The sequence below is a fragment of the Phoenix dactylifera genome, chromosome 2 (genome assembly GCF_009389715.1).
Source record: "Phoenix dactylifera cultivar Barhee BC4 chromosome 2, palm_55x_up_171113_PBpolish2nd_filt_p, whole genome shotgun sequence".
Classification (NCBI taxonomy): Eukaryota; Viridiplantae; Streptophyta; class Magnoliopsida; order Arecales; family Arecaceae; genus Phoenix; species Phoenix dactylifera.
In genome coordinates this window covers 24,610,526-24,721,539 of record NC_052393.1, presented here as the reverse complement: position 1 = coordinate 24,721,539, position 111,014 = coordinate 24,610,526, and the positions used below count along the sequence as shown (strand labels likewise).

Here is a 111,014-nt window from a genome sequence, read left to right as displayed (position 1 = left end):
TAGCTCATTGATATGCAATGCATGGCCAGATTACACTTTTCATTGATAAGGTATAATATAGCATTTGTTTTTTACAGTGCCAACTTGTTGATAATTTTGTTTTTCTTTTTTGAGATTGTACTAATGCATGGCCTGCAATGCACTATACCAATCATCTCATCTTATTTTTATGGATTTTATTCATCATGCGCTAGTCTTGAATTACCACCCATCTTAGCTGGTCTCGGATCATGCCTATGGTGCACCACTGATGTGATCCACGTGGTGTAAGGTATAATTTCTTCTTAAAATAATGCAAAAGATTGCCACTCTTTTTTTTGCAGCAACAAAATCGAAGATCTTAAATCATATCATATCAGAAATTCCACTTCGAAGTGTACGGGTGCTAGCCCATAAGATTGGCATGCCACTACTAGTACATGGAATGAACATCGCCCCCATCAAGCCAATAAAATCTCATGATCTTTTGCTTTATAAGAAAGAAAAGGAAACATGGTATCTTAGGAGAAGAGACGAAGAGGGTGACAAAAAAGAACAACCTAACTTTTATTGGGATGGTGCCACCGAGAGAGAGAGAGAGGGGGGGGGGGGAGGGGAGAGAGAGAGAGAGAGAGAGAGAGAGAGAGAGAGGAGGGTCACAATAACTATCAAGAATTTTTTTTTAATTCAATCAAACTCTTTAATTAATATTTAAGGCAATTATCTTTTTCTCCAAAAAAACTAGCCATATATAAATGGGCTAAAGCTTTGACCTGATTTAGATTAATGGTAGACATTTTTCTAGGTCAAGTTCAATAGTTCTTTGGTTCATATATGTGTGATAAGAGTTTCCAAAGATAGTTGGTCTTTCCTAATGAGCTACAACGAAGATTGGACTTTGCTCTTTAATCCCCCTTTCTAATCTATATGATCAAGTAGGTTGAATGATCATGCTAAATACGGTTGTACAAAACATAATAGGTTATGGTTTACTCGATAAATAGTTCAAGTCATGGGAGCCAACCAGCAGGCGAGTACGAGGATTTTCAAACCAACAAGTTCCCTTGGGGTGTTGGTGAAGACTGCATGTGTCGTTTCTCTAAATCGGTATCCTAATGACTTGGCAGGCTGTACCTATATAAGAGCTATATGAATGCCGTCTTTACTATATAAATAATTAAATAATCAGCGTCCTAAACCAAACTTGATTGCCATTCCTATAAGTAGGAGTAGCTGAGACATTCCTAGTATGTGTCCTGATTCCTCTCTCCCCTTCCTTGCACAATTTGAGCTCCCCTTGGTGTAAGGTTTGGTGGGCACCAAAATATTTGCTGAACTCCCTAAGAGTCATCATTACATGTCCAATTATTTTTGACTTGAGAATAATTGCTTCTAAGGACTCTCACCTATCGAAACTTGAACTTTGTAAGGTCTCAAGTCAGCTTACAGAGAGTCTAGACTAATACGAATTCGAGCTGCTTGAGGATTTGCACTTGCAAGAACTAACAAGGAAAAGGCAAGGATTAGATTTGTCTAATTACATGGAATGAAAATTTGTATCAAGAGAACAGGAAAAAATTTTGCAGCATGCATAGAAATCCCTGTGCAAAGCCTTTTACATGTTCCTTCATTGAAGGGGAAAATGATTCTATATAATCATCTAGAATACATTATGGCATCTTTAATTGAGTTGCAATCCTACTCATGAAGACACTCAAAGAAAGTTGGTGATGTGGTTATGAACTTCGAAATACCTAAAGGTGCAAATGAGTCAAAAGGAGTCGAACCAAGTATTAAAGCTTGTATTAGAGCTTGAGCCTTTCTTGACAACAAATGGTCAAGTTTGGCTCATTTAATGACCAAAAGGTCACATAATCAAATTTTCAAGCTTGAGCTCAACTTAAAAGCAAATGTTCAACCCCGGTTGTCATTAAATAAATGTATATTCCAGCTCAGCTCATTTATAAATAAAGTTTTACGAGCTCGATCAACAAGCTCAATAGAGCTTATTATTAATAAGAGCAAGAGCTATAGCTCGGAAGATCAGCTTGCATACAAGAAATTCAGCTATTCAATTTTTTTAAAAATCATACAGTTGGAGGCATAATAAACAACATAATAAAATGTAGCATGATCCATCACTGATTATCTTATTCTATGTTGGAGCTGGAAACTGACATTAACTACAGCAAATGTCTCAGCCCAAGATAATCTTCAAATTAAACAAGTGCATTACAATATGCTAAAATAGTTGTAGGCTTAATGGATGCTATCATAAGTGGATACATCAAACATTTTTGAACGCATAATCCTTCCATCTCTAAAAACAAAACTACAAGCACACACGCAGCATACACAATTTTATGACAAGACCCAAAATAAGGTCTTCGCAATAATTAGCAAGCATTTTTTTTTTTGATAGAAAGGATAATTCTTTAAATCTAGAATGAATATATCCTAAAATCAAAAATAAAATATTCGAAAAAATGGCAAGGCTTGTGAGGGGTCTCATAGCTTTTTTTTTTTTTTTTTTTTTTTGCTAAGACGGATGGATCATACTTGACGAGTACGGATGCATCCAAATAAAATAAAAAACAGAATACCTCGGAGTGCTGGGGGCAACTTCTCATCACCAGCCTAAAGGATACTACCGAAGTAATTGACTACATAAGCAGCCACCCAATCCGCAGCCCCATTAGCTTCACGGAAAACATCTGGGCCTGAACGACTCCTCCGTCTCTCACTATTGTCTAGATATCTCGGAGCAAAGAGTAGACACAACGATTATCGGCTCATAGCTTTTCGTGTCACTTATATGTATCGAAAGGCAAACAGTGCAGTCGATTGTTGCTTTTTTTTAGCACATTATTCAAAAAAATTTTGTGAAAGGATTTAGATTTTATTTTTTTTTCTCTATCGTTTTATCTTTATAATTTTTTATAAGTGTATTCAGGCACATATAGCATGAGGTATTGCTTCTAAAAAAAAAAAAAAAAAGAAGAAGAAAAGAAAGAAAAGAAGAAAATAAAGAAGAGGAAGAAGACTGCACTCCATGTGGTTGGTTAAAAAAAAAGAAAAGGAGAATCAGCTCAATCTGCAGCCCTACTTGTCCATGACTTTTTCGTACACTGCCAAAAATTATTGCCGACAGATCCAGGCAGAAGGCGTCCAAAATAGAGAACGGTGTTTCACGTGGGCCACTTGATGCCTTCTTACTTCTGCGGTACAGCTGTCTCTAACCGTACTTTTCTAAAGAGCAACCGGCTTTACTGTCGCAACGAGACAAGCTTGATGAGATGAGCACCAACTGTGCTTATCATGTGCCCATGTATCCGTCCGTTACCTCATGAGATAAGAACATGTTCTTTTCGCCTTGCACTCTTTGCCCTGCCTTATCTCAATCCACTGTAAATTTGGCTGAATTCTAGCCATATCTGGTTTTATGCACAAGATATTGGTCCACAAATCTATTAGTGGGTATATGGGAGTCATCTGTATAGACTTCAACTGTCTTTCTAGCAACTAATTTGATGTAGGACAACTGAAAAGAGAGAGAAGGAGAGAAGAAGAGCGGAAAAGGAAAGAAGAGAATAAGAGGTTATTTTCATTCAATCACATGAACTCATATATATAAAGTCATAAAATAACAAAAATATCCCTAGAAAAAAAACAATTCCATAAAAATCCTAAAATGGCAATATACAAACAAGCCTCCATCAACATAAATAGAACAAAATAAAATAAATCAATCCAGTCATAATAAAAATGGTTGGACCGTCCTCTTACGACGTATGTGGTTTCGTATAACAGGCGGTCCGGTACTGGTAAGGCTACAAATGGGTCGGGTCGACCCGAGATCCGACCCGCATAGATCTGATCTGATCCGAATTTTAGGACCCGCAGGTTCGGGTCGGATTCTAAAATTGGATCCGAATAATTTTCTAAGTCGGATCTGGGTTTACGGAACGGACCCGACCTGACCCGAATGGACCCGAAGAGAGAGAGGGGGAAAAACAAAAGAGAGTTTTTTTTTTTATGGGTCGTGGCACTATTGGTCCGCTAGGATCCTCTGTCAATCTATTACACTGATGATAGCTCTGTCTCGGTAGCTGGCTTTTTTTTTCCTTCTATTTTTTGGTTTTTGTTTTTTTTAACCTTTGCAGGGAGGAAGTGAGGGAACACTGAACTGGATATGGGTCATGTGCCAGTTTTCTGCAATGGAATTGGATTTTGGAGACACTAAGTTCCGTCCAATCAGTCATATAGACAAAAAATAGTGTGATATGAAATTTGGGTTGCAGACCGACTTAGTTAGTAAGTCATGGGTCATCTGTTCTGACTGGAGGTCAATTGCAAATGCAAGTCTTTCAAGTCATGGGTCACCCAGCACCTCATAATTATGATATGACAAAATTAGATTTGTCCAAATTTTTTGCCAAAAGCATAAAAAAATAGATCCGATTCGGATCCGAACCCGACCCAACTCAGGTCCGATCCGATCCAGACCCGACCCGACCCGACCCAATCTTCAACCGGATCGGATCTGAGTCCAAAATTAGAACCCGAACAAAAAATCGAGTCGGATCGGATCACCCAAGATCCGACCAGACCCATTTGCACCGCTAGGTACTGGTGTCCGCACCATAATTAGAAGGCTTTTTTGGTAAACTAATTAGAAGGCTTTAACAGGTTCTGATGCATAGCTCAAAGCAACCATCAAGAGGATAAAGTGGATTATCCAAAAATTGCCAAAGATGCTATCTAAACCATTTTTCAATAAAATTAATATATTTAATCTCGATGTGTTGTAGTGTGTATTTGCAATCCTAGATCGATAAGCAGCAATACGACCAATATACACCACTCAAACATTTTTTTTTTGTCAATCCACATGATTATTGTTGTGGAAATAAAGGGTCCGAGCTTAGTTCCACATCGACTAGATAGCGGAGAGGTCTGTTCCTTAAATGGAGGGAAGCTACCCCTTTCTCTTCAAAGGCCCCTTTGTGGGAAAGATTAATGGCACGCGGCGTGCCCGTTTGAATTGGAAACGCCCAACAGGCATTTTTGGTTTAAATGGGAACACACCAGCGGGCGCCAACTGGCGTCCGCTGGCGCACGTTGCCCACGTTCGTGCGAAGAGCGCGGACGCGGACGTGTCCACCGAAAAGACCATATTGCCCATGTTATAAATTCCTATATAAACCCTCCTATTTCATCCTATTCAAAGAGAAAAATTTGAGAAAAATAGTGAAAAAATTCTGAAAAAATTCTTCTTCCTCATAGCCACTTTCAATTTTTGTTTTTACATTTTTATTAAGTTTATTTTGTTCTTTTCATTCCGCTCTTTGCTGGATCTGCAAGTTCGATCGGATTCACTTTGACTTCTTCCGAGACGTGCCGAAGAAGAAGTTGTAGGGTCGTCGTATCTCCGAGAAGGATTGCCGGAAGACCCGTAAGTGGGGGCAAATACTTCTTTGGGACAGCGTCTATGCGCTTCGACCTGCCTTCAATCAGGCTACTTTCTTCTACTTTTATTTTTAATTCAATATTAGTAGATTTGTAGGATTTAAAATTTTATGATATAAATTTATTAAATGCATAGATTTATTTTGTGCTAGATTAGATTTATTTTGCATTGAAATAAAATTATTTGGATGACGAATAATATGCATGTATATTATTCCCTTTAAGATTTTTCATTAATTGAATTAATAGATTTATTTGTTTATTTATATGATATATTGCTAACAATCCAAAGAAGTATTTGTTTTTATTTTTTGTTAGTAATATATAATTCATTAAATTCTTTATTACAATTGTGGCATATTAGATTTTAATTGCAATAATTGTCTTGGCTAGCACATCATTAATAATAAATTATTCTCAAAGGTAATAATTTAGTTAACCTCCAAGAGGTTTATTACACCTCCATTTGGACTCCTCAAGGAGTAATTTCCAGATCCTATTCAAACGAAAAATTCGAAAATTGGTTGATACATAATAATAAATCTATTGAATTGACTTATTAGATCTCAATCAATTAGTCTAATAAAAAAATAAATCTTTTAATTCATTGAATTGACATCTTAATTACAATAATTGATTTGCTACAAAATTAGTAATTAATTATTCTAATAAGTAAATAAATCAATTCTAATATATATATAATTCATTGAATTGATAAATTAGATTTTAATTACAATAATTGTTTGCTAGAATTAAATTTAGTAATCAATTGTTACTAATTTGGAAAGGTCAAACAAAAAAAATTCAAAAATTAGTTAATCCGTTTAAATTTGCATTTAGGTTATTTTAAATATTGAATTTGTGTGATTTCTAGTGATTATATCCACTAACTAATAGTGTCTAAGAAAAGCTTGTCAAAAAGGCATACGTGCCTAAGAAAGGCTGGTACTTAAGTGAGCCTAGTGCTCCACCACCGATCTGGAGCTGATCTGGCTATTAATTTTTTTGGATATATCAATTAGACATCCAAAGTTCAATATAAACATTAGTGCAATCTTTTGACATAATTTTTTTTTTTAACCTTCAATCAGGTTTCTGTCTCCATTCTATAACTCTGATCCTATGGCCACAAACACTAGTGACCATCTTAGTGCCAAACCTGAAAAATTTGATGGCCATAACTTTAGGAGGTGGCAGAACCAAATGCGGTTCTGGCTCACCACATTAGGGTTAATCTCAGCCATAGGTGAAAGTACTACTGAAGTTGATAACGGATCCAACCAAACCACCTCTTCCAACACTGAACATTCTGCCTCCACTAGCACACCTTCTAGGTCACCTGATGAGATAGATTATCATTGTATCCATAGAATCCTGGGTGCTCTTTCTGAGAGGCTTTATGACATCTATTACACAGCCAAGAGTGCCAAAGAACTCCGGGACATCCTAGATAGCAAATATGGTCTTGATGATGCTGGGGTAAAGATGTTTAAGGCCTCCGACTTCAATAATTTTAGGATGGTGGATTCAAAGCCTATGAATGACTAGATTCATGATTTTGAAACCCTGATCCACCAGCTTAGGGCTAATGGAAGCAATTTGGATGAAACATTCCAGGTAGCCTGTCTGATAGATAAACTACCTACTTCTTGGTCTGATTTTGCTAAGACCCTTAGCCATACCCAAGAAGTTCTCACCCTAACCCAAGTCTTGAACTCTATTAGGATTGAAGAGCAGCACAGGCTCAGGAGTAATACCTCTACTGGACCCAAGAATAATGCATTATAATGTAGAGGCCCCTCCTAAGAAAAATCAGAACCGACCCTTTCGTAAGAATTTTAAAAAGAAATCCTACAACCCTAGAAACCCTAACCACCACTACAATAGGAAACCTATTCAATCCCAGGAGCAGAAGAAAAAGAAAGAGGAAGGTGGTGCTCGTTTCTGTTATGTGTGTGGTCGGACCAACCATTTGTCTCCCCAATGCTTCTATAAGAAGACTGCACCTCTTCAATCTAAGAAGAAGGGTCCACGCACAACCAGTGCTCAAGTCAACATGGTGAGTTCCGGCGCTGGCTCCTCTGAGACAGCTTTCAGGTCTGTTTTCTTCACTCCTGAAGTTAACATGACTTTACAAGCACTTAATTGGTGGATTGATACCGGAGCTGGTATACATATTTGTTCGGATCGCTCCTGGTTTTCTTTTTACCAGATCTCAAGTGGAGGAGCTGTGATCATGGCAAACAGCTCGGAGGCACGTGTGCTAGGAGTAGGACGTGTGGACTTAAAGCTTACCTCTGGAAAAGTCCTGTCACTGCACGGCGTCCAACATGTTCCAGTTGTTAGAAGAAACCTCATAGTAGTTCCTTGCTTGTCCAGTAAGGCTTTCGTCTTGTCTTTGAGTCCAATAAGGTTGTAATTTCTCATGGTGTAATGTTTATTGGAAAAGGATTCCTTAGTGAAGGATTGTTCAAGTTGAATGTAATAGCTCCTTCAATAAATGAAAATCCTTTGATTATGAATATAGAACCCCCTTCTATTTGGCATGGTAGATTAGGTCATGTAAATTATAATTCAATTAAGCAACTTATGAACCTCAATCTAATACCAAAAAGTGATCTTAAGAACCATGAGAAATGTCAAATTTGTGTAGAAGCTAAACTCCTTAGGAAGCCTTTTAAATCCGTTAATAGGGATTCAGATCTATTAGAGTTGATCCATAGTGATGTTTGTGACTCTGGTAGAACTTCTAGAGGAGGTAACAAATATTTTGATCTATCTAAATTCTGTTATATCTATCTAATTAAAACCAAGGATGAGGTGCTCAGCAAATTTAAAATATTTAAGATCGAAGCTGAGAACTAACAAGAAAAGAAAATTAAAATTCTTAGATCAGATCGGGGAAGTGAATATACATCCAATGATATAACTCAATTTTGTAAAGATCATGGAATCATTCATGAAGTGACTGCACCCTATTCTCCCCAATCAAATAGAGTAGCAGAAAGGAAGAATAGGACTTTAATGGATATGGTGAACTCTATGCTTATAAGCTCAGGAGTGCCAGAAAATTTGTGGGGGGAAGCTCTTGTTTCAGCCTGTTATATCCTTAATAGGATTCCCTCTAAAAATAATGATCTAACCCTATATGAAGTTTGGAAACATAGAAAACCTAATCTTAGCTATTTAAAAGTGTGGGGGTGCTTGGCAAAAGTAAAAATACCTGATTTTAAGAGAAAGAAAATAGGGCCTAAAACAGTGGATGCCATATTCATAGGTTATGCAGCTAATAGTAATGCCAATAGATTTCTGATGATAAGTTCAGAAGTAAATGATATTAGTAACAACACTATCATAGAAGCCAGAAATGCAACATATTTTGAAGACACCTTTCCACTTAAGACTAGAGTAGATAGCGGTATAGCTAATAGCTCTAGTAGAATAAGGACAAGAGAAATAGAAGTAGAAGCAGAACCTAGGAGGAGTAAAAGATCCAGGGTAGAGAAAACATTTGGAGATGATTTTTATACCTTCCTAATAGAAGACTCTCCAATTACCTTTGAGGACGCAATGAAATCTTTGGATTCACTTTTTTGGAGAGAAGCTGTGGACAATGAGATGCAATCAATTATCCAAAACCATACTTGGGAATTGACTAATCTTCCTCCTGGTTGTAAAACAATAGGATGCAAATGGATCTTTAAGAAGAAACTTAGGTCTGATGGCTCTGTAGATAAATTTAAGGCTAGATTAGTTGCTAAGGGTTTTACTCAGAGACCTGGTGTAGATTTCTTTGATGTTTATGCACCTGTAGCTAGGATTACTACTATTAGGATCCTTATAGCATTAGCCTCCATTCATAAATTAGTGATTCATCAGATGGATGTTAAGACAGCTTTTCTAAATGGAGACTTAAATGAAGAAATTTATATGGACCAGCCAGAGGGATTTAAATTTCCAGGCCAAGAAAATAAAGTTTGCAGACTAGTCAGATCTCTTTATGGTCTTAAACAAGCACCCAAGCAATGGCACTTGAAATTTGATGAAACCATACTGACATTTGGATTTGAAATCAATAGTACAGACGAATGTGTATACCACAAGAGAGTTGGACACAAATTTGTGATCTTGTGCCTCTATGTAGATGATATACTGATCTTTGGGACAGATCTTCAGATAATTGATGAAGTAAAACAATTTTTAAGTCATAAGTTTGATATGAAAGACTTGGGACAAGCTGACTTAATTTTAAATACCAAAATAATTAGAAGTGGAAATAGTATTGAGCTATCCCAAAGTCATTATGTTGATAAAATACTCAATAAATTTAATTATACCGATTGTCAGCCTGTCTCTACTCCATTTGATCCCTCTACTCATCTTAAAAAGAACTTAGGAACTCCTGTCCTTCAAAGTCTATATGCTCAAATCATAGGCTCACTAGTATTCCTAACAAATTACACCCAGCTAGACATGGCATATGCTGTAAATAGACTTAGCAGATATACTATTAATCCAAATAGAGATCACTGGACAACATTAGAAAGGATCCTCAGGTATCTTAAGGGTATTAAGTCCTATAGTTTGCACTTTAGTGGATTTCCAGCTGTTCTAGAAAGCTATAGTGATGCCAACTGGATCAGCGACACCTTAGATGTTAAATCCACCACAGGATATGTCTTTCTTCTAGGAGGAGCTGCTGTGTCTTGGAAATCTACCAAACAAACTTTGATATCTAGGAGTACCATGGAGTCTAAACTGATAGCTTTAGATACTACTAGCACTGAGGCTGAGTGGCTTAGAGATCTACTAATAGATCTTCCAGTAGATGAGTCACCTTTACCACCTGTCTCCTTACATTGTGACTGTAAATCTGCAATAGATAAATGCAACCAAGAAAATGCTAATGTAAAAATGAACAGGCACTTAAAAGTACGTCATAAATTATTAAGATATAAATTGAAAAATAATGTTATTGCCTTAAATTTTGTAAAATCAGAAAACAATTTGGCTGATCAGCTTACAAAAGGTTTATCTAGAACAGTGGTTCTAGAGTCGTTAAGAGGGATGGGGCTTAGCCCATAAAGATAGATCACCACGGTGGGAACCCAACCTTAAAAGGTTCAATGGGTAGAAACAAACCGGAGTGTGACTAAGAGGAGCACTATTTCATGTTTTCCTCATCCCTATGGCACTAGTGCTCATAAAAGCAAGCGGCAGGATGAGTTCGTTTGTATAACTCTTAATGAGTCCGAGACCCAAGAGGCAGGAGCTTCCTTGCTAGCTTTCTTATTAGGACTCACCTATATGTGCAGTCGTGAGGCCGCGATTATGGGAAATGGGCGATTCTCTAAAAAGCACATTATAGATACCTGCGCATGGCCATAATAGTGCAACCCGCTTAGAACCCAGATCGGGCTATATTATGTGTGCTGTTGATTTAATCTGAGCCATGGACCGAGGTTCAAGGTTAAGACCACCTTGGCTCCACAGATATAATCAATTGTCACTAAGTGAAGGTTCAAACTGAAAGGTACCTACACCTATTACATAATATAAGATATCCAGCATGTTATTTTGATTTTAAAATTATTTAAAAATTAATTTTTGTGGGGGATTGTGGGAAAAATTAATGGCACGCGGTTTATTGAACCGCGTGCCCATTTGAATTGGAAACGCCCAACGGGCGTTTTTGGTTTAAATGGGAACACACCAGCGGGCGCCAACTGGCGCCCGCTGGCGCACGTTGCCCACCTTTGCGCGAAGAGCGCGGACGCGGACGCGGACGTGTCCGCCGAAAAGACCATATTGCCCCTGTTATAAATCTCTATATAAAGCCCCCTATTTCATCCTATTCAAAGAGGAAAAATTTGAGAAAAATAGTGAAAAAATTCTGAAAAAATTCTTCTTCCTCTTAGCCATTTCAAATTTTTGTTTTTACATTTTTATTAAGTTTATTTTGTTCTTTTCATTCTGCTCTTTGCTGGATCTGCAAGTCCGATCGGGTTCACTTTGACTTCTTCCGAGACGTGCCGAAGAAGAAATTGTAGGATCGTCGTATCTCCGAGAAGGATTGCCGGAAGATCCGTACGTGGGGGCAAATACTTCTTTGGGACAGCGTCTACGCGTTTCGACCTGCCTTCAATCAGGCTACTTTCTTCTACTTTTATTTTTAATTCAATATTAGTAGATTTGTAGGATTTGAAATTTTATGATATAAATTTATTAAATGCATAGATTTATTTTGTGCTAGATTAGATTTATTTTGTATTGAAATAAAATTATTTGGATGACGAATAATATGCATGTATATTATTCTCTTTAAGATTTTCCATGAATTGAATTAATAGATTTATTTGTTTATTTATATGATATATTGCTAACAGCCTTTTGTAGGGCAAAACCGTGCGTTGGGAAGAGATTATGAAACCCCCTTCAAAACGGACAATACCTCTGAGGAGAAACAGTCGCTTCCGTTATCTGAGCCCGATGGGGACTGAGCTCTAGGGTTCGAGGGATACCATCGACCTCATCAATCATCAAACAACTTCAAAGGTCTCATTTTCTCTAGCGAGGTCATGTAAGTGGAGGCCATTGTATGGTACAGCCGTAGAGTGTGTGCGCCACTCGTCTCCATGTGGATCTAGATTTTGAAAAGCTTGGGATGAGTCCAAGTATAAAAGCCCATAATTAAATGCTATATTGTTTAATTCTCCATGATAACATGATGGATGCACACATATAGATCCAACAAGAAGATGATTCATTTGCTAATTACCCTGTGATCCTAGTATGAATATACTACGACCATGTGCTCTTAGCCCCTCATAACAAAGCTAAACGTATTTATATTGGACATCATCAGCTCTCTTGGCCATCTTCCAATATAATGGACATCATTTACTCCCTCTAATCACATCTTGGGGGAAAGCCAAATTAAAATGCAACATTTGGGATAGTGCTAGTCATTTCAGACACGAATAATGTTTAGTGTACCCCGGCATTAGGGGCTCGTTTGGTTCGCGGGGAAAGAAGGGTGGAAAGTGTGGTCAACGAAAAAGTAATGAGATGCTTCTTGTTTGGTTGGAGTTTTCAAAGGAGAGAGACGGAAAAGTTGTATTCCCATGGGAATATGATTCCCACATTTCATGGAAAATTTACTTTTCCATGAGGCGGAATCACTCCATTTTTTACTTTTTCCCAAAAAGGCCCTTCAGCATTAAAGAAGCATTAAAGAGGCATTAAACACCTAATTTTTATTAAGAGCATAATAGGAATTATACATAACTTTTCCAGAAAAGTGGATGGCCAACCAAACATAAGCACTTTGGAAATTCGTCACTTTCCCATGGTCAACCAAACATGCCAAAATACTTTCCTAGGCATCCTCTTTCTAGGAATTTATTTTTCAGGAATCATATTCCTAGGAGGAAAAATGCTTCCCGCGAACCAAAGGAGCCTTAGATTTTAGTCGACTTGCCATGGCTAAGTGGACTTAAATCCTTGCTTGGACTCTTTGGCAGGTAGTTTTTGTGTGTGTGTGTGTTCTTTGCAAGAACGGATGCTAATCATGTATTTATGTATTCCGATATTTTATACATATCAACCTTGGATGATTTGGGTGATAAAATTTTGGAGAATAGGAGCAATACATAGAAAACTTTGTTACTTAATGTCAATGATCAAACTCATACAGCTAAGTAGTGTTTGGGGATCACGCGTGAGTCAAAGTTTGGGTGGAAGAAATAATCGTGTTCACACCTGCACCACATGGCCTTGACATTTGCGTTTCCTCTGAATTATTTGTCCCCAGCATATTCAACAAGTCACATAGTCTATTTATTAAACAAGCCAAGTCAGGTTAAATAGATTAAACGAGTTAATAGATTTTAAACAGATTAAATAAATTTAAACAGGTCAGAAATATATTATGCAGATTTTAAATAGATTAAACAGATTTTAAATAGATTAAATAGATCGGACTATGACATGACTCAATTATTAAATAGGTTAAAATAGGTTAAACGGGTCAAAGGTTTAAAGCTGAACCTAACCTACTTAATAAATAGGTCAAAATGGAACCTAAATCTGTTTATGTGAAATCCAAACTTATTTAAAGTGAACCGTTCGTGAGTTGGATTGGTAGATCGAGTTATAAATTATCATTCCTACTACAACATGCACTGCACATCTCGATTGCTAACAATTGAACGCATGCAAGCTAGTAAAAAAAGATTAAGAGAAGTTTAAACTATTAGATCTAGATGTAAATTTTAGAGAGAAAAAGCTTCATCTAGTAAGAAAAGGAAATGTAGGTTTACTCAAATTCAACGTAGATTTCACTTTGAAACATTTGGACGATCAGATCACCTCTGGTATCGCCATTAAATAATCAAATAGGAAATGAAAGAGGGGAACAAAATTAAGAGAGTTCTTATCTATCATTTGAGATGACGACATGATGTCAGTTTTCTGGTAGAAATATGACTACTCTATTATTTAATGATATTTAGTAGGCATCAAGTGGGAAATAGAGCCAAAAAACGCCATAGATAGCGCCCAAGGTGGACCCCAATCAGAGTACACGTAACTCACGGATTACAGCCATGCGTAGCCGTACATTGGGTCCGCAATGTCAAACCAGCGAACTGCACGGCTACAGTTATTGTTAGAAGGTACAAATGGGTTGAGTTGGGTCGCACCGGATCATGAATAATCTTGTTCTCACTTTTCTTTTCTTTTTTTTTTTCAGATCCTAATTTTAGATCCAGATTCAACATAATAGAAGATCGAATCGGATCGGATGAGATCCGCCGCTACAATTTTTGACCCAATAGGTCATTCGGATCAAGTCGGGTCTGTATATAACTCGGACCCAACCTAAAAAATTTGGATCCAGGTCGGATCCGATTCGGATTAACCCATCCATGGCTTCAAAACTTATTTGCACCCCTGCGAGTTATGGCTTGTGGACCCACATAATTTTATAGATTCGAGTCGAATTGGATCGGAATGGGTCGTAGGATTGAAAATCTAAAATTATCTAAATTCCAAATGGGTCGAATCTGAAATCTAGACCCAACATAAAATGAAACGGTTCCAATTTTAGGATCCTACCCGGCGCTACGGGTCCTCCAAAATGGATCGGGTCGAGTCTAAGCGAGTCAGGCTGGATCGGGTCATGGGTCAACCAGACCCATTTGCAGCTTTAGATATTGTTAACTTTGGTCATTGATGTGCACTGCTTAACTGGCTTAAACGGGTCTGACTGATTAAATGTGTTCGGATAGAATCTAATTGGCCCTTTGGGCTCGACTTAGATTCAGGCCCGAATAGGCTCAGGGTTGATAATTGTGGGCAAAAAAGAAGTTTGGGCCTGAGCCTTGACTCAAGTCCATAATTTTTTGTACCGCTCTTGGGTTTGACGAAAACCAGGCCTGCCCGAACCAGTTTCAACCCTACTTCCATTCTATCCTGAGTTACGATTCTGGTCCGATTCTTTGGAAATAAAAAACTTACCTATAAATCTGTATATTTCTGGATAAATATTTTCTAGGCAACATTTAGACAAAAAAATAATTTATTCATGTATGTTTATACATTGGAAAATGGCTCCGGAATTTTACATTACTACTTTTTAGAGTAAGTTGCTAATATATATCCATATTTTTCATAATAGTTTTTATTATATAAATACTATATATTATATTATATTATATTATATTATATTATTATTTTAGGGTAGGGGTATTATAGAAATAAATTAAAAATATTATTTTTTCACTTGGATAAGATTTTTATTAAATTAAAAAAAATGACTTATCCATCTTCTAGGTGGATAAGATTTTTCTTTCATTTTATGTGTAAATGCTACCTATGAGAAAATAACTCACCTATATAGAAAAGCATAAAAATATGGGTAAGTTGGTCAATGAAAAAGTTGACCAACTTTCCCATGATATTTAAGTACCAAAAAACGACCCTTATATCCATCGGGTGGTAGGGATCCTAGGGAAATGTACATGACTGAAATCAGTTGCTAGTGGGCTTGGATTGGGCCAAATTTCTCTATCCTTAGGATCGACTTAGCTCATTTTCGGCCGGGGCCAAGGGCTTGTTTGGTTTGGTATAACCGTACAAGTGAGCTGAGTAGGAGCTTACCTTTAAGTCTGTGAGGACCCATGCAGACGTGTGTTTAGTCCCACATTAGTTATTCGTTGAGTAGATCATAGGTACTTATGTAGGATCAAAGAGCCCAAATAATACCCTTTGGCTAGCCATTTTGGATGAGATTCTGGGTTATTACAAATAGTGTCAGAGCGAACCCAGCCCATAACCTATGTAGACTAGGGGACACTGCAGCACATATCCATTGGGATTGACTACGAGCTGATCGTGGTGTTTGTGATTAGATTTGAAAGGATTTGAATTTTTAGCCTGACGAGGACGTCAAGGCTTAAACGGAGGAGGATGAGAGGACCCGTGCAGGCGTGTGTCTAGTCCTACGTCGGTTAAATGCTGGGTAGGTCTTGGGTACTTATATAGGATTAAACAATCCAAATAATATCTTCCGGCTAGTTATTTTGGGTGAGGTCCTAAGTTGTTACATGGTCAAAGCTACTTTGGGTCATTCTCTCTAAAATGGGCTACCCTGGGAAATTACTTCAGCTCCACGTACACTAGATACTTGGTATGGTCCAAACTAAGTACGAACAGCTTTGTGCAACTTGAGCTCGGACTTTCAGTTGTAATCCAAGGCACATTGAAAGGGGAAAGCACGCGAGAAATATTGGAAAGGAAGGGGAGGGAGGGTTAGAGAGAGATGGGAAGAATTATAACGTAATAACACCCTTCTATATAAGAAATTCTTTCCTTCTTTTCTATGGATTGAACTTTTCTGTGATTTCTAGTGAGGACTACTACAATAGCAATAACATCTTCTATAATCCATTAGACAACTAATTGGTAGAACTAAGACAGAATATCCTCCTGAAGAATCAACCCTTCGTCATGATTGGATCTCATTATAATGTTGAGGTGGAGGGCTCGTAGGATTTCTTCTTTGTAGAAGACTGCAATATAAACTCCCCTCTGAGGCGTTAGGCCCCAACTTCACTCATGGTGGAAATCATAGAGAAACAAAGAAACAAAGATGGAAGACAAAAAAAAAAAAGGACGAAGATGAGGAGGAAGACAGAGAAGGGACCAAGCAGCAAGGGAACAAACACCCACTAGAAATGGACAAGTGAAGGAGACGCCGAAGTTCGAGATGACGAACTTCGCTGGAGCGCCACCCGGGAGCCTGAATGTTTGAGCATTTGGGCGAAGAAGCAAATGAAGCAGGAAATATGAACTAAAGGAAGGGGCCATCCTTATATAGAGGTGCGGACGACTCTGATCGAAGTACCGATTTAGCCACTCGTGCAAATCGAGCCATGTGTCAACTCGGGATACAGCACGAGCGATCCACTGGATCGCTGCATTAATAGTACCTTGGAGTCACCCTGCAATAATGAAGTTGTGGGATAGCCCTACAAAGATAACATCTCAAGATGCGTGGATTTGATGATGCTTTAAGAAGACCAATCAACACATTTATTGCCCCCAGACAATAGCTCTGTCCTCAATTGAGGTGATGACTCGACTTTTGTTTCCCAAACTGGAATACAGTTCGGCCTCGGAAGTGAGGGCCAAGTGATGAAAAAAATATTAGACACCTTAACCTCAGGCATGACTAAGGAGCCTTTCGACATGTGCCGACAAGGACTGACAGTCCTGGTAATCGACCATCATGATAGCGATTGGCCAGTATGGTAGCTCTATATTTGGCGCACGGTCAGTGCTGTATGCCGCCTATGCGGACTGACGCCCATGTTGTAGCTGTACGATTAGCTGCTGTCTGGCGACTAATTCACATCACGCTGACCTAGGTAACGACAAATTCAACCTTGCTATATAAAAAGAAAGTCCAAAGAACCTCAGGTTTGTACTATGACATACATTATGCAACACCACCTACAAAGAACCACACTATATTGAAATTTTCTTCCTTTCATACTACTGCCATTTTATTCTGACTTAGGCATCAAAGAGTCTCCGCCGAAAATCTTCCGGCAAACGGACTTCTTGCAGATCGTCCTCGGAGGAGGCCAGCAACTCTACCTTGGCCAGTCAATTCAACTCGGTTCCAGCTGACCTCAAGATTATCCGAGCCATGCTCCGACCTCGGTTCGGATTCTGCGGTAACAATAATAGTAATAACATCTTTTATAATCCATTAGAGAACTAAATGGTAGAACTAAGATAGAAAATTTTCCTGAAGAACCAACCTTCCGTCATGATTGGATCTCATTATAATGTTGACGAGGCGGAGGGCTCGTAGTATTCCTTCTTTGCAAAGACTGCAATATAAACTCACAATATTATTATGACGGCCAGCATTTTGACCATGTGGAATTCCAAAGGTTTTAAATTAAAACTATAGTTCTCACGACCAAGATTCAATGCATGAAACCTGGAATTTAATATAGTTGTCGGTGGGAAAAAAGCACCAAAGCTGGACGGGCTATCTTATTTTTAGTTTGGCTTCCTTCTATGTGCATGTGATGAGAGAAACATGTATGGTTGAAGTCGCCCGAATTTTGCATTCTCTAGACCCAATTGTTGTGCCAACAACTACCATCTTGGATTCAAGTTGTATCTTTTGTGCAAAAGAATGATTGATCTTCTTTTAGAATATTAACCACTAAATCGTGCCTCGCACAAATCTCAAAAAACTCCAAACTTTTTTTATCCAGCTGCATTGATTTCGAATTGGCCATCAGTTGATTCAACAATTGATGTCATGAAAGAAGATAGATCACTCGTCCCGCGAAAGATCCAACCCGAACCCTACTATCTTAGCTGGTTGGTACCCAAGGGTGGTGGCAAAAAATGATCAAATTGAACTAACCCTACTATCCAACACAGATAGGCTCTTCATCATTCTGAATTTAATTGAACCATGCCTTGTCTCAAATTGGAGTGTTGAACAGTCATAACAATTGCTTGCCCGACAAAAATTACAAATTGCATGCCAAAATTGTTCCTTTTTTTTCTATCTCTAGATCGTAAAGTGCCATCATTGTTTTACTTTTTAAAAGTTTCTTCAGTGCCGGCCATTAAGAAAAGATTTACCACACAGAAGACTCATGTCTTGCTTTACTGGCAAATTAATAATTAAGAGTTGGTGGACCGATTACACTGTTCTCATTGAAGTGTAGAAGAAGACCATACACTAAGAGAAGAACATGTGGAGAAGAAAAAAAAAAAAAAAAGACCATGGGGTCTTTAGACGGTGTCAAGAAGTGGAGCAATAAAGTACCAACTCGTTTGTTAGAATTACAGGAAACATCTCAGAATCTGGACATTGGTTTGGTGAAGACTGTTGAAAAAAATAAGTCATCATTTGACCACATGGGAATGGTATATGGAGAGAGAGAGAGAGAGAGAGAGAGACAGCGTTATAGACTCCACCAGAAGTCTAAAGCAAAGCGACAGCCATTTATATTCCAATCCCCTCCCAATGTTTCTTTGCCCGTGCTCTCTCTGCAAATCCCTGAACTTCTTCATATGGGGTGGCTTCAATCCATTCTCTCACCACTGAAGAAGATTTTGCCTCGCATGCATTCAGACCAGAAGAAGAGTACGTTCCTCTCCACAGCCACCACCTGTTCATACTTTGGCTTGTTCTATTTTTTCCAGTGTTATGCTCATATTTCACCACCTTTTCCACTACTACCGGTTGCACTCTCACTCTTCTCCTAGATTTCTAATGCATCACTTGGAATTTTTGCCAACATAACTATTACTGAAACAAGTTCCTTATCTATTAATTCCTGTCCCTTTTTGAAAGGTTATTTGGCTCGCATGTACTATATTTCTAAAGTGTTTTTTTTCTTTTTTATGTTTGCTTCCACTTGTGATACACTTGGAATGACCAGTAACAAATATTGCTGCTTGGGTTCTTTTGATAGAGAGAGGAATATACATCCTATACGAGGATGTGAAGTCCTGCCCATGCGAAGACGTGCATGTTTTGTGGTCGATGCTTGGGGGAGTCATCTCGCCCCCACCATTGCAGTGCTGAAAACAACGACGGGCTCAGGAAGAAGACAACGAGGCCTCCTGGTGCTGGTCTATTTGGTCAGGTCTGCCCATTCCCAAGCGCTTCTCTTCTCCTCAGCATTTGGCCTTCCAGTATTGGCTAGCCCAAGCAATTCTTTTGTTGTTTTTTTTTGGTAAAAATAGATTTATTATGGCAATTATTGTAAATATACCCGTGGGAATCGGACAACAAAATGTCTAACAATTCAGAAGAGATATTTGATATAGCAGTCCACAAGGTAGTCTCCATATGATTAGCCATATATATCGCCATCCAGTCTGCAATACTATTAGCTTTTCTATAGACATGAGAATGTGTTGTGGCTTAATTAGTTGGTGTTGTGGTCTCTATTTACAATACTATTAGCTTCTCTATAGACACGTTTATTATATGTGGGGATGTTGGATGGCTGCATGAAGTGTAAACTCAGGTTGCCAGGAAGTATGTATTCATATGCATTTCGATTCTACTAATGTGTGCTCTCTTCTTGGTACATTCAAGATAGGAGAACATGTGATGATGGGATCTCAGGACCTCAGGTTTTGGGATATATTGTTAGGGGGAGGTATGTGCGAGCCTTCGCCTTGTTAATTAAACCGGTGCTGCTCAATTGCGAGTCTTCTAATGATCGATGTTTCTACTTTTATTTTTATTGTTGGATGCTCTCTTTCCCTACCTGATGCCCTTCAAATCTAAAATTGAGGGTATGTGCGATCTTGTAAATTATGATTTTTTCTTTAAGAAAATAATATAGTGGGGAATTCACTTTATTATAATATGTGTACAAGGTTTAAATATTAGACCCCTTCCTAGTAGAATTCACTTTTGTAAGCTGCGAAATTTTGCATGTAAAATTTACTTATTTTCGTGTATTTGATTATTTAAAAAGGGAAGAATTAGTGAGCATAGATTCCCTTATTGAATTGCAGCAGAAATAATGGCCACTATTTACTTGGCAAAGTATTTGATAAGATTTCTAAAATACATAAATGACGGCATCAACAATGATCAGGGAGACGACGACGACGATCGATGATGAGGAAAAGAAGAAAGGAAATAAAAGCTGTCACGACCCGAATCCGGATCCGTGACACGGCCATGCTATTGCCGACTACCGCCCACAATAGCACGAAGCCATATATCAGGATAATAAGGTAGTTAAAATAGTCAACTTTCATATATAACATTTTCAGTATAACTTACTAGAATATTGCAAAAGTACAAAGCTTCTAAAACAGTTTATATAGAGAGAGAGAGTATGTTTTTCACCCAAAAAAAAACTCTGAACCCAAAAAGTGTCTCTTGCCAATATCACTAACGGTGATCTAAAAGAAAATATAAAGAACTGATATGAGCTACATGGCTCGGTAAGTGATCATGCATAATCTTACTGGATCAAACATAATGCTTAACATGCTTATGTAGGGTTTGAGAAACTAACATGTACATCAAATAACAGTTTTTTATATACGATACACTTAAATCGAGTTGTAAATCAATGCATGTACAATCATGACATTTTTGTAAATATAAAAATGCAACATAAAACTTTTGTGCCGATAATTCATCATTTAAAATTCATACTCTCAGATAGTAGTGTAGCTATGGCCGCTCTTAATTTCCACGGCAAGGATCAGCATGCCAAGTTATTATACCCACTGGCGGAGGCCATATGCGCATGCTAAGTTATTATACCCACTGGCAGGGGCTCATGCATAACATCTGAGAGTTCATAAATCACAATTTTTCACAAACCAAAATTATTAATAGTATCTTAAATAACTAATCTTATGCTTATGCCTCAAATACTATTTTTAATGTAATTATAATATCATAACTCATGTAGTACATAATTTAAATTGCATAAATAACACTTTATAATTTCTATAAATAAGGCATACTCATGATCAATAATTGGGAAACTGATTGATGGCACTTCAAACCATTAATTTCATGATCATGCTACAAATATCATTTTAATGCATTTATGACACCATGTTTCTTGGAATACATAATATAAATGAACCATGCTATTTTTGGTGCATCTTGCACACTCACTAGCATATGCTTGATCTTATATTTGAAAGTATAAATCACACTTTATAAAACAATAAGATTAGTGCAAGATCACTTACCTGTTAATTGGCTTACAGCTTTCTCTTTTCCTTTGTTAATCAATTCTTGATTACCTAATCATGGTACAAAGGACAGTTTAAATTAATATATATATATATATATATAATCTCTTTATTTTCCTAATGGTGTAATTAATTCCATTGCTAGGAACCTCCCGAGGCCCTGTTTGAGTCCCGGCTCAATTTAACTCACTATTAGAATGTTTGAGCTTGGATTAATAATCAAATCGAGTCCACATAGACCAATTTGGTCTTTAATTATAGGATTAGGCATGGTTCAGGATTAGGTCTAGTCCTTTTCGGATCAAATTGGCCTTTTGAGTTTCGATTGGGTTATTGGGCTCAGTCCAAGGTCTAATTGAGTCTGACCCTGGTCCATGATCAATTTAAATTATTTGGGCTTGAATTAGGGTCGGCCTGCAGCTAATTTGGTCCCTAAATAGTTGACTTGGGCTTGAATTAGGGTTGGCCCGAGCCCACTGAATCCTATTTGGTCCATTATTTAAAAAACAATACTTTTGGGCTTGGCCCAAAGCTAGCCAAAGTCCAATTTAATGGGTTCAGACTCAATCAAGTTTGGACCCATCCCCATTTAAACTTTATTTGGCTTAATCAATTTAAATTCCAATCTCACCTAGTTGGATTTAGATCAGACCCAACCCAAGCTAACCCAAATCGATTTAATTTTTTTAAATTAAATTAGATTGGTTCGGATTCAGATCCAACCCGTTAACCTACTCCCTTCCTCTTTTCTTTTTCTCTCTCTTTTCTTCCCTTTTCTTCTCTTCTCCTTCCCGAAGCTTCCCTTCCCCCTCTATCTTTTCCTCTCCTCCTTTATTCTCCGGCGAAAGTAGGAGGGCGAGTGGGAGGGACCGGGCCACGGCTGGCGGCGGGCGCGGTTGGGCCCGTGATGCCCTCGGCCACGCCTGCGGTCGACGCTCGTGCCGGCGATGCTCGCGGCTGAAGCCAGCGGCTCCCGCACCGTCCGCAGCCAGTCCCTGCGACGCTGGCGACGGCCGCATACAGGTGAGTCCCGGCCCCCTTCTTCCCCCCTTTTTTTTTCTTTTCTTTTGTTTCTTCCATCTCCCTTCTTCATTTTAGTCTTAGTATAGGAGGAATATAAGAGGGAGGAACAGGGCTTACCTTGTTCCGGGGTGATTGTAATGACCCGTTCCGTTCCTCTTGTTCGTGGATTCTAAAATCCTGAGAGAGAGGGATGAACTGTAAGTGGTTTAAGTAAAAGAGTTTGGCCATAAGAGGGTTTATACAAACCTCCTGAGTGGGCTTAGTAGCTGTTCAGCAGCTAGACTCCCCCTGTTCCATCAATTGGCATGAGGTGGCTTCCCTCAGACAGGCTGCCGACATAGAGTCAGGCTGGCCCATCTGGGGTCCGAGCCCACTCATCAAATGTTGGGCCATGTGTTGGGCCCAGTTATTACAAAAACCATGATCGTTATAATAATGTTTATTATGATTGCCATGATAACCATCATAAAATAAAAAGTAGTATACAATAAACGAACCTATAACATTACTTCATCATTTCACCATTTGCACAATCAATGAAGGAATCCTATACATTCATCATAGATTGTCTATTTATGCCATCTCCTTGATATCCATAGGATGAATCATAATCTTCAAGCTTTCCAACTCTAGCTCAATTAGCCAAGTACTCCCTAAAATCTAGGATTAAAATTTCCTAAGAAGGCGATCTTAATATCTTATATGCTTTCTGATTTCCTACCATCTCTTTCTCTGAGTGTGTCTGTATGTGCGCCACACTTTAAGTTTAAACATAATTGGTGCCTCCAATAGTGCTGCAATGATAAAAAAAGTTCGCCACCATGGTAAAAAATAGAAAGAAATAAAAAAAACGACTGTGTGCCTATGAAACCATTATAAAAGCAAATAACACCATCTTTATAAAAAGCTTTGCTAAAGAGCAATGAGAAAGAATATATCCATAGCTTCTAAATGAAGTTTAAACTTTGTTCTTGTATTACTCTGCTTTTCTTTTCCAACTCCCACTTCTAAACACTTTATTCTTTGTACCATTTTAACAAATTACGGAAAGTTCTTTCCTTCCTCCTGTTACATCAAAAAGATTTTCTTCTCCTTTTAGGCTAATTCCTTTTGCCTGCCTTTTGTATATCCTTTTCTTGTAACCTCTCCTGATGTAAATACTTCTCCATCAATAATTTTAGGTGGGTTTATTGTCTTCCTTTCAATCAAGAGAGAGAGAGAGAGAGAGAGCAGTCCTTGGTGCACACAAAGCTGCAAAAACTATAGCCGAACCTCTTCAATAGAGAGAGAGAGAGATCGCATTCCTTGGAGCACACAACGCTGCTGAAACTATGGCCGAGGAGAGCTAGCATGACTAGCCAAAAAACACAAACAGATTCCGATCTTGAAGTTCCTCCGGGCGAAGTCCAGCCTGGTCTCACACCCATGAATTCTAAATTGCTCAAATTAGCAACATCAAGAGACAAAAGAATTCTGGATGAGTTACTACGACCAGGAGATTTTTCTTCTAGAGCTTCAGTGGGGGAGATCACAATAACGGTACCAAAGGATGCTCCAACACAAGAAGATACCGGCAGCCTCCTTGGAGTTACACTGGAGGGGAATACGGTACTCTATATAGTTGCTAGTCGAGGACATCTCGATATTGCCGAGGAGATTTGTTGTAGAGAGGTCTCTCTTTTGGTAAGCACCAAACACGAGGCTCAACACTCCATTGCATTGCGCTCCAAGGGCTGGGGATGACAAGATGGTCTCCCTCATCATCCAGTTTGCAAGCGAGGGCGAGATCGAAGAAAGGAGAGTGCTGAGGGCAAGGAACAAGAATGAGGTGAATGCTTTGCATGAGGCCGCTAAATATAACCATGCGAGTGTGGCCAAAGTACTGATAAAGGAGGATACTGGACTAGCGTCAGTGCCGAATAGTGTCGGCTTGTCTCCGCAGGATCCCTCGATGTAGCCAAAGCCTTGCTACGGTCTTCCTCCTAGGAGAATGCTTCTCCAACATCTTACGCAAGCCCTAACAAGAAGGATTCTAAAATCCTGAGAGAGAGGGATGAACTATAAGTGGTTTAAGTAAAAGAGTTTGGCCATAAGAGGGTTTATACAAACCTCCTGAGAGGGCTTAGCCATCAAAGCGGTTGGGACACCTCATGCTGGTCGGGGACACCCGTAACAGCCGCTGTTCAGCAGTTGGACTCCCCCTGTTCCATCAATTGGCATGAGGTGGCTTTCCTCAGACGGGACATAGAGTCAGGCTGGCCCATCTGGGGTCCGGGCCCACTAATCAAATGTTGGGCTATGTGTTGGGCCCAGTTATTACAAAAATCATGATGGTTATAATAATGTTTATCATGATTGCCATGATAACCATCATAAAATGAAAAGTAGTATACAATAAAGGAACCTATAACATTACTTCATCATTTCACCATTTGCACAATCAATGAAGGAATCCTATACCTTCATCATAGATTGTCTATTTATGCCATCTCCTTGATATCCATAGGATGAATCATAATCTTCAAACATTCCAACTCTAGCTCAATTAGCCAAGTACTCCCTAAAATCTAGGATTAAAATTTTCTAAGAAGGCGATCCTATATCTTATATGCTTTCCGATTTCCTACCATCTCTCTCTCTGAGTGTGTCTGTGTGTGTGCCATACTTTAAGTTTAAACATAATTAGTGCCTCCAATAGTGCTACAATGATAAAAAAAGGTTCGCCATCATGGTAAAAAAAGAAAGAAAGAAAAAAAAGACTATGTGCCTATGAAACCATTATAAAAGCAAATAGCACCATCTTTATAAAAAGCTTTGCTAAAGAGCAATGAGAAAGAATATATCCATAGCTTCTAAATGAAGTTTAAACTTTGTTCTTGTATCACTTTGCTTTTCTTTTCCAACTCCCACTTCTAAACACTTTATTCTTTGTTCCCTCTTAACAAATTACAGAAAATTATTTCCTTCCTCCCGTTACATCAAAAATATTTCCTTCTCCTTTCAGGCTAATTTCTTTTGCTTGCCTTTTGTATATCCTTTTCTTGTAACCTCTCCTAATGTAAATACTTCTCCATCAATAAATTGGGGTGAGTTTATTGCCTCCCCTTTTTTTTTTTTTTTTTTTTTTTTTTTTTTTTGCTGAAAACGGATATTTCATACAATACGTGTACGAATACATCCAAGAAAATCAAAATAAAGCAACTCGCGGAGCGCATGTGGCAGCTCCTCCTCCCCCGACCAAAGGGTATACCCTGAGTGATGAGCCGCATGGGCCGCCACCCAATCGGCTGCCCCATTAGCTTCTCTAAATACACACTAAGCTGGGCCGCATGGGCCGCATGGGCCGCATGGGCCGCCACCCAATCGGCCTCCCCTTCAATCAAGAGAGAGAGAAGTCCTTGGTGCACACTAAGCTGCAAAAACTATAGCCGAACCCCTTCAATTAAGAGAGACAGAGATAGCATTCCTTGGAGCACACAACGCTGCTGAAACTATGGTCGAGGAGAGCATGACTAGCCAAACAACACAAACATATTCCAATCTTGAAGTTCCTCCAGGCGAAGTCCAGCCTGGTCGCGTACCCATGAATCCTAAATTGCTCAAATTAGCATCATCAGGAGACAAAAGAATTCTGGATGAGTTACTACGACCAGGAGATTTTTCTTCTAGAGCTTCAGTGGGGGGGATCACAATAACAGTACCAAAGAATGCTCCAACACAAGAAGATACCGGCAGCCTCCTTGGAGTTCCACTGGAGGGGAACACGGTCCTCCATATAGTTGCTAGTCGAGGACATCTCGATATTACCGAGGAGATTTGTCGTAGAGTGGTCTCTCTTTTGGCAAGCACCAAACACAAGGCTCGACACTCCATTGCGTTGCGCTGCAAGGGCTGGGGATGACAAGATGGTCTCCCTCATCATCCAGCTTGCAAGCGAGGGCGAGATCGAAGAAAGAAGAGTCGTGAGGGCGAGGAATAGGAACCAGGCGAATGCTTTGCACGAGGCCGCTAAATATAGCCATGCGAGCGTGGCCAAAGTACTGATGGAGGAGGATGCTGGACTGGCGTCAATGCCGAATAGTGTCGGCATGTCTCTGCTCTATCTGGCCATTGTGACAGGATCCCTCGATGTAGCCAAAGCCTTGCTATGGTCTTCCTCCTGGGAGAATGCTTCTCCAGCATCTTACGCATGCCCTAACAAGAAGGATTCTAAAATCCTAAGAGAGAGGAATGAACTGTAAGTGGTTTAAGTAAAAGAGATTGGCCATAAGAGGGTTTATACAAACCTCCTAAGTGGGCTTAGCCATCAAAGCGATTGGGATACCTCATGTTGGTGGGGGACACCCGTAACAGCCGCTGTTCAGCAGTTGGACTCCCCCTGTTCCATCAATTGGCATGAGGTGGCTTCCCACAAATAGGCTGCCGACATAGAGTCAGGCTGGCCCATCTGGGGTCCGGGCCCACTAATCAAATGTTGGGCTATGTGTTGGGCCCAGTCATTACAAAAATCATGATGGTTATAATAATGTTTATTATGATTGCCATGATAACCATCATAAAATGAAAAGTAGTATACAATAAAGGAACCTATAACATTACTTCATCATTTCACCATTTGCACAATCAATGAAGGAATCCTATACCTTCATCATAGATTGTCTATTTATGCCATCTCCTTGATATCCATAGGATGAATCATAATCTTCAAGCTTTCCAACTCTAGCTCAATTAGCCAAGTACTCCCTAAAATCTAGGATTAAAATTTCCTAAGAAGGCGATCCTAATATCTTATATGCTTTCCGATTTCCTACCATCTCTCTCTCTGAGTGTGTCTGTGTGTGCCACACTTTAAGTTTAAATATAATTAGTGCCTCCAATAGTGCTACAATGATAAAAAAAGGTTCGCCATCATGGTAAAAAAAGAAAGAAAGAAAAAAAAGACTATGTGCCTATGAAACCATTATAAAAGCAAATAGCACCATCTTTATAAAAAGCTTTGCTAAAGAGCAATGAGAAAGAATATATCCATAGCTTCTAAATGAAGTTTAAACTTTGTTCTTGTATCACTTTGCTTTTCTTTTCCAACTCCTACTTCTAAACACTTTATTCTTTGTTCCCTCTTAACAAATTACGGAAAATTATTTCCTTCCTCCCGTTACATCAAAAATATTTCCTTCTCCTTTCAGGCTAATTTCTTTTGCTTGCCTTTTGTATATCCTTTTTTTGTAACCTCTCCTAATGTAAATACTTCTCCATCAATAAATTGGGGTGAGTTTATTGCCTCCCCTTCAATCAAGAGAGAGAGAGAGAGAGAGAGAGAGAGAGAGAAGTCCTTGGTGCACACTAAGCTGCAAAAACTATAGCCGAACCCCTTCAATTAAGAGAGACAGAGATAGCATTCCTTGGAGCACACAACACTGCTGAAACTATGGTCGAGGAGAGCATGACTAGCCAAACAACACAAACATATTCCAATCTTGAAGTTCCTCCAGGCGAAGTCCAGCCTGGTCGCGTACCCATGAATCCTAAATTGCTCAAATTAGCATCATCAGGAGACAAAAGAATTCTGGATGAGTTACTACGACCAGGAGATTTTTCTTCTGGAGCTTCAGTGGGGGGGATCACAATAACAGTACCAAAGAATGCTCCAACACAAGAAGATACCGGCAGCCTCCTTGGAGTTCCACTGGAGGGGAACACGGTCCTCCATATAGTTGCTAGTCGAGGACATCTCGATATTATCGAGGAGATTTGTCGTAGAGTGGTCTCTCTTTTGGCAAGCACCAAACACAAGGCTCGACACTCCATTGCATTGCGCTGCAAGGGCTGGGGATGACAAGATGGTCTCCCTCATCATCCAGCTTGCAAGCGAGGGCGAGATCGAAGAAAGAAGAGTCGTGAGGGCGAGGAATAGGAACCAGGCGAATGCTTTGCACGAGGCCGCTAAATATAACCATGCGAGCGTGGCCAAAGTACTGATGGAGGAGGATGCTGGACTGGCGTCAATGCCGAATAGTGTCGGCATGTCTCTGCTCTATCTGGCCATCGTGACAGGATCCCTCGATGTAGCCAAAGCCTTGCTATGGTCTTCCTCCTGGGAGAATGCTTCTCCAGCATCTTACGCATGCCGTAACAAGAAGGATTCTAAAATCCTAAGAGAGAGGGATGAACTGTAAGTGGTTTAAGTAAAAGAGTTTGGCCATAAGAGGGTTTATACAAACCTCCTAAGTGGGCTTAGCCATCAAAGCGATTGGGATACCTCATGCTGGTGGGGGACACCCGTAACAGCTGTTGTTCAGCAGTTGGACTCCCCCTGTTCCATCAATTGGCATGAGGTGGCTTCCCACAGATAGGCTGCCGACATAGAGTCAGGCTGGCCCATCTGGGGTCTGGGCCCACTCATCAAATGTTTGGCCATGTGTTGGGCCCAATTATTACGAAAATCATGATGGTTATAATAATGTTTATTATGATTGCCATGATAACCATCATAAAATGAAAAGTAGTATACAATAAAGGAACCTATAACATTACTTCATCATTTCACCATTTGCACAATCAATGAAGGAATCCTATACCTTCATCATAGATTGTCTATTTATGCCATCTCCTTGATATCCATAGGATGAATCATAATCTTCAAGCTTTCCAACTCTAGCTCAATTAGCCAAGTACTCCCTAAAATCTAGGATTAAAATTTCCTAAGAAGGCGATCCTAATATCTTATATGCTTTCCGATTTCCTACCATCTCTCTCTCTGAGTGTGTCTGTGTGTGCCACACTTTAAGTTTAAACATAATTAGTGCCTCCAATAGTGCTACAATGATAAAAAAAGGTTCGCCATCATGGTAAAAAAAGAAAGAAAGAAAAAAAAGACTATGTGCCTATGAAACCATTATAAAAGCAAATAGCACCATCTTTATAAAAAGCTTTGCTAAAGAGCAATGAGAAAGAATATATCCATAGCTTCTAAATGAAGTTTAAACTTTGTTCTTGTATCACTTTGCTTTTCTTTTCCAACTCCTACTTCTAAACACTTTATTCTTTGTTCCCTCTTAACAAATTACGGAAAATTATTTCCTTCCTCCCGTTACATCAAAAATATTTCCTTCTCCTTTCAGGCTAATTCCTTTTGCCTGCCTTTTGTATATCCTTTTTTTGTAGCCTCTCCTGATGTAAATACTTCTCCATCAATAAATTTGGGTGGGTTTATTGCCTCCCCTTCAATCAAGAGAGAGAGAGAGAGAGAGAAGTCCTTGGTGTACACTAAGATGCAAAAACTATAGCCGAACCCCTTCAATTAAGAGAGAGAGAGATAGCATTCCTTGGAGCACACAACGCTGCTGAAACTATGGCCGAGGAGAGCATGACTAGCCAAAAACAACACAAACATATTCCAATCTTGAAGTTCCTCCGGGCGAAGTCCAGCCTGGTCGCGTACCCATGAATCCTAAATTGCTCGAATTAGTAGCATCAGGAGACAAAAGAATTCTGGATGAGTTACTATGACCAGGAGATTTTTCTTCTGGAGCTTCAGTGGGGGGGATCACAATAACAGTACCAAAGAATGCTCCAACACAAGAAGATACCGGCAGCCTCCTTGGAGTTCCACTGGAGGGGAACACGGTCCTCCATATAGTTGCTAGTCGAGGACATCTCGATATTGCCGAGGAGATTTGTCGTAGAGAGGTCTCTCTTTTAGCAACACCAAACATGAGGCTCGATACTCTATTGCATTGCGCTGCAAAGGCTGGGGATGACAAGATGGTCTCCCTCATCATCCAATTTGCAAGCGAGGGCGAGATCGAAAAAAGGAGAGTGCTGAGGGCGAGGAACAGGAAGGAGGCGAATGCTTTGCACGAGGCCGCTATATATAACCATGCGAGCGTGGCCAAAGTACTGATGGAGGAGGATGCTGGACTGGCTTCAATGCCGAATAGTGTCGGCATGTCTCCGCTCTATCTGGCCATCGTGACAGGATCCCTCGATGTAGCCAAAGCCTTGCTACGGTCTTCCTCCTGGGGGAATGCTTCTCCAGCATCTTACGCAGGCCCTAACAAAAAAACGGCGCTGCATGCAGCAATCCTATGAAGTCGAGGTAATCGAGCACTTGACCTATATACTGATCTCACTCTTCTTCTTTTTTTTAAGGAACTTGCGTAGATCACCACCTTTTCATATGGAGTATGAAACCACCATGGAATGATCAAATACTAAAGAAACAAGAAAGCTATATCAAATAATACAAAAAAAAAAAAAAAGCACAGCCACCTAGGAATCTTTTCCTCAACCTCAGAAGATCCAGAAAGTGGGAATTAAGCAACTGCTAACTGCAATTATTCACTAGGAAGAACTCAGGCCTTAAGAGATTGACCCTTTTTTTTTTTGATGACAAGGGAGGCAAGATTGCCAACTGGCTTTTATTGAAATTAAGGGATCGGCCCAAAAATGAAGTAGACGGGATGTTGTCGAGACCAGATGTGATCGAGTGGATCGGCTTGGCCCGCTTCTTAGCTGGTGTTGTTCCTGCCCATTTAGGATAACTAATAACAAACTTTGATTTTTTTTCTTCTTTTAGTGTTCTTGTGATGATTAAATATCTTAATAGATGCATATAAGCAGAGTATAAAGCAAGTATATGCATGGAAGACAATGCTCCGTCTTTTAATTTGTGAAAGCACCATGAACAATGTATAACACAAGTACTCACCATACCTTTCATAATGCTTACGTGATAGGAATTACACGAGACTTATTGGATTGGAAGCCAATGCTCGCCAAAGGTGTGGATTCCTCTGGGGGAATTCCACTTCATTATGCAGCTTTAGAAGGTCATCGTCTTACGGTGAAGCTATTATTAGAGCGATATCCCTCTACAACCTACCAACCAGATGCCAATGGCTCATTTCCCATACACATGGCAGCTACTATAGGAAACGTTCCTATACTTCGACAGATCTTAAAACAGTGCCCAGATACAGACGAATTATTAGACAAGGAGGAAAGAATTTTCTTCATGTCGCTTTCAAAAGGGGAAAGTTAAATGCGGTCAAGAGAATTATCTCCACGAGACCGGATCTCAAGAAGCTGTTAAATGACCAGGATAATGAGGGAAATACGTCGAAGCGAGCGTGCATTTTCTTCTCCGGGATGAAGCCGTATGCGTCAACGTTATCAACCACGACGGCTTCTCCCCTCTCGACTTGGCTTACGGAATCTGGGATGAAGACCTGCAATTCCAGAGGGTAAAACTCTTAACGACCTCATGCATGTTTTGCTTGCCATACAAGCATAAGCACTTTTTCTTCAACTCACATATGTATGAACGCCCTAGATATTTTTCTAAACAGAAATCTTGATCATGAGCATTCATTTCTTACGATAATAAATGCTAATCTTGTTAACGAGACTTCGGCTCACTGGACGGCACCTTTTAGCTCTTATCTTGTGAAGAGATCCGGAATTACCTTACCTTTTGTACCCAAAAAAAATCCGTATTTTTAATAAATAAATAAATATTATCATCGAGTCTGGGATGCTCGCTTATAAGGAGTGGATATGTTAATGTTAACTATAAACATTTAGTGTTCTCAATCTTTCAACTAATCTCTCTTTTTATGTTCTAAACTTTTTCTTGTACCGTAGAATGCAGCAGGAGTTTCCAGTATTGCTCGCTGCTTGGCTTTAACAAAGGCTCTTTCCAGTCCTCCATAATTGCATGATTTAGAAAGCGGTAAATTATCCAGTGATGTGGTCAAAGAGAAACTGACCGGCGATGATAAGTACAAAGATTTCCGGAGACAGGCGAATTTTGCCAAAAATCGCGGGATTGCTTCTGTGTTGATTGCTACGGTCACATTTGCTGCTGGTTTCACCGTCCCCGGGGGGTACGTAGCTGATGATCATCCAGGCCGTGGCACAGCAGTTCTAGCAAAAGAGTATGCCTTCAAGGTATTCCTAGTCTCAGATGCCTCCGCGTTTGTCTTCTCCATCATTGCCACATTCTGGCTCATGTATGCAGGAATGTCGATACTTAGTATACATCATCGCACACGATACCTCGTGTGGGCTGCATGGTGTCCATGGGTGGCATTTGTGGGCATATATGTCCACTGCATTCGCGATGGGTATATATGTAGTGTTGCCTCCCAGCTGCAAGCGTATCAGGATTCTTTTATGCATCATTGCTCTTGGAACCCCTTTTTTAGAACGTATGTTTAACACTTATAGCTACCATATTTTGGCGAAAACAATGAGGATCAGGCAAAGGTATAGACAATGTATTTGCCCAACGATACACCCGCATGATAAGAAACGTCTTAGTTTGCCGCGCCCCGGTGGAGCTCTCATTGCGTCTCCGTTTGTGATATTGGGCACGTATGCTATCTTTTTCCTGTTAGCGAGGCTCTAGGTGTGTAAAAATCGAAGCAGCAGTTGTCAGCTTGCATGGCTGACAGAAGTCCAAAGATAGCTTGTGGATTGCATTAGTAATATTTTAATTATTTTTTACTTTTCACACGTAAAATTTTCTGTCTCTATGCTAAAAATATTAGCTTTTATGGACGTGGCAGTAAAATGTTTGCTCTTTTGCTCTCTTGTAAATAGAAAGGAAAAGAAAATTCTCTCTTTTTTTAGCCTCCTTTGACTGAGCAGAGATTACAGCTTCACTTGGTTTTGAGATAGAATTAAACGAGTTTGCAATTTTAGTACCAGATATATTCCTCAGTATGGCATGTATTGTGATACCAGCACTCGATGTGGAGAAGATATCAAATCTCAACAACTAATCCATATGCTTTGATAGGGCTTGTATGAGATAGTATAGTGTTATATAGCAACTCATAACTCTGGATGCCATAACAACCAGTTTAGAGGAACGCAACCCTCGTAGCAGCCGGTGGTGGAGGATGTACAGGCACACAGAAGTCTCTCCTAGCGACCTCTTTTGATGCATCAATGTGGATAAGGTAATCACTAACCAATTATATTTATAAGTCCAAAAAATCATTGAAAGATCTATACGTATGGAGCATGACATGGGCAGCCATGTAGGTTTTCTGTTCAGCTTTTTGCTAGGTCATGGAGGCTGTAAATGGCAGCTAGAAGGAAAATGCATTTGAGTATAGACATGATCCGAAGGCGAGGAATCTTACGAGATGCTCCATTCGATCACAGGGAGCAAACTTTATGGATTTGGCTGGAGAGGCAGAGTTGATGGCAGAGGTAAGGAGTGTTATCTGGGGCTGAAAGCCACCAATGGAGCCTGGTGAGAAATTGTGAACAATATAAATGACTAGTTGAGTGCAGTTGCTAATTAATAGTGTGATGACTGAAAAGCTGGCCCATGGACAGTATAGTAAGTTTTATTTTCTTGGCCAACCATGTTTTTCCTGGCATGTTTAGATATAAACAATGCTGGTCTTTTCTGGGTCCCTTGCAGTTGAAGGATGGTTCTTTCATGTATGAGTTTGCCACCACATGGTGTCTTCTTGTACGTTTTCCTTGTCAACATCTTCAAATTCTCATTACCATTGTCTATATGGGTCATGGGTCGGGTCCACTCTGACAACATTTTATAACAATCTATAATCTCACCTAAAAAGGCTAGTCGAAAGGTATTTTTTGGATTTGTTAGTTCTGCATAAGATATTTCCAGCGAATAACCGATTTAGGACTAAACACACATCCCTATGGTCCTCATAAAGCCTCTTGAGGTCTTTTGTTAGGCATGGTTGATTGCAAATGACAACAAACCTGGTTCATGGTAAAAAAGTTTATAAAAAGCCCCGTAAGGAGAAAGGGCAAGAGTTAGCTATTTGTACCTGGTTTGAGGGGAGACAGAGAATGGAGGGAGCACAGAAGGAAGCAGTGGGGGTATTTAGGCTGATCAAGGCATTGGCGCTGTACTTGAAAGATGGGAAGCATAAGTGCCATCCAAGTTATTCTGCTCATTATCCGACAAATTATTTATTCAATGGAAAAAAAATAAAAACAACTTTGAGAACCATTTGCTAATAGGGCTTGATTGTGCAAAGACATCGCTTTATTCGCTAACAAATAAATGATGTGGGTCAATTAAAAGATCCAATGTTAAGCTTCCAATAAAACTTTAAATAACATGCAACATCACTTTTTACCCCCATTTTCATAAATAAAAATTATTTTTTAAATTTTTTAAAAATGTATTTTTGTAATCAACTACTATTTTTGTGAACACACGCAAAAAAAAAAACAATCTTTCTTCCAATCCTTGATGATGGCTGATGGTAGAGGCAATGGCAGGATTTAGTTTCCAATTTCACTAAGTGAAGTCACTACCATGAAGTTATGCGGATACGATAGCTTTTTTTTGTCTTTCTTGTTCCTTATCTTGGATTTTTATGATGTTTTTTTCCATGAATACCCTTCTATATATTAGAATTTATATGAATACCTTCCTAAAATTGATATCTGCATACTTACCCTCATCAAACACTATTTTTGCATGAATATCTCCACTATAAAGGTTCTATAGTCAAAATCACATTTATTTAAATTAAAAATTAACTAGAATTGTGAAATTACTATTTTACCTACGAAGCAAGTAATGAGTTAATGGGTCTCGCTAGGAACTTACCTGACTCGTTGATATTCTCCTCTTCCACCTGCGAGCGCTCTCTTCCACTCATGATTGCCCCAGTCACTCTACTTTTTTTTAAGGTATTTTTCAATCTCTCTCCATCTCTCACTTTTCCTCACCTGTCTGAAATTTCCATTCGCATGGCTCTTTTCTCCACCACCGGCAGCCTCTCTCTCTCCCTCTTTCCTTCATGGGAGCTCTCCTTGCCGTTGATATCAGGGTCCCTCTCATCATCGTTCCATTCCCTTCTTATCAATTCGACAAATATTCTTCTTGGTGCAAATTCCAGACCTCAAAATCACGAAGCATGGCGTTAGAAAGTGATTTTAAATGGAGGAAAAGTATGTCATCAACTTTAGCCAATGAAAGCCCACAATGCACTCAAACTATCATAAGTGTGTGCAACTTAAAGGTACCAAAGATCCTATGTATGTACTATTTGAGAGAAGCCTTCTCAAGTAGTTCCCTACTTTTTTTTTTTTTTTTTTTTGCTAGATAGTTCACTACTTCTTCACTGTTTTTTTTTACTACATAAATATGAGCGAGCAATATCTTTTTCCTGTAGTTTGTTATATATGCCATGACAATGGCTAATGGTAACCTTCATAATGCAGTATTTAGATAATCTAAAATTTAATTTTTAAAATATCTTTAGGGATTATATATTTTTATAAATATACAAAATTATATGAATATTTTTATAAAATTGCTATTTATATTTATAGTTTTATAATTTTTTCTTTTTGCGTAGCTACTCAAGGTTTTATGGTCATTTCAATTTTAGACCGTTCAAATATATATATATAATTATATACAAAACTAGTATTTAAGGTGATACAAGTGAAAATAGTAATTTTATGAGAATATTTACGTAAATTCGATTATGAAGAGGGTAATATACGCAAAAACGAAAATTATCTTCATCACCGACTACGTTCGATTCCGCGCTGTCTGCACGTCATGGTGCTCCGCGTCGCCGGCGAGGCCCCGCCATCTCCCCCGGCAGCTCCCATGGCTTCTCCTCCCACACGATTCATCACCAGACAACGCCGACGCCGGACGCCTCTTCTTCGACCTCAGGGACGCTCGAGCTCCCCGAAACCCGTGGTAAACGGTTCTGTGGATCCTCCCATGGCTGGTTGGTGCTCGAACGACGCCTCGCCATCTCCCTGTTGAATCCCGTCACCAGAGCCCACATCCACCTCCCTCCATTGAATTTCTGCACTTTCCTCCCTCAGAGGAGGACGCCACTGGCGAGGACGACGCGGATCTTATTCCAGGTCCAAATGCGCGCCAGTTGCTCGACAAATGTTCTATAAAGAATGCTGTCTTTTGTCATCGAATCCCGCTTTGGACTCTGACTGCATTGTCATGGCTGTCCTCCAAAACATGGGGATTTTGGCCTTCTGTAGAATTCGGGATGAATCGTGGATCCATATTTCCGTCCCAATCCCGAAATCGATGTCGCTTATCATAAGGGAAGGTTTTATTCAGTCACTGCTTATGGAGAGGTTACAGTTGATGATGTCAACGCTCCTCAAGAGGACTAGATTGCATTCGAGGCTACGATAAGGCTGGGACCAGAAATATTTTCTCCACCAATAATCTCGGGAGCTGCTTATGATGGTACGGAATTTCGAAAGCCAAAGGGCCAATGGTGGAATGAAGTATGATGTGTTCCAGTTGGACGTAGATGGCCAGCGAAAGTGGCTCAAGGTGGAGGACATCTGCGACATGCTGTTCTTGGGTGATAGTAATTGCTGCTTCTATCTCTCCGTTGTTAATTTTAATAGATGGTGTGAGGACCATACGAGCGTGTGTTTAGTCCTACATCGGTTATTCGTTAGGTAGATTTTGGATACGTATACATGATCAAAAAACTCAAATAATACCTTCCGGCTAGCCATTTTGGATAAGGTCTTGGGTTGTTACAAATGGTATCAGAGCAGACCTAGTCCATAACCTATGTGAACTAGGGGACACTGACCACGGGCTAATCGTGGTGTTTGTGATTAGATTTAAATAGATTTGAATCCAAGCCTGACGAGGACGTTAGGGCTTGAACGGGGGAGTATGTGAGGACCCATGCGAGCGTGTGTTTAGTTCTACATCGATTATTCACTGGATAAATCTTGGGTACTTATACAGGATCAAGGAATCCAAATAATATCTTCCAACTAGCCATTTTGGATGAAGTCTTAGATTGTTACAGATGGAGTGGGAATTTCATCTACTATATTGTTTCTTATTTTCTGCAGCACTATGAAGATGGTGATCGTAGAAGTCATACTATGAATTCATTCAGCTTCAAGGATGACTACGTCGTGCAAATAGCATGCAATTTACGTGTATCTTTGTTGCATTGGTCGCCACCTATGTGGGTTACACCTAGTTTGTTTTAGGAATGAAGGGGAAGCATCAATCCGATGGTATTTTCAGAACCTATGTTTCCTTTGTCTTGCATATATAGTATAAGTATATCCATAGGCAATGCTAGTTATCATTCAGTATCTTGGCCTTCTCCCATGGGGTGTTCTAAAAGTCTGAAGAACTTCATTTAAGTAAAATCATTTAACTGATCATCGAGAGTGATTGCTGTGGGTTTGATTCTTCTGTATCTACTTTCTTATGAGTTTACATGGTTCTCTTGTTTTTTTGGATGGCAGAACAGAATTCAAAAGCAAGTGCCGCAGGTTGAGCAGAAGGAGAAAAGTAGAAGGTACTTTTGGATGCCCATTTACAAGTGCACACAGAAAGTTTCTAAAGCCTATGAATGCTAGCTTGACAACTTGGTACTCAACCACACCCGTAGTCATACAGGTTACACCAATCCTTTCATACTGAATGGCACCAAGATTTTTTGATGTACACAAAATAATACCTCTAAGCATTACTCAAAAGCAAATCAACTACATGTGGATGATGAATGATGATTTTTTGTTTTCTTGTGAAACTAGGATAGGTTAATTCCCACCTTTTCTACCCCGGTTTCACTCATTTCTTGAGGGCGAGTTCAATTAGAATCGAACCTTCAACTTACTTGCCTAGTTGGCGAGAGGTGCAACCGTGTGAATTGAAGTTCAATGATCTATAAATTAGGTGTGGCGATTGGGTTAGGTCAGAGCCAGAATGGATCGGGTCAAAGATAAGTAAAAAATCTATCAACCTAAATATAACTATTTATTAAATAGGTCCAAAATCTGTTAAATCAGTATTAGAACTGATTGAATTTAAATGTATTAAACCGGTAAGCACTTTCAATGTTTCATATGATATGCTTCCCTTGGGCCCCAACGGTCCGAAAATAGAATTTAAAATTACCAAAAGGCCCCGCACATTGGAATTCAAAAAGAGAATACTAAAATTACCAAACAGCCCCTGACCGTTCTCCCATCCCCTTTGCTCCCAACCGTCCGATCGATGATCCCTTCGATCAGCCCACTGCCCTTTTACGAAGCCTCCCCCAGGCGGCAAATAAAATTTGAAATCCAAAGAGACCCTACTCTAAACGACGGGATCCCACTCCTTTTTATTGCCGCATCGAACCGACAACTCTCCAAAGCCCGCCCTCCTCCTCCCAAATCGAAGAAGAAATCTTCAAAACCCTACCCCAAAGGAATCCCCAAATCCTTTTCTTGCGATCTCTGCGGTGATTCTTCTCGTCTTCTTTCCCTGCGATCTTTGTTTTGAGATGGCGGCGAAGATCGGAATGATGGATTCGGCCTACTTCGTGGGGCGGGGGGAGATCCTGGCCTGGATCAACTCCACCCTCCAGCTCAATCTCTCCAAAGTCGAAGAGGTTTCCTCGATTCTTTCTCCCTTTGACGATTCTTTTATTTTACTGGGCTGTTTGTTTTTAAAGATTTAGATCTATCTTTGTTTTTGATCCGATGAGGAATTGGATCCTTTTGATCTCATTTTATGCTGATCATATGAGATGGAATGGGATTATAGGCGGCGTCGGGGGCGGTGCAGTGCCAGCTGATGGACGCGGTGCACCCGGGTGTAGTGCCGATGCACAAGGTGAACTTCGACGCCAAGAACGAGTACGAGATGATCCAGAACTACAAGGTCCTCCAGGAAGTCTTCAACAAGCTCAAGATCAACAAGGTCTCCATTATATCCTCTTCTTTAAGTCCCTCTTTCTTTTTTGATACTCTGATCTCTGGTTCTTTTTGTAGTAATATTTGCTTTTTGTTCGTTCCGAAATATATTTCGAGAATTCTTCTAATGTCTTCTTAGTTATTGTCTTCCAAGGATAACTTCTGAAATTTTTAAGATTTCTTTGTTGCTTTCTTGGTTTGTTGATATCTAGGGTAAGTGTATCTTGTAATGAGGGAATCTTATGGGTTTTCCAGAATGATGTCAAAGATTTACATTTTCGCAATAAACTTGCAAAATATTTATGGGTATGAAATGCCGAATATCTTGTAGACATCAAGTTGGTCTTTTGTTTGGGGCAATTATTATGACTGCTCATATTCCTGTTGCTAATTGGGATTTTTTGGGCAATTTACTGCTCTAGTGTCTTTTGAGCGCTTAGCGGTTTGGCATGAGAATTGGGAAATTTATTATTGTAGAGTCATTTTAGTTTGACAGTTGAATGGTTTAGTGTATCAAATGGTAGAACCTTGGGTTTTTTTATTTCAAAATGACAAAATGATGTTGATAATAACTTATTGAAAAAGAGCAAAGAAAGACCACTGAGTTTGATCAATATTATAGTTTCATTTGTTCGGATGGTTTTTTGATTTTTTTCCCCCACTCCTTGATCTTTGGATGGCTTTCAACAATGGAAAATATAAGTGCCAAAACATTCCAGATATTAATGTTACTCCCTTTACAAAATACAAGTGCATAGATAGTGACACCACCTAATGAAAGTAAATCCCTCACTCCTATCTCTTTAAGAAACATTCAAATACATGGATGATGGCACTAAATCACGTACAGCCCCGGTGCAACCATCTTCCTAATATATAAACAAAATATGGCAAACATATGTCAACTTGTCAGAAAATCGATTTAAACAAATAAGAAATTTCTGAGATCTGTTTCTTGCTGTCCTCCAGAATTATATGTTCAGGCTGTCTTGGTTTTGCAATTAACTAAGAAAGTGTAGTGAGAAGAGAACACGATCAAACTTTTCTGAGTGCATCTTACCTAATGGGTAATGTCATATCATAAGCATTCATTGGAAAACGATCATGGCTGAGTTGTTTCTTAAGGGGTCGCTCCACACCACAACCACACGTCTTTTTGTTGCTTGTCCATGTCAAACCAGGTTTCTTTAAAATTAACAGCAGCCTGTGATTCCTCCATGTAAATTTAACTGCAGGTATTAGAAAAGACTTTTCTAAGCTAAGCATTTTGATACATATTTTCTCTGGCTCCTTTCTTTTCACTGCATCTTACATTAGATATAAGTAAGTAATCTGGGTGTGGGCTTGTATCCCTTTACCCTGTTTATTGGATTTATGTTCCTTTATCTTCTAAGCTTTTTATGATTTCTCTGAGTTTAAGATCTTCTTGGTTTCGTACTGCAGGAGTAGAACTGAAATGCAACTTTGTTATGGACCTGGATGTTGTATTCCTGGAGGCTTGTGATAATGCATTTAGATGAAATATTATCATTATTCTGGAGAGTTTACATATCTTGAGTTTTTGAATGCTCGTCGCTGTAGATTTGGTCTTGATTTCATGCATGCAAAATTCTTGTTTTACCTTTTCCTTCTACGGACAAATTTAAAACTTGGTGTTTCACTGCGACATGTTGTGTGTTGTATAAGGCTATGGGTATTTTTTTGTAGAGGTGGATTAATTTTTGTGTTTTCTTGGGCTTCTGTTTTTCAAGATGTTACCACTTGGGGTGGATTAATTTTTGTGTTTTATCGGGCTTCTGTTTTTCAAGATGTTATCAATTGAGGGCTTCCACTGTAAACATGAAGAGTCCATTTTAGTTAGGCAGCTCTCTCTGTTACTTTGAAGTTTTTTCGTTGAAGCAGAATGTATGCATAACTAGCGGTTAACAAAACCTGTTGACAGAGTGAGCACTGAGCAAATTTAGAGAAAGAGTAGAAAGCTGATCTTACAGTTTGATTGCCTAGGGCTTAGAAACAAACCGAACTGAGTTGATTTATTGTCCTTATGCTCATGTGACTTAATTTCCTTCAAATAATATGTTCTAATTTTGTGGTTATCAGCATGTTGAGGTAAACAAGCTCGTGAAAGGAAGACCCCTTGATAACCTTGAATTCATGCAGTGGATGAAGAGATACTGTGATTCTATCAACGGTGGCATCATAAACAAGTAAGTTATATTCGTTTGTTTGCTTTGAGTACATTTGCAATATTTTACAACTGAATCTGTTGGGTCAGTAAAAATCCATTCATTCAATGCCAACATTGTCTTATTAAGATGCTTCCTGGATTATTGTTTGAGACAAAAATTTTGTGTAAATCTGGAAAATAAGATCAACACTGTCGATCTCATTGTGTAAATCTTATTGTAAGAAGCATATTGAACATTACACTTTTCTTTTTCCTCATGAAATCAAATTTTCTTTTGTTGTTCTCTAACAGAATCTATTCAACATTTCACCCCTCTAATTTATGTTTTCTTTTCATCTATTGGAAATAATCTCAGAAAGTTTCAACTATGCTAGTTGTGAGGGTACTAAATTGTATGCAAGTATGCTTGTTTTTTGCTTAAGCTGATCGTTTCAAAATATTTTTATGTTTCAATCTTATTGTCTTCTAGCTACAATCCTGTGGAGAGAAGAGATACTTGTAAAGGTGGGAAGGAAGCAAACAAAAGGACAGCACCTACACATGCTTCCAAATCTTCATCTGCTGCCCCCAAAGCTCAAGCCTCACAGTCCACCCGGAAGAATGATGCACATTCAGCAAATGCATCACATAAGACTGCAAAACCTGCTACTAATGCTGGAGGACAAGTTTATGATGAGCAGGTAAACTAGATTAATATTAAGAATGTGGTTTGATTTATGGTCTTATTGAAAGTCTAAAAGAATGAACCTGACTCCAGATCACCGAGTTGAAGCTTTTGGTTGATAGTCTGGAGAAAGAAAGGGACTTCTACTTTGGAAAATTGAGGGATGTGGAGATCTTATGCCAAAGCCCTGAGATAGAGCATTTGCCTGTAAGCAGAACTTCACCTCATTCTCTATTACTTTTTTTTTTCCAGCAGTATTAGTTCGCTATGGGTTTTAGGGGAATATGTAGCATAAGCGTGAATGTTATTTCAGTGGAATTGAATTTGCTAATACTGCCATGTTCATGTAGATTGTTGGTGTCATCCAGAAGATATTGTATGCTACAGATGACAGCCCCTCCATCATGGCAGAAGCACAAGCTATGTTAATGCAGCAGCAAAATCAGCAGCTGGCACTGAGTCCCATCCTCGAGACATCGGAAGAGAAACCAAAGCAGGAAACACAAAAAAGAAAGAACATCTCAACCATAGAGGTTGACATGGCAGCCAGCTCGACATTGTCCCCAAGACAAAGGCTTTCTGACATCTCAGACGTTCATTACTGTGGATCACCACTAACAAACTGCTGAAAATTTTGAGTTGAAATCAGGTGGGGTTTGTGGTTTTTAATGATGCATCCCAGCTATTTATATTTCCATCACATGTCATTCGCTTTGGGTGCTTTGTCAATTGCTCTTGTTTGCTGAACTCCCTCTTTTTTTTTTGTTCTGGAGGCAGGTCTGCTTGCACGACTGGCTATTGCTTTCCAAGATGGAACCTGGTTCTGAGATCTTACTCTATGAAGTTGCGCCGAGTTTAATGGATCTACTTGCACCAACTGTAGCTTCTCGACTACAGAAGGGAGATTGCCCATTGATTCTGAGATCAGACCTCCTGATATTTGTTTTCATCATTAGGTGTTATTTTGCCTCCTGGATTCTGGTTTTATGCTGTTAGTATGGGTGTTCTTGTCAAAGAGATGTTATTGCTAGAGCTTATAAATTATTCATGTTTCTTTTATGCTTCCTCTTGACGTTTTGTTTTGTTAGGTCCACTTAATAGCCGCACAGGGTGGACAGTGGTATCTTGTAGTATCTTGTTTACTGGTTCTGGGGCAAACCATGGTGTCTTTCATCAAAGCATATTGTGGGTCGTCACCTTTTAAAGCAATCATAGATGGATTGAGAACACGCCGAAATGTGTCAAGATAATTCAACAGAACATTGTTCATGATGGATCATAGGGATTATAGTAGCTAGTAAGTGCGAGCTGATATGTTTTTTTCAGAGTCACACATGTTACCGACAAAATTATCCTGGTCTAATCTTAAAGTCATGGCAGCTGTGGGATTAAACTTACATATGCTAGATGTCAAAACTGTTTCCAAAAGAATGGATAACGATGTCATTATTTTTAATGTCAGCAATATTTGAGAAATGAGTTGTCTTCTCTTTTTTATATATATATAATTCCTTAAATTCTCTATTCTCACCTGCTATAGAGGGGAAATTTGAAGCAATGCTGGTGACTGATGATTGATATTTGGAAGACTGAATGACCATGGACAAGGTTTTATTTTGGCTGATTGTTCAATTCAGAGAATGTGATATCCTTTTTTTTTTCTGTGAATGTAAGGGAGGTGTGAAACCACCTGGGTTTATTAAGATAATGAAAAAAGTTTAAAGTTGAGAGAGGAGGGGAGGTGATAAAAGAGGAGGAAGTAACGAAGACATCAGGAGATGAAGTTCAGTACGAGGGAGAGGGACTGCTCGTTTGCCTGCATTGATTGAGCTCCATTCCTTGCATGAGTGGATGAAGATACGAGATATTAATTGGCCGTGTCTTCTGTTCCGACCAAATGAAGCCAGCAGAGAATAGTTACAAGTGAATCCCATTTATAACTCATCTTGGCTTTTAACTTGCTTGCTTCGCCAGACCATCCAAAGGGAAGAGAGGGAGCCCGGGTGCACTCGAACTTGTCAAGATTGTTTAAAATGAGCCTGGGGTTTTCGTAGCAGTCGAACAGAAAGACTTGACCGATTCATAAACGTGAAGCGATGATGTTTGACAGAGGTTAGTTTAGATGCGGCCGAGTGGCTCGATTTAAGATGTCGGATTCTTCTGATTGGCTTAACAGGTGCAAAATGCTTCGAATGAGATTGAACAGTTACCTGAATTAATCAATACAGTCCCAGCTTCAGCTCACTGCAGTGCACTGGTTATATAATAAAGTCAAATGGCTTCAGTTCTAACAAGTTGATGTCCTTTTTTTTTTTTTTGCTGGAAAGTTGATGTCTTTTCACTTTGCACGATACAGCAAACCAATGACAACACTTGCAGTCAAGAAATGAGTGAATAACGCCAAATTGGCGGACTCGCTCACCCTATCCAATGGAAGAAACCAACATATGCTCCAAAATCAAGATGGTTTGAATGAAACCACATCAACCATTCCTATAAAGTACATAACCATCTAGGTTATAAGTTATGGTCTTAATTTACTTGCAACCTAACCTGAAGAACATATAAATAATCGGATTTCCAATTAAGATATGGAGTACAGAACACCACGATAAATCCTGGCAATCAGTTCCTGGGTAGAAAACCAGACTCATAAGGTTTACATCAACTCATGAATAAATAATTAGTGTAGCTGTATGTACACTTAAAGAAGTTTCAACATAACAATGTGGTTGAAAATAACAGGCCAATTACATGGCGCAAAAGAACTACAGGCCTGAAGCTGGCATGGTGAATTCTATTATAGTGCCCCCAGCAGCAGGTCACACAACTCAGTCTGTATCAACAAAAATCTGCATATATGAACAGTGACATTGTAAGAAAATTTGGAGCAAACTCAATGTTGCAATTTATAACATTATAAATTTGATTATAGTTTATACATCCAAAATGCAGGTGACTCTAGTTTAATGTGGAAGCAAAGCCAACTTCTGAAGAACTGAAAAGCACTGACCTCCATCTCTGGTAATGGGTCATACAATTTCTTTTGACGAACATCAAATACTGTAATTCCTGAGATTTTCTGAACCCCCAGCCTAGTAGCAATCAGATTCTGCATAAGCATTTAAAAAACTCACCATTTACAGATGTATGTGTGCTTCTTTATTTGCATATGGAACAACATAATGGATTAAAAGAACCAAAAGTTTAACTAATTGTTGATAAAAAATGAAATGACAAAAAACACACTAGGTGTAAAAAGCAGGAATAGTCCGTATACTAAAGAAGAAGAAATTTGGCCAACAGCTGAGGAAGAGAGAGGTTTGGTTGCATCATGCGTGATGAAATGCCCAAAATTAAAAATTACCTGAGCAAGTGGAAGGTATCATTGTGATCTATCAGTATAGGCATCAAAAAGTATCAAGTAAATTTCCTCATAACGTGTCTGGTATATGACACCCCCCTGCATCCTCGTGCGATGCCAAGCTATCACCAGATTGATTTCTAAAATATTAACCCTCTGTGTGAGGCAACAAGTAGTTATGTGCATTCTAATGGAGTCCTCAGATAGAATAATTGTCAAACACATTGACTAATGGAATTTGATAAAGGTGAACACCCCATTGTTCCCTTTTTAATTTTTTGGTACAATCCATTAATTCCTATTTAAAATGTGATAGAATACAAGAAGACATCAACATAAGCATTTGGTCTCATGGCATCTGAATTATAAGCAAAAACACAAATAATTGTAGAAAAACAAGTGATGCCTTCTATTCCTATACTTCCGTGATTGTGCATAGTTGGGCTATTTATATGCACCAATTCTATCGTTTAATGGGGGTTTATCCGATGCCAAATATTTATTCTTTTATTTATTGCAAGCCTTTATCATCTTTCATCACAACTCCCAGGAAATCACCTTTTAAGCCCCCTGCTATTAGGTCATGCACATGGAAGCTAAAGATTCCTAAAATTATTATCTTACAGATAAACACTTTGTATAATAGATGATAGTTCTCTCACCAGGCTGAAGTTGGCAGAACCGAAAGCCTCCACTGGTGGGAGAACCTGTAAGTGGAGTAAACATGGTGATTATTAGAATGTGAAAACAAGATAAGAGCGGAGTACTGTTTGGAAACACGATATAAATGGAAAGAATGATCAGATCAAAGGCATTATCTTCCAAGATCTACATACAACTCTATTGTGGACCTCATCAATCAAGATCATATGTATTATCTAACATACATAAACATATAACAGACTGAGGAAGTATAAAAGTTTATATTAAATGATAGCTTGCATCATTAATGAAGCAAGTAGAGTCACATCCCCCCCTAGCGCATGCTCTCAACTAGTGTTGAATGACTACAAATTGAGGATGATGCAAGTATGTAACAAATACAATGTAACGGACGCAATGCCACAAACTGAGGAACTTCTCACATTTGAAAATGGTAATTTCACGTTAAGAAAAAAAAAAAAGAAACTTGATAAATCTATCTACAAGCTATGATAAGTAATCAAATAGTTTGTTTTACAAAATTGCATAACTATAAAAAGAGGAGTCTTTTCATGTATAAAGTTGAAGTCTTGATCCGGCACTGGTCACAAATCATAAAACCTTCTTAGATTTAGAAGTGAGCATACATTAGATTGGACATCATGGAGATGTTGGTATAGGGGCAACAAATAAAAATAACCATGTCAATATAAAGTTATAGAAGGGATGAGCATGTAAATAATTACAACTAAAATCAGCCAGATAGAGAAAGTCTCAAATTGTTCCTTACTAACCAAAAGAAAAAACACTCCAAACACCAATTTCAAGATACAGCTGAATCATTGAACTCCCCTTGCAAGGACAACCAAGAGCCACTTGCTTTGTCTGATTTTGGCAAGATACAGCAATTGATTTGCAATTTGAACCCAAAAGGGTGAAGTGTGCTGCGCATGGCTAAAAGATCCAACTAAACTTTTCCTAATATTACACATGTTGATCTCACATGATTTCTCTAAAATTATCATGACAGGGTTCAAAGTATGATTATTAGCAGTAATGGCATTAAAAAAATCCGCTTGGGAACAATATATGATGCAACACATGAGAAACAATACATGGTATTGCAATTCACATAAACACATGATACATCAACAATGTGTCTGAGAAAGAGTAACCAAATGGCATTTTGATGGAGGTTGAGTTGAGCCATTATATCTACTTCAACTCAAGCTGTCTTCTATCATGCCATGTTGGGCAGGATGACCCATCTGACTCATTGCCTATTGGCAAATATAGGTTGGTTCAGCCCAAAACCCCAAATATTTAAAAATGTGCTGTGGACCATTGAACTGAATGCACTAAATGGTTCAACCGTTTGAATCGAGCATCCCGATTATGGTCAGGGTCGGTGGAACCGGTATGGTGCACTGTACTGATTCTCCAGCGGTATGAGTTGGTACAAGCCCGTGCCGTGCCGTGTCGGGTCTATACCGACAGAGGAGAGGGCGATGCAGACCGTGGGAGGAGAAAGAGAGAGAGAGGGGGGAGAGAGGGAGAGAGGGAGGGAAGGAGAGAGGAGGCTGGCGCCTGGGCGGGAGGCGAGGCTGCAGCTAGTTTCTCTATTTTGAACGAAACAAAAGTCCGGCCGCTAAAAAAATCGCAATTTTTTAAGTGAAGTCGGCAATAGGGCTTCCCTCCCTCCCCCGCTCGTTCTCTATTTTCCTGTCTTTCCTTCTTCTCCGCCTCCGACAACAGTTTTCGTTTTTGTTGCCGGAACCGTACCGGTAAGCCGCTAGTACGGCTCAAAACAGCCGGAATCACTCGGTTTGGGATGCTTCTGCCGACTTTGGTTATGGTTCATGGCTATATTAACTTGTTAATAAAAAAGACAGGAATGACCACAAATTTGATCTTCGGTTTTGGTGTTCCTTCTCTTTGTTCGTCTCCAATCTCTGCAGGGTCATCCTCACACCCTCAGCCTCTTCTTCTCTCCCTTCCTCCCTCCTCTTCATCACCCCACACTATCCCCCTCCCCATTCCGTCTTTCCCATCTTAAGCCACCAACTCACCTATCATCTACACAGCCTTCTGCTCCCTAACCACCTGCTATCATTACTACTAACTGCCATGGCTTCCGCGTTGACAACACTAAGGAGGATGACAGGGAGCAAGGTTTGAAATATTGAGGATCAAACCCATATTGACCAACATGGGTATGGCATGTAAAATATCAAGGATTGTGCTGATAAGGGTATTGATGGGTATGTAAAAATGCACCCAAACACCCCTAGTGCAAGATTCTTTGGTCTCCAAAATATGGTTGACCTTTATTCATGTTTTCTTGGCTCAATTGTATCTTTTTGCAAGACATAAGACGGGACAATAGATTAAGTGCCCAAAGGATGGTCTTCTATAGGTGTTGAAGCCAATGCCATGCGTATTTACCACACAAAATCACATAACTTGAAATCAAAAATACATTTAACATCTTTAGTAAAGATTTAGATGTACATATTTATAACATAATGAGCAATTAGGAAAAGCATCAAGGTTTTTAAGGAGACAAAGATAAAATATAAAATTATGTAGAAATATAGTAAAGATTTCAATTCTCTACTTTTCTTATTCATACAATTGGTGAGCATCCCTTGATTAGTATGATTGCTCTATTGTCTTGAAGTCAACATCTAACATGACTGATTTAAACCTAATTCTGAATTAAATTCCTAAAGTTTATTGCTTCACAAGCTGATTTGTTGTTTATTTTCTTGGACTGAAATTCAAACAAACACATGGTTACTCTATCTCCAAAATAAGTAAATCCAAGGTTGAACCTGTGATAATTAGCATCGGATGATCCTAGGATGGTAGGATTTCTCTTTGCTTGTTACCATGTACAAATGGAGTACAGGCCTTTTCCCCACTACTGAGCTGTGCCAAGCAGCACTGTTGGGTTTGGACATTGGTTCAACCTTGATATGTGACAGAGACAAACATGAGTTTAAAACTTATTATCAATGTCAAGTTGAAAACAAAATCTATGGATTGAGAAATGAATCTATAAGCAGCTGACTAGGAGTTTCCATGGACAATGAAAACTGAAATTTATGTTCTTAGGTCTTATGGGGCCTTTGTCTTATTTTATTGTTTTCTTTCCATTTCCTGCATTTTATTTGGTTACTTAGGTCACTTGAATGCCAAGCAAGACTTATTTTATTTTAAAGTTACTCAACCGGCAAGATATCTCATATTAGCACTTGCTTGAGTACCAAGTAATGTTTATGGTATTTTAAGATCATTTTTCCTACAAGTTACCATACTTGGCTATTAATTGTTATGAGGCTTGAAGTAAGGTTGACTTGTAATTAACTTTTAGTGGAGGAGCATATTTATTATAAGCTACTTTAAGGTCATATAGTGGTTGCCAGCACCACCGCACCCCCCCTCAAGCCGCCGCATGGGGATCTCATGTAACATTGAAGAACAAAATGAATTTCCTTTCAATGAGTTGCCACTGTGTGATACAAAGTCAGGTGTGAGACCCTCCAAAGTGAGTGCAGGTGTTCTCTCTCTCCTCTCTCTTACTCCTATCTATTCCTACTATCAAAGCATAAACCCTAAATCCAAGGGCTGATGCAACTCTTCCCGGTTGCCGCTTTGTCTAGATCCTATATCCACCCCTCGGTTCTCCCCTACTGGATGGCTGCAAGCTTCCTAAGTTGCCGATTAGAGTGGTTTGTGTGCTTCACTGCTGATTGGATTTGATAAGCTTAAAGGTGCCCACTAGGTGATGAATAAACCTCATCTCGTTGCAACCTTCTTGATTAACATTTCTGTGTTGGATTTCTATCAGTAGCATAGCGGTTTTATTTGCTTAATTAATCTGACTGATCTCAGCTTAAATCTTCTAAAGCATTATTTTAAGTCATAAAGCATGACATTGCATTTCACAATAGAACCTTCGAGTGGGAAGTTACTAAAAGTCATTTACTTTCAGTTTTATTACCTCTACTTCATTATTTCTGCATTTCATGATATTAAGACAGATTAAAGAGTCAAACCCTTTAGGTTGTCCTATGTCAATATTGGGGAAACCAACCTCGATCTACACTAAATCTCTCAATTTGGGGTTGGTTCGAGTGGCATGGTTGTGATTTTGAATGGTATTTGCCTGAATTGAGAACCCACACACTATTTTACGGTTCTCATGATATGTTTTTGAGTGGTATATATTGAAACTAGTTTTTCAAACCTTGATAGGGAGTGAGATGTGGTGTTCCAAAACTAGGCCCTAGATTGATCATTGGCATCAAAATGGTTAAGGCATGATTACCGGGGGATGAAGATGAAATGGGTTCTGGGTAGAAGAAAACTGAATCAGACAGGGTCAACACAGGTCGGACAGGGTCAACAATTTCTAAATAATGGTTTTGAGACCATCCAAAAGCCCAATGTTTGTCTCACATTCATTTAGATTCACTTCTAAGTCCATAATATTAATGTAGGAAAGAAACATAAGAGTGATGCCCAAATTTATAAATCTCAAAGTTAATTTACGGATATGGTTTTGATGACAGATCATTCAAGTCTAGTCTATAAGGGTTGTCAATCAAGCAACCACCATGTATGAATGCATGATAGAATATCCCTGCCAACACGTATTCGCAGCATATCTTATAATCTAATAATGTTGTTGTTACAAGGAATATTTATCAACCGAACATTATATAACCAGCTTTCTCAGCAAAGTTTTTATTGTCATAAGGGAAGTTCATAACACGTACAACAAATGCAATGTGCAGTGAACCATCATCTATCCATGATACAGTTACTTGCCTTTGCTCACCTCTTTAGCAAAGCAAAAGTACCTCTGGAAAGTCTGGGATGGAAGTGAAACTTGAGTGTGGAAGCAAGAAGAGGCAAATTTGAGCATGGGAGCAAGAGAACAGAAGTTACAAGAAATTGGTAGGCAATGGGAGCACCTTATAAGCATTTGCGTAAAATGCTACAATACTTAAAGTTGGTTTTCCATACAAGCCTAGGTCTTAGAATTACTTAAGAGCATGGTTTGCTGAACCGGCCGGTTCAGCACGTACCGTACCGGTATCGACGCCAACCGGTATAGTTTGGTTGTGGAAGGAGCCGGAACCGACCAATTTTTGTTGTGTACCAGTGTGAACCAGACTGTTCGCATCGGCCCGCGCGCAAGGCCGCGCACCCGCGCTGGGAACCGCGCCCGCGCGCAGTTCCCCATGCAGGGAACTGCTCTTGCCAGCTAGAACTGCGCCCGTGCGCGGTTCCCTGCCCCGCGCGGGATATTTAATGCCACTCTGTGGCATTTAATGTGGGGTGTGCATAGTGTCCACACGCACAGAAAAAGTGTCGGTTCGATACCGGTTTAAACCGATACGAACTGAAATTGTACCGGCTCGGTAAGTGATCGGTACGCCTACCGGTACCGATATGGCGTACTTTGCTTAAGATTTAATAAACAAGTATAAGTGGGAGCAGATTTGAGCATGTGGGTGAGGGGTTAGCAATTATAAGAAGCTGGTAAGGAGAGGGAGTACCTTATAACTCAACTCAACTCAAATCAACTTAAGCCTTGATCCCATACTAATTGGGTCGGCAAAGGGAGTACCTTATAAGCATTTGCAAAAAAGGTTATCATACTAATTAGAATTACTATTAAAGATTGCTTTGCCACTTTGAAACAAGATCCATGATTTCTGGATCTAAATGGTGCAGGAATAAGAAGCATCATTATTCATGAGCACTGTCATAAGTTATGTGGACCCATGTAGCTTTAACTATTCGTAACTATTGACAAATAATTGAAAACACAATTAACCTTCCATTATTAGCATGAATCTATGATGTCCTTATTTTAAGGAAATTTCCCTAGTAAGTAGTAACATTTTAACTTTCTTGGATTTCTTTAAGCCAAATAATAGATATTACTGTTGATAATTAATTCAAACAAGGGAGCAATGTAGCCAAGGAGCCGAATTCCTTGTTAAGACAGAGCCAAAACTTTCTGTTTTGCTAACCAATAATGAATACTACCTTGGATTAGCATTTTATGTTCTAATCATTATCAAACCCAGTAAGCCTTATTCTGACCAATATAAAGTAGGAGTAATACATCCCTTCTTCAGTAATTATCCCACCTAGGGCTCCTTCCTTTGTTAATGCAAACTTCTATAAATTCTTGAAACTATACACTAGGTCTCAATTTTTCCTCATATTTTCTCAAAATTACTTTCCAAATAATTTTATCATTGGTTTGTACACACAGTACCTTGCACCGGCCAATAATGGTTTCACCTTGTACCCTGTGCTATAATTTAACTGCTTAATTTCCTTGAACACGTTTACTACAGACTCGAGCACCAAACTCATTTGATCTGAATGAGCATATTATGGTTTCTTCTGTCACCATTACCAAGCCTTCCAACGTTAACAAGTCCAGCACCATTCTCGGACTTTTAACACATAAAACACTTCGATCCATTCTCACCAACAAAAGAGAACAATGTTCAGGATTTCTCTATTCTAGTTATAACCTTCAGGAGCTTCTTATGTAAGATTCTGAAATAAGTGAGGAGTTCTAGACTTTAGGCATAATGTAACTTTAGAGGAATGAACTTTATTGTTCTTTTTCGAAAAAGAAAATGACATCAAAGAGATTAAAAATTTGTAGAGTCTATCATTGTAGCTCACAAAATCCTAAAAAGAATTACGAAGCTAGCCAACATTTCTTTCCCTTTCCTCCCCCCCCCCCCCCCCCCCCAAAAAAAAAAAAACAAAAAAAAAAATCTTGCTACCACTCTTCTAGCAATTTTTAACTTATACATAAGATAAAAAATTCAAGTTGAACAAAAGAATTCAAAATGTTGTCACATTATGATCATGAAGGATAAGAACATTATTTGCAAAATGAAGGCAGAATATCAAAATTTTCCCAGACAATCAGAGGTGCCATTTGCACAACCAAGATGATCCAATAAATGAAGGCTTTAATTTCTGCAATTGCATTCAAAACTAATTTGTAAAATGGATTCACACTGCCAATATAATCTTGAATACATCTCTTTTTCTGATAACACTTTTAACAAGTAAATCTCATTAAGAAACACAAATGCACAGGAAGAAAAAAAGTTCACCAACTCCATAGGGTAAGAGCAAAACTAGGATAAGAGGATAAACCATTTCCATATGTTACAGAAGGAATCATGATTTACATTTATGTGATTATTTATACAATGATGATCACATAAAAGTAGCATATAAAACCTATTGTCAATAAAGATACTTACCAACTTCTGAATTCCATTAATCATAACAACCTTCTCGTCGCTGGTAATGCCTCGAGATACCCATATTTCAAAAGGGCCCATAGTTCTATCTGTCTGGTTTGTTAGACAAAGATGCACCTGATGAAACATCGAAGTAATACATAATGCCATCCAGAGCAGTAAAAGACCACAAGATCTACAAACTAGTTCAAGGATCTTTTCTACTAATCAAACAGCAGAAGGTGAATAAATTCTTTTCCTTCTCAAACCTAGGATTCTTGCAGCACAATAGTATAGTCTACAAGATAATTGGGCTGAGGTTCCCAAGGTGAATAAAAGCCCACAAAGTATTCAGAGAACCAGTTCGTCAATCACTAATTAAATCTTTGACACTTAGTGTTCCTTGGGAACTAACTAAACTAAAATTTGCTCATTAGGTTTTTCCTGATTCCAATTCATGGCAGCTTACATGTTCAAAGGGCAGTCCTCATTCTAAAAGCTTGTCAGCCACATAGACCATAAATAAAAAGAGGGTATGCATTAGCTAACAGGGACCATCTAGAAACCAAATGGCAAGACAGAACCTTCAATAAACAGATTATTGCAGTCAGTTTATTGAACAATAGTAAAGGCAAAACAAGAAAAATTAAAATGAAAAAAGAATTTTCAAACTGCCAGAGCAAATCTATCTAATGGTACAAAATTGGCGTATCGATGTGACTATAACAAGCTTTATTAGTTACACTGCCAGTTTCCTTATCATCTCAATCTATTAGGGTGGATGTGAAATAGCATACAACTGTATGCCTTGAGGAAAGCAGACATATGGAGAGAACTTTTGGCATTAAAAGGCCTTTATTGAGGCAGAAATTTTGATTCAGACCAGTTCCATCTATGATTAGATGGTCAAGGAAAATGTGCTGCAATGTTGGATGAAGCTGATGATAAACATTTCGATTCAGCATAGAGCCGCAAGTAGAGCAAAAAGGTGGTAATCAATTGCTGTAGTGGGATGAAGAAAAACCATCTTTCACTAGAGAAGCCATAATCTGTTGAGATATGGAAGAAAAGCATGCTATAAAGATTATTAAGAGAACCACCACCACCATTTAAATAAATTAATTCGTATCATCATGGAAGGCCAGTTAACTGAAGACAGTTTTCCTTCACAAAAGATATATGCTCATTTACATATCCAAAAAGCACAAGTAGTTGGCTTTAACCAGACAGCAGTCATGTTTAAGCAACTCATATCATCCATTTACCATGGATAATCCTTAATTCATCAAATTTTACCTGTACTATTATAGATTTAAAAGGAGAGAACTGTCGATAAGGACAATCATAGTAGTTTAATAGATATAAGTTCTAGTTTATCTAAAAGCCTACCAAATCAATACTTACCAGAAAGGGTCTCTCCAGAATGATAACAGAGGGAACTTCAATAACTTGCACGTCAATATCCTTGTGTGAAATGGGCTGCCAAGAAACAGAGAAGCTTGGTGCTTTAAACATCATCAAAGCATACCAATAAAATGAGGCAGTCATTCCAAAAGAATTGATACATGCACAGTAAATGTGGCCTACAAAGCAATAGCAGAGGAGGAATTGAGTAAACGGGGGATAAACATGTTTGCACTGATATATGATATCAAGCCTATGATCTAAATTACAAGAGGAACAAGCAGGAACAACTTAAAACAGCTAAGTTTAGGTCATTTCATGCTGTAACTAGTTCATTCCAGTAGCTTCATGGTAGTTTGGTGCAACTAAGGCTGGTTAAGTTCAAAAGGAGCTTTCTTCAATTTATGTACAAGCATCTTAATTCTTAACAAAGAAATATTATAAATAAGAGGATATGATAGCCAAGAAGAAAACTAGGTGACTACAGAAAAGTTTTTTTTCAACAAGTTACAAACACTAAAATGATGAACATCTCTTAAAAGATGAGTGCGATGCTTTCAAGGACACTACACATAATGGACATGTTAAAGCATACATCTATTTGATTGGCCTTGGATTTACATATGTTCCTCTCTTTTTTAAAGTCCAAATTTCCTTTTAAAAATGTACTCCATGCAAAATGAGTTTCTAACTTACTCATGTTTTGGTCAATTAGATATTGAGAAAGTCTCCTTTGGTAATAGATCATTCGCGTACTCTCAATTTTTCACTCTAAGAGCAAGCATGCAAACATATACATGCACATGCATGCACACCCACAAGCATGTGCGGACACATCTTTTACTACATGATGCATAAGAATTCTAGCTTGAATAGTCTTAGTTAGAGACACCGATAATGCAATTGGAATTCAAGTAACACAATTTAGTAGAAGTATCTTTAACATAGTTATGTTTTCATATAGTTCCTAGTACACGTTATATTCCTGTACCAATAATGCATCCTTATCAGCTTTACCACTACTTAAACTGTTGTTCTGAATTATCAACACAAGATTGAAATCAAGAATCCTGTAAGGCAACATGAAAACAACCAACGATACAACAGAGGGATCAGTTTAATACATTTTACAATGATTATGCTATGTATGCTTCTCAGCACAAGCATGCTTATCTAGAATGGATGCTCATGCATTACTGGTCGAACATTTTATAAACATGGTCACAAAAACATTAGAAATAGCAAGGGGTACAAAAAGAGTTGATTCTATAAAGTGCTAACTTATGTCACTATCATTGTTGTATCAACGGCATGTAACCTCAAATTGAAAACAAGAAAGCTAGATCCAAAATCTTAAAGGGCTGAATTCATATTTCATCCTGAAAGCTTATAGATTTAAGATAAACCAATAATGCATATAGATATTACGGCATCTTGTTAAGTAAATATATAATAAGTTAAAAAACTAAAAACTAGCTCATAACCCAAAAAAGGTCCAAATTATCTTTGCAATGTGTTCAAACTTGGAACCAAAGATTGAGGAATTGCTCGGTTCGGTATGGATCACTTGCTCATATCAGACAGAGCCCCTCATGGTACAGGGAAGGTCAATGTAGGCAGGAACCGCAGGAATCAGACCTTAACCACTTAAACTGATCTGGCAAGTGGTTTGGGTGCTGGCTGAGGTTAGTTTGCTCTAAGTCAGCCCCAAACTGCTCCCAAACCAAGCAATACACCCGAGTACCACTGGAGATGCCTGCTTTACCCTATTCCTTACTCTCCAAATTTCCATCAGTTAAAGGTAAAAAAACAAGAGAAATGAATGATGTAACCATCAGAAAATTGATCATAAAGACTTCGAAACAGACTTCAATCCATGGAATGCCGTACCGGCCCGTACCGGCCGGTACGTACCGGTCCGGCCGTGGACCGGTACCGGAACGGATAAAAAACCGGTATTTCCAGGTTTTTTATCCGAACCGGCCGGTATGGGTGCGTACCGGCCGGTACGGGCCCGTACCGGCCGGTTCGGAGCCCGTACCGGCCTCGTACCAGTGCGAACCGGCCGGTTCGCACCGGTACGATTTTTTTTTTCTTTTTTAGAACCACAGCGCCGCGCGCTGTGGTTTTTGAAACCACCGCGTACCGGCCGGTACGGGACCGGTACCAGCCGGTACGTACCGGACCGGACCGGTACCGTACCGGTCGGACCGGACCGGTACCGTACCGGTCCGGCCGGCCACCGGTACGCCGACCGGTACCGGTACGGCGGACCTTGCTTCAATCCATTTAAATACACAATTTGTGACACACCATTCTAAATTTAAAAATCAATTCAAAATTATCTCTGTTACTTGAATGATATAGTAGTAACAGATACAAGTGCTCCAGAGGGTTAACAAAGGACAAAAAAATCTAGAAATTAAATAACTGACATACAATTGAATGGAGAAAATCTTGGAACCAATCCAGGTCTCCAAGAGATAGAAAGGAAGGGGGGAGAAAGAGCAAGAGAGATAGACCTAGAGGGTAGAATTCAATACCATAGAGAACGAGAATCAATAAGTTTTGCATATTCCAAGAATCAGTTTGCACATGTCAAGAGATAAAAACCCTTAAACAAGTGATTTGTTAGTCTCAGCAACCATAATTTCAGAACAAAGGGGTTTACTCAGACATTAAAACAAGATAAATGCTGCGAATTATTGACTAAAGCACAATACATGTAAAATCTCCTTTGATTAAAAAGCATAATATATAAAGTACAATTTCTATACTCTTGTTAGTCAAACAAAAGTTAGTTATCAGATTCTATTGTTTTAAAAACTTGTTGACCTTGGCAGTTTAAATAAAGTGAAGTCAGATAATTGAGACCCCAGTTATTATCGTAAATTGATTATAGTAGAACAACTGGAAGAATTTTATGATCAATAAAGTATACCTTTAACAATTGTATTCAAATCAATAATAGGACAAAAAATACTTATCATTTACCATTGATTATTTGTAAATTACACTGTTTCTTTTTTTTCGCTAGTCAAATGATCGGTGCTACTTTGAGACTTCTCTAATGTATATTGATCCGCTACTTGTAATTTGCAGCTATCAGTACACTCTTTGTATATTGGATCTATCATTTTTAATAACCAAATCGCTTTTGAAATAACAATCTTAACATCTATATGTTTTGCATGTGTTCTAGATTCCACGTTATGATTTATGCCATAAATACACATTTTCTAATTAAGCATGCAAAAAACCATGACTAGGGTAACTCAATAGTCCCACTTGCTTTCTTGTGAAATCAGCGCGCTAAAACAAGAAAACAATATAAAAGAAATCCAAAATCAGAAATTGGAGGCCAAAAAATGCCACTCCAAGGGTGCTTGGGGGTATGTATGAGTATCCATCAATACCTTTGAACATTAATATGGTGCCTTCCATACCCCCGTAGGTCAATACAGGTTCGATCCGTGGCATTCAAAACTTGCTTAAGTTCCAACAAGGTCACAAAATAAGATAAAACCTTACAATCCATAACAAACCTAATCTGATGTAGTTTTAGCTTTTTGAATTCATTAGTGGCCATTGGAACTGGACCTACATTAAATATCCATTTCCTTGCCCATTATGAAGGCAGATGCACCACCAATGAAAATAAAAATACGTACATGTTGCACATGCTTATGAGCTAGTCTTAAGGAAGCAGCATAGAGGTCAGCAACAAAATGAGAATGAGAGTCATCTAAGCTAATCAAAGTGACATTCTTTCGGAAGCTTAGTTGTTCTGATGTTCAACTAATTATTTGCTGGTAAGACATAGAATGTTAGAAACTTAGAATATGCAGTGCAATCATAAAAATCAGAAAATGCAAAATGAACATGTTCAGCAATCAGGGACTAATGTACTAACAGTGCCATGAATTTGCTGGGTCTGCAGGCGTCCAGGTTCACCCAAATTTGTACGCCATGTTATCTGAAGTTTACCAAGAATATTGCCTCCATCGGCCTTTGCATGCCCAGCCTCTTGCAATGGCGGCCTTAATTGATATAGATAATTGTAAATTCCTCCCCCAGCTCTGATGAGGACAGGTGACCCTCTGATGAGGACAGGTGACCTAAGTATTCCCCTGTCCAAGTAATTTCATAACAAATATGAAAGAATGCTAGATAAAATGAAACTACAACATTTGAATAAACAAGTATAGAAAGAAACCAAGATCAATTCATTAACTAACTACAATTGGAGGAACTTCCAACTTATATATTTTCCTACATCATGATTTTGTGTCCAATCACCTTGTCTGAGAGTGAATTTCTGAAGTGTGTTCATCAGCTTCAAATCTCGTTGCAGTCCAATGTTGTGCAGGTTCGAAATCAACTTGATCCATATAAAGGTTTGACTTTGTGTGGTTCTCTATGCATGCCTCCAAAAATGTATTCTCCTGAAATGGAAGATCTAGCTCTTAGTGGTCCTATAATAAGTGGAATTTTTTGATTGCAGAAGAAAAGGCCATGTAATAATTATAGACAATCTAAACATGATCTTAATCATGATTAACATGGAAATTTTGGAATATGGGTATATCCTGGTTAGTGTAAAAAAAAGTTTATAAAAATATTAGAAATAAATAGATTGGTTCATTCAGGTAAACAACAAAGAACTGCTACTCTATCAAATTAAGTTAGTAAACATTTTTTGTCACAGCTTCAAAGGAAAGGTGATGGCTCCCCTTCTATAGTCTGGACAAATCTAGATACGATCACAAGTTGTTGGCCTCAAGAAACAATTTTTTCTTCTTAAGTTGTGAAAAATAATCTTATTGGGAGTTTTCAGTACAACAAGGACTAAAAACGTTCTTTGGAGGGATGAAGAATAAGTAGAGTTTATTACATATAAACAATGTTGATGCTTTTATAAACTGAATGACCTGCCAATGCATCAATGATCAAACTCCACATGAAAGAATGCAGTGCCCCATCAATTAACAAGATCCAGATCTTACAGAAGAAACATGAAACTGTTTTGAGCTCTTCACCATTTTTTGTCTAGGTTATGCTATTCACTAGTTCAGGGGTATAAACAAGCCAGGCACAAGCAAGAAATAACCAGTTCCAGCTAGGCTCACCTAGGATCAAAAGTGCATCCTTTTTTCAGGTCTAGAAAGCTAGCATTAAGGATGAGAACAAGAGAGCAAAAGGGGGATTCTACCGTGAAGGGAATAAGGCCATAGAAGCCTTAGGACCAGTTTTTGAGTCAAAGAGTGCCTCCATCTTCAACTAACAACCAGAATTTCTCTCTGTTCCTACTAGGATATTAGATAGATACCAGGATCTCTCTCTTCCTATAAGTATATTAAATAGATAGATAGATATCACAATTTCTCTCTCTTCCTTCAACAATATTAGATAGGGAGTGGAAGATACCAGTGATAGCATTGCTATCAGGTCTTCCTAGAGCTAAAGAATGGATGTCGTTATAATCGAATCCGTTTGAGCCCTTCTACCCTTCTCCCATTAATGTGAGTGAAACAGTGATCATGCTTATTAAATATTGAAACCATTAGATTGAAGTCTTGGTTCACCTTTTCTCCAAATATATATATATATATATATATATATATATATATATATATATATATATATATATATATATATATATATATATATATATATATATATTAAAGATATAGAAAATTTAGCAAGTGGAAATATATATATAGCACTTACTTGTTATTTGAGTTATATCAAGCCAAATATAAGTGAGCTGGACCTAGCTCATATTGGCTCATTTACTCATCAAGTGACCAATATCAAGCACAAGCTTCAAAATGAGTTGCACACCAACAGCTTCCTTGTTCAACAGCTCTATGAGTTTCTCAAATATAAGCTCTAGAAGGACACTTTTATGCACTATCTTCAACTCTTTTCTGGAGAAAAGCCTATAGTTCATAGTTTGTTGGAGTATTTGCATCCAATAGGTACTATAGAATTGGACTAGTCTCATGACAAGTGATTATCTAGTTGATCTTTAATGCCTATGCTTACTGATCTTCTTATTTGATATCTAGATTGTTAGAATATGTTCTCACTCTCCAGGTATCAACATTGACTGTTTTTACTATGTTGATTAAGTCAGAATATATAATATCAGCTATAGAGAAACTCAATGTCACCACCTCATTTCTTTAATGTTGTTCAGATTACAAGTGAGACCACGGTTGCCAGTCTATGAAATGAAAAACAGAATAAGAAACAGAACAAAAAAAATAAAACATCTTACTCTCTTACATGTTTCTGATACATGAATCATGGTAGGTATATAAACCTTTTTATATACATACTTTCATCCATCTAATCAAACAGTGTTCAACTTTACATAAGACATTTATATTTATTTTCTCCATATCATGAAAGAAAAAGAGTCTATAATCTCTCTGATTCTAAACAGAAAACAAAAACTAATAAAGAAAATCTTTATTAATAACATCAGCTTAAAACATTGTTTATCAAAAAAAATACTATACTGAAAGAAATCATTGTTACTGAAAAAAAAAATTGTTCAGAACTTGGATGCTACAGTTCCCTTCATATAACATATCAACAGCTGGAAAAGGCTTCCTCGTAAATATGGCTATTTCAGATCTTTGACCTAGGTTTCTGTGATAGAACAAGATAACAGAAAGATAAACAGCATCCCAAGACCTCACTGCTTCAGTGCTAGTCTTATATAACTTTTAGAAATTGAACACGAATCACATGTTATCTGACAACAATAAATTGATGCTGAAAATTATATAATGTGGGAAATGTCAAAACTTCAACTAACTAATGCCAGTAAAATGGATAAACTTACAATCAGCAATTCCAGTCAGGAATCAGGAAAAACCTACCTTGACAGTGCGAACCTGAACAAGAGAACAAAAACAGGCCATCAGATAATGCATAAACAGATCAATCTACTAAGTTAGACAACTCTCGCTACTGGAACATGAATATTTTAGCATATTAAACCATTTCACTTCAAGATTTCATAAAAAAATTGCTTATTGATTTGGATTTCAACTATGTTTAATAAAGATGGTCATACTCTATCGCATAATGCCCTTCCACATGAAATTCAACATAGCATTATCACATAACAAGAAGATGGTACCTTTGTTCTAACTGAAAGTGGGTTTGCAACGACGAATTTAAAAAACTGTGGAAGATACTTGCGCTCACTGTCCCCATCATTGTACAAAGCAGTGCAAACAAGCCTAGAAGTTGGATAGCAGCACAACCAAGTCAACTTACATAACGAAGGCTGCAGCGACCATTAGATAAAACCAAGAAAACTATCTGTCATATATATGTTGAAAAGCAACCTACGTGTGAGGCCCCAATTCTTTGACATCATGTTCTACTATAAAATCATATCTGCCCCCCGATCGTATGGACTCAACGGGCGATTTGGATGTATCCAACAGCAGTATCCTTTGTTTTTCAGTCTGCATTTCTGCCTGAACATAGAACACACTGTTAAAAATATGAAGTTTCTTTGTCAGCAAATTTTCGATGACCAAATCGACTCATCAAACCATTAGAAGGATGAACTATACAAACTCCATTAGAAGGATATATTATAAACACTGAACCAGAAACATATATTCAAGGAATGAGTGAAAATAGTACACGCCATAATAACTGCAACCATCTTATCATGGTTTTGCTGTTTTAGTTGTAGAGTCCTGCTTAGACTCAAACATGTAATTTTTTGACTGGTCATTAACCTATATAAGAGGGCTATTGCTAACTGTTAGAGTTAGTTCTTTAGACTTGTTTTGAAGAGAAAGTAAAGGAAAAGGGCTAGAATGGCTGTCTCTCTCCCTCTCTTATTCCGTTCCACCATATTCTCCCTTCTATTCTCTTCTTTATCTTTCTTGTCTCTCTCCCTCTCTTATTCCTTTCCACCATATTCTCCCTTATATTATCTTATTTATCTTTCTTTGTTCTCCTTGTCACCTTCTACTATTGATGTGCGCTTCTATTTGAAGTATTCAAAGCCACAACAACAATAGGGACAAATCCCGAGATAAATTGGACTAGTTTGCCTCAATGAGGTTTTGATTTTAACTTATATAAATCTACTTTGTTCTCAGACTGATCATATATTTAGAATTTATTATTCCTATAACCTCTTGTAGATCCTAGAAGAACTCTAAAAGTATGTATCTTCAACCTTAAAAAGCCCCTAAAACTTCGATCCCTTCCCTTCCATCCATTTGAACCTCAGAAACCTGTGGACCCTGCTGCTAGGTTCGGATCATACAATCCCTTGAAACCTTTAGAGGCCATGTTGTTAACGCAAAAAAAAACCAAGATCTACCCTTACTTTCAAACACTAGAAACCCCAGAAGACTCTTGCTTGACCTTCTTTCTTCTATAAACTAGAAGACTACCACAATCCATCATCTGTTATGTTACAGATAGCGCCTAGAACCTTCAAGAACCTCAGAAAACTTTTTATTCCTGTTGGCCTACCATTAATCATACAGAAACCTAGAAGAAGAAGAAGAAGAAGATTTTCCATGCATCTTGAACTTAAGTTTTATGCTTTGAGGCTGCTAGTAATCTCACATTGCGGTTTCACTTACATCATCCTGATTACTACCCTCAATCTTGTACAAAGAAACTAACAGATCAAACTGAAAGTAGAAGAGGAAAGCAGAGCACACCTTGATGACCACATCCCTTGCTTCAAAGTTGGAACTGTTGTTGATGCTGATATAGCTACAGAATGTCTCCCCCAAGAATATAGCTCTATGAATACAGAAACAGAGAGAAGGATATAAGAATCAAGGCATATAGATCGAGAGAGAGAGAGAGAGCGAGAGAGAGACCCGAAGGACTGGGGGAGGATTAGGTTGCCGGGGAGGGCCATGGCGTCAATCGGGTTCTGGAGCTGGAACCGATTGCGGAAGCTGAAGTCTCCGCCGCCGCCGGGGGAGAAGCGGTCGAGGAGGTGAGGAGAGACGCGGGGGTCGTCGAAGAGGTCCTCGCCGGCGAGGAGGTCGGAGGGGTCGAGGCGGAGGATGGCGTCCTCCGCCTGGAACGACGGGCGGCAGAGCCGCATCACGCGGAAGGCCAGGGAGTGTTGGGTCGGTGACCCACCCGGGTAGTGACCCGACATCGTCGGCGAGGGGCGAGAGACTGATCGCCGAAGGAGGCCGGTGGGTCAAAACGGCTCGATCTCAGACCAGGAAGGACGGGGGAAGTCTGGAAGCGGCTCTACTTTGATAAACCCCTCCCAAAGAAAAAAGGATTACAAAGGAGGGCAATTATAATACTAGGATTGCTTTGCGTTTATGTAGCCATGGGAAGGCAATTATGATACAAGAATTGGGCTAATTGGAGTACCATTAAAACTTTCTAGTTTTTGTGGATGCTGATTTTTTTTTTTGTTTTTGTTTTTTTTTCCCCTTGGATGATTCAATTTCTGCTTGCAAATGCTTCACCACCATTTCATTAATCTTGATTTGGTTTGTTTAATAGTTGTTGCTACCGAGCTGTATCTTAGGGCTCGTTTTGTTCGCGGGAAGTATTTTTCCTCCTAGGAATATGATTCCTGGGAATCAGATTCCTAGGAAGAGGATACCTAGGAAAGTACTTTTGGCATGTTTGGTTAACCATGGGAAAGTGACAAATTTCCAAAGTGCTTATGTTTGGTTGACCATCCACTTTCCTAGGAAAGTTATGTATAATTCCTATTATGCCCTTAATAAAAATTAGGTCTTTAATGCCTCTTTAATGCTTCTTTAATGCTGAAGGGTCTTTTTGGGAAAAAATAAAAAAGGAGTGATTCCCACCTCATGGGAAAGTAACTTTCTCATGTTTCTCATGGAAAAGACTTTCCCATGAAATGTGGGAATCATATTCCCATGGGAATACAACTTTCCCATCTCTCTCCTTTGAAAACTCCAACCAAACAAGAGGCATTTCATTACTTTCCCGTTGACCACACTTTCCCCCCTTCTTTTCCTGCGAACCAAACGAGCCCTTAAAGCTAAACCACCAAGATGGTAGCCTAGTGGTACTGGGCAGCAATTCTAACCACAAGGTCCATTTCTGCCCGCATCGAACATTCTCCTGGCAGGGCGGAGGCCCAGTGGGGGCTGCTACGCGGGGGTGAGCTTGTCCCTTCCTCCCCCCTACCCCTTTGTACTAGCAAAAAAAAAAAAGAGCTATCATTATTATCATTTCATTCTCGATCTCGACCGTGAGCTTTGAAGGTAGATTAAATCACAAAAAATGAAAAAGAATGCTCTTCTTCCTAATTTAGCTATAATAATGACAGATTTTATTTCACTTGATTTCCAGAATGATTACAGTTATCAACACCCCCACAACCTCTAAAATTACCAAGCTTAAAAATTTTTATTTGTAGTTAAATACAAAAAAAGAGGATATTCGGGCTATGTTAAATGGTGGTGTGGCCTTTCAAACCAAATATATTTTCAGAGAGATAAATAGAGCCGCATACTGGATGGCTTCGTATATGACTAGTCATTCCGAAAGCACGATATGAATTGGGGAAGAAGAGCTGCCTAGAGCACTCCGAGATTTGTTGTTTTCTTACCTTACTGAATATATCCATATTAAAACTGTATAAATTATCCACTTCAGTAATATATATATATATATATATATATATATATATATATATATATATATATATATATATATATATATATATATATATAAAGAATTGTAGGCTTATTTTTATTTTATCCTTCCAAGGATCAAAGCAAACTTGCTCGGACACTGTAGTTCATTTTCAATCTCAACGCCCTTTATTGGACACAAGTTTTTAGATCTCATGCTTCAAATCACAATTTAAGTCCTAGTTCTAGATTTGAGAACGACTAAAAAGTTTGAAGCTAACGCTAATTTCTCCATCCATGCCGGTTATCTTACTCTCAACTTGAATAGTTGAATCAAAATCTCAAGTAGACTGCAAACTTCCCTAACTCAGATCCAACCGAAAGTAGCATTCCAATCATACTGTTGATCATACTTTTGTATTATACTAGAATGCCTCATGAGCATGAACCCTGCCTGCAGGGGCTACTCATGGCACGTAGTAATCTCTTTTATCCTTGAGAGAATACGACATGTAACAACTAAGAGGTCTAACTTGCGTTAAAATATTGAACATTATAACAAAAATTCAAAACATAACAATACATTAATCCATCAAACACTCGGTACTCTTGAATCAATAGATACATCTCCCATGCCAGGTTCTGTAATCTTCTCTCTCTCTCTCTCTCTCTCTCTCTCTCTCTCTCTCTCTCTCTCTGGTTTTGTTTTTTTGGATATACCAGGTTTTATTATCCTTCTTTATTTTTGTGGCCCTTTATCAAGTAACACCAGCACAGCCATTCAAAAGGCTTGTAAATATCCAGGAAAAGTTTCTTAAATTTCCATTATAAATACCAGTTTGTATTATAACTATGGCATGTCTAAGGTCTCATCGTGAACAATGATCAAGATGAAGAAAGAAATAGGGAAAAAAAACCACACCCTCCTTTTCCATATACATATGGACATTGGTAACTGCATAACAGAGTAGTTCACATATGCACAAAACTTCACATATTTGAGCAGTGGAAAAGCATCAGGATGATGAAGCTAGAGGAAGATCAGGTGGGCAAACTGAGGACTAACAGCTTTGCAAATTAAACAACTCGAACCCACGTTCCACCACACATTGGGCAACCATGAGCCCATCGGCTAATCCACCATGCTTCACGTTCATTTGTAGGATTAGGATCACCAGGCTGTGCAAATGCGCATGTCTGACGCAAACACCGTATGCACTGCACAGAAGAAAAAAGAGGGAAAATTCATGATTTGAACCATGATGCAAAAGAGAAATGCCAATGCAGATAAGCAAAATATACTGAAGATAGCATAGAGGACAGTAACAAGACATCAGCATTTGTTGCATTTTTTGACATGAAAAACATATTGAGGGTGGCCTTTCATTTAAAAAAAAAAAAAAAAAATCATACCTTTACTGTTGCATCAAATGAACAGAGAATAATGCTGTGACCAAGCATAAAATTCACTTCAACCAAGTTGGTGCATGTGATGTATGTTCCACATTGGATATAACCTGATATCAAGCATAGCAAGATAGCTACAGGATGCAAACCTCTTGCCTTATAGCATATGGTCCCTAACATGTACATCACTCGCTTTTATCCATTATGAAATAACTGCCTCCAAAATTTAGAATTCGATAGCATTTGGCACATGCAGCACACATCATTCATTCAAGAGAAGGGAGTATTTCATGGATGACTGATACCTATGACCAATTTGTTTGGAGTAATTCAATAAATATACTCCAGATTTAATATCATGTGCTCCTATCATCTCTGACTTCCAGTTATATGACAATGTCAATAAGACAAAAGGGAGGTGAATGTCCACTCTGCTAAGTAGGTTTTGTGTACTAGAAGTGGAGTTGAAACTATAGGGGGATGCATGGGTCCACCTTCACAGGTTTGTGCTATGTCTCGAAACTATAGAGGAAAAGAGATGCGGTATAGAGGGCATACCGACACTCGATACACCAAACCGGCCTCCATACCGGATGTACTGATATTATAATAGAATGGTACTTGTACAAGGTCTCGTACCGATACAGTGTTCATGTGGCTGAAGCCCAGCTCATGCACAAGGTAATTAAAATAGTGTTTCTTGAATCCACAGCTGCTATTATTCAATAGATTTGTGGGGTTCTTGGTCATTCTGTTATGCCAAGCTGGTAGGCAATGAAAATAACAACTCTAAACAATCTGGAGCTGCAAATATGACTTCAAAGTACGAGAATATCAGAAACGTTTTGAGGATTCTGAAAGGAAGAAGGCAAGGTAAAGAATATGAAACCAAACCTTGTACCAGACGCCTTCCAGGCCTGTTCTCCACACAGCTGTAATGACATCCCTCCGAGATCCCATGATACCAAGATAGGATCCTAGACCCACTGAAGTTTTCAAGCCAAATGCTGCATCTCTCTCAGATAACCTGCGTTTCCTAGGCCAGAGGCCTTGAGACCCAGAATAGTCATTGTAATCTTTGTCCAGAGCAGAAACGTAGGGATTGAAAGAGCCAGAAAGTTTTGGTTTTGCTTTGTTATCCAAAGGACCAAGATTTTCCGGATCTGACCAGGGACCACCAAACATATTGCGTCTATGCCACTCTTCAGCTGGAGGGTGGAGTTCTAACTCACGGAGTAGAAGCCCAGCAGCATCAGCCCCTCTAGGACGAGGCATATTCTGCATGTTTTAAGCCCATAAGATGAGAATAAGGGCTTGAAAATTGCAGTCAATTATAAAGAGAATGAGGTGGAAAAGAAAAACCTATAACCAGCAGTCATTAGAAAGCAGAAGAAAAAAAAATCAGTTGCAGGCTGTAGGGCAGTAAAATCTTGGAGGAAAACACAAAGATTGCAAGATGTCTGTGAATTATGAATGTCTATGAACAGCATGAGCTCTAATCCGCAATAGCAACAATAATTTCAATTGATAGGACTACCAAGCATGGTCTGCTGTGCCGGTACCAGGCACCGGACCGGTTGCCCGACAGCACGGATCGGTACGGATCTGCGTCATGCCGTGCCGGCCCTATACCGACACAGTAGTGGAGACGGCGGAGAGGGCGAACAGGAGAGAGGAAAAGAGAGAGAGAGAAGGGGGAGAGAGGGAAGGAGAGAAGAAGGTGGTGGAGGCCTGTGTCGCGGCCTCTGCCTCCTGCCCGGGCGCCAACCTCCGCCTCCTGTCCTCCGCCACCCTCCGTCGGCCTCTCTCCCTCTCCCTCCCTCCCCCGCTCGCTCTCTCTTTTTCTCTCTTTCCTTCTCCTTCTCCCTCTCCAGCGACGGTATCGTTTCCATTGCCGGAACTATCCTGTTCCGCCTCCGGGACAGCTCGGTACGACCGATTCGAGACAGTTCCGCCGACCTTGCTACCAAGTTTGGATTTGAAGCATATAGGATACAACTGAGGCATTTTCCGACTAAGAACAAAAACAGATATTTGTATTCATATTTAAGTCATACCTGCATGTGTGGGCCAAGTGATGCTTCTACAACCTCTGGTAGCACAGTGTAACTTCCATCAATATAATGCAACCGTATGATAATATTGCTGGCACCAAGCTGAGAGGGAGGTAATGGGTGTTGCAGATTAGCTGTTCTTCGACAGAGATCTACCAGTATGAGGAAAAGGACCTTCACCTGCAAGGGAACCACACCTCAAACAAAGAGATTTTCGCCGAATGACTTCTAGATGCGCATGTAAGAAATATCAGTAAACGACTAACAAAACCAGTCACACATAGCTCCAAGAGTACCATTCAGATAACCCTAGTTGTATCCCAAGTTTAGAAACTGCCTGACCAAAAAACAAGGCGATACAGATCACAGAGAAAAAGGCAGCTTTCATATAGATGCACCTCCATCATTGGATCTCCTAGAAGTCTAGTTAATGGGATCTTCAACCATGCCGGACAAAGAAATAAAATTTTTACACTGCAATCTCTTAAGATGCACTCAAAAGTTAAAATCATCAGGACTCGTATTCTTTTAAATGTAGCTATGATAAAAAATGACCACCAAGAAAACTAGGATTAGCTTCTTTAATGCAGATATCACAAAGATGTGTCTCCAAAAAATGCAGAAAAGTCTCACCACATGAACTAAGGCAAATCAAAAATATAGAAAGACTCGGTGCAGCAACTTTCCTACAAACACTACAAATTGATATGTAAACCACCACAGAAGTATCACTGAAATATGCATCATTTCTGCAAGGTAAGAAGGATGAGCAATTTTGTTGTTACTAAAGCCACCAAGAATTAACTAGCAAACACAAAAAAAATCAAGAATTACATATTCTGATGGTATCTTACCTGCAAATTGAGTAGTAATAGAATTAATAGGCTTTAATGGAAATGTTAAATGGTTTAACCTACTTCATGGCTTAGAACTTAGAAGTATCCAAACTCAATGAATTTAGGCCCATATTGATTCAGGTGTATAGATCATCATGTATGGTGTGGGTTTTCAATTTGCATGGACTACCATATATTAAGATAATCTAGTGCAAGTAGTACCTTCCATTTTACGATCACCAACTTGTAGGTAAGAGAATTATGCACTCTTAAACATCCATATTTCATTTTGTGCATATTAACTATTGAAAAAATTATGATAAACAATGAGGATTCTCATTCTGAATTGCGCTTCATGTATAACATGTTTGTTTCTAATACCTTGCAATCTAATTAACACTGACTGGCTTTTGCTAATTCTTTCTTTATGTATTGAGTCAGAATACTGTGCTTGGAGTAGCACTAGCACATGGCAGTGGATGGTAAGAAATCATTTGAAATGATTTAGACAAGCACAAGGTAGCCTCCTAAGATAAGTATGCTCCCAGGTAACATGCACACTATTATTTAAATCAGAGTGAAAAAAGATGAGGGGAACACCAAAGAAGGCTTAGATGCTTAAAGCAAGAAACAATTCATTATTAAATCTCAACACAAAGGCTGCCATTGAACAGGAACCCATGACAAAGTAAGATACCCAAAGTACACTGCAGCGCATATCATGTTAAGGGAGGGGGGAAATGTAGCTTCTTAATTTACCTCCTTCCAATAGCACAATTTTTAAAATAAAAATTTTGTAACAGTGATGTGAAAATGCAACTAAAAGCTATAAACAAACTTCCCGTATCTATGTACATCTCAAGCACAAATAGGCAAGAAAAAAAAAATTAGGTTATACCTCATCTGATGTGTATCCTTGACCCGCATTGCCAGAACCTAACCGTACAGATTTGCTTGTAGGACCTTCCTCAAGCGCTTTTGCCCCAAGAACCAATTGTCCAGCCCGAACTACCTGGCCTTCTTCTAATTTAGCAACACCTAGAGTTGGTCTTGTTACTGCACTGCTCTCCTCTACTTTTCCGTTAGCGATAGGCTGAACTTTTTGTAAATTAGAATCAGGATTCTTTTGTACATTACCAATGTACCGTGGTGATTGCTTTCGCCGAAAAATTAAACAAAATAGCAACAATTGACATAATTTATGAAGAAAATGGCAGTCTCCGATAAGCCTGACAGCAGGCGTTCCAGGAAAAGTCCCTGTGTTAATGCTAATTGGCATGAAGGAAGATGGCCCACTAATGGGGTTTGCTGCTGTAGAGGAACCTCCATCAGCATTATTGCTGATTTTAGCAATTGCACCTTGAACCCATGCTTGCATTTGAGAGCTTCCAGTCGTACTTGTAACTCCACTTTGAGCACCTAAATTTTATATCAGCAACACAAGTAAAATGTATCAGACAACTATGATTTCTGTAGAGAACTAAAAGACTGTATCCATATTTTTCTCGTGTCTCAATTGTAAATTGCAAGGTGAAAAAATGTATAGCTCACGTGAGCATGAACAGCACCCAATTTGAACTCACTGCTGACAAAAAATGAAATGAACCAGTTGATAGCAGTAATCATTTGCCTACCACAATAATGTAAATGCAATGCTAAATTCATCTTTATGACTTTGAAATAGTAAAGGGTATTTACAAAAAAAAAGCAACAAACTAGATGTATTTTACACCAATAAGAGAAATTCCATCCAAATGTTTGCAATCTTAGTATCGGACCCATACTGGTACCATGTTGATACAATGTTCGTATGCCCAGTATAGAGGCCGGTTCGGCATACTAAGACTTAATACGCCCCTGCACCAAGTCTCGGTTAGGTATGATACGGTACATTCGGTATGGTGAACCTTGTTCCAAACCATTAACAATAACTCTTTTATGTGTAGGCAGACCTGTTAATGGGTCGGAGCATTTCAGACAGTCCTGGGCCTGGATTGTGGGCCCAGCAAACCAGGTTGGGCCTAAAATATGAGCCCGCCTATTAATCAGGCCGAACTTAGATTTTAGTCGACTCGGCCCAAGCCCGGTCCTCCATCCTCCTCCATTCTCCTCCTCCGTTCTCTTCCACCTCCATCCTCATCCTCCATCTTCCTCTTTGCGAAAGACAAGACACCCGCCCCTCTTGACAAGACGGCTACAATCACTGGCATCAGAAGAAGAGCGGGAAGATGAAACTGCATGAAGCATATCGATGAACTGGTACGGTGTGAGGAGAGGCCTATTCTCAATAATAAGCAAAATGATGCAGCTCTAGTTGCTGGAGGCAGAGGACGTGGACGCGGCAGGAATAGATCCAGGGGGTGGCTCCTCCTCCGTCCTCCTCCTCTCTCTCCCCTTTTTCCCCTCTTTCCTTCAACATTTGACATTCTTTAAATAAAAAAATTAAGAACGCTTGAGACAAGCCTTGAAGCCTGAAGCCCGAGACTGGGCCCATGCTTGACTAATTTTAGTTGTCTTGGGTTGAACCCAGCCCGAACCCAGTCTAGCCCACCCAACGAACAGGTCTATGTGCAGGAACATATGTTCTATACCAAATAAAATGAAGACATGCAGTCATCTTGCAATCCATAGCTAGAAATAATTGTAAATCAGTATAAAATCTATGTGCATTATCTAGTTATTAATATAATCACATGGTACAGGAGCGATGTGTTATAGCCTCAATAATGTGTTGGCAGACACGTTGAGTCATGCCCAAGGTCATGGGACATGCAGACAAACATCCTCCTCTATAAAGTCCCAATTTTTTTTACTTTCATCTTAAGGTCTTATATTAATATATGTCACTCAGGCCCTTAGTTGATGTATAATCAAAGTGCATTAACTGAAACATGTTTTGTACATTATACAACGATTGCATATAATAGTAGATTTCGCAATTAATGATCCTTCCAACAGCTGTTCCTCAAGTTACATATCGTATTAATGGAAGGAAATACAAATCTAAATAAAAATTTGTTGAGTACATGCCCTCTATACCTATTAGAGCATATAGAAAGCCTATTCCTAGATTCCAGAGTCATGAATTTTTTATAGAGAGAGAGAGAGACAATGCATCTTACTCCAATGAGATTCTCAATGTTAAATGATATGCTTAAGCAACTTTATTAAAAGATTCATAATACTGACCCTGACTGGTTGATGGAGATGCAGAACTTTGAGACGGACTCGCCACCATATTCCGAGCACCAGCTGCACCCGAAGATGCCCCAACTGCATGACTAGCCAAAGTACGGCAAAAACTTGCATAGCGTCGCAAGCGTGTAATGAAGTGTGAAGCTAGATCAAGAACAGCATCAACATATGCCTGGACGAAATACTATAGTCATGACAACCAGATTAAGCAGAAAGTAATAGGTAGATGTCCAATAAACATGCCAAATACAAAACCTTTAACATAATTAAACGAGGTTGGTTACAGGCAGATGCAGGACAGTATTTAAAAAAAGCTGATTCCAGGCAAAGGATATTTGCATCTGGAAACCATATGGTGTACCATACAATGAACTTATTTGTACCAAAATACCTGCCAACATATAGTTTGAACTTTCAATTATTGCAGCTAAGCCCCTTCCTGTTTACTTGTAGGTGCTGCAGGATCCATGAAACTACAGCTTCAGAAAGGGGCTCTATTGCAGCAACTTGTCCTACAGGAAAATTGATCATAAACAACTTCTGCAGCTGGGTTTTTTTCTCAAAAAAATGGCTACAGCTTGCATCTTGACTATTACCTAACCTGTTGGTGGGCACCGGTGGGCATTAAGAAAGCTTTGGCCTCGAGTCATTACCCCCCCCCCCCCTCCCTCTCTATCTCTTTCCTTCTTTCCCTTGCCTTTGCTCTCCCAATCAATTACCTACCCTTCTCTGTCCTGTTCTCACAAACAATAGCTAAGGCTAACTGGGAAAAGACCTCTCCATTCTTCTCTCTCTCATCTCCCTTCCATCCCTTCCCTCTCTTGCCCTCTCACTTATCATCTCCTCTACCCACGCTATTTCCTACCTTCAACCCTTCCTCTTACACTTGCATCTCCTCATATAAACCTCCTTCCAAACCAGCTTCCTCGTGCCTTGCCAATCTCCTACTACACTTAATGGGAACTCCTGAGAATCCGTCATCGGTTCAATGGTCTCACATGATGGCACGTGAGGAAAGATAAGGATCAAGGAGTTAAAGATTTTCAAAGGAAAAGCTTGGTATAATTATGGAAGAGTTCCAAGAAAAGAAAAGTAAAGACTTATAGTTTCAAAGAAATAAAAAAACTACTGATAAAGATCTAACTTAAAATGAACTTTTTCACATTCCATGTGTCAAATGATAGTTTCCTTAATCCTAATTAAGGTTCACCGTCTCAATACCGGACTCCGTATGGCACTGTGTCAGTACAGTATAGTACAAAATCTTTTCGGTATACCAAGTGTCAGTACGTCTCCCGTACCATTACCAGTACCAAATTAATATAGTACGCCTTACACCGCTTGGTTCAGACTGGTATGGCAAACTATGATCCCAATCCTAACTTCCCCCACCTTTATTGCCAGTCTACCACCTAATGGCTCCCGGCAAGTCATGGTCTAACCCGTACTTTGTCATCCCTCAAATCTTAATCACTAATCATACTCCCATCCCTAATTGTTATCCACCTCTACCACCATTGAGTGGCACTTTTGCAGCCAAGCCATGGTCAGTTGTTTCCAAATTTCTACAACCATCTTTCTATTTATTTTATAATTTTTGATGCATCATTGTGGTTTATGGATTCTTATGTCTCTTCATGCTGCATGAAATTCTTGCTTTTTTGCTTGATATCCATATAAGTGTCTATGCATTCTTCCCCCTTTTTCGTTTTGTTTCTAGTAACTTTGTGGACTATATCTACGTCAATTTGAGGGTTAAGCTTTTTCCTTTTATTATATAGTTCTCTTCTAATGGTGCTCCATGATGATCCAGTTGGCTAAGGATTAGACAAGTGATGTCTGTGTTTTAGCTTATAAGGACTCCTATATGTTTCTTTTCCCAGTTCATCTATGATCTCCATTTATCTCCATGCATGAATTATTATTTATTATTATTTATCTCACACGTAAATGTGCTTATCCATACCTGGTGCGCATCTTATCTCAGCAAACTACATTCCCCTGCCGTGTCTTTATTCTTTATTTCCACCTTTCGACAGTACTTAGTGACCTCTTGGAATTTGTTAGACTACCACATAAAGGTTACAAATATAAGTTGATCATGAACTAGACTTAGGACTTGTCCACGGGTCCGGTTCGGATCCAACCAAAGTCAATCCATGTATGATCCAAAACTTGATGCAATCCAATCTGATAAACCAATGGATTGCCAAGTTACCCAAACTTGATCCACTTAAAGACTGGATATCCGAACTGAAAACCTTATCTTATCTAATTATTATATAAATTGGGAAAGGGAGCAATCATTCCTAAACTATTGAAGCCCTGTGACTCTTGATCAAGATCTGATGGTGAATAAAGTATAAAAATATAAGATATGATATTTATTTGTACATAGTATGTAAAAAATCCTAGCTAAGGTCATTATCAGTTTGGATTGCCTCAAATCAGAATCCAGTACGGTTACTGAGCAGGTTACTAGGTCATATTGTAACCGTGCATTTGGCAATCATCTTCACTAGACCTGACAAATCAGGTTGGGGTATTATCAGATAATACCAAGTCATGTCCAATCCATTGAAAGTCAAATATGATGTTTAAAGGTCGTGTTCTGAATATTATATGTAAGATATTTATATACAGCCATAGTTCATTTAGTAAATGCAACTAGGAAACAATGATGTTTATCAACATTAATTAAACTTTGCCGTAAGTAAAAGGCATCAACAAGAAATTAAAAAGAATTAAAACATATGGAAACAAAACCACCAAAACCACAATCCTAAGAAGTCTATGCAGAGGTTGAAAAATGTAATAGTTGATTGACCTGGATGCTTGGAACCAAAGCTTGTTCAACTATCATTTTGTCAGCATCCATGCTAGATAATGTCTCACCAGAAGCCTGCCAAGGCTCAGGTAGCAAAGTTGCAGGATTTACAAGGGCAGATTCAATCCCCTTGCTCAACATATCCAGCAATAATCTTGCTTGCATATCCAAAACAAGTGCCCTAACATCTTGAGCATTTGTACCTTCCAGAAGCCTGCATTTTACTCTATCAAGGTTCTGCAAGAAACCCATAAACAGATTGAATTTATTCAATAAATATATTTCATATCATAAAGAAAATTTTAACTAACAATCAACAAACTAAGACACCCAAATAAGCAATGGATGATTAAATTAGAGTATGCCGACTTTATAATACTCTAACGTCATGACAAACTCGCAGATTAACAGTGATCAATTGACAATTACATAAGAAAGTTGATGCATCACAAGTGAACTTCCCCTGTTCAGTGTACCTATAGATTTACAGAACAGTAATATCATAAATATGTACACAGTGAAGAATCCATATTGTTATTCATCAGTCACAGTTGACAAAGTTTATACCATACTGAAATCATGAACAATCGCATGAAAGAGCAGCAGCATGTGTTAGAGATAAAAGTGGTGATTAGTTTTGACAAATGTTCCAGTGACCTCAACTCTAAATACTTCTTAGAGGAATTAAATTCCAATATTTGTAACATGTATATTATGATACAATGTTACTCAAAGAGATAAATGAAAGATGAACGAGTGCTCAAGATTAGGGGAATAAGAGTCTAAGGACAAAAGAAATAAAGTATGACGAAAGGCACACAAGCAAACATCCACATACAACCACGTGTACACACGCACATGCATGGCATCCCCCTCCCGCGCCTGCAGCACCACCCACCCCCCCACCGAGCCCGTTTGGTTATTGTTGGGTGTCCCTCCAAGCTTCTCTCAACCCTAGGTAACAGTTGGCATTTGTGGTGTTAACTGGATAGTATGGGGGCAGAAAAAGAGAGAAATAACTCAGCCACCTTTTACAATGTCAACCTTTTTACCCTGCCTCCCACTCCCCAAACCCAAAAAGATAAAAATAAAAAAAAATAGAATTACCCTGAATAATGGATTATCTCACATTGATTGAAGAAGGTTATACCCAAAAAATGAGAGTTCTTGGTTGTATAATGGGATAACCAACCCTCAATCTGGGGTTACCCCACAATCAAAAGAAACTACAGAGAATTAAGAATGTAAATCCATAGGACCAAAACAAAGAAATATACATGTGCATGAGCACATGCACAGAAGCACCCACTAACACCAACACTAATGCAAACAGCAAACTCTCTGCTCGTGCCCACTACATAAGCACAAGCACGGACAAGTCCTTATAGAAGAGAGTAATTTCATTGATTCATCAAAATTGATTTTACACCATTTTACTCGTCCTTATAATACTCCTTAATGAACTAGAACAACCAGGAAAGTTCAAAATTTTCCAAAAATAGCAAAATTAATAGTTCTGTTAGCCCCACAAATAAAGTCAATAAATTAAACCAAAACACAATCCAAGTAACTTACGAACTTCCCTAACCCAAACTTGACATAATATAGAATCTTAGACACCAATCCTACTCAAATAACTCTGTACCAAAACAACTCCAAAATGATGATGAAAATCACAAGAAAAAAAAAATACCTAGCCTTCTCCAAGCCTAAGGACATCTACGGTGAGCTTCTTGACAGTAATAAGGAGGAGCTAGAGAAATGAATTGCCTCATACAAGAGCAAGTGGCCCACATATGGACTAATTGTGATGTGTGATGGCTGGACCGGTCTTACCAAGCGGAGCATCATCAACTTTATAATATACCGTAAGACAAAAACTTTCTTCCACAAGTCGATTGTTCATTTTATGATTTGTATTATTTTAAAGCAATAAAATGCATCATCTAGATTAAACCAAGATCAATAGAAACATCAAAGAACATAAAAAAAATCAATAAAACATCAAATTAGACTTAAATTCATAGAAAAAGTTTGAAAAAGTTTATTACCAATTAAATTTTTTTGAAAACTCAAAACAAAAAAACCGAACTGTACGATGTCAAATCAATTTTAAATATAGAGACATGAGTTGTGGTCTATAAAAGTTTTTCGAGTAAATATTGGGAAAAAAAGATTTTTTTCATAAATATAATCCTTGTTTAAGAATATATAACATAACATGTCAATATTCAGCAGCTAAATGGAGTTATAGACTATCCGCACATCCAGACATGCTCGGAAAACTAGGCAAGTTGGCTCATCACTTGGACAAGTTGAGTCATTTAAAAGGCTGACAAGTCAAAATTCCATGTGATTTCACTACTTTCACAAAGTAAGCACGAGTTAACTGATTATTCTCCAAAAAGAATGGCTAAGCGGACTCTGATTGAGTCTATCAAAACTCAGAAGACTCAGCAAGTTAATAAATATATATTCCAAAAATTTCCCTCTTCGTTAATCCAATGATGTTTTAACTTGTTTACATAATTTCTCTTGACTTAAACAAAGCAAAATGAATTTAAATCCACCAAATTAAGCATATATTTCTACTAGTACCATATCCCGAATTGATGTTTGATTTGAACTTCAGAGGTGAACAAGCAAGACACAGAGGCACAAGACTGAGAACGTATGGCATGTCTTGCCATGACCATATATCATGACTACATGAGAGAAGATGGGAGGGGCCAAGGTGTACCTACCAGGTGGAGGAGGACCCTTTAAGAAGATGGGACTTGTGGGGCAGCATCAGCTAGGAGGATAGGGAATTTATGCTTTCATTCTCAAAGTCTCCATTTCCCTTTTTCTTGCTTCAAATTCAAATTTCAAAATTAAGATATAATATATTATATGTTATATAAAAACATAACATATAATTTACAAGTTATATTGTATACATACATGAAAATAATATATTTATCGAGCCAGGTTAAAAAAACGAGCCAAGACCAGCCCAATTTCAGTCGGACCTAAACTTCCAGGCCCAGGCCCAGCCAATCAAGTCGAAAACCTCAGCACGGGCCTGGTAAATTTTGGGTTGGGTTGGGCGAGCTGAGACATTTTTGCACAATTCTAGCTTTAACAAACTAGAGTTTTATAGTGAATTTAATGATGAGCCGCAATACACATCTACATGATCCAAGTCAAGATCTACAAAGTGTAAGTTAAGAAATTTTAAGCTATGTCACAATCGAAAGCAGTGCAGGCAGGTGTCATCTACCATACAGCAGCCTGATAAAAGACTGCGTAGAATATAGTGAACTGCAAGGTATAGATTAGTATCACGAAAATAAGATGTATCCATTGCATTGCTCGATCTTATGAGGAGGAGAAATGCTAAAACAAATTCTGAGATATCACATTTGAAAATTACAACATAGCAAGTAGACAAAACGACCAAAAAAAGGGTGCAGTTCAACAATAACCATCCATATAAGATTTTCACGGCAACTGTCAAAAAAGCTGACAAGTCATGCAAAAAATAAAAAATAAAAAATAAAATTCATGTTAACAAGAGAGAACTTACAGGACCGTGCTGCTGCCTGTGTTGAATGGATGGAAGAGAATGGAAGTCCGCATCCAACACAGCAATCACGCTATAAAGTGACACTGAAATAGATATGTAGATATGCCATCAAACTTCTATGCAAAATTACTCACTAACAATAATGCTCGTCAAGAATCATTAAATTTATTAACTAAACAGAATTGTTCTGGATAATGACACTTAAAAATTTACATGTAATTGAGATGATACCATGACACAAGATGCTCATCGTGTTACTGGAAAAGACCAGTGCAAAAGAAATAAATTTTATTTGGAACTTCAATTCCATTCTTTACTCTTTACAAAGTGAGAACAAAACATGCAACCTGCCAAAAATCCCCCTCCCCCCCACACCGGCGCCCGCGGGGGAACCCCCAACCAAAAAAAGTAAAAATAAGAAAAAGCAATACTAGAAGATGTCCCACTAATATACATAACAAAAGAAATAAAAGTGGACTTGATGAAAATAAGTTTTACCAGGGAGCAACTAGCATGTTAATATGAAAGAAGAAAAGCTGAAACTTATATCAGCAACTATTCAACCATTAATAAAGCCTTTAAAATTAATTTAACTGTTGTTGAAAACAACAAAAGAGGAAGAAAAGGTGAAACTTATGTCAGCAACTATTCAAACATAAATAAAGCCTACAAAATTAATTTAAATGTTGTTTAAAACAACAAAAGATTCCTACTGCTAGAACTGTGACCATACGCTTCTCATATTTTTACCAACTTGTAAAATGTACATACTAGACCATAGCTACCCATGAATTCAAAAAAAGCGACAATGTAAGGCTAATGATTGATTTCTTCATAGCTTGAGGGAATTGGCATATACATGCCTAAAGGCTAAAGCAAAGAAAGTGATTGCAGACTTTGGTTTAGAGGTCAGGGGTTCGATCCATGAATGTTTGCTAATTTGTTGATATACCCTTTTTATCAGTGTTATCAGACCTATATCGAACTGGGCATCAGACCACAGAATGCACAGTGAATCAGCCCTTTGGCTGGTCCAGAACACCTTTCAACTTCACTAGTTTCGTATTGAATAAGCAACCTATCCAGGTTTTAAAGAGAACCAGTTGGAGATCTCCAGTCAATGGCAGCGATCTAGTGATCAACAACAGAGAACCAGTTTTTTCTCTTTTTTTTTCTTTTCTTCCCCTTTCCCCTTATTTTTTTTTTACTTTTCTATTTTGTTGCTGCAACTATGCTACTAGCAGCCAGGCTTTTGCTGCTGCTGCTGAAGCTACTGTTCTTGTTTCGGGAGCAGCTGCTATTACCACCACTGGGGCTGCCACTCAACAGAAATTGCCACTGTTGGTGGCTGGCTGCTTTTTGCCATAGCTATTGCAACTGCTTATCGGTTCCTAACTACAAAAACATATTGCTGCCAAAAAGAGAAATTAAAAATAAGAAAAAATAAATTAAAAACAAAAAAAGCTTCAGGGCACCTGTAAAGTGTGAATGAAAAGTCCATCGGGCCTATAACCGCTGACTTGGCAACTCCATGATAAACCAACCCTCCATGTTTGGTGTTTAACATTAGTTGATTTTTAATTTGTAACTTGTATCTATTATGTTTACTGTTTAGTGTTATTCATATATTTTTATATTTAGTTGATATTGATTGTATTTCTGTCGTATCAAAGAATGAGAAGAGATCTGCATATGGATGAAAATAATGACTTACTATTTTTTCCAATATGTTTACATATATATTTGGATTTTTTTATGTTTATGGACCGTCTCGAACTCTGGGCACCTGCCTAGCACTAGGCTCTAGCAGCCCCTTAGCTGCCTGTCTCCCACCTACAGTCTTTTAGAACAACACATGGTTATAGACTAATTTTTCACCATCACCATCTCAGATAAGTTATCCACATTTTGCAATGCTTATGTTCTGTCTCTGTGTGCATTATCTCTCACAACTGGTCACTGTGACCAACCTGAACCATGATCTCTGTTTCAAATGAAAACAGACTCTCTGACAAAGTTGGTCGCATGCCTCAAACTCACAATTTGAAGATCACTAATAACCTAATAGCATGTCCCTTGAAATTATCCACTTACAACTATATAAGCTTCAAAGAATTACCATATATCTCAATCAACTTTCACACTAGGTTAATTGTGCCATTGAGAATCATCGGAGCATTTTAATGCATGGTAAAATGGTTGTAGTATCCTTTGTTTGCATTTTCTCAGAGATCTTTCTGGAAGTTTTATAAAAAGTCTTTCTTAATAAATTAATAGGAGGTTTATAGTTTCAAACTTTAGGTATTTAAAATCAGAACTTTTTTATACTTCTTTCTTCACACTTTTCATCCAAAATATATGCTTTCATATAACCTTTTGTTTAGTATGCCACTAGACCAATCAGTTGACCTAGCAATCACCTGGACCCTTGGATGGGCCGATTTCAATCCAAGCTTGACAAAATGTTCTTTATATGATGCTAACTTTGATGGGCATGGGGCTCCAAAACATCAAGCTAAGATGTTTAAAGGGTGTATGGGTTTAGTGGAATGTAATGGCTCTTTGGAAAACATTTGCATGGTTTAAACTTCAGGTTGGGACATATCTTGATAGCCCTCCACATGAGAGTTATCAGCCCCATAGAACTCTTCCTCATACTGCCTCCATCCAAAGTAATCTCACATTCAGAGCTCATAAGAGGCAACTTGCATTAATAAAATGCATTTTAAGTTTGCAATGTACAACATTCATGGCTGGGATCTTGCAGTTGATAAGCTTAACAGTGTAGAATAACTTCTTGTGAATGGGCTTATCATATTTGAAAGATGAGGAGCAAGGTGACGAGAAAAAAATCATTACATAGAAGGCCACAAAAAATTGACTTTGGCAAAAGAAAAACTCAATAGAGTGAGCAAAAAAGCTTATAAAATAGACCATATCAATGACTCTTGCAAGATCAATCATGCAAGATGGAATTTAGTTTCAATGTACCGCAAAAGCACAAATTAATTAAATAATCTCAAACTAATATTTTTATGAGAATTTCTTCACATGAATATAAGAACCTCATAAGACGGTATATTTCTGAAAAGATCATCAAAAAACTGGACTTGTCGTACTTCAAGCATGAGCAAGTGTGTACATGGAAAGCAATATCGCAAATCCATTTATGGTTAAAAAGTGTTTCAAATTAATGACATGAACATGACACCAAACCATTATGAAAGAATTGTCTCCTCAGACTAGCCTAACAGTTTAAATGGTCGTACTCATTTCCAAAAATGAATTATTCCTTCAAATGGTTCCTGTCATCTTTGAACTCTTAAAGGCAATTAAGTTGTTAAAGTCACTCGTTTAATCCTACTAAACAATCAAGAGAGTATTTGCCAAACCACAAACAAGGATCCAGCATTTCACAAGTCCACCTAGGAATTAGTATTGTGCATCATAATATCGGTAACAATACATGGAGATTTAGACATGTCAATCATACAAAACAGATACACATAACGGATCCACAGAATGGAAACCATTATTTTCATCAAACAATTTTTTCATCTTAAATACTTACAATTACCAAGTGATCAATAGGAAATACCATGCAGAAAACAAAAAAAAACACTGCACAGCTTGATTCAGTTGATGGCTAAGGCTATTTTTGCTATTATGACTCTTTACCTATATGTATTTTCCTGTCCTCTTTGTACATCTATGACACTTCGACATTAATCAACAAATGGGAACTCTTCTCCATGCATGTGGTGATTGTGTGCCCATGTATTGTACCCCCAGGGCATCCAGTATAAGAAAGGGAAGGAGGCAACTGCATGGTTATTTAGTTCAAGATGGAGTCTCCAAAAACAAATATGTAGGATATTGCACATTGCAGTGGCCATTTCTGCTTAGGGCCAAATAGAATGGGCAATGATCATCCCATCCCCTTAATCAAGCTTCAAATAGCCTTCTTATATGCATAATCTCTATCAAGGTTCACTAATTTGTTATTTTTCCAATTCCTTCGTCACAACATCAATCTAGGTTTTCAGTTTCCTATAGACTAACCTACTTTTGGCCATTCTGCACAAATAAACAAGGATTAAAGTATCACCTGCTGTTGCCATGCTGCCACAGCACTAACTTGGTATGTGTCATGTCGAACCAATGCTTAACCTGCACTATCCATGCCGCATGCCTGTAAGGCACTAGCAAAGTACAAGCCACTATTTGCCAGCTGGCATGGACTACACTTTAATCCAAGCAAATAAAACTCCTTTAATTTCCACATATCAGCAGATCTTGTTGCATGTCACCATACGATCTCATTACATAAACCTCTGACATACTTGCTTCCATCATTACCTTTGGATGCTAAATACTCAACAAATCATTTTAATATATGATATGCCTATAATCACTTAGTTTCTAACATCCCCGGGCATTGCATGTTATCAAATTATTTTCATTGTAGCGAATGTTCTCATTCTCACCAGCACACAATGATTACACAACATTTCATAGCAAGTTTCCCATCCACTCAATTAATTTTTTTTATTAAAATGCCTTTGTTAACCATTTTTTGTATAAGAGATTCAAGTTGGGGATTTACACCCATTTATTTTTCATCCAGATTCCCATTCAATATACCATTTCGGTTTGACAAACTACACTTGAAGATATTGCTCACAATCAAGTTTGGCATAATCCTTCTAATTTCATATCTACCAACTTGATAGTTAATGGGACCTCCTAAGCAGTAAAAACATATTCAAAATTTTAAATGAAGATTTATAACACCTTAAGAAACACCTGAATGTAAATCCAATGAAAGGAGAATTCACCAATTTAAACAATCATTGCAACACATGTGAGTCTAGCGCCGATAGATATTAATGGCATATGCAATGCACATAAGCTGCAACCAGCACCACTAAATCTATGAAGGGTTGCTGTGGCAAACAGAATAGGCAGAGGTTGCTCTCCAGAACTCTAAGGAGGGAGTCACAAGAAAGTGAAAATGTTGGACATGTCCTATTGGTGCTCACTCACCACCTCAATCCCATTATAACATAGTACAGGTGAATTCTTAGTATGGCTTGCTTCATCAACCAAATCATTGTTTTTTCTCTTACCACTGACCATATTATGCCCTGTAGCCTCTAACATGGTTCAACTTCAAACAATTCAAGAACAACCAAGTCTCTCGTTGAACTTTTACAGTTCTTACATAATAAACAGTAGAAAATACTAGATATAGAAAGATCAACAAATAAGTTGAGCAAGCACACCCATGATCTTTCCTGATAAAGAAAGAGAATTTCCATACCAATGCCATCCTCTGCAGCACTCTGTGTACAGCCAACAGCATCCCACCAATCAACTCCAGACAAAAGACTCCACCAAAACCTGCAACAAACAAAGCACACTGCAAATAATAAGCAATCTGTTTGCATATTGCCAAACAAATAATAGCATGGGCCAATTCAATGTTTTCAATACCTGTCTGCTATAGCACGTTCCCATGCTGCTGAGTTGACTTTTGATTGCGTGCTAGGAATAGCAGGAGGAAGCACACGGATTATCTTCAAAATAGTGCGATCCTTGGAGGCATCATGCCAAACAGAAGCCAAGCAGCAGCCAGAGGATGAGAAGGCAGGTGCAGCAATGGTCGAACCAACATTAGCGTGATAGCTATCAACTGGGTTAAAATTTTCCCCAGAAAATATGTGGACTCCGCCCCGAAGAAATGCAACAGCAACCTCTCCGCCATGAGCAGAATACACTATTTGAGCTAGTTGTCTAACATCATTTGGCAGATCATAGGGATCAAAATTGAGCCTGTTTGCCCTCTCACCACTACTTTCAGATGAATTTCGTTCATCCGATATTGTTGGTGCAGATGCAAATGCTTGGGGATTTCTTAAATCATCTGTTGGTGGAATGCTTTTATTCACCCTGGTCGACCACACCGTTTGCATGGGGGACTGCCCGCCAAAACTGGAAGCAGGATTTCCAAAAATTGGATGAAGAACAACAGGTTGAAGAGATGATTCCCAACACTGGACCCTCCATCCAGTAATTGAAGGTCCTTCATCAGGATCATACGGAGACATATACTGCCCTGCAAGGAGAAAGATTTTTTTACTGGTTCCTGCATGCTTTTCACTTGAAACAAAAGAATAACACATGCAAGTAAGTAATAGTAACGAGAAGCATTAGAAACTAGAAAAATAAAATTTAAATGTGAAAAAATAACTAGAAAAAGAGCACATACAAGTCTATTGGAATTAATAAGATTTCCCTGCTATTGGGGATGGAAGAACAAAATCATAGTGTTGAAGATAGTATCACTAGATAGCCTATTAGAAACCAAGAAATATCTACACATCCAAATCACTGCATAAAAGCAAGAGTTGAACAAATCATAAAAACTCAATTTAGAAACCAAGAAATATCTACACATCCAAATCACTGCAGAAAAGCAAGAGTTGAACAAATTATAAAACTCAATAAGTATAATAATGGGAATTGCTTGGGTGTATGTCTTACCAATGCAACTGTTAAATAATTATGGTCAAAAACATCCTTCAACACAGAAATGGTTATGGGGAAAAAAAAGAGAGATCAACCTTTTACATGCTTTCTAAGAGCATGGATTAATGTATAATTTGCTTTTAACCCCAGAACAGAGTCGCATATCAGTACCTTCAACTATCACTACAGAAATGACCGACCCTCCCTGTGTTGGATCAAAAGCAACTGCCGTGACTCCAGAACCCCATGTTGTGGTAGCAGCAGATTGGGCAGCAGCCTCAGGACTCACATATGCCGAAAAATTTGAAACCGGTAAACAATGAAGAGATGCAGCCTCACTAATCTCATGATCTGCGAGCTTCTTTCCTTGCTTCTCTTCAGAAACAAAATACTGTTGTAAGCTAAATAAATATGCAGCCAGAGGTGCAAAACCTGTCCAGCAAGGGGGATTTAAAGATGGAGGAACAGCGCTGCTTGTATTTATCTTGGCAGTTGCCTGAATACCATTTCCTGGACCTGGCATCACCTCCCAAACAACAACAGTGGATGGATTCACAAGTGGGACACCAGCAACATGCATACTCCCAGCCTCAGTAATGATAGCATCAGCAGCCATTATACCACTAGGTCCAGCTCCTAGCAATCCTTTGCTTGTTCTAAACCATTTTGGTTGTGAACCACTTTGAGGAGGCCATTGTGCCCAGTGAAGCTGGACAGATCCAGATGAAAAAACTGAGCAAACACATAGAAAATGGGGCCATCTCACTGCAACAAGGAGAATGTGTGAGATACATGGCTTATAAATGACTTAAACGTCTTGGACTTACACGTGGAAGAGGGAGGGAAGAAAAAAGGAAAAAATAAAATAACCTGAAACTTGAGACTTTTGCAACAGAAACTTTTCCTCAAATGTTGACTTCAAGTTAGCACAGGTGCTAGAAGTTGAAGGAAGACAATGGTACTGCATATAGCAAACATATGTATTACATACATACATATATAATATATACTTATATCACTAATGTATCTGTACCAGAGCCCTCACTGTTAGGTGCCGGCAGAGTACCAGTATGCACCATAACATACACAGTAAGGTAGTTCATGCCAGCACAGCAAAGGTGACATCAACCACCCTGGGGCGTATCAAGCATTGGTACATCACTGCTATGGTACAAAACGGACCAGTATGGCAGTAATTAAATTCTTGATGCACACAAATATACGCACGTTGGTTATTTAAAAGAGAGGATTTTGTCCCAGCATAAACAGAAAATAAGGTTAGCAGAACTTGTAGCAAAAAACAAAGATTGCAAAATTAGTTTGTTTAAAATATTATCTGTGACTATGCAAATACACATAAGCTCAAAGAGATACCAGTGGGTAGACAAGATTTGGGCTTAAGGACGGTATCCATTATTTATATTGATCTATGGATCATGTACTCAACGGTATGCATGGATGCTATTGTGATGGTGGCATCGGTGATGGCACTAACTGAATTTACTTGAAAACCGACGAAAGATCACAGATCTCTCACTTTTAAGCCTATACAATGTCAAGCCCAATATACAGGACCATATAATCTGGTTTTACTCAATTGAACAAGAAAATATGTGGTGGATAAAGAGAATGAGGTCACCAAAATAAAAGGTAAGCTGGAGAAGTGAGTTGGGAGTTCCTTTGTCTTTCCTCAAATGTCTAAGCAGGCTTTTCATTGTTCTCCTGTTTTTGTTCTCCTCCACATAGGTCAAGGAAGACAAAAGCAAACAAGAGTTGATGAGTGTGTTCTGCAAGCTTTGTGAAGTGCCATATAGTTACAAGTCGCCAATTCCCTCAATTGGAAACTTTTTCAACCATCCAAGCTTGAGAAAGATGATGAACAAAGGTTAATGAAAGATTAACATCAAAATGGAACTTCATATGAATTTTCAAATCGGTTTTAGCATTTGTTTCTTTGAAACAAGCATCTAACACCATCTATATTGAGATTCCCATCACCTAGACCAAATAGGCGTTAATCTATCCTGATGTCTCTTCCATTTACTTGCCTCCCTTCTTCTTTCACACCCATCTGACTCTACTTGTATCAAAATGCCGAGGGCATGTAAAGATGGCACAGCAAAATAGAATAAGCAAATGGGGGTAGAAGAATAGGCAGTGAGGCTGGTAGAGGAGGCTGTAGATGGCAGGTCAGGAAGCTGGAGGAGAAGGGGAAGAAGAAAGAACGACAATGAATCTAAGAATTTGAAAGTAAACAAATAACTAACATATGCACATATCTTTAAAGCCAACAAGAAAAACAATGGTTGTTGTGAACTCCATTGAAGGATGTTGCATCAATCAGGCACATGAACCAGGGTACTTAAAAACTTGTCTTATCTTAGGGGCATTTCAACAGTAAAACTCAACTACCGTTAAAGGTATAGCTCCAACATATGTTAGTAGTAACTCAAGAACAGTGAAATATGTACACTGTATTGGAAGGCTTATCTCAGACTGGAACATATTACATGTTGATTACAGCCTATAACCAATACCAAGCCTTATTTATCTTTTCTATCACATTCCAATTTGACTTCAAAAAGTAACATATTTTTCTGTTTTGTTTTTCTGAACAACCAAATCAACATCAACAACAGAAAAAATTCTCCGATGTACATAAAGAAGCTAAGTTTGCACGCTTTCTCAGTAGTTGTTTTTAAGCATATCAATCTGTTAGAAAATTAGTAAAATTCATTCCCTTGTTCCTATGGATTTCATACCGGCAACAAATATCTGCAGAAAACTTAAGAAACACATTACATTTGTTTTCTAGAAAATGCATAATACTCTCCAGCAGAGATTGCATGGTGATTATGGTAATTTAGTTCCATGAGTAATGATAACAAGCAGATTCATGTAAATTAATTAAAATTACCCAGCTTGTCCATGAACATGATGGCAGTCTGCATTCTATACTGAAATTAACATACAATATGAATCTCGCTGAAACAAGCAAGAATCATCCAAAACTAAAAATAATGGATGGCAGAAGTAGCATACTGGATTCATCCCTGACAACCATTTGGTCACAACTGCAAGATCTTGTCGCCATTCATGTTCGCACTGCCAGCAGCTGGCATCTCGTACTAGATTAATAGGGCCCTAAATTAGGTCAAAAAATTACACTAATGAATAAATCATAATTGGGAAATAAACATACAGAACTTAAAAATGAATGACAATAACGGAACAAGGTAAAATTTGTTTTACTTGTTGCTATGATGATAAGAAATTCGTTGACATGAAAGAACAACAAAAATTATTCTGATATTTATTGAAAATGAAAAAACAAACTTCTGATAAACTATCTGCCAGTTTGCAACTAAAAAAACAAAAATGAAAACAAACAAGGAGACCAGATTGAAATGCAAATATAAGCATGCTCACTTGAGAAGGCTGAGTCCATATAGTGATCCTTCCATGAAAATTTGCAACCAATAAGGCACGGGGGCAGGACCTAGGAGACCATTCAATAAACTGAACAGAATCGCGTGGAGAATCTGTCATCAAACAATGTGATCAGCATAAACTAGAATACATAGAAGGATACAAATAGAGAACCTTGGCTTTTACACATAGGTCAAATAAAATTGACAACTAAAGGAGCAAATGCAACATATACCATGACTTTCATATCATAATTTAATACATTTCGGAAAATATAGGGAGAAAAGATAATGATTCACCATATTGTCTTAAACTGAATTGTGGCTAGGGTCTTTCCAACCTATGTTACTACACCCAGTTTGGTATCATTACCATTTCTTGTTTTCTATTTAAAACAAAAAAAAAGGAATACAAGAAAGAAAACAACTTTAGTAAAGGTCTTTCTTTTGTTTCTTTCCAAAATTTCTGAAAACTAACAGAATAGACTATTGCAACCCCTTTGCCTTTACCTCCACCTTCGCCACTTACACAGCCACCTACCTCCATTATCACAGCACCATCTGCCCTGCCACTGCTGCCACCCACTGCCATTGCTGACACCTTGGTCACTACCTCCATTAACGCCACCATCCCCCATCTTCCGTCACTGCTGCCACCAACACAACACATATCACTCCCACTTCTAACGCCACTCCTCTACTGCTCCACCACCACTGCCGCTACCCACAGCTGCATCCCTCCATGGCATCACTACCTCCACCACCACCACCTCCTACCACCATCATCACTGCCACTAAATAATTGCAAACACAAATGCTACCACTACTTAACATACCTATTGTTTTCTAAATTATAAAATGAAAGCAATTGTAGCTATCAAACATGTTCTACTTTCAAAATATTGAAAGCACATGAAAACAATGAGAAATAAAAACAAAAAAATAAAAATAAAAAACTAGAAAGAAGTACACTGCAGCAATCACCAGAGGAACGAAATTATACAAAATAAATTTATATATGATAGTAGTTTCAAAGAGGCCTTTTCATAAGAGATGTGGACATCTAATATATTAGGAGCCTCTCTGACATATACAATAAAATTTACATAGTTCCATGAACAAAATACAATACGTAATATTCAAGCGATGAAGCTACCACATATTAACTAGCTGAGCTCTGATGAGTTGCAGTCATAAATAATTAAGGGGTACTCTTTTTTAGGAGATGCAAGCCTTGCAAAACCAACAATAGAAGGAAAATAATAGGCCTTTGACAAGCAGGGAGTACCAAGAGATGGAGAGCCAAGAGGTAAGCAAAAGGAAGATAACTCTATAAACCCAGCATAAAGGAAATAACACACAAGCAAAGACAGAGAGACAGAGGGCAAGTAATTATTGAGCTAAATAGAAAAAACAAATAACATTATCCAGAAAAAAATGACAACATTTCAACATGACTAGGCCTTATCACTTTTAAGTATGCATCTTTTTTTAAACAAGGTAGCACCACCATATTGCAAAACATGTATTGTGCTTAGAAAAAATTTTGATGCCACAATGTGCTAAGTGTTAATATCCTTACCTGCTTTCACATTGAACACAGAACACTCTGTTGGTCTCTCAGGATTCAGAATGTGTATTGGAATCCAAAATGGAGGATTTGCGTTAGAGCTGAAAAGGCCACAGGAGTAGTGTCAGTTACAAGCAAAAACTAGAAATAACAAATATGCATGTTATTTTAATTGACTCTAATAGGAGATAAATGGCCTAAGAGATTCATGGAGGCAACTTGACAATGTGAACTTACTTTACAAGTTTAAAAAAAAAAATATCAGCTTATGCAATCGATTTTTCAAAACTTGCTGTCTATGAAATTGTTCTCCTCTATTGATTAAAGAAACAATAGACTTAAGCAAGAGCAAACCTTTAACAGTCGCAAATCTTCTTTTGGGCCCTCAAATTTATTTCTTGTCGGTGCCCTTATGCTCTTGTTATTTTCTCACTTTCTTCATAGAGCTACTGGCATATATTTACTTTCTTTAATATTATTTCCATTACTTAACAACTATAATATGTTTTTTGACGCCAACAGAAATGTGACTTCACATGCAATCAGCTAAAGTAATGCTTCCCTGCACATGATGGCCTAACACCGCCTTGCTCATCAAGCTCATACGTGTCAAGCTCCAACCACCACAGAAGCACCATTTAACTTGAGTTGCATTTGAAGTCACCTATTTCAGGTCCAACTATCAATCATGTTGTTTTTAACAAAACAGAAAATTATATAACATATTCAATTACCATGGTGCCTCGTTATGGCCCGGTCAAACTAGATACAAAGAAAATGCGCAGCATACTTGAACTTTATGTTAGATCAAAACGGCAAGGACCATTATCACAACATTTTTTAATGCAAAATACCTATACAAAAAAAAAAGGATGACCGTTTATCCTAAATGAGAAGCTTTTTTTTCTGATCTTTTCAAGAAAAATCAGATTAACAGCTTCCATCATAATACAAACACTTTTCAGTTTGCATTACATATAAGAGTATCATTCCTGATATATTAAAGGTTCCAACAATGATGCTTGATCTAATTAGAGGTCAATAATCACAGAACATATTTGGACTCCAGGAACAAAGAAGCACACATGTACTTCTGCCAGAACTAACCTTCCAGATGAATTTTGTTTCCAACTGCAAAGACAAGCAAACTCCACTAGTCAAAATCTATGAGTTAACTGTTTGGTATTCATGAACATATTGAAAAAGCTAACAGATTTGAGAGTACTTAATAGCAAAATCACCAACAAATTTAAGTGTTTGAGGCTTGTCAATATTGAATTTGGTAGGAGTTTAATGAATATATCCCAATAGAGAGATTGCTCTGAATTCAAGTTCGACTCTTTTCACATAGAAATTACTACAAACGAGTTAACTATGCTTGATTGTGGTGGGTGATCAACAAATTGCAAAAGAGTACTGGGGGGTCAACAAATCGCAAACCTTGGTATTCTTTATTCGAGAGTACTTTAAAACCAAAATCACCAACCAATTCAAGTGTTTAAAACTTGTTATGTTGAATTTAGTAGCAGCAGTTTAATGTATATATTCCAATAAAGAGATCACTCTGAATCAAGTTTGGCTCTTTCCATCGCAAAAATTACCCAAGGTTAACCATGTTTGGATTTGGGGGGTGGATGTCAGTTCTTTTTTTATTAAGTCGTAAAAACTGCAAACCTTGGTATCCTTGCACACGTCTCTGAAGCGCAAGCAATAACATTCAGCTTCCCACACCAAGCGACTGCACTGCTCAAAACAAAAGTTTACACCTTAAGATCATATGCACAAATTGACAGGAAAGAACGAAGCAGAAGCCGATTAGGCATAAAAAATCAAATTTTATTTTAAGGTGCCTCACAAAAACCCTGAGAATTTCATAGTTCTCACCCACGTACCCACATAAACACCCCCCAAGTTCCAATCTTTTCTCCAAAAATCAACGAGAAAAGCCCCAAAGCAGCTGGAAAATTAAAAAAAGAAAAAAGATATCAAGGACCTGAAGTTGCGGCAGAGCTCGGGAACATTCATCTTGTGCCGCAGACTAGAAGGGGACTGCTTGAGCCGGATGCGGAACACAGTGGCCGGCGTCGGCGGGGGCCCATCTCCGGTGTCCATCGTGTGAACCCCTTCCTCGGCGGCCCTCTTCTCTACTCCGCCCTCGGCCTCGACGACCGCATCCGCCTCCGCCGCTGCTCTGTCGAGAACCCTAGAATCTCTGGGGGCGGCGGCAGCATCGGCGACGCGGGGCGCGACCTGGTCCGCGTCAGGAGGGTCTTTGGCGAGGGAGGGAGGGGGGTTGGGGTGGTTCATATGACGGTGATGGGAACCCTTAGGTCATTTATAGCGACGGATGGGGAGAAGAAAGTCGCGATTGAGGGAGACAGGAATCACTGTTGGGGCGGTCTTTTGAGTGTGGGGCTCGGCCGCGTGTTGCGAAGTGCTGATGCTTGATAGGGTTTTGGGGGATTGGAACGCGGGAGGTGAGTGGATCCGCTTGGAGACAAAAGAGGAAGATGGTGGAAGCGAAAGGAGGGGGGAGGATTCCCGGTGGGAAGATTTCTTTATATTTTTTTCGGCGCCGTCAACATCCAGGGGCTGAACGGGACCTCTTTAGATCCTGCCTTTATTCTTTCGGTGGCTTGGTCTCGACTCTTGAGAGGTGCTGAGAGTCCCGACTGCTTCTGAAGTTTAAAATTTTTTTTTTTTTTTTTGGCGAGCATATTATTATTTTACTGTCTCAAATAAAATTATAGATCTCATTACATTAGATTTTAGCGTAAATTAATTCCCGACCCTCCCCTTGACTGCTGTGTAATGCTAAGTCCCTGTTGACCCAAACCATGTTTACCGGTCCACGATTAGGGATAATCTTAATTACCGGTCCATAACAGAGGTTTGTTTTTTTCTTTTTTCCCGAAGCTGCCCTTTCGTTGCCGTTAAGGTTGAAAATGTGGAATCAGTTGGGAAATGGACCGCAAAGAGGGGAATATGGCTCGGATTCTCCATTGGAATCGTGGAGAAACTGGATTTCTCCATTGTCAGCGATTCGCGGAGATCATTCGCATGGGATGGACCGGCTTCTTCGATTTTGCTTCTTGGATCCGGAAGAATGAAGCGGAAAGGGGAGACTTTGAAGCGGAAGAAACTACAGTTCAGATTGTTGATGGATATTGTGAGTTCCATTGCTGATCATTCGCATGGGATGGACCGGCTTCTTCGATTTTGCTTCTTGGATCCGGAAGAATGAAGCAGAAAGGGGAGACTTTGAAGCGGAAGAAACTACAGTTCAGATTGTTGATGGATATTGTGAGTTCCATTGCTGATCATTCGCATGGGATGGACCGGCTTCTTCGATTTTGCTTCTTGGATCCGGAAGAATGAAGCGGAAAGGGGAGACTTTGAAGCGGAAGAAACTACAGTTCAGATTGTTGATGGATATTGTGAGTTCCATTGCTGATCATTCGCATGGGATGGACCGGCTTCTTCGATTTTGCTTCTTGGATCCGGAAGAATGAAGCGGAAAGGGGAGACTTTGAAGCGGAAGAAACTACAGTTCAGATTGTTCATGGATATTGTGACTTCCATTGCTGATCATTCGCATGGGATGGACCGGCTTCTTCGATTTTGCTTCTTGGATCCGGAAGAATGAAGCGGAAAGGGGAGACTTTGAAGCGGAAGAAACTACAGTTCAGATTGTTCATGGATATTGTGACTTCCATTGCTGATTTCATATTCGAAATAAAGTTGCTATCCCTCTTTTCTCCTCTGTTTCCCAGCTTTGATCAAATGAAAACCCTGTTTTAGCTGCTGGATTATCTTGATGTTTTTCTGCCATTGCTCATATACTGTTTGGAGACCTAAACGTGTGACTCTCATTGATGATATCATATTCGAGAAATAGTTGCTGTGTCAGCATTCCCTTCGCTTCATCGTTGTAATAGCATTCGGAACTTCAATCATTTCCCCTTTTTTCATTTTTCTATTGTCATGGATTCCAAAAAAACAAATAGCCCTGTTTTCATGGCTATTTGTTCTTATGGTGGCGAAGCTATTATTATTTCCATCTCCGAAGACACAAATCTCGATCAAATTTACAAAGAAATAGTGGATAGGTGGAGACATCTGTCTGATACAATGGTAGAAGTTAAATATTTTATTCCAAACAAGTCTAGAATGGTTGTTTCGCTCCTGGGGGATAATGATGTTCGGAAAATGCATCAAATACACGTCAACTTAAATGCGCCGGTGATCGAGTTGGTTGTTAGTCATATTCCATGCTTGATCGAAGCAGCCGATGTCGTAATTGATATGAGGTAATGCAGTAGTTAATTGCATCTTTTTCTATTTTGGTAATCTTAGTTTAACTCTTTGTTGTATTGCATATTTCACATATTAGTTTTTTCATGTTAATCACTAATTTAATAGTTAGTATGCTGAATTTTTGTTAAACTAATTGTAGGGATAGTGGCCCAGCCCAAAATGTTGAGTGCAGTTGCCGATCAAAAATTTTTTCAAAAGGTAGCTCAAGTAATTTCGGTCGAGTTGTTGAAGAAACAAGAGCGGCAATCGAAGAGCAACCTAGTCAAAGAAATTCTTTGGATGCTTGGAAAACTTCTATTGAGGGTGTTGGTCAGGAGTTCAATGATGTGGAAACTCTTCGCGACACGATTCGCAACTTTTGCATTGCAAATTGTAGAGATTTTGTATTTGTGAAGAACGATCGCCTGCGAGTGACCGTGGAATGTGCATACGAAGGATGTGAATGGCGTATCCATGCTTCCCGACTTGGAAATCAAGAAAGCTTTGCAATTAAAAAAATGAATAGTCAGCATACATGTGGCGGAGGGTTGCAAGTCCGGTCGCATCCTAAGGCTTCGAAACGTTGGGTTTCAAACATAGTTAAAGAAAAACTTCAAGATATGCCGTTATATAGGCCTACTGATATCGTAAAGGATATTCGTCGAGAATATGGTGTTGAATTGCCGTATCATCAAGCTTGGCATGGCAAGGAGGTGGCTATGAAGGACCTTTATGGTCACAGATCAAAATCTTATGACCGGATACGCTGGTATTGCGATGCCATTCTTGAGACCAACCCTGGCAGCATAGCGAAGTATGAAACTATTGAAGGTCGATTCAGACGCCTATTTATTTCATTTCATGCTTCAGTAGTGGGTTTCATAAGAGGTTGTAGACCTTTGATTTTTATGGATGGAACATTTATAAAGCATAAGGATGGAGGAGTAGTTCTTGGTGCGACTTCCAAAGATGCGAACGACGATATGTTTCCTATTGCTTACGGTGTGGTCGATACGGAGACGGATGACAATTGGGACTGGTTTTGTCGGAATTTGAAAGAAGCAATTTATAGTTGCATTGAGTGGCGAAGTGAGCAGATCACATTTATGACGGATAGACATCAAGGAATTATTAAATCAGTGCCGAAGTACTTTCCTGGTAGTTACCACTCATATTGTTTCCGTCATGTGAAAGACAACTTCAAGAATCAGGTATGTATAGTCATATTTTTAATTTTCAGCATAGAATATATCTAACTAATTTAGGATGTTGATGATCTCATCCTTTTATTATTGTTAATGCAGGTGCTTGTCCATTATTGTGCAAGTGAGAGAAAAAGGCTGCTCGATTTACTAAATGCTGCTGCTTATACTCCAAGGCTGAATGTTTTCCACAAAATAATTAGCAAGCTTACATTAGATGCTCCAGGGAGTAGAACTTTTCTCCTTAATGCAAATCCGAAGCATTGGGCAAATGCAGTATTTCCAGGTCCACGATGGGGTATTATGACATCTAACGTGGCAGAGTGTTTCAATAGTTGGATCTTGGAGGCTCGCCATCTTCCCGTGCCTCAGTTGGTTGACCATATTAGGATTCAAATAATGACATTGATGCATGAACGGCATAATCGAGGTTACAATATTCAAACAAATCTATGCCCAGATGCAGAGAAAGTATTGCATAGAAATGCAGAAGACGGTCGGAGATTATCCGTATTTACGTCAAACATAATGATATATGACGTAAAGGATACAAACTACTCTTGCGAAGTTGACCTCCAGAATAACAAATGCTCTTGTGGCGAGTGGCACATATTCCGCATGCCATGTAAGCATGCATGTGCATGCATTGAGAAGGCTGGTAGATCACTGTACCACTTCACTGATAATTGTTTCAAAACTGAAATGTACAGAGCAACATATGCCGAAGCTATTAGTCCTATTCCTGATATCGAGGAGCCCTATAGTGCCTCAGATGAGATTCATATTTTACCCCCAATCAGAAAGACTCGACCAGGTAGGCCAAAAAAAAAGAGAAGACCTTCGCAAGGGGAGTTAGTACGTCATATAAAATGTGGACGCTGCGGAAAGCTTGGGCACAACAGAAGAACTTGTAATGTGGCCATCGACTAAATATTTTGGAGATTAGGTGTAATGTATGGAGATCTGAATTTTTTATTTTTGTCGTAGTCATTTGCTTCTTATTTTGTTGTGGTAGAATTTTGCAGAAACAATTGATGTCAATGAAATGAATTGCATTGTTCTCTGGTTCCCCCGGCACACTCTTACTGGCACACCATGGCACACTCTCTTGGCACACCATGGCACACCTCTGGTTGTGCAACATGTCAGTCATATGTACTATGCAGCATACAGTAATCCGAAGCACACCGTTTATTAGTACCGGAACACTGTATTTATAGCAAATAAAAGGAGTTAACATAATATGGTACACCAAGGCACACTGTTAAACTTCACTGAAAGTTCCTGTCACCATGTTAAGTGAACTTCGAACACAATATGTGAATCCTGGCACACATTCCATACTGGTGCACACTTCATTGGATTGCAATGGAACGCATTTAAGTATGATTGGAATCCACTTCTAGAAGCCTGGCACATAAATGTTCATTCTACGCAAACAGTAAACTATGCTTGGAACACATTTCAGTATGTGGTGTGCAGACTTATAAAAGCCTGGCACTCATTTTTTTTAGGTTTGCACCCAACAAAAATTGCTTGGAACACACTTGTTTTAGACAATGTCAGATATTTGAGTTGCTTTGAAACAATTTCAGATACTTTAGTGTGCCATTTGCCCCGGCACACTCTTACTGTTGATGATATTGGACAAATATAAGACAGAAGCTTCTTGAAATTCAGATGATTGTGTGTCTCTATACCAATTTCTTAGTAAGCAACCCTTGGCACACCATGGCACACCTCTGGTTGTGCAACATGTCAGTCATATGTACTACGCAGCATACAGTAATCCGAAGCACACCGTTTATTAGTACTGGAACACTGTATTTATAGCAAATAAAAGGAGTTAACATAATATGGTACACCAAGGCACACTGTTAAAATTCACTGAAAGTTCCTGTCACCATGTTAAGTGAACTTCGAACACAATCTGTGAATCCTGGCACACATTCCATACTGGTGCACACTTCATTGGATTGCAATGGAACGCATTTAAGTATGATTGGAATCCACTTGTAGAAGCCTGGCACATAAATGTTCATTCTACAGAAACAGTAAGCTATGCTTGGAACACATTTCAGTATGTGGTGTGCTCACTTATAAAAGCCTGGCACTCATTTTTTTAAGGTTTGCACCCAATAAAAATTGCTTGGAACACACTTGTTTTAGACAATGTCAGATTTTTGAGTTGCTCTTTAGTGTGCCATTTGCCCCGGCACACTCTTACTGTTGATGATATTGGACAAATATAAGACAGAAGCTTCTTGAAATTCAGATGATTCGCAAACAGTAAACTATGCTTGGAACGCATTTAAGTATGAGTGGAACCCATACATAAATCCCAAACACACAACTGACACTTCTATTTAAACAATTGAACACACTTCTACATTCCTGGAACACAATTAATTACTGTTTGCACGCAGCATCGTTTGGTTGGAACACAGTAGTTGAATCCTGTCTCGGAAGTTAATGTTCAACAGAAACATGATTTTCACTTTGTACTTGCATATTTGTCCCGTACACTCAAGGTTTGCAAAGTTGGTCATTACTTTACTCAAAACCTGCTTTTCAACTAAAATAAAAACATACCTGTAAGAAAAACAGTATCGAAATCAATTAAATGCAGCATGACAAACCAAACCATGGCACCTAGCTTGGCACAAAATTTGTTAATGTTTGCACACATCAACGTTTGGTTGGAACACACTTGTTGTTATCTATCCCTGGAGGTTGTGTTCAACTGGCTTCTAGCGTTTCAGAAAATTCATTGTGCCATCAGAAGCATGGCACACCATGGCACCAAAAAAAAGGATGGCGGGGAGTCACAAAAATCAACAAATACACATTGTCATTGCATCCTTTATATAGCACGACAGCAAAGAGATATAGGCAAATTAGACTTTTCTCAAAATCATTCAATTTAATCGTCATAACTGTGTCAACCAGTATAATTACACAGAAATTAAAACTGTTACAAGAAAGATTTACATCTGAAGGTACTATGTCAACCAGTATAATTACACAGAAATTAAAACTGTTACAAGAAAGATTTACATCTGAAGGTACTGTGTCAACCGGTATAATTACACAGAAATTAAAACTGTTACAAGAAAGATTTACATCTGAAGGCTCTATTCTCTATGCCTATTTCTTCTTCTCGTCATACCACGACCAGAACCTATCAATTGTAAGACAACGAGTATTTAACAAAAGTTTTCCTGCAACCCAGGTCCTGTACATAGAGGGATCCTTGAACTCCTCCGGTAATGCTCTGGTAGTGCCACGTATCAGTTCCTCGGCATACATGAGGACATACACCCCGCAGTCCACACTATCTAGTGGCTGTTGTGCGCACTCTCTAATTTCTCGAACGGGACAATCAGGGATATGGTATCCAACGCAATCTTCTAACCAGTGTCTCAAAAATGATGCCTGCAAGAATGTTCACAATATATTATATCTGCTTAACTTGTGATTCAATTTAAAAACAAAAACGATGTAAAAGATTGTACAATTGATACCCACAAATTTGATAACGTCATCTGGTACATGGAAGCTCCACATCGAGTTGTAGCATTCAAAACATTGGTTCGTCAAGTCCAGAGCAATTAGATACCAATGCCATCCCGTATTCATTGGAATAAATAAATATCTACACTGTTCGAGATCGAAAAGTTGAATTTGCCCTAACCACTTCCGAATACTAGGCTGCAAAGAATCTAAAATCTTTCTGGTAACATCAGCTGTCACATCACGAACGCTTGAAAGATGTGGAACTACAACAGCCTATTAAATTTATAATGGCACACAATTAAAATGTTTCAAAACGTGGTTCCTCTAATTTAAAATGTTGATGTAAATAACCTGTATCTCGCAACGCATGTAAATACTTGGATTATCAACGGGCTCAACGTATTCTCGATGGAATAGCTCCAACACAGAAAAATACACGTTCATGACCTGTACTTCAGGAAAAATGTTAAATAAGCAAGTGATATAGATTAAACTGAGGTACGTCTCTAATTTACGTACATCACTGCGTAGTGGCCCATCATGAAGGAGCTGGACTATGGCATCACCAGTGCATGATGGTCTCAAATTATCTGCATCTTCCCATATTGTTTGCCTACGTATTTCATTGACATGTTTAAGGTACTTTATTTGTGAGAAATGTGAAATTGCACAGTTAATAAAAGAAACTTACTCGAAGTTGTTTCCTTGTAGAAAGAAATCAATAGCTTCTTCATAGTAAAGAGGAAGTATACCTTCCCCCTTCCCGTGATACGTTAGTTTTGGTGCCACTTTTATTGACCTTTCAGGCGACGCCGATCTCTCAACATCAATTATGTCACAGGATTGTAGTAATTGCTAAGAACAATTAAAAGTGAAGACAACAATATAAGTTAGCAAAGACATGGGATATTGAATCAGCAGCTGACATATGGATATAGAATTTTAGGGAAAATGAAAATAATGCTATACCTCTTTAGGAGGGAGAGTTTCTTTGACGATTGGAGTAGACCTGTGTAGCTCCATAAGTGCAGTACTTATAGGCAACAGAAACTTACTTGAGTAATCGGGCGAATCATCCAATTTCTTGACTTTCTGTTTTTTGTGTGCTCTTTTATAAGTCTTCGGAAATTGGGATATGGCTTTTGCTTTCTCCGTTGCCTTTCTCTCGCGTGCTCCAAACTTCACGCGCCTGCATAAGGAGGAGACATATTTGGTGGTCGATCCACATTTCTTCTCGCAAGGAGTATCATGCTCCCAAATAACCTGCTAGTATTATGCAATTTCAGTAAATTACAATAATTATTTAATTGTCAAATTATAATTTGCCTTACGATGCAAAAGTTACTCTACCTCCAAGTCATCTGCACTATGGTGCATATCCTCTTCTTCCGCATCGCATTGATCCATAGCATCATCAAAAGGTGTTGCTTCTCGAAGGAACTTTTCACCTTGTTGGACATCAGTGGGCCAAATAACCTGATAGGAATATGCATTTTACATTTCTACAATATACACTACAAATCTATAATCAAATAATGATGTCAAGAAAATAATTACAAACCTCCACCATTTCTTCACTATGTTGCAAAACCTCTAATTCCGCTGCAGCTTGATCCAGAGCTTCACCAACTGCAGTATGATCTTCCCTCACCTGAGAATGTGTGGTATTAAAGTCATACAAAAATACAAGTTCAACAAGAAGATTGAGTTAATAATTCGTCAAACTTTGATTACCATTGTAGAACCAGTCGCATGCTCAGTTCGTTGGTCATCCGACAAGAGGCCCTTATCTTGGAGGACCTTTTCGACTATGGACAACCTCTTATCTATCAGGACCAACCGGCGATCGTCCCCCCCTTCATCATCCCCAACAGTTTCAGGGTCTTGTAAACTAAAGCCATGTCTTCTTAAACAGCTCTCAACCAATGTCATGCGTTTCTCTATGCTTTCCATTGGATGAGGTTCCCTATGGCTAGATGAAGGTAACTAAAACAAAAGAGTTATCAAACTAACTGTATGTATTTCCTTAAAGACTGTTGAAATTATATGTGCGCAAGTTGTTTGTAAGCATGTGCTAGCAAGAATTAATGATGTGCGTAGAAAAGATAGGTGTGTGCCAAATGGAGCTAAGTGTATGCCGGCAAGTGAAAAGTGCATACCGAATGCAAGTAAATAGGTGCCTAATGGTTTAAAGTTATTGCTATTGCGAAAGAATAATGGTTACAGATATGATATATTGTGTGCCATATAGAAATAAGAACTTCCCATCAATTTATAGGACTTCCCATCAATTTACAGGAGTGTTCCAAATGAAGAAAGATGTGTGCCGAGTTGTTGTTAGTGTGTGCTGCCAATAAATATTGATGTCTAGATGCAAGAGGAAAGAAGAAGGGGCATCGGGAAGAAGAGAAGAAAAAAGAAAAGAAAAAGAAATGCTTAACAAACGCTTAAACTGTGTATTACAGTTTCAGATACTATTATTTCTATGCTTAAAAGTGTATCGGAGTTTCATAAAATTCAGCATGCCATCTTATGCAACATTTTCTGAATATCACTTAACTGGGTGCACAGTTTAATTAACTATGTTCGCAGTTAATTTATCTGTGTTCGGAAACAAAGAAACTGTGTGCAGAGTAGAACTTATTGTGTGCATAATTGAAGCAACTATGTTTCAGGGTAGAATAACAGTCTTCAAACTTTGCCAAACCTTCTATTCATCAAAATTAAGTGTTCACTATTTCATTAAGAGATGTAGCAATGTAGATTTAGTGTTTACTCCATTTTAGTACCCCATCTCAAACCACTTTCAACAATTTCAGAATAATACTTAACTGTGTGCGCAGTTTTATTAACTGTGTTCGCAGTTAATTTAACTGTGCTTTCCAACAAATAAACTGTGTGCATAGTTGAAATAACTATGTTCCGGGATAGAATAACGGTGTTCAAATATTACTAAACCTTGTACTTATCAAAAATAGGAGTTCACTGTTTCATTTTGGGATGTGCCAATCTGGATTGAGTGTTTATGCCCTTTTACTACCTCATCCCAACCACTTCTACAGCAATTCCCTAATAACGTTTAACTGTGTCCACAGTTCTATTTACTATGTTGACAGACAAAATAACTGAGTTCCGAAACAAATAAACTGTGTGTATAGTATCATAAACTGTGTGCACAGTTGAAATAACTGTGTTCCGGGGTAGAATAACGGTGATTAAACTTTGCCAAACCTTCTACTCATCAAAAATAGGAGTTCACTGCTTCATTTTGGGATGTGCCAATCTGGATTGAGTGTTTATGCCCTTTTACTACCTCATCCCAACCACTTCTACAACAATTTCCTAATAACGTTTAACTGTGTGCACAGTTCTATTTACTATGTTGACAGACAAAATAACTGTGTTCCGAAACAAATAAACTGTGTGTATAGTATCATAAACTGTGTGCACAGTTGAAATAACTGTGTTCCGGGGTAGAATAACGGTGATTAAACTTTGCCAAACCTTCTACTCATCAAAAATAGGAGTTCACTGCTTCATTTTGGGATGTGCCAATCTGGATTGAGTGTTTATGCCCTTTTACTACCTCATCCCAACCACTTCTACAACAATTTCCTAATAACGTTTAACTGTGTGCACAGTTCTATTTACTATGTTGACAGATAAAATAACTGTGTGCTGCCAAGAAATAATGATGTCTATCTACAAGAGAGGTGTGTGCCAAATGTACATAAGTGTGTGCCGCCAATTGAAAGATACGTGCGAAAGTCTAGAATGATTGTAAGATTTCTGTACAAACATTGAAAATGTTTTGTAAACCCTTTACCAATGCATCATCTCTTCGCATCTCTATGGAAGCAACGTCTCGTGGCCTTCCTCGCGAGAGAATGTGCAACTCCTCCTCTCTAGGCTCTAGCTTCTCGATCACCTGTTGCAAGCGAAAACTTAAGTTTGGCATCAACTCAAATTATTTTCGATGTAACAAATAATAAGTCAAACCTGATATCGTTTTAAGTTCTTCATGATTTCAGAAATCACGTCCACCTTGCGAGGAAATGAGACATTGCTCCAACGCAGGAGACGTGGATACATGAAGGTGGGTCGTTGGCTTCCAACAAGGCTGTTCGCATGCTCAACAGCCCATGCCTGCAAAAAATCAATGTAAACATAAAATTAAAAGTAAATACATATCTTAACAATGAAATTAAAAATAGATATTAAGATGCTTACCACCAAAGCGACCGTGCAGCCGTCCATATATTTAGCCGATCCTTTCCCAGTGATATTCTTTGACCGCACACTATCGGCTACACTAGGTATTTGTTGGCGAAGAAAAGCAAAAACAGCAAGACCCCAACTATATGAACCTAAGCGGTCTAAATCATCAAGATATGAACATAATGCCTTAGGAACGTAATAGTGTATAGTTGGAAAGAGGATAGTCACAAAGACATATAGAACCCATAACTTTGTGAAATCCTCTACATCTTGTTGTCCGCTCTTTTCAACAAGAAATTGTAATCTACTCTTTACTGCATTTCTATTGGCTTTTTTATGGTCCCCCTCAAAAAAACGGATGATGAGGTCAGACGTGACCCTCCCCTTACTATGCAATTCTACCTCATCGCCCGTCGCACTTAGACCAAGAATTAGTGCAAAATCGCTCCCTACAAAAGGAACTAAAACCTTACCAAACCAAAAACCCTCCTCCTCGTCATCCCAGAAGGAGAGCAGAGTGTCCAGGACAGGCCTACTCTGTTTAATATATGGCAGACCTAGCAAATGGCCAAAAGGTGTGCCGGTGATCCTAACCTTTTGCTCATGCGACAATAACGGAACTAGGGTGACCATAAAATTAACAAAATGGCTGAAATAGCACCTACCATTGACCATATTTTTAGGGCCAACAGCATGTGCTCTGCGTTTAGTCTTAATTGGAGCCATGAAAATTGTCTGCAACACAAATATATTCAAACACAAATTGTGAATAAAATCAACTCAAAAATAGAAACATATAATTGAGTAAAACATAGACGGGATAATGAATGATTTTAATAAACTATAACAACGAACAGAGGACGAAAGAAATTAAATCCTAAGCATTCGCACATTATGAAAATAAATGCCCAACAATACTATATTACAGTTTGTTGCTACGAAAACCTAATCGAGAAATTATGATCCAGGGATTACAAACCGTCGAAGAACCGGCAATATGCCTCGGAGAGGGTTTGGGAAGCGAGGTCGAACGAAGCGCCGTCGACCAACGATCAGGGCGAAGACGCGAGCGTCAAGGAAAGCTTCAGGTGTGGGAGTCGACAAAATGCCGTCGTCTCAGAGCTCTCAGTCGGAGACCGGCCGGAAAATAGAGTCGACAGAGGAACTCTCGGTCTGGAGCAAGAGTGATTTCCCGGTGGGTAGCTTGTTTACGGTCTTAGGGTTTCAAACGGGGGACACCAGATCAACCGGAATCGGTGAGGAAGATGGAAATTTTCGTGGGGAGGAGATAGGATTGCAAAATGGGGGAAAAGGGGAAGAGATGAAGCCGAATCCGTTGGGGACTTCAGGGCTAATATCGTCTCAAACAGAAAGAGAGAAACGAGATGGACCGGCTGTTTCGGGATATATCTCAGGGTTATTTTCGTCTCAAACATAACGGCACAAACGGGATGGACCGGCTGTTACAAATAGAGTAAACAGGGACTAAAAATTATAGTCCGGTCCAACACTGGACTGGCCATTAATTCCCCCTAGATTTTATCTAATATTATATATATATATATATATAATAAAACAGAAATTCTGCCTGTGCAGAACCCTTCATCAGCCATATGGATATTATCATTAACAAGATGCATATATTATCATGTATTAATTAAACCAGTATATTGATTAAATATCTGAATGAGTCTGGAGACTTTTTTTTATCGGTCTCAGTCATAAATTGATCTAATTGTACTCTAATTATCCTTAATAAAGTAACAAATGATGTACTAATTAAAGTCATTAATTAATTAATTTTATGCAATGAAAAATAATTTTTAACTATTTGCCATCTAAATATTAATATTAATGATGAGATTTAAATCCTCCTCATATTCTTTATTATCATTATTAAGGTAACAACCGTGTATTAATTGAATCAATAGGACAAAAAAGCTGATATATAAGAAAATAATTGCAGGCTATGAAATAATAATTTTTAATTTGTTAGATAAACATTGTAATATTAGAAGAAAATAATTTAATATAATATAATAACTATATATAATAGAAGAAAATATGTAAAATAAATATATCTTTAATTTGTTACAAAAATATATTTAATACATTATATTAAAATTGTATGTTCATAATTTAGTTCTAACCCAAACTCTGGCCAATCTATACATCTATGGCCTTGAAATTTAGTATAATCTACACTTTAGCCTACATATATATAATTTACTTTATGGCTTCAAGTAGCAGTTGTTAAAATATTGTAATGGCATCATAATGATTTTGACTTGTCTACATAATATTTTAATTATAATTTAGCATACTGCTATATTACATTTTAAGAATAATTCTAAATTAGATAAAAAAATTATATCTTTTAATCTAGAAAAACTTATGTAATGCAGCATTAGGCAAAATTGATATAAGACTTGAGATCTAGCTCCATGATAATTGTACTCTTAATGTGAATTCTACATTAGTCACTCACCACTTAAGAAAATTTCTAGCATGTTTTAACTATAAGAATTTGACTAGGATTTGGAGACTTTAACCTCATTAATATAAATAAAAGGAGTTATGATCAATTTTATTATTCGATTATGAAAGCAAAAAGGGTCCAAAACCGGACCTAACACACTCCGTCTTTGAAGCCTTTGCATATTTCACAATTTTTATTATTTATTATATTTTTATGAGAGCTCCTAGTTGAGTTTCAAACAATTGTTTCTATTAATCCTATAATTTTAATGGTTTACTATTTGATTTTGATGATAACAAACAAATGAATTTAGTTCATTATTATGATTATAGCAAACGAATGAAAATTAGGAATTGAGATTTTTTTTGAAGGCTGATGCTGGAATTCTGAACGTGTGTTAGTATTTTTGGCATAACTTTTTATTGAAATAATATTAATGCAATTCTTGTTGATCTGGAAAGAAGACTTATTTATCTAAAACTTTTATATTCAATATATTTTCAAATTTGAATGTTAGCCATGAGTAATAGGGTATGCAATCTATCTATCCAAGCTATAATCCATACTAACATATGTTTACTCTTTTTGCTGTAACTTTTCAACCAAATGTTCTTTTGAGATGATTCTTACTCGGTTAAAAAGATAACTTAAAGGGATACAACTTTTATATTCAATATATTTTTAAATTTAAACGTTAGCTAGGAGTAATAAGGTCTGCAATCTATTTATCCATAGCTATAATTTAGGCTGATATATGTTTACTCTTTTAGCTGTAACTTTTCAACCAAATGTCCTTTTGAGATGATTCTTGTCAGGTTGGAAAAATAACTTAAAAGACTATAACTTTGTCTCTAGCCACTAAGTCGAATTCAGCCTTTTGAATTATCAAAAAGGTGCTACAAAGTAGGAAACCAAATTGGACCCGAATCTGCCTACATTAAATATGTTGAAAAAAGGTTTCCAAAACTTCAAATTGTTTCAAACAGAAAAATGGCTTTTCAAGCCTATAAAAGAAGATTCATACCTTATATTGCAGAAAGAAGGATGGAAAAAAATCAAGAGAGTATTGTGCTTGCAAGTAAAAAAGCCTTCTTTGTAGAGAAATTGAGTATAGTACTTTCATTCTTATTATTTTGTTTAAGTATTGTAAGAGAATTGTTGAGCTCTTGTTGGCTTGAGTGATAGAAAGTGATTGCTTGGGAGGATCGTACTCTAAATAAACAAGAGAGTGTTTGAGAAAGTATATCAACCAAGAATTAGCTCGGATATCACCAAGTGTAAAAGTTGCTTGCACCAGGAAGACAAGCATTTTGTAAAGCTTTGGATAAGCATAGTGGATTAAATCTCAGAAAGAAATTTCGGAGAGTAGATGTAGGCTCACAAGAAGACCAAACCACCATAAATTATCGCGTACTACTTTTCTTCCCTTCACTCTTTACTTTTCCATTCTTAGTTGTATATTTGTGATTATTACTTGCTATACTTGTTGCATCTAATTTATTTTATTAAATTTAAAAACTTGAGGGGATTTGATTTTATTTCCGCAAAATTTTATAAAATTCAATTCACCTCTCCTCTTGGGTTTGCCACTCCGGGCCAACAGTTTTCTTTTCTCTCTAATGGGATCACCTATCCAAACTCCCTTCTTTTTCTTCTTTTGTTTCTTCTTCCTTTTCAAAAGGCTTACAACCCCCCCCCCCCCCCCCCCCCCCCCCCTCTAACTAGCCGCCATCAGCCTCTATTTATAGGCTTGGTGCGGCAATTTACGATGTAAGGCCTGCAACTGTCATAATATAGATGAATTCTATCCTCTTAAGTAGGTTAATTTGCAGGTCATGTAGGTTATATGGTTTGAGATAGCAGTGATATAATCATTATAGTGGCCATTGTAATGGTTATGCTCCTCCCTGTTACATTTTTGGCTAAATAATCTAGGAAATAAGAATGATTGTTATTTTTTCATTACCATCCACTATTTCCTATTATAACACAAATAATGACTATTATTTTTCACCTTTTGGCATGAAAAATGGCTATTATCTATCCTCTCCATTAAAAGGCAATTCAAAGCAAGCTTGCAGGCGATTCATGTCCAGTTTGCCCACAGCCACATGCCGGTCGCAGTAGAAGGCGTCTATTTTCTGGCAGCATAGATAGTATATGTTGCATGATCATCTAATTTTGAGCCCTCTCCATCGTTTGAAAAAGTAACTTTTTTATTTTCTAAAACATTCTCAAAAGGAGCTGATTTTTTTAAGGAATAATTAAATAACACGGTGCATCTTAGATATTTGCATTTTTATTTGAAGGTACTCTGTTGCGGAATTAAAATCAAAATTAGAGGTGGATCATGCTTAGCTTTTTTTGAAAACCCTTTTTTTGGAAGAAATGCTAGAAAAAGCTTATCCCCAAAAAAATTATTATTCCAGATTTGGAGAGATTTGAAAAAGGAAAAGAAAAGTTCCACAAATCCGCCCCCTCTCCCCCCCAACTATTAGCAAGATTTTTTTAAAAAATGGCAAAAAAAAAAGATCCGATTGTTGATCTAGCCGAGAGAGGAACATGCTCACCTTGGAGACTAAGTGAACACCTCGATTGGATCGATGTGTCTGGATGCGGAGCAAAGCTGTGGCAGCCGGGTCTAGATGCGGAGCTGTGGTAGCCGACTTCTTACTATTTTTTGCATATTTTCAATAACATCCAGGGGGTTGCTATTGGTTGTGGCAGCCGTCCACATCCCAAAAAGGGCTAGAAAAGAAAAATTGTCGGGGGGTTGCTGCCTGTCGTTGCAGCCTTCCACATCCTGGGAGAGAGTAGGGAAAAAAAGAAAGATGGAGGTAGGGAACAGAGAAAATAGAGAGTTCTCTAAACTGTCGAATTTGAAAGGAAGAAGAAAGAAAAGAAAAAAAAGGAGGGAATTGGAGAAGGAGAAGTGTGTATTTTTTTTTTGTTGATGTTGGAAAGAAGGAAAAAAAGAAGGAAGAGAAAGAGAGGAGGCAGAAGAAACCAAGAGAAAAAGAAGAGGAGTCAAAAAAATTTCTTTTTTTTGTCATAAATGAGGATCGAAAAAAATGTCCTATTTTTTCTTGCGGTATGAAATTTTGGAATAAAAAGGATCTGTGGACAAGAGGAAAAAAGTAAAAGAGGAGAAACATGGGAAAAAATTATGTTTTTGTCGGAAAGATGAAGAAAAAAAAGGAAGGAGAAGGGCAGGAGGAAGAGGAAGAAGGAAAAGAAGAGGAGGGCTAAAAAGAATTATGTTTCTTTCCCTAGTGAACATTTTGAAAAAAATAATAATTTCTTGTTGTGGTATGAAATTCTAAAAAAAAATATGAAATCAGAGGATAGGAGGAAGGAGGAGAAGGAGGAGGAGAATGGAAAAAAAATTCATTATGAAACTTGGAGAAAATAAGGGATGAGATCCGGGGATATAAAATTTTAGAAAAAAAATGAGATGCGGGGAGAAGAGGAGGAAAGAAAAGGAGGAGGAGGAGAAGAAAAGAGAAGAGAAAGAAGAAAAGTCGGGAAGAAGCAAGAAGAAGAAAGAAAAGAATATAGGGATGAGATCCGGGGATATGCAATTTCAAAAAAAAATGAAATGCGAGAAGAAGAGGAAAGAAATGAAGGAGGAGGAGACGAAAAGATGAGGAGAAGAAGAGCCCAAAAGAAGGAAGAAGAAGAAAGAAAAGAAAATGGAGAAGAATAGAAGAAGCACGTGTGAACACAGGGGCATTGTCGCCACTTTCTCGGCTGCCGACAGCTGGATCCAAGTCGATTCGGTGAAGGAGAGATGCAGTGGAGAAGTGGTTTTAAGAGGCAGTTGAGAAATAGAGGAGGAAGGAGGCGGTGATGAAAAAAAAGTATTTAGAGAGGAAAAGAGATGGGTGAAGTGGGTGGGTACTGCCCATGAATGGGCCATGCGGATGAAAAAAAATAGTTATTTGTCTTTATGTTTTTTCTATTTTTACAGGATAGTTTCTTGTGAGACCTTCACATTTTTGCAGCGCCTGCATGCAAAAAGAAAAGATAAGGTGGTATTTCGTTTTACATTAATTATCATTTTCTCTTTTTTTATCAGACATTCTTGAAAAAAATAACTAAAAATAGGAATAAAAATAGTTATTTTTTGCTATTGTATTTTCTACTATTTTTTCAAGATAGTTTGTTGCAAAACCTGCATCACAAATTAACGTGGTATTTCTTTTTA

At 38.4% G+C, this 111,014-nt stretch overlaps 6 protein-coding genes and 1 long non-coding RNA gene across 9 annotated transcripts; 4 read left to right on the top strand and 3 right to left on the bottom strand.

Moving 5' to 3' along the window:
- The first annotated feature begins 19,037 nt into the window (after nucleotides 1-19,037).
- LOC108511709 lies at nucleotides 19,038-19,856 on the top strand. Its single transcript, XR_001880090.3, has 2 exons — nucleotides 19,038-19,132; nucleotides 19,464-19,856. It is a non-coding gene; the product is annotated as an uncharacterized LOC108511709 (long non-coding RNA).
- An 8,739-nt stretch (nucleotides 19,857-28,595) lies between these two features.
- LOC103719204 (ankyrin-1-like) lies at nucleotides 28,596-38,154 on the top strand. Its single transcript, XM_039123976.1, has 5 exons — nucleotides 28,596-28,884; nucleotides 30,269-30,764; nucleotides 32,502-32,706; nucleotides 37,633-37,722; nucleotides 38,041-38,154. Exons 1-5 carry the CDS (start codon nucleotides 28,596-28,598, stop codon nucleotides 38,152-38,154), a joined length of 1,194 nt encoding a protein of 397 aa, XP_038979904.1.
- Nucleotides 38,155-38,613: 459 nt separating this feature from the next.
- On the top strand, nucleotides 38,614-43,394 carry LOC103719185 (microtubule-associated protein RP/EB family member 1C). Its single transcript, XM_008808302.4, has 7 exons — nucleotides 38,614-39,173; nucleotides 39,329-39,484; nucleotides 41,578-41,684; nucleotides 42,135-42,345; nucleotides 42,423-42,536; nucleotides 42,680-42,978; nucleotides 43,107-43,394. The coding sequence occupies exons 1-6, from the start codon at nucleotides 39,066-39,068 to the stop codon at nucleotides 42,956-42,958; spliced, it is 975 nt and encodes a 324-aa protein (XP_008806524.2). The 5' UTR covers nucleotides 38,614-39,065; the 3' UTR covers nucleotides 42,959-42,978; nucleotides 43,107-43,394.
- Nucleotides 43,395-44,883: 1,489 nt separating this feature from the next.
- On the bottom strand, nucleotides 44,884-64,365 carry LOC103719184 (trafficking protein particle complex subunit 13). 2 transcript variants are annotated; one of them, XM_008808301.4, is made up of 12 exons: nucleotides 63,920-64,362; nucleotides 63,755-63,839; nucleotides 62,409-62,539; nucleotides 62,194-62,296; nucleotides 61,931-61,945; nucleotides 59,337-59,482; nucleotides 58,951-59,167; nucleotides 55,038-55,112; nucleotides 53,655-53,771; nucleotides 46,356-46,400; nucleotides 45,343-45,441; nucleotides 44,884-45,181 (listed from the first exon to the last, which is right to left on the bottom strand). In XM_008808301.4, the coding sequence occupies exons 1-12, from the start codon at nucleotides 64,207-64,209 to the stop codon at nucleotides 45,161-45,163; spliced, it is 1,344 nt and encodes a 447-aa protein (XP_008806523.1). In that variant the 5' UTR covers nucleotides 64,210-64,362; the 3' UTR covers nucleotides 44,884-45,160. The 2 variants fall into 2 exon arrangements, with proteins under 2 accessions (XP_008806523.1, XP_038979664.1); XM_039123736.1 differs by lacking the exon at nucleotides 46,356-46,400 and having other exon boundaries at nucleotides 63,920-64,365.
- A 2,112-nt stretch (nucleotides 64,366-66,477) lies between these two features.
- On the bottom strand, nucleotides 66,478-93,624 carry LOC103719183 (mediator of RNA polymerase II transcription subunit 16). 2 transcript variants are annotated; one of them, XM_039123734.1, is made up of 17 exons: nucleotides 93,090-93,624; nucleotides 92,771-92,839; nucleotides 92,204-92,227; nucleotides 91,109-91,197; nucleotides 89,528-89,640; nucleotides 89,141-89,242; nucleotides 86,969-87,059; nucleotides 86,270-86,863; nucleotides 85,064-85,685; nucleotides 84,891-84,970; nucleotides 79,568-79,650; nucleotides 76,000-76,236; nucleotides 73,167-73,344; nucleotides 70,876-71,396; nucleotides 69,145-69,321; nucleotides 67,982-68,365; nucleotides 66,478-66,898 (listed from the first exon to the last, which is right to left on the bottom strand). In XM_039123734.1, the coding sequence occupies exons 1-17, from the start codon at nucleotides 93,401-93,403 to the stop codon at nucleotides 66,758-66,760; spliced, it is 3,819 nt and encodes a 1,272-aa protein (XP_038979662.1). In that variant the 5' UTR covers nucleotides 93,404-93,624; the 3' UTR covers nucleotides 66,478-66,757. The 2 variants fall into 2 exon arrangements, with proteins under 2 accessions (XP_038979662.1, XP_038979663.1); XM_039123735.1 differs by lacking the exon at nucleotides 92,204-92,227 and having other exon boundaries at nucleotides 93,090-93,623.
- A 1,603-nt stretch (nucleotides 93,625-95,227) lies between these two features.
- Nucleotides 95,228-97,792, top strand: LOC120110014. The gene is made up of 4 exons (XM_039123975.1): nucleotides 95,228-95,406; nucleotides 95,553-96,603; nucleotides 96,697-96,870; nucleotides 97,610-97,792. Exons 1-4 carry the CDS (start codon nucleotides 95,228-95,230, stop codon nucleotides 97,790-97,792), a joined length of 1,587 nt encoding a protein of 528 aa, XP_038979903.1.
- Nucleotides 97,793-103,858: 6,066 nt separating this feature from the next.
- Nucleotides 103,859-104,379, bottom strand: LOC120104473. Its single transcript, XM_039115671.1, has 3 exons — nucleotides 104,341-104,379; nucleotides 104,110-104,256; nucleotides 103,859-104,038 (listed from the first exon to the last, which is right to left on the bottom strand). Exons 1-3 carry the CDS (start codon nucleotides 104,365-104,367, stop codon nucleotides 103,880-103,882), a joined length of 333 nt encoding a protein of 110 aa, XP_038971599.1. The 5' UTR covers nucleotides 104,368-104,379; the 3' UTR covers nucleotides 103,859-103,879.
- Between the last annotated feature and the right edge of the window lie 6,635 nt (nucleotides 104,380-111,014).

Coding starts and splice junctions, on each gene's coding strand:
- LOC103719204 (XM_039123976.1), top strand. CDS start 28,596: ATGGTCTCCCTCATCATCCAGCTTGCAAGCGAGGGCGAGATCGAAGAA. Junction 28,885..30,268: donor TCCAGCATCTTACGCATGCC/GTAACAAGAAGG, acceptor TACTATGACCAG/GAGATTTTTCTTCTGGAGCT. Junction 30,765..32,501: donor GTAGCCAAAGCCTTGCTACG/GTCTTCCTCCTG, acceptor TAAATTATCCAG/TGATGTGGTCAAAGAGAAAC.
- LOC103719185 (XM_008808302.4), top strand. CDS start 39,066: ATGGCGGCGAAGATCGGAATGATGGATTCGGCCTACTTCGTGGGGCGG. Junction 39,485..41,577: donor ACAAGCTCAAGATCAACAAG/GTCTCCATTATA, acceptor TGTGGTTATCAG/CATGTTGAGGTAAACAAGCT. Junction 41,685..42,134: donor AACGGTGGCATCATAAACAA/GTAAGTTATATT, acceptor ATTGTCTTCTAG/CTACAATCCTGTGGAGAGAA.
- LOC103719184 (XM_008808301.4), bottom strand. CDS start 64,209: ATGTCGGGTCACTACCCGGGTGGGTCACCGACCCAACACTCCCTGGCC. Junction 62,297..62,408: donor AAAGAATTGGGGCCTCACAC/GTAGGTTGCTTT, acceptor TCCAACTTCTAG/GCTTGTTTGCACTGCTTTGT. Junction 59,168..59,336: donor GAAATTCACTCTCAGACAAG/GTGATTGGACAC, acceptor TTACTTGGACAG/GGGAATACTTAGGTCACCTG.
- LOC103719183 (XM_039123734.1), bottom strand. CDS start 93,403: ATGAACCACCCCAACCCCCCTCCCTCCCTCGCCAAAGACCCTCCTGAC. Junction 84,971..85,063: donor GAACGTGCTATAGCAGACAG/GTATTGAAAACA, acceptor TGTTTGTTGCAG/GTTTTGGTGGAGTCTTTTGT. Junction 71,397..73,166: donor ATCTCCATCAACCAGTCAGG/GTCAGTATTATG, acceptor TATAAAATTTAG/GTGCTCAAAGTGGAGTTACA.
- LOC120110014 (XM_039123975.1), top strand. CDS start 95,228: ATGGTAGAAGTTAAATATTTTATTCCAAACAAGTCTAGAATGGTTGTT. Junction 95,407..95,552: donor GATGTCGTAATTGATATGAG/GTAATGCAGTAG, acceptor AACTAATTGTAG/GGATAGTGGCCCAGCCCAAA. Junction 96,871..97,609: donor CGAAGCATTGGGCAAATGCA/GTATTTCCAGGT, acceptor TTGTTGTGGTAG/AATTTTGCAGAAACAATTGA.
- LOC120104473 (XM_039115671.1), bottom strand. CDS start 104,367: ATGGACGGCTGCACGGTCGCTTTGGTG. Junction 104,257..104,340: donor GCTGCACGGTCGCTTTGGTG/GTAAGCATCTTA, acceptor GATTTTTTGCAG/GCATGGGCTGTTGAGCATGC. Junction 104,039..104,109: donor AGAACTTAAAACGATATCAG/GTTTGACTTATT, acceptor CGCTTGCAACAG/GTGATCGAGAAGCTAGAGCC.